This window comes from Mesocricetus auratus, unplaced genomic scaffold, assembly GCF_017639785.1.
Source record: "Mesocricetus auratus isolate SY011 unplaced genomic scaffold, BCM_Maur_2.0 Super-Scaffold_100030, whole genome shotgun sequence".
NCBI classification, from domain to species: Eukaryota; Metazoa; Chordata; class Mammalia; order Rodentia; family Cricetidae; genus Mesocricetus; species Mesocricetus auratus.
In genome coordinates, this window is record NW_024429211.1 from 17,567,132 (window position 1) to 17,709,030 (window position 141,899).

Sequence of the window (141,899 nt, forward strand, 5' to 3'; positions counted from 1 at the left end):
CTCGGTGATCCGAAGACACTGGAGTCCGAGGACCAGGGCGGAAACTGCGTGCACGCGCACAAGCTCCGGGAAGCAGACACACACCCAGGCCGAAGTCTCTTTCTGCAGACCTGGGTCGGGTCAGCGTCTGGAACGCCGCCGCCGCTTGGGATCCGAACCCTCACCACCACACACACACACACACACACACACACGCGCGCGCGCGCGCGCGTGACACCCACAGAAGAACCCACACACACACCTGAAAGCAGGCCCCGCCCTCCCCTTCCTCCCCCACCGGCTCTCGCCCTGAGATCCTCGGGAGGCCAGAACCCTCCGCGGGAGCGCGCCCTCCCTCCCGCTTAGCCACACCCCTCAACTGCTACATTCGCATCTGATTGGCTGGGAGGCGCTCCAGCCCCGCCCAGTGGAGCCGAAGCCAACAGCCACGTCAGCCTATTGCGTGTCTCGCCCCCGATAGGCGGAAGTTGCGCAGTACCCGCAGGCGCAGCGGCGGCCCCGGGCGTGAGTGTGTGAGTGTGTGTGTGTGTGTGTGTGTATATACATACATATATATATTTAGACACATATGCACGGCGTTCCGCGGCAGCGCGGAGGCGGCGCACGGCATTAGAGGGCGCCGGAAGTGTCCTTGCGGAGGGGTGGCTAAAGGAGAGGAGCGGCGGAGGCAAGCCAGTCAGTCGAGCAAGGCACAGCAGCGAGACTCGTGTGCCCGCCGCGTCCCGAGTACTCCGGCCCGGCCCAGCCGGGCGCGTTCTCTCTTCGGACAGACATGGACTTCAGGGAAATCCTCCTGATCGCTTCCAAAGGACAAGGTGTCAACCATGTACCGGTGAGTCTCCGGGCTTGCAGTGGGGAGCCCGGGCGTCAAGTTCGTGTGTGGCGGGTGGAACTTCCAGGCGAGCGCCCCGTCGGCCTCGGAGACACTTGGACTGCGTCCTCTTTTGGAGTTTACGCGGAGACTTGGGTACACGGCGGGGGTGGGGGGCTGGGGATGCGAAAGTGGAGCTTGCTTTGGGGCTTGGTTTTCCGCCGAATCGTGTTTCCAGAAAGGGGGACTTTGCTGAGGCTTTTTAAGAGTTGCGTAAAAGTGGACGAGTGAGCCGCGCCTGGCTTCGGAAATGCTTCAGCTCCTAAATTGAGGGCCAGTGTAGCCAGGAAGCTTGGGACTTTCAGAACTTAGCACGATTATAGCCTTTTGGATCTTTTCGGCGGGTCTAATACTGTTTTGTTTTGTTTTGAGTGACTTCTTGAAAAGGGTCTCTGGTGGTTCGTGGCCCCACCCACTGAACCAAAGATGTTATCACCTGCCTAGGGAGGTATCTTTACGTTGGGAAGAGAATTTCTGGGCATTTTAGAAAAATCCAAGGCCAACTGTGAGGCGATCGTGTGCGCTGCCGGTGTGTGGTAGACCTTTTATTTTTTTATTTGCCTAAGGGTGCATGAGGCCCTCGGATCGATCAATTCCCTGTTAGAGCAAAGCGGATTTTAGCTTTCGCTTCCTAGTGGACTTCCAGATTTTTAGATTCCATTTGCTCGGTTCCATTACGTTTTCAGAGCCAAATGCTGAGGTGATCGGACATCTGGCTCCTGGGCTTGTAGCTGTTTTGCATAGACTAATCATTTCTGGATCATCAGGAGGTCCCCACGGCACAGCTGTAAACCGATATTTCGCGTTGTGATACCTGCGGTTTGATCAGTGAAGTGTCCAACTCAAAATACAATCTTAGAGTCAATCAACTGGAATTGAGATCTCACGTGAACTCTAAATTTCCTAGTTTTTTCCAGAATTTGCAGGGTTTTTTTTTTTTTTGTTTTGCCACTTGTCTAGTGGATATATTAATCTAAAATAAGGAGTAATTGTATTTGTATGTGTGTGCATGTGCATACGAATGTTTTTTATATATAATATGTGCATATATGAGCAGTCATCTACCATCATGGTAGTAATCACTTAGAGTAAACATTCCTCACCTGGAGGTGGTGGCGCACACCTTTAATCCCAGCACTTGGGAATCAGAGGCAGGTGGATTTCTGAGAGTTTGAGGCCAGCCTGTTCTACAGAGTGAGTTCCAAGACAGCCTCCAAAGCTACAGAGAAACCTGGGGGGGATGGGCGGCCAGGAGTTAGGGGTAAGTAAACATTCCTCTAAGCTCGTAAGCCTTGCTGGTTGAAGCTGTGGGTGCAAGCCTTTGAAACATGGAGCATCAATACTGAAACATTTGTAGATTTTCTAGTCAAGTCAGTGTTAGGTCTAATGTCCATCCATCTTTGCATAATTATTTCATCTTAGATCTTGAATTTCGAGAAAGATTTAAAAAAATACTAGCTTTATTAACCAAGAATTGTCTTGTGAAAGAATCAGAACCCGGGCCGGGCGTTGGTGGCGCACGCCTTTAATCCCAGCACACGGGAGGCAGAGGCAGGCGGATCTCTGTGAGTTCGAGGCCAGCCTGGTCTACAAGAGCTAGTTCCAGGACAGCCTCCAAAGCCACAGAGAAACCCTGTCTCGAAAAAACAAACAAACAAACAAACAAAAAAGAATCAGAACCCAGATTTTAAAAGCCAATAGCTGGTTAGGTGTGGTGGCTCACACCTTTAGTTGCAGCATTCGAAGAAGCAAGCAGCTCTCAAAAAGAGTTCAAGGCCAGCCTGGTCTACATGAGTTCTAGGACAGCCAGGGTTGTACAGAGAGACCCTGTCTCAATATAATTAATTAATGAATTAAAAGCCAATAGCTGCTGGGAGAATGGCAGACAAATAATCCTAGAGCAAAACTTTCAAAATACATGGTGTTCTCTGTTGCTCTGTGATTGTCCTAACAGGAAGTGAAGATAGGTAAACTGGGGAAGTAATTTAAAATTTAATAGTTGAATAACAGACACATTTTCTGAGTCATCCTTCCCTTCCCCCAAAAGAGGTAGCAAACTTAGAAGTTTGACTCAGTTTGCAATATTAACTTCTTTATCTTTTAGTGGAACAAGAGTCATAAAAGCAATTGGAATAAAACAAGCTAAATAGTATTAAATTTAATCCATGATTCTTCATAAACTGATTCATCTTATCCAGCTTAATTTTATCAACTCAATAATTTAGACAATTATAAACACAGAGCATTTACAAACCCCATGTACCACGCTTTATATTCAACTTATATTAACAAGAGCTGTGTTTCATAGGTGTGTTATTTTCATATTATTGTTTTCTTAGTGATGGGATTGAGCCCAGGACTTCTCATGTAAGGCAAGCTCTCTGCCGCTGAGTTTTAATTTCTTGGCTCCATCCTTAAACCCCTTACATGCTTCTGAAAAATGAGATGTAACTAATATGTCTGACCTCCAAATTTGTATTTATTTATTAAAATGTTCCTTTACTTAAACAGGCAGCAATGTACCAAGTGTAACCAATTTTTATAGAACAAGTTCCTTATCAGCTGTCCTAGCATTTGAATCACTGAAATCCCTGTACTTGGGAGGCACAGGCAGAACATCAGATGTTCAAGATCCTTAGCTACAGAGTAGTTGTAAGCCAGCCTAAGCTACCTGAGGCCATTTCTCTAAATATCTAAATAAATACTACCATCCAACTCAAGAAGCATTTTGATAAACACACACACCCCTACCCCTGTGTGCCGTGTATTTAAGATGTCCTGGGCTTAACCCTAATTGGAGAATCAAAGTACTTTACAGTAACTGACAGCTTCCCTTTGTGTTCGTGGTCTTTCCCCCTCTTAGCTGTCTTCTGCCTCCTTCTTGGATCCTATCAGAGTGACTCTCAGGTTTTAGGCTCCAGAGTTCTTTGACCATACCTTTACTGAAGAAAGCCAATCTGGCTAGTGATGGCTTAAAAGCCACCAAGTTAACATGTTGGCCTGTCACTGATGTAGGTGTCCATTGTATCTGGCTGCAGAGCTACAGTTGCTTACTCCTTACCTGGAGTACTTGTCAGCTAGAAGTATTCTGAGTGTCAGATTTTTTCCCCCGGAATTTTGTGATATTTGTATAAATATAATGACATATAAGGAGAGGAATGAGGTCTAAATACAAAATTAGTCTGTGTTTCATATACACACACACACACATAATTGATGTAGTTAGGAGGTATTCTTAATTTTTTTATTCTTTGACAATTTCGTACATGTAAATAGTAATTATTGTTACCCTCCATTATCCTCTCACCCCTCTCTTCTCCCACTATGCCTTTTCCTCCCAAGTCCCCTCCTACTTTCATGAGGTGGGGGGGGGGGAAATCCACTCGTTTAAAATAGGGTCACTTGCATGAGTGAGGCATGGACAGTTTAGCAGAGACTGAACCACTAAAGAAAATGACTCCACTCCCTGAGCAATCATTACCCACTAGCTCAGCTGCCTTTATTTCCTACTTCAAGGAGCAACGGGGCCCCATCTTAAGTTACTTTCCTGTTGCTGTGATAAGACACATGACCAGGCAACTTAGAGAGAGCAGTTACTGGGGGCTTACACGGTTAGAGTTCATGACCATCTCATGTCAGAAAGCATGGCAGCAGGCACAGATGGTGCTGGAATGGTAGCTGAGCGCTCACATCTGGTCCACAAGCAGGAAGGAGAGAGTTAACTGGGAATGTCATTTTAAGTAAGCCCAACCTCACTGACACAGCTCCACCAACGGGACCAAATATTCAGACGTGTGAGCCTGTGGTGGCCATTGTCAATCAAACTACCACAGGTCTCATGAGCCCCTCTCCAGAGGGAATGTCGGATCCATCTTGTATAGAGCTTATACAGGTAACCACAACTTGAAGATTCCTTTCATACAGTATTTTTTAAACGATTTTAACTTTATTTTATGCAGTGCCCCACAGTCCAGAAGAGGGCGTTAAACCCCCTGGAACTGGAGTTACAGAGAATCGTAAGCCTCTGTGTGAGTGCCTTTACTGAACTTGGGTCCTTTAGAAGGGCCTTACTTCTTCACCACTCAGTACCTTAGAGTGTGTGAAGACAAACAGGAAATTTTCAACTTGTGGTGTCCTGTTGTTAGAGTTTGGGTTGGGTGTTTCCAGGTCCTTGGCCTCTTATCCAAAGAGTTGAAAATAAGGGTGTGCGCACACACACACATTTGCAAAAGAAGCACAATCGTTTTATTTAGAGCAAAGCAATAATAGTACAGATTAAAGACAATTCTTAGAACAAGAGCAAAAATACTCAGGGTCCCAGGATGCAGCCTGGGGAAAGGGGCCTGGTTTACTATGGATACAGTTAGGGTAGTTCTTTATTTTGATTGATGGTTGGGTTATGTAATTATTTCTCTGCTGTGCATGTCCCTTCCCATAAGCATCTGATTTTAATCCTGTCCATTCCCCAATTATGCATAGGCATAAGGTGGTAAGTAGAGATTCTCCCTAAAAGGTTATAAGATGATGCAGTTTTTCCTTACTGTACATACACTCAAAACTAGTTTAAGCCTGATTGGCCCTTCGAATTGTCATGCCTGGTAAACTGGAAATACTTTTGAATAAAAATTGTAAATTTGAAGCCAGGCATTGGTGGCCCATGTCTTTAATCCCAGCACTATGGGAGGCAGAGGCAGGCTGATCTCTGTGAATTCAAGGCCAGCCTGGTCAACAGAGCAGAGTTCCAGGACAGCCTCCAAAACAATTCAGAGAAACCCTGTCTCAAAACAACAACAAAAAATTGTAACTTTGATTGCTAGCAGGCGCTGGGAAAGTGTGCCATTGTTCAGAGATGTGAGACTGTGTAACCCAACCAAGTGGGAGACTGTGGTTGTAGGAACATTGTTTGCAGTGGTTGTGTTGCTTAGTATGTACAAGGAAAGGAAGCAGGCTGCCAAGTCCTTTATTCCAAGGGTTTGTGAATAATCCAAGAACTAATAGGGTCCCAAACTAAGCTCTCTTCTATGATTTTACCTCACTACACTATCAGTCCTCAAAACATCTCAGATTTTGGAGCATGTTGCATTCTGAATTTTTGTACTAAGGATGCTCAATTTGTACTAACATTTCCTTCATTGTTCTTGTTTTTAAATGAAACAATCATCTTTATGTTTTAGTTAAAACAAAGATAGGATTGAATCATGTGTGGAAGTATTAGGCTTACACTCTGTTCTCAGTGGAATTCTGAATACAAAAATAACAGCAGCTCAGGATGATGCAACCATTGTCACTGGCTTTTTTTTTTTTCTTAGATGGGTCTCAGTACAGCCCTGGTTGGCCTGTAACCTCAGACAGAGATCCTCAAGTGCTGGGATTGTAATGGTTCCTTGTGAAGAATGGTCAGCTTAGAAAAGTTTTTGCTGCAGTAGTGGTTGCTCTACAGAAATTGGATTTTGGCCTTCCACTAAGAGCTGACAATGACACCCTGCTGTCCCAGACAGCTGCTTTCTAGTGTAGAGTAGTGCTTTATGGACAAGGCCTTCAGAAACTACTGCTCATCCCTTCCCCACAGGGATTCTGTTGTCTCTGTCCCCCATAACACCTTAGAGAATCTCTTTCTAAGCGATGGTGACAGCAATTAACATTCATTGTGCTGAGCCTGTGCCAGGTATTATTGTTCTAAGCACTCCATGTGTTAATTAATTTAGTCACCATAATGAGCATATGAAAGAGATTTTACAGATGACAAAACTGAGGCCTAGTGAGGTGGAGAAGTTGCCCAAGGCCACACAGTGAGTTATGGGATTGGTTATAATGAAGGAGGGGATCAAATTCAGCACTGTGCTTCAGAATTCCTGCTCCTAACCCTGGCCCTTTGTTAAGTGAGGGAATGCACTGAGGTGAGTTTGTCATCTTCACAGGCAGAACCCAAGCTCCTTGCCTCAGCTCTTGTTTAGTACAGCTTTAAGCAATAAAACTGTTGGATTTTTATGACATATTCTATATAAAGATGGAAAGATGGGCTGGAGAGGTGGCTCAGAGGTTAAGAGCACTGACTGCTCTTCCAGAGGTCCTGAGTTCAATTCCCAGCAACCACATGGTGGCTCACAACCATCTACAATTCAGTCTGGTGCCCTCTTCTGGCTTGTATGCAGAACACTGTATATGTAATAAATAAATAAATCTTTAAAAACAAAAAAAGATGGGAAGATAATATAAAGCCAAACCAACAGCATTTAGAAACCGATGGACAGCTATGACTAGACCATCTGAACTGCCCACCTGATCTTACCTGATCTCTGAGGTTAAGCAGGATTGGACCTAGTTAGTACATGGATGGAAAACTATTCTAAGAAAGTATCGGCATGATTACTCTCCCAAAGGAGGGAAGGGAGAAGAGTATGGGGAAGATCAGGTGTAGACCTGTCTGGAGTAGACAGACATGCATGGAAATTAGGGAATTTCATTTAAGATTGTGGTGTGAGTCTCAAGAAAAAGGGGTTGGCATCAAATAGAAAGTGAAAGTGTGAAAGCATGTTTGGTCCTGAGTCAGAAGACATGCGTTCAGTTACAAAGCCCATGTCTAAGCACTAGGAAAACAGTTATCCTTTTTTTTTTAAGGCAGTTTCTAACAAAGCACTCATTTGACTTTATATTCGTTTGGAATGATGCACTAAGGATTGAACCAGGTCTTCCAGCATGTCAGCAAGTGCGCTACCATTGAGCTGTACCCCAGCCCTAACTAAGTGTTTCTATAAATCATAGCCGCGTGAATGGATGCTCTTGGGTGCCTTACTCCCATTGCCCTTTTCGACACCCTGCAGAGCTAGCTTAATGCAAAGAGCTGTTTTCCGCATTCATTCCTGACTAATGTTTTAAGAAGTTGTTTAAAACTTTGTGGTATTGATTAAAGTTAACAGTATATTATTTGACTAACTAATGATGTGAAACTCTGAATACCCCACAAATCATTTAAATTGTGTGATGCTGCCTGTGAGCTGTGTGTCTTAGTTAACTTGATTCAAGTGTCCTATTTGTGGTATTATTTCTGGAGGGAAAGAGCTCTCAGTTCAGTTTACAAAGATGTGGACTAATTAAGGGATCTGATTGTGTCCTAGCCTGGGTGACTAGAAAACAATTGGAACTGTCTTGGAATTTCTCTGTCAGGGATGAGTCAGTTGTCAACACTGCCATCATGCAGGATTTTCAGGTTGGATGAGACCTGCCTTCTTGGCTAGCTCCTTTTTTACTTGACTGATGTAGTTGGAACTTGAGCTTGTTTCAAGATATATTGTATTTGGCAGCCCTGTAGTAGTCAAATCCTTTGGCTTTCCTCCAAGTTTGTGTTACACAGTATGGGAGGGCATTGGGGTTGACAAACTGTCATATATAGATATTATGGGGAAGCATTGAAGTTTACAAAATGCTTTTTCTACAAAGATGACTTTACTATCATCACAGAGACAGATTTAGGACATAAAAAGGGGTTTTCCCTCATATAACAGGGATACTTTTAAGATTCTTGTAGAGTGCCTGGCATGTATGAGACCCTGTATCTTTAGCTCTGTAATTAAAAGAAAAAATTGCTGGCCCATAAATTTTGTTGATGGTCCCAGACATGAGGATTAGCTGTTTTAATAGTAGATACTTAAGAAATTGAATTTTTTTCTTTCATGATTCAATCATTCTGCTTTAGTCATTTTTCTCTATACAGTTACTTAAAAAGCCAAAGTTTATGAAAACACCATCTGTGTCTGGGCAATATTAGTGATCTTGGTAATACACAAGCCAATCTAAAGGAACTTGTGTAGCAAATTAATATTTCATGAACTTAAATGCTACATTTGAAGAATACAAAGAACCAGGCCCTTTGCTTAGATTTCTTGTTTTTCTTTCCCTTCCTTCTTCCTTCCCTCCCTCATTTTCTTTCTACATTTTCTGCACTACTGATAATTGAACTCAGAGCTGGTACATATTAAACAAACATTCTACCACTGAGCCACACAGCCCGGCCCACACAGACTATATATTGCTTACACCTTTTATTCTGCTTTTATTTTTAGAAAAGGTATAGCTTGGCAGTGGGACCTCCCAAGAAAGACCCAAAAGTTAAAGGTGTTCAGTCGGCAGCTGTGCAAGCTTTCCTGAGGAGGAAAGAAGAGGAACTCAGACAGAAAGGTATGTATGTATGTGCTTGTGTCTCTTCTTGGTCTCAGTGTCTGCCACCAAACCATCTTGGACTTACGGTGTGTATTTGTAAAAGTGTCGTACAGGCCAGTACACTGAGGGATAATGTAATGTGTCTCTGGGTTAATGTTATGGACGTATGTATACACACACAAATGTGCAGGGGTGTGTGTGTGTGTGTGTTCACGTATTGTCTTATCTACCCACATCCCACCCACCCGCAAGACTTGTGAAGCTGGACATGGTGATATTCACCTGTCATCTCAGGAATTCACCAGGCTGAGGCAAGATGATCCCTTGAGCTCAGGTGCTTCAGAGCAGCCTGGACAACATAGCAAGGCCTTGTCTCTTGAGGGGAGGAAGGAAGAGGTTAAAAAGCCTGGTGTAGCGACCACGTAATTCTATAAAACAAGTGTCCATTCTTTACCTTGGTCCTGACATTGTTTTAGGTATTCATAGATTCATTCTTAGCAACTTCAGTGAGTACTGGTGTTCCATTAACTTGGTGTGTATTTATGAGCCGTTTTTTACATTTAAAGCAAAAGAAAAAAGAAAAACCCCCAACCCCAAGTTTCTTACGTGCTTATTCATAAAGAGAAGCTCATATATGACCCACTTGTGTAAAATTTTGTCATTTTGTTAGATGACGTCCTCATTTGACTCCTAGATATCTGGAAACTGTAACCCATCTTTGTCTGTGTTTTGACTGAACTGGTCACATGAGCTACCCTGAGACTGTTGAAACAATGTGTTCTTGTTTTATTCCTTTCAGCCTTAGAAGAGAAAAGGAGGAAAGAAGAACTAGTGAGAAAACGAATCGAGCTCAAGCACGACAAGAAAGCCAGAGCCATGGCCAAGAGGACAAAGGACAATTTTCATGGGTACGATGGGATTCCCATCGAGGAAAAGTCAAAGAAGAGGCAGACAGTGGAAAGCCACCTGAACCAGGGGACTCACCAAGACTTTGAAGTGGAGGAGGAGGACTTCCTAGACTATGGTCAAGCTGAGTTGGAGCAGGAGTACGAGGAGGAGCAAGAGCCTCCCAAAGCTGAGAGCAAACCAAAGGCCCCCCTTAAAAGTGCCCCTCCCCCTATGAACTTCAGTGACTTACTGAGGCTAGCCGAGAAGAAGCAGTTCGAGCCCGTGGAGATCAAGGTCGTGAAGAAAGCAGAAGAGCGGCCCATGACCGCGGAGGAGCTTAGGGAGCGAGAGTTTCTTGAACGAAAGCGTAGGAAAATGAAACATGAAGCGGATGCCAAACTACCTCCCCCCGTGTCCAAAAGGGCACCACCCCCTCATAAAGACAGCGTGGGCACAAAGCTCAGCAAGGCTTCTGGGGACAGGCAGCTCTTCTCCAAAGGGCTGCCCCTTCCTCACGCTGAGAAGAAACTCAGACCCAGCACAGCCAACGAAAAGCAAGTAGCTTTGTCCTCATCCAAATCCGTGCTGGGAGACAGGACCAAGGCGGGGTCTGGAAGTAGCTCCCAACCCTCGCTTAGGGAAGGTCACAACAGACCTGTCTTCAACGGGACTGGAAAGTCCCACCCCAGCACCTGTTCACCAAGCACCCCAAAGACTTCTGTCAGTGGGACTCAGAAATCCTCTTCTGAGCACAAAGCCAAAAAAACTCCTCCTTCTCACCCCAGCCATTCCAAGCCTGGGCCCACAGTTCTCTCTCACAACAAAGCTAAGAGTCCAGGTGTCAGACCGCCAGCCAGCAACTCTGGCCCAGCTCCTGGGCGACCCAGCCCAGGCCCAGCTCCTGGGCGACCCAGCCCAGGTTCTGGCGCTGTGCCTAGGCGTCAGAACGGCAGCTCCAGCTCCGGGCCTGAGCAGGCTGCCAGTGGGGTCAGAAAGCTGATCAGCAATTCACACCCCTCTGTGCGAACAGTCAATGGCACAAACGGTCCCGGGCGGCCTGCAAACAGCACTCCTGGCCCTGGGCGGCCCATCAATGGCCCCAGTGGTTCTGGAAGGCCTACGAGCAGTTCTGGAGTCCCCGGGCGGCCTGGAAACAGTCCACGCGACATTCGACGGCCAGTGAGCAGCCTCGGCTCCCCTGGACAGTCAGTCAGTGGTCCTGGGAAGTCCACGAGTGGTCCTGTTGCGGCTGGGCGAACTGCCGGGTCGGGTCCTGGAAGACCCACGAGCAGCCTAGGACCTGAACGAACAGTTGGTAACCCGGGCCTTCCCACAAAACCCAAGTGCACTGTCGTCTCAGAAACTATTTCTTCAAAGAATATTATCAGTCGGTCAAGCAATGGACAGATAAATGGAACGAAGCCTTTCCTGTCTGGCTACAGATCTGCCCAAGGTAAAACTGACGTTCATCCTAAAGAGTGTATTTGTCACCAGGCTATTGGGAAAGTACCTAGCTTTATATAACCAGGAACCCTGTGACCTTTTCCACATGCCCTGTAATGTACTTACTGTTGACAGTAGAAAAGAGGTTTATCTAGGATCCACTGTTCACACCCCACCCTGTTCTATCACATGGTGGGGCCTTCGGTGGGTCGGATAGTATTGTACATGAAGGCTACAAGACTTAGAAATGAGAGAATAATTACGAGCTTGAAGCCGTGGTGCTCTGTTCATTCAGCACATGTTAACAGCTGTCGTGTCCCAACAGCTATTCTGGACCGTCCTGAGCTCTGTTCCTGGAAGAGGCATCGGGAAGAGCCTTGTCGCTGGTGCCCTAGGGACCTGCCATCTCCAAGTTCAGAGCCACTGATGGCCCCACTAGCTGCTTGCTGTAGATACTGCATGCTGCATAGGCACTTGTTAAAGTATTTATTGGGATCCATAGAGGATAAAAAGAAACCAATACCCAAATCCCTTGCTTTAGATTTTAGGGACTAGAAGGTTCTTAGACACTGGTGTGTTGATAAGTGCCTGTCTTTTGCAAAGTTGTTCTTTGGGGTTTTGTTTTTGAGGAATCGAGGAAGTTAGTGCTTTAGATTTGTTTGTTTGTTTGCTTATTATTTATTTATTTATTTATTTATTTATTTATTTATTTATTTATTTTTAGGCAAGGTAGCCCATGTTGACCTAGAACTCACTGTATAGCTGAAGGTGACCTTTCATGTCTGATCTGTCTCTTCCTAAGAGCTGGGATTATAAATGTGTACCACCATACTGGTCTGCTGTGGAGCTGGGATCCAAGTTCTGGGCTCCCTGTATCTGGGGAGGTTCTCTGCTGAGTTACATCCCCAGGTCTTTTTCTTTTCCCCCCAGTTTTTATCAGGCAAAAATAAAATAATGAGTTTTTTCTTGCAGTCATACTTTTAACTTTCTTTGAACAGTTGTAATTCTGAAAATGTTTTATACTTGGGACTTTTTCTTTTCTAAGGTATGGTCTTGCTAGGTTGCCCAGAACTTCTTCAAACTGCTGACTCAAGCCCCAAGCCCAGATAGCTTAGCTATAGGCATGTGAAGGGTTTTTAATTTTTAAGAGAAATACAGGAAAAGTAGGGAGCTACTTTCGGTGTCTTCATTTGGTAGAATTAAAAATTAATGATTCTGTGGCAGTTTGTAACTTGACTCAGTTTCAGAAATTTTGCTGATTTTTAAATCCCAGAAGTATGTATAAATACTAAGCTAGAAAAACGTGACAAGGCAATAAGGCATGCATTTCCAAGTAAGCCGTAAAGAGCTCAGTCCCCTCTGATACTTCACTCTGCAGGGATTGTGCAGCCTGTGCTGAGAGCCAGCTGTATGCTCTGCTTTCATGGGTGCCATCTATTTTGGTTTTTTTAGACAGGGTTTCTTGATGTAGCTCTGACTGTCCTGGAACTCTATCTGTAGACCAGACTGGGCCTTGAACTCACAGAGATCTGCCTGCCTCTGCCTCCTGAGTGCTGGGATTAAAGGTGTGGAGGGGTGCCATCTTAATGTCAGTTTCTCTGAATCCCAGGTGACATAGTCCCTACAAGAAATACTTTGCCATATAATGTTCTTATAAGTCATGGCTTTTGTATACAGGTCCTCAAAGGCTCCCCTTCCCTACTGGCTACAAAAGACCTCGAGAGTATGAAGATGATGATGATGATGATGAATATGACTCGGAAATGGATGATTTCATTGAAGATGAAGGAGAACCTCAGGAAGAAATATCCAAGCACATTCGGGAAATCTTTGGCTATGACCGAAAAAAGTAAGCTGAAGAGTTACCTAAATATCAACTTTTTATCATTTATAGGAGAGAAACACAAACAGTAGAGGCATTGAATGCTTAGTTAGAAACCTTTGGGTGGTGAGGGTCCTAAAAAGATTTAGTCTTGCGCCGGGCATTGGTGGCGCATGCCTTTATTCCCAGCACTCGGGAGGCAGAGGCAGGCGGACCTCTGTGAGTTTGAGGCCAGCCTGGTCTACAGAGAGAGTTCCAGGACAGCCTCCAAAACAATACAAAGAGACCCTGTCTCGAAAAACCAAAAGAAAGAAAGAGAGAGAGAGAGAAACCTTAACTAAGATAGGGCACATAGTAGTTTCTAATGAATTCAGGGTGTTTTGTGATGTTTGCTTGTAAACTGCTTTCTTTAAGAGAGAGAAGGGAGTGAAGCAGCTTCATGTTAAAGAAATAGATGGACTTTTTAGGTGTCAGAAAGTCATTCACAGAGCCACAGTAAAAGTCATTCTGATATAACACCTGCTTTTCTTTGTAATGTTTTGCTACCCGAGAATATGGACACTGGTCACCAGTATGGGACCACCACCATTATTGATGTGCCTAGGAGCTTATTAAAATTGCAGGCTCTCAGAACTCAACCTTAGTCCTGCTGACTGCACATCTGTTTTGTAAGTTTCCAGATAAGGGTGCACGAGTTTAAAGTTTGTGAACCATTAATGTAAAGAAATAAAGCTTCACCATATAATGTCTTTGCAACAAAACCAGCTTCTACCCATTGTCTGGCCTTCTCACTCCCAAACAAGGTGGGAGCAATCCTAAAACTGAGTGGTTTACTTGTAAGCATGTTTGCTTTTTGTTTACTGAGAGGCTGTAGCTCTTTAAGAAAATTGAATTTCTGTTCATTTTTTACTTTGCTTTCTTGCCAGGTATAAAGATGAAAGTGATTATGCCTTACGTTACATGGAGAGCAGCTGGAAAGAGCAGCAGAAGGAGGAGGCCAAGAGGTGAGCAGGAGATTTTTATGTAAAAATGTCTTCAAAAGCCTGCAGCTGTAGGACTTGGGATGGGGCCTGGACCGCAGAGTTCTCTGGATGATAGTGCTGCTGGCTGGCTATGAGAGCCTTAGACAAATTCCTTTGCTTTTCTAAGGATTTCCCATTTGTAAACTGAGAACCTAGTGCTTTACTCCCTGAAGCATTGTAGGAATTAAGACAGTATGTAGCCACAGTGCTTGTAGTGTCTGGTGTAATGTACAATAAAATTAGAGGTCTCTCTGAGTCTACCATGGGCTGTGTTTGTGTCTTTGCCCGTCAGACTGCTCTCAGCCTTGGAACTTGTAGTTGTATTTGATTTGTTTAGCTGCCCAGTCATGAGCTCCTGAGAGTTTTTGGATAGGGGCAATAAATGGTTACTTTGCTTGTAGTGTTAATAATTCCCTACTATTGGGAAATAATTCACCTCAATTCCAACACAAAACAGCTTTCTTTTGACCCTCCCTCCTATAACTACATAAAATGTCAAAATAAGTGTTAAGAAAGAAGAATATGAATTATTACCAGTGAATGAATGTCCTGAGTTGTACATTCTGTGTGTGTGTAGGTCAGTTCTCTTCTGCCTTTATGTGGGTGCCAAGGATCAAACTCAGATCATGAGGCGTCTTTATTTGTAAATGTTTTTGAAGAGAATGGAAAGATGGCTCAGTAGTTAAGAAGAGAACTGCTTTTAGAGGACCTCACTTCAGTTCCCGACACCCACATCAGATAGCCCAAAACTGCCTGTGACTCCAGCTTCATGCTGTCTGTCCTCTTCTGGCCTAGACAGGCACCTGCACTCACATGCACATACCTACATCGTTTAAAGATTATTAAAAAAAAAAAAAAAAGGTGAGGGGGTCTAGTCCTGACTGTCCTGGAACTCAGTATGTATAGACCGGTCTGGTCTGGAACTCAGAGATCTGCTTCCCAAGTGCTGGGGCTACAGGTATACACCACTTTGCCCAGCAATCTTCTTTTTCTTTTTTAATTTGAGAGAAATTATATTACTTTAAAAGTATATATTAAAGCTTTTTTTTGTCATTCCCATTGTAAAATCTTTTATTTTGTGTCTGTGACCCTATTTTAAATTGTGCGTTGCATGTGCTTGCATAGATCCCTGTTTACATGAGCAAACTCATCAGCACAATCCACAAGATGCCAGTCTTACTTTTTAAAGTGGTTATTTCATGCATATTAGTAAATATCCTTATTTTCTCCATAGTTTAAGACTAGGTATGCAAGAGGACTTAGAGGAAATGAGGCGTGAAGAGGAAGAAATGAAACGTCGGAAGGCCAAGAAACTCAAGCGACATTAGCTGCTGCTGAGTCTGGATTCTGGGACACTGCTGCAAGGCTTTCCTGCCTTCAGACTGAACAAGCCCCTTATCGGTTTGGATTTACATGTGGCTTTCCTGCCTTCAGACTGAACAAGCCCCTTATCTGTTTGGATTTACGTGTGGATTTCCTGCCTTCAGACTGAACAAGCCCCTTATCAGTTTGGATTTACATGTAGGCACTCGCGGAAGGAATGAAGGAATGCATACTGTCGTTTCCAGCTATTATTTGAGTGTACAGTGTTTTCAAATAGTCCAGGTGGAATCTATAATGCAGACGATACGATGCTTGCCGTGCGCTCTGATGAAGTTAACCATTCACAGGGCTGGCTTTGATCCTGATGAGCTATGCACGCTAATGTGGGGCCACTCACCAGTCAGCTGGTCTTTTATTGTTCCTTTGCCACTTTAAAAGGAGAAAAAGATTGTTGTGTGACTTGTCAGTCAGACTTGTCCTTAGGAAGGGCCTGACCCTTGTGTGAATGCTGCCAGCAATAAAGCGACCTGTCCCAGACTGTTTGAATTGAAAACCCAGGAAAGAGTAGGCTTTATAGTTATTTATATGGTTGTCATCCTTGTGACTTTGACATACAAAATAGAATTATATTGTACTCAGCATTATTTGTGGATTGGATGCTAAGCATTCTTAATTTATATGATTAGGTAATAAAATTTTTCTAAGTTAAAATACAAATTTTGCCAGAACAAGAAATAATTCTTTTCTAGTTTTCCTTTCAGGCTTTCTGTCACATTTGACCTTAGTATGAAGTGGATGAGGGCCCTTACTATTTGTTGTTTTTGTTTTTGTCTTTTTTTATTTCTTTTTATATGAAAAAGATAGTTATTCAGACATTAGATTTGAAAGAATGGTAGTTTGAAAATCAACAAGTGATATGTGTTGTGGCCCCCTGTGCTTTATTCCCTCCTTTATAAAAGATAATTTGGGACCCTAAGGTGCCCCTATACCTCTTGATGTTAACAACATTGCATTTTTAGCTTAAATTTCTTAGAAAATGTTAATGACCAAAAAACCAAAAACTAAATATTTAGTGTATCAAGAATACCACCTTCCCTTCTGTCTGTATTGCACTTTTATTTCTAACTATGCACTGTGACGAGATATTTTTTCCTGTTGTTGGTGTTTTACTGAGCTGTGAAACTTTCTTAAGTTCTATCCTTCCTAACGTCAGACCTTATAGAGTTTGTCACTTAAGCCTAGAGTCCATCCAGGCTGATCTAGGGTCTGGCTGGAAGGAAGCCATGTCTCAAGGACAGTCAGCAACAGAAAATGAAATAGGATGCGAGAGACCCGAGGGTTAGGAGCAGTCAGAATTCAGTTTGTGGACAATTCCACCATTAATCTGGCTGTCTTCAGCTGTTAAGCCATGAGAGATGGGGCGCTGGAACTCTTACTTTTCTACAGGTCCAGACTCCATGTATTTTGTCTATGATGTCCTCATTCTTTAAGCTTGAGTATTATGAGTGACAATTTTTAGTCTGCTTTTGTGGGACCATTTGACCCAGTTCTTAAAACTTGCTCATTTTGAATTGAGTTTCAAACTTTGAAAGTACAAGGATTGAATTTTAGAGGGTATAATATCCTAACTCTGCTTGCAGATTTCTATACACTGGCAGCAGAAAGCCATCGACTTCCCTTACTCCACTGTTAAAGGGAGTAAGATATTCCACTTGATAAAGTAGGTTTGGAACATTATTTTATTGCTGTCACTCGGGTGTTTTCCCCTCCATGATTTTTCTTGGATAACCTTTTATCGTTATTCATACTCTGGAATCTATAATTGCAGTCCAGGTTTCTGGTGACTGAAAGTACTGTACTCAATGACAGGGTGCAGCTGTTTGCACAAAAAGGAGCCATCGTGCTAGATTACAATTTCAGAAGCTGGTGAAAATCAGGTTATAATGTCTGTCGTGTCTGAATGCGTTTCTGTAACAGATATGCATCAATATTCGTGTTGGAAAAAAAACTGCAGGAAAGAAAGATTGTAAGTCCAAATCGTGTCTTCCACTTTGCTCTTCTGTATCTCCTGACCACTTAGAAAAGCTCACAGGTCTGTGAAAAGACAGGAGCAGGCTATTTTCCCAAGGTTTACAAATTAAGTGCTTGATTTTTAATGTATGCTCTCTACTGTTTTGATTTTGATTCAATGTTTGAAGATGTGCCTTTTATTGGGTGACGTTAATTCTCGAATGTAGTAATGTTTCACAATTGTAATGTTACATGATCATGGGTGTGGCATTCTCTAACAAATTATGTGACAAGAAAGTAGTTTTCATAAAACTTGTGGCTCTGGTTGCACAGTCCCACTTGCTAAAGCAAAGGGCACTTTCTTTTAAGGCTACTTCAGAAACTGGTCTTTGTACTTTCCTTATGCAATGGATGCAGTCATGTCCACATGTCATGGGCAGCCCTGTGCGTGCCATGAGAAAGTTCAAAGACTGTTAACAGAAAGTCTAAGGGAACTTGAATTTCATTTTTGTAATGGTAACCCCCCCCAGATTTTCTCCAAGAAATAAATTATTTTGTATTTTATAACTTAAAAGCAGCTAGTAGTACATTTCTGAGATATAGCAGGAGACCAAAACATTTTTGGAAAGAGAATAAATATATGAAGAGAGACTGGTTGTTTTATTTTCAGTGTGCTGAGTAGACTATTTATTTTGTGAGTGGATGTGATGAAATACATATTCAGGTGTTTAGTGTATGATTAAGAGTGGAATATAAATTTCTTTGGAGTTATTAAACCCACGATGTCTTTTACATAATGGACAAATCAAATGTAAAAGAAGAAAATTTTGACATAGCTTAGCTTGTTTTCTGGTGCTGTTGACCTGCAGAAGAATATACTTTTGCAAATACAGGTGAATGTTTTGCAATTTATGTATACAAGAAATTGTAGGCATTAAAATATTTTATTGATATTTTTACTGGTTTTCATTTATTGATCAAAACTTGAAGCTACTCCTTATCACCTGGAACCCTGTGCTAGCTAGAAACCTCTGTAGACTTGTTAGGGTCAGAAGTCAAACTTGTCCTTTATATACTTAAGACAGTCGAGGCTACTGCTAGAGTGCCATTGTGTTCTCAGACATCAAGTTTAAAAAAACTCAAGTGGGTGCTGGAGAGGTAGCTCAGTGGTTCAGAGCGCTTGTTGCTCTTGCAAAGGACTCGGGTCCATTTTCCAGCACCTACATGGTAGCCAACCATGATGCCAGTTCCAGGGCATCTGACACCTGTCCTTATCTCCACTGGTACCATGCATGCAGGCAAAACACTCAACATAAAATAATAACTGAAAGTGGTTAGAGCAATGAAATCTAACTTTGTGGCTCAGGGTTTTGAAGGTTTATTGGGATGAAAGACAAACAGCGGAGCTGGTATGTACTTCCTCTTGTCAGAATATCAGGTTCAAATCCCCTATAACAAATAAGCTTGAGGAGCTGGAGAAATGGCTCAGTGGCTAGAGTACTCAGGGTACCACCAAGAACATGGGGCTAACATGTAACGCACACAACAAAACGGGCACCCTACACCCCCTTGTAAGCCCAGCTCCAAGAGTGGCAGAGACAGGATTATTGGGGCATACTGGCTTCCAACCCAACCTAGAAAACAAAAGCCCCCAGTTCCGGAAGAGACTTGGCCCGGAGGGCATAGACACAGTGTTAAAGGACACCCAGTGCCTTGTGGCCTTCCTTGGTATGTGCACTCACAGGGTCAGTGTTGGGTGATAGTGGAAAAATGAGCCCTTAGGAATGTTCATGAGGCTAGGGGACGCATGCATGCATACAGAGAATGTAGATAACTTGACCCACTACAACATGCTGAGTCTAGGTCATATAAGAAGTACTGATAGAGTCCTAAGCCACTAAGAACTGATTTGTGGATCTTGGATTCGTTTTCCTTCCCATGGGAAGGGTAATCTTAGGGGCTAGGGTGATGGAATGATATGTAAAGCGCTTGCCAACAAGTGAGTCTTTTGAGTTCGGAGCTGGCAGCCCCACGTAAAAGGGAGGCATGGGGACATACAGCTGTAACTCCAGCACTTGGCAGTGCAAAGATGGATGGATTCCATGGCAAGCTCCAGGTTCAGTGGGAGAGTGTCTCAAAAAAGAAGGTGAAGGATGTTAGGAGACAGCAGACACTGACCTTTGGTCTCCATACACGTGAGCACAAACACAGCATAACTCTTGGTGCAGAGCCTCTTAACAAATGGTAAGAGTACCAAATAAAGTTGTTTTCTGTGTAAAACACAGGTCTGCTTTGCTGGGCACTTCGGTTCTCTCGAACAGTGGAACCATCTGTCCCCAAAATACTTTCCCCTCCTTACCTCCCCACCACCTCACCCATCTCATTTTAGAGGGTGTAAGGTCCCAGAGCTCAGATTCCGGATTTATTAACTGCTTATCTTATGCTTAGGCTCCCATCCCTGGACTCAAATTCACTTCATCATACTGAGAGCTGAAGTTAGGTGTGTTTCTACATATGTTGTCTTTAAAAGGATCTTCAAAGGTCTGGAGGGATGGCTCAGGTTAAGAGCACAAACAACCCAAGAGCTCCCATAGAGGACCTAAGTCCATTCCCTGCACCCACGTTAGGCAGCTCACAACCACCTATAACAAACTCCAGGGGGATCAGAGGCCTCTGGCCTCTGAGGGCCCTTGCATTGCAATGCGTAGACCTACACATATACCTGTAATTAAAAATGATAAAAATAAACCTCTTAAAAAGATCATTGTACAACTCTGCTTTTCAGGTGAGGGAGACACTTAGCCAGCATGATCACTGCCTTAACATTTAAGGCATAGGTGTCCTGGAGAAAGCGTGCCTCTGCGTCTCTACTGTGTCTAGGTCTGAGCTGGCAAGACCCCTGAGCCGCTTAGCTTCTCTTAGGTCGCTTCAAAATGAGGCAATACCCAGCTTCAGCAGGTTTGGATGAGGATCAAAATACTACTTTATGGATCTGAGGTGGTGGCACATGCCTTTAATCCCAGCACCTGGGAGGCAGAGGCAGGTGGATTATTTCAGTGAGTTCGAGGCCAGCCCGGTTTACAAAGCAAGTTCTAGGACACACAGAGAAGCCCTGTCTTGAAAAAAAACAAAAACAAAAAAACACTTTTAACATCTCTCCTCCATTTAAATTTGGATTCCGGCTTTGGAGTATATTATTTGAGAATTGGGTCTAAAAATCATTACTTATGATTCCCCAACAGGGGACAATTTAAGAGTTGTCTCTACCTTAGAGGCTTCGACAAATAGGACCTGTTCGTCACCCACTCACTCCCACCAACCAATTCACCCTTTGTCTCTGTTAGGAGAATAGTGTCTTTGTCTGTTCATCTTAAGAAGTGTGGTAACTACACAGAATATGACAAAATAATGTGCGATTACTTTATGTGAAATCTACAACAGGAACTGTGCAGTTGGGTGGTCTTCACAGCTGCATGACTTCACCAGGGTCATCTTTGCTTACTTCCAAAGGGGTCTGGGAAGGAAAAAAAAACACATGTCAGTAGGCTCTAGCATTGCTAGGGTGTAGGGCTGAGGCAGTTGCCCAGGGAAGGAGGAGCCTGTCTGATCCTGTTACCCAAAACCTCTGATGCTCGCCACCAGGAAGTGCTCAGCACTGTGGGACTAACAGTGCAGAGATTCCTGCTACCGGAACCCCACTTTGGGTTGGTTCACAGAAGTGGACTGATGTAAGAAATACTATTGGAAGCTAAACATTTTTAAATGTCTTGTCAGCATTACAGAGATAAGCTGTGACCCAGTCTTTACAAAAATAACATATGTGTAAGAAAACACATGAGATGCTGTGGTGTAGTTCACATGGTAGATGCCTAGCTTGCAGGAGGTCCCTGGGTCTGGTCTGCACTGCCACATATAATCTCACCAGTCAGGAAGTGGAGGCAGGAGAACCAAAGCAACCGTAGTTGCGTAGCTAGCTCAAGACCATGCTAGGCTGAGTGAGACATCTGGTCTTTAAAAGTACGTGAAAGAAACCTGAAACGCTCCCAGTTCTGAGTAGCTAACAGTAGAAGCAGGTAGGCTATGGGAACTTTTCCTCAAATACTAAGGAGAACACAAGTTACTAGGGTTAGATGTTCATGTTTCCTGGGTTAGTTTGGGGACTCTTTGGCAGTAAGGAAGTCAAAAATTACACTTACCCCTCCTGGGGGATATTTATATCCCTTCCACATCGTTCCTGCAATGAGAACCATCCATAAGACAACAATCATTGTGGGCCTTCTTGGCTGCGGTGGTGGGGAGTGGTTATTGGAAGTCCTGGTTCTATTCGCAGAGTCCTGGGAATCTGTCTGGCTTCATTCCAGACCAGATGGTGGGTGGCCCAGCATGGCAGTCCCTGACTGGTGAACTTTGTGGTCTAGTCTAAACTAAAATGGCCATTTTGGGAGGCAAAACTCAGACAATTATGACATCAGTTCCTGTGACACTAGGCCTCATGGTGAGAGCACCAATGAGTTGGCCAGGACATAGGTGTGTTTGGATGAGAGAAACCTCAAAAGGGGGGACTCTCACACCTGTTTAGAACCTTAATAAGCCATTACATGATAAGATGTATTGGCCTAAACTAATCAAGGGCAGAAAAAAACTTGTGAATAACACATCCAAGCCACCTGCGTTTATCGGGGGATTAACGGAACTCGATGGACAACAACTTTAGGCTATTAAATTACCTAAAGAGGAAATCTTGCACTTTGTAAAATGGCAATCATGCCCTCACTCATACTGGCTAAGCCTCCTAGAACCTCCCTGGGAAAGGACCAGAAGGAAGACACTGGCTACTCATGACGCTCTCTCACAGCTGGGGAAACGAGCACAATATAATTTCAGTGGCTGACATTCTGTGGCAATGCTAAACAAGTGTCACTTCTCCCACACCCACACAATGTGACAGCTTTGGACCAGCGAGACTGAAAGAGAACCAAAAGCCTGCTCTCATTTCCTTACTATACCTGGGGCTGCGGCTGTCAATCCCTGCTTCTGCAGTAGTTTCTCCCAAATCTCTCTGCTCTTGAGTCAGCAAATTAAGAGTACCAAGAGAACCCAGGTGGTGGTGGTGCATGACTTTAATCCCAGTAGGAGGCAGAGGCAGGTGGATCTCTGTGAGTTTGAGGGCAGCCTCATATTCAAAGTGAGTTCTAGGATAGTCAGGGTTACACAGAAAAACTCTGTCTCAGGAAAAAAAAAAAAAGAAAAGACTACCAAGAGTAAACTTTCTCTAATAATGGCAATGGCAACTGCTCTGAAAAACAGGTCTGGATGGCATGGGTGGACTGCCGGAAGCCCAGGAGAGGGTTTGCTGAAAGGGTATCACCCTCTGTTTTCAATGGGGGGAGTGTGAGATGTTCAGAGGTCTGGCTTGCGCTCCAGAATACGTGTGCGCGCTCACACGTGCACGCACACACACACACACACAATAAGATGGTTGTGTGGTGTTGTGTGTACCCAAGGCCCCTGTCACCAATCAAAGCTTGCTGATGGGTTTACATTTCACTTAGTTAAACTTGTAGTTTACTAATATTCAAGCTTTGCATTAAACACCTTATATGGATTCCCAAATGTGATATTCACAAAAAGAGTAAATGGTTGGAAATATTTCCCATTTTACCACTGATGAAAGTGACCTTCAGAGGATTTAAACCTCTCAAGTTCCCACAGTAAGTTGCAAACTTATGTATTGATCTCAAGTTTATGTCAATTCTAGTCTCACCAATCTCCAGATGGGGCATTACAAGTGCTCATCTTGAAATTCATGTGAGGTAGTTATTGATGACCATGCTGACAAGCCGATTAAATGCATATGCATCTTTTTATTAAGGCCATACCAAGAGTGGGCTTATGCCTCAAAATGTCCTTTAATACCCAGCTCCAGTGCCCAGCGCTTCTAAAGACAAAAGCCACATTACATTAGTTGGGGGTGGTCACATCAGTGAAGGATTTGGGGTTGGCCCAGTAACATCTGTTCTCTTGCAAAACTCAGCATGTTTTCAAGATACCTCATGACCTTATCTTTAACTTATACTTCCTTTTAGTTATTTCAGTTTTATGCTTTAGTTTGTACAACCATTAATCATTCTGGTTAATATGTTTGGACTGCTGTCAGGCTCACACAAAAGTGTTGCCAGATACATCAGATATGGCTGTTCTGGGGTAGAAGGCTGAGAAATGTCTAAACAGGCACAAAATAAAGTTATGATAAGATGGCGTTGCCTTAGTCATTTCAATCTGAGCCTTGTATGATACCACATGACCTCCTAACACTTAGGAGGCAGACGCAGGTGGATCTCTGCGTTTCAGTTTGAGGCTAGCCTGATCTGCAAGTGGGCTCCAGGGCAGCTAGGGCCACATAGTGAGTCCTTGTCTCAAAAAAGGAAGAGAAAAAGAAAAGGTTCTATTTAGGAAGGGATGAGGGAGGAAAATAGAGGGTAAAGAGGAAGGGTACTGCGATCAAAGTCTGCTATACACATGGATATATAGACCCTTTTAATATAACTTACATATGTGTGTATAATAAAATATTTTATAAAATAACATGCTAATATAAAACAGTGTTTGTGAAAGAATGGAATAATCCGTGGATTTGGTTCAGAAGGAACCCCGTGAGGGCCTGGTTGTTGACAGGCAACTGATTCTCAGCCTGCTTTCCCAGCAGCACCCCAGCCCTCTCCCCTAACACACATCTCGCACTGTTCCGCCTCCACGGATTGCCTGGTTCCCAGAAGGATAAAATGTCCCCGGAGACTGCAGAGCGTTGGAGCGTTCTGTGGACGGGGACCCAGCCCGACAGACCTGACCACCCACTCACAGTAGCAGCAGCTCCTCCTCCAAAGCCTGGCTCCTTCGTCGTGCCTTGTTCTCCCATACAGGCAACCTCTCTTTCCACTTTAGAGTTGGAGGCTGAGTCAGAAAGAAAATTAGAGGTAGACATGGCCCCACTCACTGACCCCATGGTAAGTCAGTGTTCCTAGGTAGTGACTAGAGGGACTGCTCAAAGAATGCCCCCCAAATCAATGTCCCCAACACAAACTCCTCATCTCCTTGACTCAAAACTCAGAAGTGAGGCACTGTGACCAGCAGAGCTGTAAAATGCTGTTAAAAAAAAAAACTGTAAAAAATGCCACAAAGCCTGGATACACGTGACATTACCCAAGCAGGCAGAGAGGATATTAAACCCTCCAAAGGAGGATGCCCAATGAGATGAGAAGATACTGTCATATCCTGGCTTCCAGCTGGTAAAAACCCTCAAACTACCTTTTCCTGGTTAGTCACAAATCCCAGATGGGAGCGTGAGGCTGAGCCAGGAGGTAGCAGGGATTCAAGGCTAGTGCTTACCATCGCCTCTGGAAATGCACCCATGTAGGATGCAAAGCCTACAAAAAGCATCCAGCCCAGCACGATCATCACCAAAAGAAAAATAATTTCTGAGCTACAATCACACGGTGAGAGACTGTTCGCCAAGATCTTGACAAAGGAGCGAACTCATGAAACCTTCAGTTGACAGACGTGTCGCATATTAGTTCCATTCCTTGGTTCCAAAGGATCCAAGAGACTCTCTAAAGAAGAAGCTGGAGTCTGGGAAGGCATTGTGACATCACTGGTCATGTGGCTTGGATTCAACATGCCATAAATACTTCCCCCAGACAGTACCTCAGCCGCGTAAATTGGTGTACATTACTGTCTAGCACTGCCACAAGGTAGGTCTAATCGTTTCAACCCCTCTTCGTTAGTGAGAAAAATCAAAGCTCAGAAAGCCCAAATGACTTACACGGGTTTGAAAAGGCTTGCCACTATGACAACTGCCAATGAAACAATCCAAAGTCTAGGGAAATGATCCATCTATTTTGTTTTATTTTACTTTATTTTGAGACAGGGCCTCATGTATTCCGGGCTGGCCTCAAACTTGCTATATAGCCAGCACTGTCCCTGAACTCATATTCCGTTTCTCCCACCTGTTTCTATTTTTATCCCCACAGGTCCTCTCTTCCTGTCTTTAAGACGAGTCCCTTTAAGAGGAGGGATACTCCCTTAAATCGCTGGGTACTTGCATTCTTCAACACCCATGGTCAGTTCTCCACTGGTCCTCTTTTCTAGGTTACCAAAAGCCAGAGAAATCACCAGGTGGTGGCGCACGCCTTTAATCCCAGCACTCGGGAGGCAGAGGCAGGCGGATCTCTGTGAGTTTGAGGCCAGCCTGGTCTACAAGAGCTAGTTCCTGGACAGCCTCCAAAGCCACAGAGAAACCCTGTCTCGAAAAACAAAAACAAAAAAATCAGAGGAATCCCTGGCCTTTTCTCAAAAAAAAAAAAAAAAAGCCTCCAGTTGACACAATGGTTCTCTTCCCAGCTGTCCTGTGATCAATTTCTTTTTATGTTCAAACTTCCTAGATGAGTGGTCTACACCCAAATCCCTTCTTTACAGTTTACACCTGTTTCCATGTGTTTCATTCTGATCTAGCCCCTAGTTTGGAATTCAGACGCTCATTCAGACATCATCAAAGATCTCATTTTTGGGCAAGGACAGCAACATGTTTTGTCATGTCTGACTTCCACATGCACGCTGTGCCCTAGTTCTACGTACATGCCACTCCACGTCTGCAGGAAGACACAGGTCTTCTCCCTGTGTAGTTTTGCTAAAGGGGATCGCACTTCACCAATGACCGAGAAACTTGCTTTTCCCCAAAACAATACACTCAAGTCATTAAAATGAGCCTTATGTGGTGCCGTGTAATCCCAGCACTGGGGAGGTTAAGGCAGAATAATTGCTGTGAGTTTAAGACCAGCATGGCTACTTAGTAAATTCTCTTCCATTCAGAGCTCCAAAACAAGTAAACAACAAAACTTACAGGTTTTTGTTTGTTTGTTTTTTAGGCAAGTTCTGTGTAGCCTTGGCTGCCCTGGAACTTTTGCCTCTGCCTTCCGAGTTCTGGGGTTAGAGGAGTGCATTACCATGTCTAGTTTTTTCCTCCTCCTCCTCCTCCCCCTCCTTCATTTGTTTGTTTCTCAAGACAGGGTTTCTGTGGTGTAGCCCTTGCTATCCTGGAACTTGCTTTATAGATCAGGCTGTCCTTGAACTCACAGAGATCCACCTGCCTCTGCCTCCCCAGTGCTGGGATTAAAGGTGTGTGCCACCACCTTTATTATTATGTCTTTCATATTTCTCCAGATAATTTTTTTTTGGTGTTTTGAGACAGGGTTTCTCTGCATTGTTTTGGAGGCTGTCCTGGAACTCACTCTGTAGACCAGGCTGGCCTCGAACTCACAGAGATCCACCTGCCTCTGCCTCCCGAGTGCTGGGATTAAAGGCGTGTGCCACCAATGCCCGGTCTCCAGATAATTTCTAAGTTTTCTTTATTTTGTTTTATATGTGTGGGTGTTTTGCCTGTGTGTTTGTCTGTGCACCCCTTACATGAAGTGCCCGTGGAGGCCAGAAGAGGGCATCTGATCCATGGAACTGGAGTTACAGATGGTGGGGAGATACCATGTGAGTGCTGGAAATCCACCTTCTTGTTTCTGAGACAGTCTCTCACTGAGTTCCTGGAACTTGCTGATTGGTCTAGACTGGCTGGTTAGCAAAGCGCCAAGGGCCCAAGGGCACCCATCAAGCCAGGTTGTTTTCAGTGGGTTCTAAGGAATGAACTCAGGTCATTAATGCTTGTGCAGCCAGCACTGAACTGAGAGGACTCTCCCCAGCCTCCAATCTTGAGTACTTATGTTTCTGTAAGACAGACACCCCCCTATCCCCCCAAAACAGGGTCTCATGTGTATCTGTGGCTGACTTGGAACTCACAGAGATCGGCCTGCCTCTGCCTCCCAAGTGTAGGCATGTGCCACCGTATCTGGCTTGTAAGATAGACTTCAAAGCGGAATTATGGGGTCAAAAGTATATCAGATTACTGGTGGTCAAGCAATGGCTCAGCAGTAAAGAACACTGGCTGCTGTTCCAGAAGAAAGGGTTTGATTCCTAACATTCAAGTGGTTCTCACTTGCTTGTAACTCCAATTCCAGGAGAGTTGATGCCCTCTGCCTTGAACTCATATGATGCATATAAACTTGCACAAGCACATATACACACACAAAAATTATCTTTCTATTTTATTTGTATCAATATGAGAATTTTGCCTACATGTATGTCTGTTCACAACTTTCGTTAATTTCTGGTACCCACAGAGGCCAGAAGCATTGGATCCCCCTAGAACTGGAGTTAACAGACTGTTGTGAGCCATCATGTGGGTGCTAGGAATTGAAGCCAGGTCCTTTGGAAGAACAGGCAGTGCTCTTAATCACTTAGCCATCTGCCCCAAAATAAATACATTAAAAAAAATCTCTGGGACTGGAGAGATAGCTCAGAGGTTAAGAGCACTGGCTGCTCTTCCAAAGGTCCTGAGTTCAATTCCCAGCAACCACATGGTGGCTCACAACCACCTTGAATGATATCTGGTGCCCTCTTCTGGCCTACAGATACATGCAGACAGAACACTGTATACATAACAAATAAATAAACCTTTAAAAAAAAAAGAAACCTCAATTAGATCATATCACTCTTTTCTTCTTAACCGTCTTCCAGTGGCTTCTCTTTCTTATTCATGGCCTGAGAAAGAAAACAGCAATTCCTGACATATATGATATATATGTAGCTTGATACAACACACACACACACACACACACACACACACACACACCCCAAGCTGTTTATTATATAGCCAAGCTCAGTATTGACAGAATTTGACCTGTGGCTCTGAGACACAACTGGGTCATTTTGATAGTTTTGTCTAAACAGAGATGAAAACAATGAAATACAAACACCCTCCTCTCTGCTAAACCACACTACCTCTGCTGCTTTGCCAGTCAAAGCCTTCTCGTCATCCAAGTGGACCCATCTTACACAAGATCTTCATTGGTAAATTACTCACTGAATGTCTCTGCACCCCACGCACGCAGTCCAGAGTGAGCCTCTTTTCCTTACAGCTTCTGCTAAGTGTCCAAATCCTTTCACAGAATTCGAACACTTAACACACCATCTCCCTGAGCTGTACCAATGTCCCTCACAAACCTGCTCCCTCACTGTAAGGAGCAGTAAACCTAGTTCTTTTTAAAATGCAGCTATGTTTCAGCCTCTGGTAGGAAAGTCTCCTCAAGCCAGAGTCCTGAGAAGTATCTTTAGAAAGCCCATAGTGAGTATCCTGACTTTGAGGCCTGCCTGGAAGGGTGGCTGCAACAGGCTGCCTGGCTGGGAACTAGAAGCAGAGGTCAGCGGCAGAGCTAGGGGCCTGATTTCCATCCACAGCATCCAAAACAAACAACTTTCCCAGCCTATCTCTCGAGTTCCTGGTTGACTGAGTCTTCACCTCTCATGTTAGATGGGCTCATTGTAGCTGTTCCACAATGTGTAAATGTTTCAAAACATCATGCTATACACAAGAAGTACAAACAATTTTGTGTCAACAAGTTCCTCACAGTTCCCCTATTTGTTTATTTTTTTATAAAGGTTTTGTATTTTATTTTATGAGTGTTTCAGCCGCTTTCATATGGACCATGAGAGCACCTGGTGTTTGAGGATGGAAGACGGCATCAGATCCCCTGGAACTGAAATCGCATGCCATCGTGAGCTGCCACGTGCGTGTCTGCAAGAGCAGCAAAAACCAAGCCTTTGTGTGTGTGTGTGTGTGTGTGTGTGTGTGTGTGTGTGTGTGTGTGTGTGTGTGTGTGTGCGCGCGCGCCCGCGCCTATGTGAGGGCAGGTGCCCTGGGAGGCCAGAGATGGAGTCAGAGTTACAATTGATGTAACTACTGAGCCATCTCTCCAGCCTCATTTCTAGAAAGGTGGATTTTACTAGCTGTGAGGCTGGAGAGGAACTTTGTCCCCAGGATCTTGACTCCTGCTGCACAAAGGACTTTCAGAAGTCAGAATGAAAAAAAAAAAAAAAAACAGTGTATTAAGCAGAAATACAAGGCACAATTAAAATCTTAAGCGGCTTGAGGACAGACGGCGTATAACATTGATTTTTAAATGTGGTGGTGTGTTTATTTCATCATAGAATTCTTCTATGGTAAGTGATATTATAAAGTGATTTGTGAGATGTAATGTGTAGGCAAAAATGAAAACCATTTTGCTACACATTAGTCAACACAAGGTTGACAAATTTTGATCCTAAGCATAGCTTACTAATCATTTTAATAATCTTGTTTGTGACACTTTCAGAAAAGAAAATCTAACTTCTGTGCAGTTGGGTTTTGGTCAGTCATGTTAAAATTATTTTTTTAATTTATTTTTACTTTATGTGCCTGTAAGCCCACCACGCCCACGCAGTGCCCGTGAAGGCTAGAAGAGGGCGTGAGACCATCTGCAACTGGAGTCACAGACTGTTGTCACGTGGGTGCTGAGAATGGAATTCATGACCTCTGAAGGAGCAGCAAGGGGCTCTTATAACTGCTTGAACCTTCTCTCTAGGCCCGTGTCGACCCGTGTCGAAATTCTTGACTCTTCGTAGAAGTTAACCAGTCTGCCTCACTAGCTCAGTTATCTGACAAGACTCCTAGATTTCTCCCTGTCTACTCCCAGACTTTGATTTTGAACATCCAAATCCAACTACAGTTTTTGGCTTTGATCGTCCGTCCGTGTTCCGGTCGCTCGCATTCTGGGCTGAAATCAAGTCTTCCCGGAAATTCGCATGCTTGCTTTCACCTGTTTGCTCCTAGGATCTCCCTGGCTAGCTAGTTTCCCTGAGCTAGCACAGGTGCCTTTTTCCCCGCTTCGCAGGGTGCTGCGGTCCCCGGAGCTCCGGGTTGCTTTCGGTCACCGGCTCTCGCTCACGAACTCGGCCGAGTCGGCTGACTTGGAAGGAGCAGGGCGGGAAGGGGCGTGGCGGTCGCCTGGGTTCCGGGTTCCTGTCCACGTCCGGCTCTGGGCCCCGCCTCGGCGTGCAACCTACGGGGCGTCCTCCCGCTGGAGGGGCGGGGGACCGTCCTCTGAGGACGTTTGGGCCTGGGCGGCCTCCGTCCGCAGCGGGTTCGCGAGTGGGCGCGGCGACTGCGGAGGAGGACGGCAGCTCTGCCGACCATGGAGTTCGACTGTGAGGGCGTGCGGCGGCTGCTGGGCAAGGTGCGGGACGGGACGGGCGGGCCCCCTGCGTTCTCGCCACCCCACTCTGCCCCGGCCCACACCCGTCCTCTACTGCCCACTCTCCCCCAGTATCCTTTTGTTTCCCCCCCCAAAGTTGTTTGATTGCCTTGACCTATCGAGTCATTGCGCAGCCCAGGCTGGCCGGGCAGTTGCGGCAGTCCGTCCTGCCTCGGCTTTCCGGTGCTGGGGTCCCGGGCTGGCGGCCCCTCGCCTCCCCTCCTGGAGTGAGTCATCCCCCTGCCAGCGACTTTCCCTTCTTTGAGAAGTCCCGGTTGTCCGTCGTGGAAGCGACGCCCCCGCAGAGCCGCCTCCTGCGCGCCCTGGTGGCTGACTGTACACTGCTTTTTTTCCGTCTGCCTCTCCCTCGGGCCGGGACCCCAGTTGCTGCTCGCGATGAAAGACCTCCGCAGACCCGGGTGCGGGTGCGGGCCCAGACGGGCTGACTGTAGGAAGGTGGGGAGCTCTTCCTCGCTCAGGTCTCACCTGCTTCCCTGGGGCCGGATGCTCAGCATGCCTGGTTCCCGCCCACGAGCAGGCAGGCAGGTGCCCTCTGGGTCAAAAGTCATTTTGTCAGTAGTCGAGCTGGTTTTCTTGTAATCTCTCTGTTTGGGGACAGTTTTTACACCTGTAAGAGGTTATTTTGTTGTTGTTTTGTTTTGTCTTCTCGAGTCAGGGTTTCTTTGTGACTTTGGAGGCTGTCCTGGAATTCCAGTAGCTTTTGTAGACCATGCTGGTCTGGAACTCACAGAGATCCGCCTGCCTCAGCCTCCCGAGTGCTGCGACTAAAGGCATGTGCCACCACCGCCCTGCGCACCTGTGAGAGTTTTAAGAGCTCCAAGATTGAAATCATGGACGCAGTCCATTTAGATAGTTTAGTTTACAGTCACAGGTGTAGGCTGATTGCGTTTGTTTGTCTTGCATTGTAGTCAAAGCTATGTCCTCCAACTCAAGGCAACGCTGCTGGCTCAGCCCTGAGCGCTGGGATTTCTGGCTTGAGACGCCATGTCTGGCCTAAAGGAAGAAGAGTACCATTTGCTGGGCGTTGGTGGCACACGCCTTTAATCCCAGCACTTGGGAGGCAGAGGCAGGTGGATCTCTGTGAGTTTGAGGCCAGCTTGGTCTACAGAGTGAGTTTCAGGACAGCCAGGGCTGTCTCAACAAAACAAAACAAAAACCAAACTAAGCCAACCCCCCCCCAAAAACAAAACACCCAAATGAACAATAACAACAACAAAAAACAAGCGAAGAAACAAAAAGCTCAGCTGAAGTTTCACTAAGGGATTTTGCTGACTCTTTTGGGAAATACTTTGATGTTTTCAGATCCACAAACACAGGATACCTTCCCATTTAAAACAGGCTTCCATTTTATTTCTTTCCAGTGTTACGTTTTCTTTTATCTTTTTTTACATTTTTTCCCTAGATTTTATTTACTTATGTTTGCAGCATCTGCCTGTATGCCCACAGGTCATGTGGTTGCTGGGAATTGAACTCAGGTCCTCTGGAAGAACAGCCAATGCTCTAATCTCTGAGCCATCTCTCCAGCCCCTCCAGTGTTTTTGTTTTCAACATCACTTTTATACCTTTCTGAAGTTATTTCCAAGTATCTTTATTCTATTTCCAATATATCGATAGTTTTCCTCCTTTCATTTAATCCTCGCTGCAAGTCTAGGGAGTGGGTATTATTGCTCTTGGCAGGGAAGAAAGTAAGTTGAAAGAAGTTACATGATGTTGTCTGCAGGGCTACAAAGACAGGCAGGAACAGGCAGTTCTCCTGCTTGGAGCAAACTTGCTGGTATTTATTTTCCCCTAGAAGCCTAGGATACAGGACTAGAGATGCGAGGGAAAGTCAAGGTGTTCCTGATGAAGGAGGCAGTCAGAAGAGAGTCAAGGACCCACAGGGTGGTCAGACACCAGCCATGAGCATGACAACCTTGAATTTGGTTCCAAATGGTCACAGGAAAAAACCAGCTCCCGAAAGTTCTCCTCTGCCCGCCACATGTCCACCCATGAATATAGAACTACATTAAAAATGAAAATGTAATTCTTTTTTCAAGTGCCTGTTCAATAGTGATGAGTGGTTCATCCTGTGCTACCTCTCAGGCTTTCAGGGGGGTACTTAGAGGCATTTAGATCGAACTAATCACGGCATAGGTCTTGGGGTTGAGCTTGGGATTTACTGCTTAGACTTAGCAAATTGCATCGATTCTCAGGTTTGTTTTTTTATAAAACAGAGCAGTTGCAAACTCTACTCCTTAGCACCATGGTTTCAAAGAGTAAATCAGAAAGACTTAGTGATGCACACCTGTAATCCTATCATCTGGGTGGCTGAGACAGGGGGATGAGCAGCCTGTGTCAGGTTAGTAATGTGTCTGGTACTGTAGCGGTCGAGTCCTGCTCAGGGCCTGGCATCCGACAGGCGGCAGGCATCCGTCTGTTCTCATCCCGTGCTAACTCTTCTCATTTCAGTACAAGTTCAGGGACCTGACTGTGGAGGAGCTGAAGAATGTGAACACGCATTTCCCGCACTTCAGATACTCCATGGACACCTACGGTACGAGCAGCGTCCTCTGGTCCTTGCTGCATTATTTGCGTTACTGATTATTTGGTCTACAGAGCTTCCAGATTGTTTCTTCTCTCTGTTATCTCAGAACTTGCCATGTCGCCAGGCATAAACTTAGGCTTCTGATCCCCATCCTCTATCTCCTGAGTGTTGGGATTACAGGCAGGCACCTCCACTCCCTGTTTTCTTTGGTGGTGGAGGTAGGAGCCAGGGTTTCATGCATACTAGCCAAATATTCTACCAACTGAGCTACACCCCAGCCCTTTTGTGGTTTTGAGACAGGATCGACATGTACCCCTGGCTGACCTGGTACTCATACAATATAAGCTGGCTTTGAGTTCATGGCAGTCATGCCTCCTCAAGTGTAGGTCACCATGCCTGGCAAGTTCTATGCCTCTTAGGGGAAGGTGGGCTTCAAACTTGGGTTTCAGTGTCAAAGTTTCACATCCTTCTATTTCTTTGTCTTAAAATTCTGTATTTATTTAGGCATTTCTGTGTGTGCAGTCACTCCCTTTGATTACTGTTCTCTGTATTCCTCACTGACATTTTGGAACTTTTTCTTTCTTCTAGTTTTCAAAGATACTTCCCAAAAAGACCTGCTGAATTTCACTGGGACTATTCCTGTGATGTACCAGGGTAAGGACAGGAGCTGAGAGACGGTGGGACTTCTCTGTGGGAGCTTCTTTATTCCTTGATGCACACCACTGTTTTTATATGCCCCAGGTCTGTCGGGAAGGCCTAGTTAATGTTGCTCTGTTTACCAAATACTTGTCGAATAGTGTCCACCAGGCTGGCAAGGTCTGAGGACAGGAAGAGAGCATGACAGCAAAGCTGCTTTTTCAAAATAGCTCCCTGTGGCAGAGCCCACAGTTCCACCATTCAACGTTTGATCTTGCTCTGTGGGAAATGGTGCATTTGTGACCCTCCACCTAGAGTGCTGAGACAGGAGAGTGGAAGACCCCAGCTCCAACAAAACGAAATGTCGTTCATTCAGGGTGTAGATCTGCCCGGAAGGAGTACCACCTGCAGTGACTAATACACAATAGCTAATACTAGAAATTCTCAGGGAGTGTTTCTCCTGGTTTAGTTCACTTGATTACTGACTGATAGGCATAGGAATAAATGAACTGGCTAGAAGGAGTTGGTACACTGAGAAGAGAATAGGAAGGGAAATCTCTAAGGAAAGAGTTGAGCATTGACAGTGGGATTTTGGAAGACTTTTTTAAATATCAGACATTTCCCTATGTGAATTCCTTGACCATGGCAAGCCTGCATATTTCCTGTCTCCCAGCCAGTGATGAGCTTCCATAAGTGTGTGGAGGCTTTTTTCTGCCTGTGACTGGAGATGAAAGCCATGGCCAGGCTCTGCAGAGGCTGCAGAGTTGGGGACAGGACAGGCAGAGCTCAGCTGTCTCTGCTTTCCATGCTTCTCTCCTGCCAGGGTCTCAGCCTGTTTTCTGGCTGTCGGAACTTCACTCACTGTGAGCTGTTTTCTCTGCTCTCCTTGGTTAGATCTTAAAAAGAAAGGGAAGGGAATGAGGAAAGACAAGACAGGGAAGGAAGGGGAAGGAAACTGGTTCAGGTAGCTTAGGTGATTTGTTTGGAGTCAAGAGGATAATTTTTGTTGTTGTTTTGGTTTTTTGAGACAGGGTTTCTCTGTATTGCTTTGGAACCTGTCTTGGAACTTGCTCTATAGACCAGGCTGGTCTCGAACTCACAGAGATCCACCTGCCTCTGCTTCCTGAGTGCTGGGATTAAAGGTGTGTGTCAACACTGCCGGACAAGAGGATAATTCTTAATACTCTGCTGATTTCAGCTTTATCATTTTAATGATCAGTTTCCAGGTTTTGTGGTAGCCACTCACAAAACTGGTTTTCAGACCCTAAACATCTCACATAGTGGAGGCCCTCTACCACTATGCCACATTCCACACCACAGCCCCAGGACTGGGTTGTCTTAATATTGTCAGTACTGTGCAGTTCACGGGTAGTCTGCCTTTCCTACAGCCATTGGCCCTTATTCCAAATCTTCATCAAAGTAGTGATACTGTTTGCAATACCCCCCCACTCCAGTACTGAAATCAAACCCAGCACTTTACACATTTCATGACTAGTATTCCAGCTGCAGGTGTGTCACCATTGGCTAGTAACTACCTTCTGGAGGAATATGATGGTGTATCTTTGTACTTGTTGGTCCCCTTTATGGTCTGTGATCACATGGTTTTATAATCAGCGTTTTCTATGGGACAACAGATAGGGGTATGCCCACATTGTAAATACTCAGGTAAAAGCCACAAAGGATGCTTCTGAGAAAGGTCAATATCAAATCCGTAGATTGCCAGGTTTTAACATGTCTACAACCTGCTAATTGCCATCCTGGATGCATATTAGCATGGCAAAAAAAGCTTTAAAGAAATTTGGGTTGCATCAGAATGCTGAGGGATATGGCCAAAGTGCTTTACATGTTCATAAAATACATAGTCATGGCTGAGTATTGTGCTTTGTGTGGAAGCAAGATGATAAAAGTAGCTTTCAGTTGAAAGAGGGTTTCCATAGTGAGAAAAAAGACCACAGTGAAGAAGAGAACTGTTTACATCTGACCTATTTCCAAGTGGGTTTAAAAGTACAACTCATAGCGTTTGCTATGCCATGTACTGCCATAGGCATTTGATGTACATGGATTTCATCCCAACAGTGCTATGAAATAACAGATACTACTCTCATTTTATAGAGGAAAGGATTGGGACAGAAAGAAGTTAAGTAGCTTGGGTAAAGTTACACAGCTAATATATGTAGAAGTAGGCATTCTGGTTCTGAGTGGAATGTTCTCAGTACAGTGTAAGACATGGTTAGACTGTGAAACAGGAATAAGTCTTAAGGATAGTGTGTTTTTAGATGTGTACTCAAGGTTTAGTTTTCATTTACAGTGAATTTTGCTTCGGGCTTCGTGGCAACCAAGGCAGACACTGATTCTTGGAATGAATGACCTATATGGTTAAAATCGGAAGAGCATGCAGTCAGGTTCCTTCGTATCTCTCTCTTCCTCCAAAGTGGTTTATTTTGTTGTGAAGAGCCTCAGACAAGCTGAGAAACTCTGAGAGCACCTGCGAGAATGCTTGCAGGCAGCCAGGAGCAGGACTGACAAGGTGTCAAGGTGACAAGGTCAGGATATGAGACAACATCCGCTGGCATTACTTGGCCTTAAGAGTACAAAGACCAAATTTACCAATAAAAATTGCTACCCTAGAAGTTTCCTTTTCAAGCTCCCTGTGTGTGAGCACAGTCTCCATTCCCACAGAGAGATGGCTGTCCTTCCTTTATTGTTCTAGGTAAAGGACAGTTGCCTCTGTTGAGGTCTGTCTCTTTTATTTTCATGTGGTCTCGATCAGTCCCGATCTAACATGATTGCATTGCTGGCATTCGAACCCAGAACTTCACATGTCAGGCAAATGACTTATCTTTGACCTATTATCATAAGCCTGCTTCTTTTTCTGAAAAGAATATGGAGCACTTTTAGAAACTAGTTTCTAAAAGATTGATGGACCATTTTTTGTGTGTGTATGTGTATGTGTGGGGGTGGGTGGGTGGGGTGTTGTTCAGAATGCCCTACCCCACTCTCACTTTTGGAATGTGAGTGTATTGGGTTGTTGAAAATGCAGAGCATGTTGTCCGTACCCCACTGTCACTAAATTTTAGGAATCTACATGTTTCAGTTCTGTGGAGTTACTGTGACATACACTAAAATTTCAGGGTCACTAAGACAAGGTGACTTACCTTCCCCTCTAAGTTCTGTGTATCTAGCTCAGCTTATGGTTCATAGCACTTGAAATTACTGAGCTGCTTAAGGGCAAGTATCGGAACTATAGTTGGCTCATTTATTCTTTTTCATCTGGCCATTCTTATTTATATGACAGACTTACTTAGCAGCTAGTGTAATAGGCATAATACCTGATGCTGGGGATATAGAAATGAATGAGAGAGAATCCACAGTAGAAATTTACACTGGAGTAGAAAAGCAGACTGAATAGGTAAATAATTTCAGTTTAGAATAAATACAAAAGTAGAGGAGCTACAGTGTCTCTGCTTGGGATGAGCAGAACTACATAGGAAAGATTTTGTGTCCCAAGCTGACAGTATAGCACATCCTGTAAATGCTACTGAATTGAAAAGTTGACCATTGTCATTTTCACTGTGTTATGCTGGTGCTGTGGTAAGAACCTCATCCCCGTGTAGAGGAAATATGATTTCCATCCATCCTTTACATACAAATTTGGCCACCCTTTTCCTTTTATTTCAGTACTTAGGACTGAGTCCAGGCCTCACACATCCCAGGCAAAATGCTCTACTGCTGAACTACATATCAGCCCCCTTCTTCTTTTGAGGCAGGGTCTTGATGTCTAGACTGTCTTCAGACCTGCAAGTCTCCCGCTTTAGCATCATTAGGTGAAAGTATAAGCTCTTATTGCTATGCCTAGCTACTATTGCTAAAATCCCACTAGCTGCATTATACATGCATACGTATGTGTCATGATTGTTTATTTGTCTCAACTAGGTATTACATACAACATACCCATTCGCTTCTGGATCTTGGATTCTCACCCTTTTGCTCCACCCATTTGCTTCTTGAAGCCAACTGCAAACATGGAAATCTCAGTTGGAAAACATGTGGATGCCAAAGGCCGAATATACTTGCCCTATCTCCAAAACTGGAGCCATGTAAGATCAACCTGGATTTTAACTTTTCTTTTTCTGAATATTTATCTTGATCTTGGTAGTGCAAGTAGGCATACTGTATCTTTCCTCCTTTCTTATTTATTGGTGTTTTTGGGTCTGAGTCTATCATGTAGGCTGACCTCCAGCTCAGAGATCTGCTGCTTCTGACTCCCAAGTGCTGGGATTAAAGGCCTGTGCCACCACACTGGGCTAATCTTTCAATTACATTCTTCATGTGATCTTTAGAAAAAGTTTGAAATTGAGCTCTCTTGAGTCTTTGACATTCCCAAAACACTGATGACATCCCCTGTACAGCTGCATTCTTCAGGTCTGGCAGCCAAACAATGTTGTACCTTGCTTTATAATCATTTACCACTTGAGGGGGTACATAAAAAGCTGTTAGCAAAATACTGGAACTCTATTTCCTAGTTCTTGTACTATGTAGAGATATATGTAATTTTGCATGCTTTTTAACTGTGTAAATTCATCATACACTATGTAATCAGTAATGTGCTTTGTTTAACTGAGAGTGTGTGTGTGTGTGTGTGTTAAGAGAGAGAGCAATCTAGGACCTGAAGCATGATAGACAAGTATTCTACTGCTGAGTTTAACTGAGTGTGTGCGTGCATGTATGTGTGTGTGTCTGTCTTAGAGAGAGAGGAATCTAGGGCCTGAAGCATGATAGGCAAGCATCCTACTGCTGAGGTTCACTGTGTGCGTGCGTGTGTGTGTGTGTGTGTGTGTGTGTGTGTGTGTGTGTAAGTCAGTTTTTTATCATGTGATTTCCAGAGATCAAACTCAGATTGTCAAGCTTAGCAGCAAGCACCTTTTCTGACCCCTTTTTGTTCATTTGTTTGTTTGTTTGTTTTGAGGCAGGGTCTCAACACTGATTGGCTAGGCAGGCCTGCCATCAAGCTCTGAGGATTCTCCTTCTCCAAGATTACACCCACACATTGTCACATTAGCTTTTACATGGTTGCTGGGGATCTGAACTCAAGTCCCCATTCTCATATTGCAGGCACTTTATCAACTTTACCATCTCCTCAGTCCTGTTTCTTCTTGTGGAATTATCTATGTTACCATTTTTTTTAAACTATCTTCAAAATATATTTCAATATCTGTTTCAGACATTCTTTAAGATTAATTTTATAGGGGCTGGAGAAATGACTCAGCAGTTAAGAGCATGATTGCCCTTCCACGGGATCTGGGTTGAATTCCCAGCACCCACATGGCAGCTCACAACTGTCTGTAACTCCGGTTCCAGGGGATCCCACATCCTTACACAAGTGATGCACAGAAAATAAAAATAAATCATTTAAAAAGGATTTATGCATATGAATGTTTACTCACATATATGTATGTGAATCACATGTCTGCCTGATAGCCATGGAAGCCAGAACTGGGCATCAGATCCCCTGGAATTGGAGTGATAGGCAGTTGGGTGAATCCCAGTCCTCTGCAAGAACAGCCAGTGCTCTAACTGCTGAGCCATCACTCCAGCCCCTCCTTCTTTCTTTTGAAAGGAAATACATGGTGAAAGTTTTAAGGATCAAGGACTCCTGTCCATAGTTTATTTTTACATGTTTTAGGAAGTAGACATAGGGGTAGAAATGATGTTTACCAGCTAGATGGCAGATATATACTGTTTTTGCAGTTTCTTTATTAGTCTAAAATGACTTCAAAATAAAAAGTTTCAACCTTGTGTATTCTGCTACAAAGTATTGTTTATCCTATTTTCCTACATTTGGAAGATGTTGGTTTAGCATTTTCCTCCTTGTATTGTACAGGTATATAGAATATTATCCATGAGATGATAGACTTTGTTTGTACTTTTCAACTAAGAATATTAAAACAAGCCAGGCAGTGGTGGTACATGCCTCTAATCCCAGTACTCAGGAGGCAGAGACAGGTGGATCTCTGAGTTTGAGGCCAGCCTGGTCTATGGAACTAGTTCCAAGACAGCCAGGACAGTATACAGAGAAACCCTGTCTTGAAGAGCCAAAAAATAAAATAAAATAAAATAAAAATAAATCACACATGGTGCCATTTACATGTAATAACAGTGTAAGCAAACATACAGTATTAAAACTGCATAAAGTAAGCTGTACCAAGCAGGGTATTATTATACCATTGAGGTTTCCTTCTGCTTCTAGCATGTGAGGTTTCTTTTTTTTTTAAAGGTTTATTTGTTATGTATACAGTGTTCTGTCTACATGTAGGCCAGAAGAAGGGACTAGATCTGGTGACAGATGGTTGTGAGCCACCATGTGGTTGCTGGGAATTGAACTCAGGGCCTCTGGAAAAGCAGCCAGTGCTCTTAACCCCTGAGCCATCTCTCTAGCCCCGTATGTGAGGTTTCTCATGGTTCTTTGATTATTTAAAATTCTGTATAATTCTAGAAAATGACATGGGGTAGCTGCCATGCATTTTTCACTATATATAGATCTAGCATACATAGCATATGCTGTTTTTGATATTGGTATGACCTCTGAGGCTGTGGTGTAGCTCTGTGTAAAAAGTGCTGTGAGTTCGGTTCCCAGCAGGATGGAGAAAGAAAACAGGCAGGGCTTGTAGTGACGACGAAGCGCAGGCCCTTAATAGGAAGTCTGGGGAGTCAGTATGTGTAGCTTTCAACTGTGCATTGTTCAAAGATCACCTTGACTGACTGACAATATAAAACTGGCGTTCCTTAGAAAAAATGGTAACTTTTCCCTTTGCCTGTATTCTTCAGCCTAAATCTGTCATTGTTGGATTAATTAAAGAAATGATCGCCAAGTTTCAGGAGGAACTTCCTCTTTATTCGGTGCCATCATCCAATGAAGCACAGCAGGTCGACTTGCTAGCCTATATTGCAAAAATCACTGAAGGTTTGTATTGTCAGTCAGATCACCTTAAGAGTGAAGAAGTTAGAATTTCTCCAAAAAAAAAAAAGCTAGAATTTCTCACTAATATTCTGTACTCTTTGCTATCTAAATTCAGTAAATAAATGTGTATATGTGTGTGTCTATATGTATATATGTATATATATTGCTGTATATTAGTCATAAGGTATTACCACATAGTTCCAATTAAAGTTTGTTAAAGATAAAAATGTTACTCTTACATAGTCAGATAAAATAGTTCTTGCTTTGTTCAGAGCCCCTTATAAATTAATTGTCCAAACCTTTATCATTACATGTTTCTATAGCTTTTTGGCTTATCCAGTATATGGGACCAGACTCTGAGTTTCTTATTGGGAGTAAGACCAAATGTTTGAATCTAGAATTTTTCATTAGGATTTTTGTGAATGTTGAGGTCAGAGTTGAGTGTCTTCCTCAGTCTCCAACTAGCATGTAACAATTAGACATAGTAGTAGGCTTCAAGTATGACATTTTCATACATGTACCCAAGGTGTTCTATCCTATTCCCCCTGCACCCTTCCCTTGTGCTCTCCCACTCTTCTTTTAATGGTTCCTTTTTATTATGTGCATTAGCATGTTTGCATGTGTGTCTGTATGAGGGTGTTGGGTCCTCTGGGACTAGAGTTATGGACAGTTGTGGGCTGCCACCTGCGTGCTGGGAATTGAGCCCAGGTCTTCTGGAAGAGCAGCCTGTGCTCTTAACCGATGAGCCATCTCTCCAGCCCCAAATAAAAAGTTTTAAATGTTTAAATGTCTTTTAAAAGGAGAACCTCTATGTAAAACAACATTCATTGTAAGACTCCTGGATTTTGGGGGGAGGGAGAGTGCAATGTGTTTGTTAGTTTGAGACGGGATCTCAGTCAGGCAATCATGACTGGCCTCAAACTCTGTGAGCTGAAGATCACCTTGAACTCCTGACCTTCCTGCCTTCTCAAAGTTGCTGGGATTGCAGACATGCACAGAAATGCCCAGCCTCCTCCTCTTCCGCCTCCTGCTCCCTAGACTAGGTGTCACCATGTAGCCCAGGCACTGCCTCTGTTTCCTGGTTGCTGGGATTATAGGAGTGAGCCCCCAAGTTTAGTTTCAGGCTCCTGCCCTTGCCTTCATTAGTTCAGGAAGTGGTTTATTTTTTTAATCTATAGAATCAGAGCTTGTGAAGTTTATCTTTAAGAAGATGCTAGAAGGGATTTTTTGGAGGGAGGGGATAGGAGAACAAGGTCATACTATGTGGTTCAGGCTAGTCTTGAACTTGCAATCCTTCTAAACTTCTTGAGTGGTGGCATTATAAATGTATGCAGCCTGACCAAGTTTGTAAATGGTAAAAAGATTTTTTAATGTTACTTTTTAATTCTCAGGATGAACTTTTTTTTCCATAGGTGTCTCAGACATAAATTCAAGGGGCTGGTCAAATAATGAGAATAAAATACCCAATAAAGTTACCGTAGTTGGAAGTGGAGATTTGGGTATTGCCTGCACATTGGCAATTTCAGCAAAGGTATGTAAACCTAGTGACTGGAAACATATCTATACTTTTATTAGTAGACTTTAATTTTTTTTCTTTTTCCACTTTTCATGTGTGTGTATGTTGCATATGTGTATATACATTTTTTGGCATGTGCAAGTACACATTGTGGAACTTATGCATGTGGTACATGAACACAAGTGGGTTTTTTGTTTTGTTGTTTGTTTGTTTGTTTTCAAGACAGGGTTTCTCTGTGTAGCTTTGGAGCTTATCCTGGCACTCGCTCTGTAGACCAGGCTGGCCTCGAGCTCACAGAGATCCACCTGCCTCTGCCTCCTGAGTGCTGGGATTAAAGGCGTGCACCACCAAGTGTTTTTATGCATGAGGAAACCTGAGGTTGATGTCGGGAATCATCCTCAATTGTTCTTCTACTTTATGCCTGAAAGCAGGCTTTTTCAGTCAAACACAGAGCTGAACAATATGGCTAGTCTCACCAGCCAGTTTTCTCTGGGGACTCCCTCTCTGCCTTCTGAGGCTGCAGTTAATTGTGGACTGCCATTTCCTTCCCACATTTATTTGCATGGGTTTCTGAGGATCAGAACTTAGAGTCTAGATCATTGCCAGAGTTTTGCTGTGCAACCCAACCAGCTCTTAAATAGTCCTCCTTCCTCAGCCTCTTGAGTGCCAGGATTACAGGCATTTACTGCCACACTTGACTTTCAGAGTGTGGCTTTAAGAGCGGTAACACTTGCATCTCCTAAGAATTGATTAGAAATGCATAGTCTTCTTCTAAATCTTCATTTTACTGCAGCCTGGTAATCAGCTCCCCACAGGTGACTCAGCAGTCCAGCATAGCCTGAGCCCCCTTCCAAAACTCTGTTTTGCATTGCTTCTTATCTTGTTTGAAGTGAGTACCCAGGTTGATTCTCATCTTGATTATCTATACATATTGTGTTATTTTTCACATGTACTTGTATACTTGCAGGATGGCTTCCATAAATGAGATTAGTGTATTAAATAATTTACCGATTTTTGAGTTTCTAAAATGTTTTTAGAAATTGTTAAATTGAGGGCTAGAGAGATGACTCAGAGGTTAAGAGCACTGACTGCTCTTCCAGAGGTTCTGAGTTCAATTTCCAGCATCCATAATGAGATCTGGTGTCCTCTTCTGGTGTGCAGACATAACATGAGGCAAGATGTTGTATTCATAATAAATAAATAAATCTTAAAAAAAAAAAGAAATTGTTAAATTGAGCTGAGCATAGGTGGCTCACGCCTTTAATCCAACACCTGGCAGGCAGAATCAGGTGGATCTCTGTGAGTTCAGGGCTACACAGAAAAACTAAGTCTCAGGAAAACCTAAATAAGAGAAGAACTGTAGCAATGGCAGATACTGTGGCATTAAAAATCAAAGTTCAAGGGAGCAGTAGCATGCCTACCTAGTGCAGCACACTCCCTTTGCCGCTTGTTCCAGCAAAAGAAGATAGAGCCAGGCGGTGGTGGCGCACGCCTTTAATCCCAGCACTCGGGAGGCAGAGGCAGGCGGATCTCTGAGTTCGAGACCAAGCCTGGTCTACCAAGCGAGTTCCAGGACAGGCTCCAAAACAATACAGAGAAACCCTGTCTCGAAAAACCAAAAAAAAAAAAAAAAAAAAAAAAAAAAAAGGAAGATAGAGTTTGCCTCCTGAGTAGGCCACGTTAGGGCCTGGGATTCAGTGGTCCAGCCTGAAGGGGTGCGTCACTCACGCAATGTTGTCTTGTTACACATCTCCTTCACTGTTGCTGTGTCATTTTTCATTCTCAAGCAGTCAGCAGGCCTCCTGAGTCTTCTCAGTGAGCTCCTGTTGGGTACCGGCTGTGTTGGTAGAATACTCTTCTTGTTCTAATCTTTCAACACAGGGCATTGCAGACAAGCTGCTCCTTTTAGACCTCTCAGATGGGACTAACCAGGGGACGATGGACCTTGACATCTTCAACCTGCCTAATGTAGAGATCAGCAAAGGTTTGACTATTCTGTTGAGTTACTTGCTGTAGCAAATGAGTCTTGGATTGTTTATTTATGGGACTGGGAATTAAGTCCTGGATTGTTTTTCAATTAGATATAAAAATATATTTTAATCATCTTCTTCCTTGTGGGAAGTGGGCACATACAGCGTTGTGTACCTTTGAGAGTTGCTTCTCTTGTATGTGGGTCCTGGGGTCAAACTCGGGTCGTTAAGTCTAGCGGCAGAAGCCTTTATTCACTGAACCGTTTCTCCAGTCCAGGTGCTAGAATCTTAAGGCTGAAAAGTACCATGAAGATCACCTGTTCCTAGTCCCTTGTTTTACATATGGGAAACGAAGACCTGGAAATGAGTCAGTGGGTTTATCCACAGTCTTACACTGATTATAACCGATTATGTTGGCAGAGTCAAGCGAGCAAATACCATTCAGACTCATTCCAATTGGTCAAAAGTATTTATGATTCTTCTCTGATTTACATCTCCAAGTAAGCGTTTCTATGGGTGCTTCCTTTCTCAGGATATATTAGTTCAGAGCACTGACTTTACACTTAGGCAGGTGCAGTTTTCATCTTATCCTCAGCCACATTATAGTCTGACATTCACATGTTACATAGTCTGTCTGCATTGTAGATTCAGTTTTGAGGCGGGAGAGATGGCTCAGAGGTTAAGAGCACTGGCTGCTCTTCCAGAGGTCCTGAGTTTGATTCCCAGCACTTTTGGTGGCGCACAACCGTCTATCACAGGATCTGATGACCTCTTCTAGCATGCAGGCATGCATGTGGACAGAGCACTTATACATTAAAAAAAAAGTAAGTTCAGTTTCTCAACTGTAACTGGGCATGCACTGTCCGCTGTGGTGCATGGGAGAGGGCTAAGCCACGATTTAACAAAAGACACTCAGTTCACTTTGACTGTGCTCAAACCATATTTATCATGAGTTCTAATGAGAATAAAAAGGTTGTTGTGCAATAAATAAGATGTGAAATTTTATTTTAGGCAGTTGGTGGCATACAACAGTGGTAGAGGACTCACCTATAGTGTATCCTCATATCCCTGGGTTCAATCCCAACACCCACAAAAAGAAAAAGAAAAATCCTTTTTGCTGTCTCATTCCTTTTGTGTGTGTGAGCCTCAGCCTTGCTGTTTCCCTACCTCTCAAATTTAGTGGAGACTGTAGGCACCTGCCACCAATGCTACTCTTCTGCCTTTTAAAAAAGGCATCATTTTATAGTATATGTAACATCATATTATTACAGATATATTTATCTAGGTAAATACCATATTTGGGGATGCAGGTTTAAAAATATCTACGAGGAATGCATAATTTTAAAAACAAACCCACCAAGCCTAGAGAGCTGGCTCAGTGGATAAGAAGATCACATGCTTCTCTTGCAGAGGACCCCAGTTTGGTTCCCAACACCCAGATGAGGCAGCTCACAACTGCCTGTAACTCTAGCTCTAGGGGTTCCAGCAACCTCCATAAGCACCCACACACGGCATGCACACAGATACATGAAAAATAAATTAAAAATTCAAAATAATAAAAACAGGTCATTTCTGTTTTTATGTTTATACATAAGCCCATCTTATACATGGCACAGTGGTGTGGGCATCTTTTGTCTTTCCTTAGGTCTCCTATATTTCTTGACTGTTTTCCAAATACTGTATAAAGCAGTCCCACAAACTAGGATGTACAGTTGCCTTGTCTGTCTGTTCTAAAAATAGTACATCACCGTTCAACAAGCATTTCGGGCCCTGGAGGAGACAATTAGTTCGTTTTCCTCATCTGAGAGAGCACTGTAGTTGCTTTAATGGCTGTGTAAGGCCCCTTGGGGAGCTGGATATTCTCTTGTGTTCATTGTTCCCAGCCCTGAAGTAAGGGACCTTTTAACTCTCCAGATCCTGTAGGAGAAACTCTTTAGTATCAGACCCTAGAGGAAGAGGCTGTCAGGACCTAAGGAAATCCTTTTTTTTTTTTTTTCCTGTGTGTCTCATTAGCCATTAACTAGTGAAATAATTGAAAATGAGGGAACAGAATCTTTGAAAGAAATGTACAGTACATGGCATGGTACTTGCCACCAAGTAGGGACTCAGAATTACCTGTGAAATGAGGACGTTTTTATCATTCAAGGCAGAGGAGGCAAAGGAGAAGGATTCTATCAAATTAGGTTGAAGCCAAGGTGTAGTGTTGTACATTGAACTGGTCACTGGTTTGGTTTGGTTTTTTGAGACAGGGTTTCTCTGTGTCACTGGCTGCCCTGGAACTTGCTTTGTAAATCAGGCTGGTCTTGAACTCACTGAGTCCACCCGCTTTTGCCTCCCAAGTGCTGGGATTAAAGACGTGCATCACCACTGCCTGGCAGTCACTGACTTTTCTAACGTTTCCAGCTACCAGTTTTCATTTTTCCAAGGAGGGTTGATAGAATAGCATAGCATCTGAAACCAGACTTGTTGGCCGGAATTCCAGCGCCTCTGCTGACTTGCCCGTCGCTTCACTTCTGTGCTCAGCCCTCCTCCCCGGGTTGTAGCACAGTCACTTTCAAGGAGTCAGAAGCCAGTGGCTGGGCTGTCAGCGCATTTTACCTATAGCATGTTACTCATTTCCCCTTAAGAATTGTGAATTACATAGAACCTTCAGTCTTTGTGTACTGTGCTCACTCTTTCTAACTTCCTGCCTGTCTTGTTATGTGTCCCAGGCTGGCCTCCAATGTGAAGCCATTCTGCTACCTCCCAAGTGGTAGATCACACGCAGCCGTGTACCACCATGCGTGGCCCTGGGATCTCTGGTGTTACTCCTCAGCATTCTGACTGATAGCTACAGGGGCATGTCTGCCTAACGGCTCTGTTCGCAGAATGTTCACAGTTTTCTCATGTACTAGCATTAGTCTATACTATGTTGAACTCAGACTGTTTCTTTTTGTTCATCAGATTTGTCTGCCTCTGCTCATTCCAAGGTGGTGATCTTCACAGCCAACTCTTTGGGTGGTTCTGAGTCCTACCTGCATGCCGTGCAAAGCAATGTGGACATGTTCAGAGCTCTTGTCCCAGCTCTGGGACATTATAGCCAACGTGCTGTCTTCCTTGTTGCATCTCAGCCAGGTAAAAGGCTTTACTTTAAATTCAAATGATGGTCCAAATCATCAGTATAATCGCCATTGCTGATTAGAGCAAAGCCCAAAGCACCGTGGTATATAAAGGGATATTCAGTCAGGCTAATGTTACAGTGGACAGTACATATGTGTATATTCTGTCAACAGTTAACCCCTTATAGCTGTTATTACTAAGGTTACAACTCAGCTTTTCCTGCAGTGTTGCCAAGAGAACCCGCTCAGCAGGTCAGAGACACAGGAGAGGAGGTGTGGCATTGGCAGGACCGCCACACACAGGAGACTTTCTGAGGGCCAGAGCTTAACCCTCATTTTAGTATTTTTCTCTGCCCCCGCTTCTGTTCTGTATTTCTCCCTTATCCCTTTCATGTCAGCCAAAACAAAGATTTCTATGCAAAATCCAAAAACAAATTAAAACCTTTCCATAAGAAGTCATATTAAAATCACAAGTTATGTTTTCCTTAGGAGTCCACAAGTAGTTAAACATTTTCCTTTGTACTAATTTTCCCACTGTAGTATCTTCATTCCAAAGCAATGATTCTTTTATTACTGATTAACCAAGTTTTTAAAAGCCAGGCGTTGGTGGTTCACGCCTTTAGTCCCAGCACTTGGGAGGCAGAGGCAGGTGGATCTCTGTGAGTTCGAGGCCAGCCTGATCTACAGAGCAAGTTCCAGGACAGCCTCCAAAACAATACAGAGAAACCCTGTCTCGGAAAAACAAAAACAAAACAAAACAAAAAAAACCCAGACTTCTTAGCAAGCCAAGCATATTTTAGCCACTTCATTTTGTATTGGCAGGTAGCTATTTGTGGTTTCAATGTAGCACATTTCTATCCCATATAAAACTTTTTTTTTTTTTTTTGTTTTTCGAGACAGGGTTTCTCTGTATTGTTTTCGAGGCTGTCGGTCCAGTCCGGCCTCGAACTCACGGAGATCCGCCTGCCTCTGCCTCCCGAGTGCTGGGATTAAAGGCGTGCGCCACCACCGCCCGGCTTCCCATATAAAACTTTAAACGAGTGGTCTAGCTAACCATCTATTTTTCTTTATTCTTTATACACAATAGGGTCATTTAATTTCCTTTCACAATTTTGCTTTTTTCCAAGGTGCATACCAACACCTGTGATTAATTCTGTAAACTATATCACCAAGGAACTCAGGCGTAACCTTGGGTTTAGGTCATAATTGCTTTCTTTGATCATCAGCCTGTTTTTCTACAGGCAGGATTCATGGGTGTATAATGCATGAAAGTTCCGTGTTCTTATTTTCTATCCTCTGCAAATTTCACATCTAACAAAGGGAAAGGGGACTGCTAGCCTTTTTTTTGTATCTCTTACAGGATCCTTAGGCAGAATAGCCTAAATCATTTTCTTAGTCATCGTTACTAACTGTCCCAATCACTATCTTTAGGCTGATTCAGAAAGTTTAATTAAATCATAGATTCAACAATCATCATTGTGCCGGGCGTTGGTGTCGCACGCCTTTAATCCCAGCACTCGGGAGGCAGAGGCAGGCGGATCTCTATGAGTTCGAGGCCAGCCTGATCTACAGACCTAGTTCCAGGACAGCCTCCAAAACAATACAACAATACAGAGAAACCCTGTCTCGAAAAACCAAAAAAAAAAAAAAAAAAAAACCATCATTGCTCTTATAAAAATCATCTTCATTAAGATATGTAGTTAAATTGCCCAGTGAGGAGTGGGATTTTCTCATGAAACAACCACACTATGCTAGACACTGTGGGATCCTTTCACAGGGTAATTACCATGCCAGAAACAGCAGGAACATGGCGGCTGCAGCAAGCAGGAGGAAGCATAGCAGAAGCCAGGGGCATTCTGGAGACAGTGTGGCGTGCGTGCGTGCGTGCGTGCGTGCGTGCGTGTCCGGCCCCCATTCAGGGCTTTGGTTCTCCAGGGTTTGTTCATTGTAGCTTTGCTATCCCGTGAATGAACTCCAAAAGTTCCATTGCTGACTGCAGCTCCTCTGACACGGCCACTGACAAAATGTGGTATTATTTTCCAGTTGTTAGTCTTACCTCCTTCAGTGAAAAAATGGTTGAAACCTAAGGGAAACATGCAGTGGAATTTATGTGTAAGATAACTTAAATCTCCAGCGTTACAGAGATGTGAGGAAACATCAGTGTTCATATAAAGCATTGTCTTTCCATTGGTTTTATTTTTGTGTGACCGTGTACATATGTACCCACTGTGTGTGAATGTCAGAGGACCACTCTGCTTCCGCCATGTGGGTTCTGGGCGTTGGACTGAGATTGCCAGACTTAACGGCAGCTACCTTTACTTACTGCGCCATCTCACCCCCTCACCGTCATCTTTAACAGTTCATATTTTGTAAATGTTTCCAAAGACTTAGGTGGTTTGGGCTCAGTCAGTTTAGTGTGTGTTTGAAATGTTCCAGAGTTCTGTGTTTCATTTATAATTGTCAGAGACATTGCTCTCTTTAACTCCTGGGAACCTTTTGTCGTGTAAGAACAAGGGCAATTGTGAGGTATTTTCAAGGTGCTATAGTCATAACAATATATAATTTAAGCCCAACACACACTCACACACACACACACAGAAATGAAATTATTGTTTTCCTGCTTTCTATACTCAGTTTTCACTTTTCTTGCTTAACTGTTCTGGGAACTTATTTTCTACTCCTATGTTTTATGAGAAAATTATATAAAAATGCTTTAACCTGGCTAGTGTTTTCAATACAATTTATGAACATACTACCAGCTATGTAATCTCAATACTTGGGAGCAGAGGGAGGAAGATTGGGAGTTCAAGGCCACCTAGATTATGTAGCAAGACCCTGCCTTCAGTATGTTTAAGATTTCCAGAGGCTCTAACATGCTTCACTAGTGAAACACTACTTCCCTTGTGAGCTAGGATAGAAGCATTTTTAATCTTTAAATTTTCTTTCTCTGTGTAATATTTAGTGGAAATCATGAGCTATGTGACGTGGAAACTGAGCACATTCCCTGCAAATAGAGTGATTGGGATCGGATGCAATCTGGATTCACAGAGATTACAATACATTATTATGAATGTTTTGAAAGCACAGACTTCAGGCAAAAAAGTATGGGTTGTTGGTGAACAGGGAGAAAACAAAGGTAAGTACATTGTTATTAATTTTGCTGCTGATGCTCTCTGAAAGTCATGACATTCAGATCTATTTGGGACCTAAGAATTAGGGAGCTCAGTAAGTGCCTTCTGCTAACCAGCCTTCATGAGGAGCATTTGCTGGCTGGGTGGGTGGGTGGCTGGCTGGCTGGGTGGGTGGGTGGCTGGCTGGCTGGGTGGGTGGGTGGCTGGCTGGGTGGGTGGGTGGCTGGCTGGCTGGGTGGGTGGGTGTTTCTGGGAATAGAATCTAGGGCCTCAAGTGTGTTAGGCAGGTACACTACCACTGAGCTAAACCTGACCCATGTGATACTCATTTATTTGTTTTCCTTGAGCTTAAGAAAAGACCCCTTAGTCAAATACAAATTGAATATGGTGTCTAGAACTAATTTAAGTTTTAATTTTCTATTTCAACACATCTGAAGCATTTAGAAGTCCCCATTACTCTCTCCACATCCGACTCTGTTTTTCCTAACCTTGGTCTTTCTTCCTAAATGCATGCCTCCTCTTAGTTTCTTTTTTTTTTTTAATGAATTTTCACCCTGTATCCTTTTTAACAAACTACTTCTCTCCCTATCATAAAAGCACCCCTTCAGCTCCCTGTATGGCAACAAAAACAAAACCCTTTTCTTCTCCTGAATGGAGGCTTTCTGTATTTGAGATGCCTTCCTTTCCACCTTGTTCTGTGTGAAGCCAGGCTGGCCAGGAGCTAGCACTGCAGCTGCCCTCAGTCAGTCACTTCCACCCACGTAGCAGGAGCATGAGGGTCTACGCTGTACTTTCTGCGGGCGGCACCACATGCCCTGTAATGTGAAAGGTGGGGAACACACTCTCTGTTTTATAGAGAAGAAAATATCAGATGTTTCAGCTGATGAGTACAGGATACTCTTTGATCAAGCATTATTCTGGTGCTTAGACATTTACACATTTGACATTGGTTGAAATCATTAGGAAAAAAGGAATACTGTATCAATAATACCTTGAATGATGGTAAAGCCAGTCAATTGAACTAGGCGTTGGAAGAATGGGTAGGACTTGAGTAGATAGTAAATAAAGAATGGTGAAAACATTCCAGTGTGTGTGTGTGTGTGTGTGTGTGTGTGTGTGTTCCCCTAATAAGATGATGTAGTTTTTCATGTATAATAAATATTGAGTTGAGTAAGAACATTTCAAGGCCAGGCATTGATGAGCATACCTTTAACCCCAGTATGTGGGAGACAGAGTCGGAGTTTGAAACCAGCCTGCTCTACAAAGTGAGCTCCACAGCCAGGGATGTTATACAGAGAAATCCTGTCTCAAACTTCCCCCATCCCCAAAAAAAGAACATTTCAAAATACATTGTGTTACACAGGCAGTACTATGTAGTTACTGCCTGACCTATTCCTCCTTTGTAGTGTGATCAATAAACTATTCCTAACAACAGCATAATACATGCATATGTGTAAGTAACTTACAAAATCACAAAAATATACGTGTGTATATATATGTATATATATATATGTATGTATAGGATGCTGTCATTTAGTATGTGGCTGTTTATCTAGTATGTCTAGTTGAAGGAAGGAAAATAATTTAATATAAATTGAGTTCTTTAATAATTTAAAATCTCTTTAAAAAGTAGTTTTATAATTAACTTTATTTTATGCATATTGGTATGAGGATATCAGATCCCCTGGAACTGGAGTTACAGACAGTTGTGAGCTGCCAGGTGCTGGGAATTGAACTCGGGTCCTCTGAAGAGCAGCCAGAGCTCTTAACCACTGAGCCATCTCTCCAACCCCCAGTATGTCTCTTTTTAAAATTTATTTTATGTGCGTTGGTATTTTGCCTGTGTATCTGTGTGAGCATGTTAGTTGGATCCTGGAGTTACAGACAGGTGTGAGCTGCCATGTTGGTAATGGGAACTGAACCTGTGTCTTCTGGAAGAGCAGTCAGTGTTCCTAACCACTGAGCCCCAAATGTAGGGATTTATTTCAGAAAGTTTTGATGATCACCTGTGTTGCCTAAGATACTATGGTGACCACTGACTACCCATCTCCTGGAAGCCTGGAGCTTCATGTAGTAATGACCACAAGGCAGGATAGGTTTATTACCAAGTGAAAACATAGGGAATAGACATGGTACTTCTAACGTCCGTTCTCAGCTGAGAATCAGACACGGAAGAATATAGGAGAGTGCAAATTGGGATTATTTAAATATAGTGTTGTAATATTTGACATATATGTGTATAAATTATATAGAGAGATCCATGTGCAAATTTTGAAACCTAATAGAGCAAGCACTCATGAATGTACACTCAGTCAGGAGCATCGTGAGCACCTAGGAAGCGGCTCACACTTCCCAGGCTGTCGTCCTGCTTACTGTCTAGGAAAGCATCTGATGTCTTGTTTTGCCTTTTACAGTGCTAGGATCCATGCCAGGGATCCTTGTACTTACTAGACAAACTCTAACCGTAGACCTACACTCCTGGCTCTCACTTTTGTAGAGTCTTCAACTCTTCATGGCTAGGCTTCCTTACACGGCCCTAAAGGCAGAAATGGATCAGAGGCCCCCTCTGCTGGCTGTAGATTAGATACCAACTGGTAATAATTTTTGCATAAATGACAACTGTAATATGATAGAATTGATTTTTAACTGTTATCCTTTTTATGAAGTACTTTAGACTGCACTGAGCTCCTGTCTCCTCCAACCTTATATTCTTCTCTAGTGCTGGGACTAAAGACATGGGATCCCAAGTGCTGAGATCACCTTTGTGTGAGCTCTGTTTCTTTTAGACTGGATCAATTTCACGTAGCTCAGGGTGGCCTTGAACTAACAGAGAGGCATCTGTCTCTCTCCCAAGTGCTGGGATTAAAGGTATGTGACACCACTGCTTGACCTCTATGGCTGGCTAGTGTGACTAGCTTTGCACTCTGACCTTCAGGCATGAACAAAATATCACCACACTATAGGCAGTATCTTTATTAAGTTTTGAAACAAGGCCTCATATACCCTTAAACTTGCTATTGGCTGAGGATGATCTTTGATCTTCTGATCCTCCTTTCATTACCTTCTTAGTGCAGGTGTGTGTCGCCACACTCAGTTATAATTATCTAGTGCTGAGAGTTGAACCCAGGGCTTCAGACATTCTAAACATGCACTCTACTGACTAAGCTACAGCAGTGTCCCCTATGGGCATTTTTTTTTTCATTAAAATTTTTGGAGCCTGTTTTTGAGGAATTGGGAATGAAAGATAAAGATGATTAAGTGCATTATTTTAAATGTATTGACCAAGGGTGGATCTACATTAGAATGTAAAGGATTGGGTAGTAAAATAGAAAATGAAGTAATTAAATGAATCCTGATTTGCCTTACTTTGTTATAAGTGGATTTGAACACTAAGCATTTTAACTTAGGAGTCAGGGCTCCTGCTGTGGAAAGATTACAAGATGTAAGATGCACAGGACTAGAGAGGGGCTTGGTGGCTAAGAGCGCTTGTTCTTGCAGAAGGCTGGGTTCCATTCTGAACGCCACGTGGTGGCTCACGACCGCCTGGAACTCCAGTTTCAGGGGCTCTGATGCCCTTTTCTGACCTCTGAGCACAGCTTCTGTGCACATACATAGCTGCAGACAACATGCACATAAAATAAAATAAATCTTAAAAGGGGAGCAGGAGAGATGCATTGGCTGCTCTTCCAGAGGTCCTGAGTTCAATTCACAGCAACCACATGGTGGCTCACAATCGTCTATAGTAGGATCTGGTTTTATGTTCTGTCTGATGCCCTCTTCTGTCATGCAGACATACATGCAAATAGAACACTCATATACATAAATAAATAAAATTTTAAAAGATTTAAGTACAAAGATGGATATGAGATTCCTATTTATCCATCTGTCCCATCTTAACAATGCATATTGGCAGCAATACTCATTATTTTCTTACTATTTTATCTCCTTTGTGAATCTTTTCTCATGCCTACCTTACTATTTTCTTTTTTTTTTTTTTTTTTTTTTTTTTTTTTTGGTTTTTCGAGACAGGGTTTCTCTGTATTGTTTTGGAGGCTGTCGGTCCAGCCCGGCCTCGAACTCACAGAGATCTGCCTGCCTCTGCCTCCCGAGTGCTGGGATTAAAGGCGTGCGCCACCAACGTCCGGCATCCTTACTATTTTCTTAGTCTTTTGTTGTTTTGTTTTTCAAGACAGGCTTTCTCTGTGTGACAACCTGCGTTTCTCTGTGTAGCCCTAACTGTCCTAGAACTCTTTCTGTAGACCAGGCTGGCCTCGCACTCACAGAGATCCACCTGCCTCTCCCTCCCAAGTGCTGGGATTAAATGGGAGTACCACAATCCACCTGCCTACCTTACTATTTTTATTTATCCTTTCAAGATATATATAATACTGTATTTCAGTTAGCAAATGTTTCCCATGTCCCAGGTAATATTTTAATAATACAGCAGAAAACTTAAGTAAATAATTCTTATATAACCCTTCTAAATAGAACATTTTTAAAATTTCTTGGGCCTGGCCTGGTAGTTTATACGTTTAATCCCAACACTCAGGAAGCAGAGGCAAAAGGATCACTGAGAGTTCAAGGCCAGCCTGGTCTACAAAAGGAGTTCCAGGCAGGCCAGTGCTCTACGGTGAGACTGTGTCTCAAAAACAACAAAAAGAAAAAAGCAGTAAAAATACATTAAAAATTTCTTAGACTCCTATGCTCATATTTTTTGTATAACAGTTCTTGAGTTTGTGTTCTTTTTTACTTGCCAAATGGATTGTGTGTGTGTGTGTGGTTGTTTGTTTTGGAGGCAGACAACAGGGTGTGGAGTACAGTGGTGGAGCTCCTGCCCAGAATGAGCAAGGCCCCGGGTTCGAACCCAGCATTACAAAGAAAGGTTGAAGCCTCTCCATGTTTTCACTTTAACTATATTTACACAGCCTTTTTTTTTTTTTTGGTTTTGTTGTTGTTGTTACCAAATATGATCTTGAATGGAGTGTGGGGTTGATTGTTCATTAGCTTCTGTGTCCTCAGCATCACAATAGAAAATGTATTAGAGAGGACACAACAGAGGAGCAAGTGGTCCCTGCACCAGGGCAGCTTATAATCAGCTTGAAGAAGGGAGTGTCCGCATTCTGCTGTATCCGTAGTTACTGACACATCACTAAATCGTCTGGTTTTGTTGTTCCTGCTTCTGACTCCTGATGGCTATAATTAAAAGCATAAGCCATCACTCTCAGTCATATATCACATCTAAGTCTTAAGAAAATCATTGGCAAAATATAACTAATTCCTTGTTTAATTTTAGTGTGCTCATGGAGTGGCCGAGACGGAGTAATGAGTCATAGCTCCCAGGCAGAGCTGTCCAGCAGGTAACAGCGCAAATTTTTGAATATCCAACTAAGTCATGTGCTTCGTAGCCGACCAGGCAGCCGTTTACACAGCAGTTCTCACGAGGCCCCTGTAAGTGGGATTAGCTCACAGGAAGTCTGGAAGTGCGAGGACTTTGTGCAGGACTTCTGTGCAGCCCTGGACTTTGGGAGTACTGTGCAAGCTTGTTTAGACATCTAAATGGAGAGCAGTGTACGCACTTGAGCCAGTAGTTTGCCTCCTTTGTATCTGTCTGCTTACCTAATGCTATTAGTGTGGGAGAGGACTCATCTGCACAAGCACCTAGAGATGGACGGACACTGAGTACACATGAGTACATTTGAAAATCAGTCTAAGACCAGAGTTTTTCCTGGTCTTATCAGGGGGTAGGGCAGCACAGGGACACTATCTGGAGGCCTTCTGGGGTTTGCCCCACACACTGGGTAAACACACAGATTATTTCCAAACCATTTGTTATTTCTCCATCCCACGTAATACTCCCCTTAAGTCTGGCGTGGTAGTAAAGTATAGATCTGTAAATCTTCAGTTTGTGAGTTTTAGCACATGTAACAGTAGTAAGAAAGGGAATGTAAAACAAAACTGCTTTATTGTATTATAGCTTCTTTTTTGTTGTTTTTGGTTTTGTTTGATGGTGCTGGAGATTAAACTCAGAGCCATGGATATGCTAAGCATGAGTTTTACCACTGAATTTTGCTCCCCATAGTTTTTAAATGGAATAAATTTAGTTTTAACTTACATACTTTATGCCTATTATAATAAACTTCGGGTACCACAGCTGCTTATAGAGAGTAAAAATTGGAGATAATTCTATCTTCTAGATACAACTAGTTTAATGTCACACACCCCAACTTTGTAATATTTCTGCACATACAGTGTTCATTTACAATAGATTATACTGTCTGTACCATCCTGCAGCCTGATTAATTATAAAGTTAAATACCTTTCTCTATTGTACATGTAAGTCTGCCTTTTTTTTAGCATTTATTTTTGTTTTTATGTATAAAGATTTGCTTGTATGTGTATATGCACACTACATGTGTGTCTGACATATATGCAGGTTAGACAAGGATATCAGAGCCCCTGGAACTGAAGTTACAGGCAGTGGTGAGCCACCCACTGGGTGCTGGTGGCCAAACCTGGGTCCCCTGTGCTCTTCACTGCTGAGCCATGTCTCCATCTCTCCTAGTGGCCTTTGTTTTGTTTTGTTTTAGTTTTTCCAAGACAGGGTTTCTCTCTGTAGCCCTGGCTGTCCTGGAACTCACAGGGATCCTTCTGCCTCTGCTTCCCTAGTGCTGGGATTAAAGGCATGTGCCACCACTGCCCAGCCTCCTAGTAGACTTCATGAGAGTGTGTTCTCTATTAGCTTCAGGACGGGTAACTTTATTTTCATTCCTGCATTTTAGACTCTGAGCATATAAAGCAGGAGGACTGCTGTGTCAGCACCTGCAGCTTTGGCGAAAGACACGGGAGTTTAGTCTTTTAGCATATCCATGGCTCCAGGTTTAATCCCCAGTGCCATCCAAACAAAACGACACGGAGGAGCCTGCTAATGAAGCATCATAGTTACCTCTCTCACTGCTCTTCCCAGCTGGTACATGTGCTAAAACTCACAAAGCTGGCGATTTAAAAATCTACACTTTACTACTACGCCAGACCTGAGAGCATTGTTGATGATGATGAAATAACAAATGGTCTGAAAATAGATGGTACCAGCCTCCCTTCTTTTCTGTGACTTATTTTTGTTCGTGTGTGTGTGTGTGTGTGTGTGTGTGTGTGTGTGTGTTTGTACACGCATGCGCGCATGCATGGGTGCTAGAAGAGGGTGTCTGCTCCCCTGGGGCTGGAGTTACTGGCAGTTTTGTGAGCTTCCTGACTTGGGTGCTGGGACCTGAACTGGTCTTGTGGAAAAGCAGCCTGTGCTTTCCAACCTCTGAGCCATCGCTCCAGCCCCAGCCTTATTTTTGTAAGAGCTATGTGGTGTGGCATGTGGCAGTGGCTAATTTAACTAGTTCCCTTTTGATAAGTTTTTCTCAAATACAGAAAACATGCTCTTACGTATACCTTTGCACACTTTGACCTATAGGACAAAGGATGAGAAAAGGGGTTTCTAGATCAGTGCTTTCGGTTTTCCTTGACATTGCTTTATATTCTTAGCGGCGATTATAACTGCTACTTTCTTCATACAATCCCCCAAACTAGTTATCATTCCTTTTTATCATTGTCAGTGTTGTTAGACTGAACTGATATTTATCTTTTTTTTTTTTTTTTTTTTTTTTTTTTTTTGGTTTTTCGAGACAGGGTTTCTCTGTATTGTTTTGGAGGCTGTCGGTCCAGCCCGGCCTCGAACTCACAGAGATCCGCCTGCCTCTGCCTCCCCAGTGCTGGGATTAAAGGCGTGCGCCACCACCGCCCGGCTCTGAACTGATATTTATATGGCTTTTTGTTCAGTTTTTTTTTTTTGTCTGTGTGTGTATGAGGCAGAGTTAGTCCTGGCTAGTCTGGAACTCACAGAGTTCTGTCTTCCTGTCTTCCTGTACCTCCCCAAGTGCCGGGGTTAAAGGCATGTGCCGCCACACCCAGCTGATACTTACTGTTTAGAACTACTTAGTTGATGATGGTGAGCATCTTTTTTATGGTATGGAGTATTTGTGTTTCCTCTGTGAACTATGGATCTTACATCTTAGGAAAAGCAAGCCTTCTTAACTTTTCTGACATCTTTCTCTCTCTTGTATTCTAGAGCCATGGAACTGTTGAGAGTAAAAGGCCAGAGATCTTGGTCTGTTGGACTGTCTGTGGCTGACCTGGTGGACACTATTGTAAATAATAAGAAGAAAGTGCATTCTGTATCAACTCTAGCAAAGGTAACTTATTTCCATTCGTGTATTTTGGACTTTGATGTTTTTGACATCAATTGTATAAAGGCAGCAGAACTGCAGTGTCAGCACCAGCAGCTTTTGTGTAAGACATTGAAAGTTGAGTTGCTTTGCTGTGGGAAATCTGCATGATCAGCTTGCCCCTTCACTCCCATACAGCTTGGGGACCTTTGAAAGGTGTTCATGTAACCTGTGCTTTTCCTGGTAGTCATTATCACCTATGCCAGCAAGTCACCCAGCAGTCTTCCCCCTTTTACCAGAGCATAAATTTCCCCCCAAAACACAGCTAACGTAGGTATAAATGCTGGGGCAGATTTTCTTGAACTCTAGGAAGGAAGTACAATGTGGGAAGAAAATTTAAAATAACATATTGTGAAGCCGGGCGTTGGTAGGGCACGCCTTTAATCCCAGCACTCGGGAGGCAGAGGCAGGTGGATCTCTGTGAGTTCGAGGCCAGCCTGGTCTACAAGAGCTAGTTCCAGGACAGCCTCCAAAGCCACAGAGAAACCCTGTCTCAAAAAACAAAACAAAAAAATAATAATAACATATTGTGTGTGGCTGGGCTCAGAGTCTTTCCCCAAAGACTCCACTGTCCCTCTTTGGATTAGTCTCTAGCTGCTGGCCATGTTGCAGACAACTGGTTTACCTCCCTGCAAAGAGAGTGTCTCTGACCAGGCTCCTCCTGGCTGAAACATTTTTGGGGCCATAGCTTGAGTTTAGAACATCAGTAAACAGGAGTGGAGAGATGGCTCAGTGATTAAGACAATTGACTACTCTTCCAGAGGTCTTGAGTTCAATTTCCAGCAACCACATGATGGCTCACAACCATCAGTAGTGAGATCTGGTGCCCTCTTCTGGCCAGCAACACACATACAGACAGAACACTATATATAATAAGATTTTATTTTAAAAGAAAATAATAATAATAATAAAGAGAAAATAAGTAAACAAATTAAGTTTAACTTTTGTCACTTTATAATAGAACTAGAAAAGCAAGGGAGAATTCTTTTCACCCTCTTACTTTTTAAATTTGTTTTTATTACTTTAGTTATGTATATGGCAAGGGTTGTGCATGTGAGTGCAGGTGCCCATGGAGGCTATAACTCCTGAAGCTGGAGTTGCAGGCTCTTGTGAGCTGCCTGGCATGAGGACTGGGAACTACTCAGATCCTCTAGGAGAGCGGTATACACTCTTAACTGCTGGATCATCTCTCCAGCACCATGACTTTAATATTCTGTGGTAATTCGACTTTATTATAACCCCATCCTTTTCATTTCAGGGATATTATGGCTTAGATAATGAAGTGTTTTTAAGTTTGCCATGCATCCTAGGAACCAGTGGAGTATCTGAAGTCATCAAAACCACAGGAGAAGACCCAATGACTGAGACACTCCAAAACAGTGGGTCCTCAATCCACAGTCTCCAACAACAGCTGAAACTGTGATTTCCAAGTGCAGTCACCTGAAGGGGGAAGCTTACTTAATCCCACAAGCACACATAGTTTTGGGAACTTCTGTAACTTACTATCTGTTCTTACAAACAGCCCTTATAGTAGATGGCTTCTTAGCTAGCTTTTTAATTTGAAACCTTGAGAATGGGAAAGGATATAATTTCTTTGGGAGTTTTTGACATACCTATACTGTTGTTTAAACTTGTAGCAGGGATAAATATTTGTTTGTATTGTATATCATTTATAAATTGCATGTCCTAACATAAGGCACATTTAGCACTTTAGAGATTTTCTGAAAGAAACTCATTCCTTAAAGATTCCTATTGGAAATTTATTTAAGCATGGTAAGCTGAAGGTAGGATGGGCACAAAGTCTGTGGTAGGCATACATTCAAAGAATCTTAGCTTTATGGATTAACTTGCTTCTTTTGCAAGATCCTGTTGATAATAATGGCAAAGCATTTTATTTTCCTTCTTCAAATTCACTAGCTACCAAACATTGGAAAGGATTTTAGTATGCATTTTAAATTGGTTAAATGGAATTTTAAATTTAAATTTTAAATGAAAAATAATATGTGACTTAATTTCCAATGTAATTTCCTTTCTGAAGATTTCTATAATAACCTCTTCCTGGGCTAGAAGATCTCAAATGTATCTTAAGACTGTTAATAGAAAAGGTGTTTTTCTGTGGCCGTAGATAATAACAGCCAAGCAGTATATTTTGAGACAAAAGTAAGAGACTTTCCTAAAAAACATTGGTCATAAGGGAAAGAAGCCTTGGTTTGCTGCTTCTGAACAAGCCTTAGTCATTCCAGAAGAAACAGTTCTGACTATACCTTGGTATTGATCAATCAGTATTTCCATGTGGAAGAGACAGCACGGTGACATGGCTCCTGTATAGTGAGCTGCTTACATTGACTGGCTGAGGTAGGGACAGTCTCCATTACAGAGGAGGATTGACTTTGGTTTCTAAGATTGCATAGGTCCCAAGGAACATTACTTACCTGTACAACCTTTGCTTTGTATAGGTAGCAACAGGGGCTGTGGGAGGCCTAAAGGTGTAAAGCCAGGTTATCACAATACACTTAACTAAAGTAGTTGAGGCTTGGGATATTTTGAAAAGATTAATTCCATTCTTGTGTGGGTGGGGTTCTTTTGTTTGTTTTTGTTTTTTTGTGGTTTTTTTTTTTTTTGTTTGTTTGTTTTTGTTTTTGAGACAGGGTCTTTATGTGGTCCTGGCTGTCTTAAACCTCAATATTATAGAATAATAAACCAGGCTGGGCAGTGGTGGCACACACCTTTAATCCCAGCACTCAAGAGGCAGAGGCAGCCAGATATCTGTGAGTTTGAGACCAGCCTGGTCTACAAGAGCTAGTTCCAGGACAGCCTTCAAAGCCACAGAGAAACCATGTATTGGAAGAAAAAAAAAAAGAATTATTGACCTCAAACTGGATCAATCGGCCTGCCTCTGCCTCCCAAGTGCTGGGATTAAAGGCATGTGCCACCACTATATGGCTGTCTTCATTTGCTTTTGAGACCAAAGTCTCATGAGTGTGAGTTACCATGCCTAGCAACAATTTCTGTTCTGTTCTGTTTGTGGGGATCTAATCCAGAATCTGATGCTTGCTGGGCAAGTCTTCCAGTGTCGTAGTTCATCCACAACCTAGTTTCTAAAATCTAATAACTCTCTTGAACAATAAACCAACTGCATAATGTTATAACAATAAACTGCCAAGAACTATGTTAATTATAGAAAGAAATGTCAGTATAACAGATATTTTTGAACACTCACCATTACTCCTGGTATTTTGTTAGAGTTTGACCTCAAAAGGCCATAGTACAGAAGCCATTTTCTGTAGCACACACTTCCTTCAGTTAAGCAGCAATCGTAAGTTCCATGTAAGTCAAGTGGTGCCATCACCACCAACTCGTTTTGATTTGGTGACTATTAACAATCACAGAGCTTTTGTCTGGGAACTTTCATTTTCTCTGAATTTTTTTAATGGTTTAAATGATGTTGACTTGAGTAACCTATATATTGTATCAGTCTCAAAACCAGTGGGAAATATACAGTGTTCATGTATTTCTCATCTGAGGCACAAGAACAGGATCTGCAGTAGTGTCATTTCCTGGGTAATATCTACAATCTGACAAGTTTCAATCCTGTATCATGTTATAAATCCTAACTGATTTTTTTTTCTTATTATGTTCTGAAATTCAGGTTTTGGGAAAAACTAGTGAAGGACTTATTTCCTCATTTAAAAAACACTGTTAAGTAAAATGTTTTTTCTTCTTTGCCATCTGACAAGGAGGGGGAAACTTTCACTTTCCAAAATCATGCAGGACCTCATGGTTTTTATTGGGGCTTGGATTACAATGTTTTTTGATACTGTAAGGTATATTTTTCATTTTCCAATTTACATTGTTTTCTGTAAATATAAAAAATAATTAACGAAATAAACTTTGACTTTAAAAGGACCATGTGATGTCTGATTAAGTGACAGAAAATACATTCAGATTAAAGAGTTATTTTTCATGTCATTCTCAGAGCACCCACATCCATTATGCATTTAAGTGGCTTAAGTGCAAAGTGAAGAAAATGACCTTCATCAATTGTTTACAAATTTAAAAGATATATGTTTTGGATAGAAAACTTTTGAAACAGGATAGTGTTATATAAGCTATACAGAACTCAATCTTTTAATTATCTTGCCTTAGCATCCCAAGACTTCAATTATAGATTATAGATCACCACACCTAGTTAAGAAAACATCAAAAGCAGTGCATTACTTAGCACTCCTCAAATTCATAGAAACAGTTGCTCTAGTTTCTAAGTAAGCTACAACTTTAAGAACAATTTAAAACTGCTCTTTTGGAGTATTTTTAAAGGCATGGTGGGGGAGGGGGCGGGAAGCATTCAGTGCACTCCTCCATCACTCTCATCCTGTTCCTTGAAGCACAGCCTCCTCCTGATCCTGGGACTCACGCCTTCACGGCTCTTGAAGCTAGTGCTGTAGATGTTACAGGTGTGGGTAGGAATGCCCTGTGAGATCTGAACTCTGGCCCTCATACTGTGAACAAGCACTTTTAACCACTAAGCCATCTCTCAGCTTCCAGGCAGGCTTCTGAACAACCTGAAACAAGGGGCACAGCAGGCTAGACTGAGGTTTGACTAGACCTGACAGTAACTCAAGGCTGATGTGACCTATTTGGATGAGCTATGCTGACATGACTCTTTCACTTAGATAGACCTCTTGTTCAGTTTGGCTTAGAAGGGAATTGATAGTGTTGCACTATATACTAAGACCTTCCAGATATCTTTCACGACTGTCTATCCTAGGCTTTATATGACTGTGTTTATAAAATAAGAATTAATGGTTGATATGTCACTAACAGTTTTTAAAAGATTATATGGGAATGAGTGTTTTGCCTGCATTGTATATATGTATGTGTACCACCTGGTGGCCACTAAAGACAAGCTAGGTTTGTTCCTGGTTATGATTAAATCTCTGCTTCTCAAGGATTGGGCTATGCCCCCCCACCTGTAACCTTAAGTACGAATGGCTCTGCACTGCCACAGGATACGACCACCTGTTGTTGTGACTGCCTTGTATGAGGGTGTGGGATCCCCTGGATCTGGAGTTACAGTTATGAGCGGTCATGTGGGTGCTGGGGATTGAACGTGCGTCCTCTGAAAGGACAACCAATACTCTCAACCGCTCAGCCATCTCCCCTGCCCCCCCCCCTTTGTTATGACCAGTTTGTTCTGTTCTGCTTCTCTAACTATGCCTAGTTACTGGCCAAATCCCCAGTATGGGAAACCCCTAGCTCTGAGCTATAAAAACCCTTACCCTGCTCCTGTCCAAAGCTGGCAGCCGGTGTACAAATGAAAAACCTTGCTTAAATCGCTTCACTCGAGTTAATTTGGCCTTGATGATTTGGGACGGTGGGCTTTCCCTCGCATCTTTGGGATTAACACTGGAGAGATGGTTCAAAGGGGGGAAATTCGTTTCTAATTTGAAATCAAATCTGCTATCAGAGACTTGCGTGGGAGGCTGCAGCCTTGAGTGCACACGAATTATTCGGGAAAGGGAGTGATTAAAAGTAAATTACTGTCTTCTTGAGAAAGAGAGCCCCTTGCTGGGCCCTGGCGAACACAGCATAAAGGGCTTTTTCGAGCGTTTAAAAAGTAACACCAAAAACGCAAGACAGTCAGGGTTAACTCCTGCGGCCGGAAAGGCCCACAAGCTATCAAGCGAGTGGCGCGGGCCCAGGGCCGTCCGCGGGACGTCGCGAGGCGAGACGAGGCGAGGCGAGGCTCGCAAGCGGCCCGCAGAGACGCTGGCCAAGAGGCTCCGTGCGGCTCGCGACGGCGGGCATCCATCCGATCCCACGCCACGCCCCAGTCTCCGGTCCCAGAGCGGCGTCCCCGGAAGTGGCGCGCAGGAAGCGGAAGCACGGCGCGCCGGCTTCCTGCTCGGCGGGGGCGGGGCGGCGGCGGCGATTGTCTGGCGGCCTGGGGCGGCCCCGTGGCGCTGACCCTCTGCCTGCGGGGACGGAGGCGCGCGCCATGGCGGTGTCCGAGAGTCAGCTGAAGAAGATGATGTCCAAGGTGAGCCCGCTCCCTCATGGGCAGCCCCGCGGGCTGGGGCTGAGGCTGCTTCCTCTCTCAGCCGAGCGGCCCCCTTCCCGCCTTCGCCTCCATCAACAAAAGCGGGGTCGTGCCTGGCGCGGCCGCTGCTGGCCGCCCGGCGCTGCTGGCCGTCCCGAGAGGCCCTGCAGCCGCCTTGTCCTGCGGGCCAGAGCCTGGCCCTGCTCAGAGCCGGTCCCCGCACGCCTCTCTCCGGCCCGGCCCGGCCCGCCGGAGCTCGGAAGCTGTTGGTGCAATTGGATCCCTGAAGGAGAGCGGCCAGACAATCTAGAATGCCCGTCCCTCCCCGCTCCGGAGAACTCCGCAGTTCCGTTCCATTTCGTGCATTAACTGTGATTAACTCAGTTTGTTTACCTGTTTACTTTGAGTTGAACTTGGAATTCGCACCGCTTGACTGGTTGTGGATCTTTTTTTTTCTCCCTTTCACTTTTTAAAGGGGCTTTTAGATACTTTGCATATTATTTTCCTTAGTTTGATGATGACACGGGACGCTTGACTCCGGAATGCTTTTTTTGTAATTTGCCAGGTTTAATTGGAATAAAATCCGTGTAGTGGTTGAGCCCCAACTCCTCCAGTTCATCGAGTTGGCTTTGATACTTTTATCAAAGCAAGGAGGATAGAGATCGTAGGTTTAAGAGGTTTTCAATTTACAAGGAAACACTAATAAACTGGGCGTGGTTGCACAGGCCTTTAATTCCAGCACTCAGTAGGCACAGATCCACGAGTTCCAGACCAATCTGGGATATACAGATCCTGTTTCAAAGCAAACAAAAAATGATGTTTAAAAAATCGTGAAAGAGACTTTTTATCTACTAAATTCATGCTCACAGTCCTTGAAGATCAAACCTCTGTGTTTTCGTTGTCTAACCATATCTTCTAGGCGACTTGATTTTTTTTTCTCCCCCCTTGTTATCCCTAATAACAGAGTGGGGCTTAGGGTGAACCTTGGTGGCCCATGTAAAGATCCGTGTGGTAACGTTTATCTTCATTTCTTTTTCAAAGCTCCAATTAAGTGTTTAGAGCAGTGATTCTCAACTTCCCTAATGCTTCAACCCTTTAGTACAGTTCCTACTGTTGGGGTGACCCCCCAACCATAAAATTATTTTGTTGCTTCAGTAATTTTACTACTGCTGTGTCTTGTTACATAAACGTCTGTGTTTTCCAATGGTCTTTCTTAGGCGACCCTTGGAAGGGTTCATTTGACCCCCAGAGGGGTGGTGACCCACAGATAGAGAACCACTGTTTTAGAGGAACCTGATACAGCCCATTAACTTCATCTGATTGGGGAATTTCAACCCTCATCAAGATATTCTGGCCCATGGGGGAAGGGCCAGTTTTAATATTACTACAGATCAGTTCTCTCCTTTGAATCTATCTTAGCTGCCATCCAAACACATTTTCGTTAGCATTGGTTGTGATTTTATCAATTAAGTATATTTCTACTGTTAGTTCATCTTGCTTTATGCAAATAACTTTGTCATACTAGCAGCCTTCTGCTTTTATGTACAATATTTTGTTTACAATAGATGATGAGTCACTACTAACTGGGTAGAAAAATGTGGTCACATTAAAAGTTGCATTGAGCTGAAAATGGTGGTGCACACCATTTATTGATTGGGACACAAAGGCGGGCAAATCTGAGTTTTGAGTTGGTCAGACCCTGTCTCCAAAAAAAGAAAAAAAGGTGCTCTTGTACCATAAATTGTGAGATGCAACAGTGTGAACAATTAGACTAAAATTGTCCTTCTGAACTTAATTACATAGACAACAATAATCATCAAAATCATGGTAATAATACTGAAAAGTTGATAGCAGCTTTTGAGGAAAGTAGATTGGGAAGAAATAGACAATCATGGTAAGGCCATAGTTTTCCACCAGGTAGTAAGGGGGAAAGTGCTATTTGAACAGAAACCGACAGTAAAAGGAAATGAGCTTTGGAGCAACCTGGGGGTGAGAACATTCTAGGAAGAAGGAAAGATAAGTGCAAAGGCTTGAAGCAGAAGTCTGCCAGCAAAAGAGTGTCTAGCCGAGAGCGGGCCAGGAAGCGATGGTATTTGACATGGAGAGCAGTGGTATGGGAGATTCGGAGAGTCTTGCCAGCCAGTGGAAGCACTTCAGCATTTGGCTGGATTATGATCGTGAACAATTGTTGTTTTTTTTTAATTATGTATATGGAGCCAGATGTAGTACCCCACACAACTTTAATAGCAGGTCTCTGTGAGTTCAAGGCCAGACAAAGCTACACAGTGAGACCCTGTCATCCCCCCTTCCCCAAAAAGCAAGTGTGTGGGTATGTGCACATGAATACAGGTGCACACAGAGGCCGAATGTATTAGATCCTTCTGGAGCTAGTTACAGGCATTGGTGAACCACCTGGGTGGGTACTGGAACCTGAACTCTGTCGCTCTTCAAGAGCAATATGTGCCTTTAACCACTAAGCCATGTCTCTAGCTTCCTGCTCCCCCAGGACCAGGCTGACCTCTAGCAGAAGCCCACCTGCCTCTGCCACTGAGAGTAAAGGCAGGAGTCACGACCCCCAGCCCAGTTGGTGTGAGTTGTAACAGGACCACTCTAGGTGCTATCTTGGATTAGGGTGTAACAGTGGAAGTGAGACATCACCTGCCGCCGCCTTAGACCTTGCTTGTAGCTATGAAGGCAGAAGGCAGGCTCTGGAGATAGATGTATACATACATTTGTTAAAGGAATTATTTTTAAGTGTATGTCTGTCTGTATTATGTATATGTACACGTGGGAGCCCACAGAAGCCAGAAGAGGGCATTGGATCCCCTGGAACTGGAGTTACAGGCAGTTCTGAGTCTCCCGATGTGAGTCTTGGGAATTAAACTTGGTTCCTTTGCAAGAGAAGCAAGTGCCCTTAGCCACTAAGCCATCTCTTCAACCCAAGATTTTGGATATATTTTGAAGGTAATTCAGAGGAGGATTTGTTGTGGATTGAGACAGAGATGCTTGAGGATAATTTCCAAGGTTTGGTACAGCTGCAGGAGTTAGGATGTGGGAAGAAGAAAATTGGGAGTATTTTAAGGAGTTTTATTCCTGATCAGGTTAATATTTCATTCTAATTCTGGGCAACTGTCAGAATGGTAATTGGGTGTATTGTATACAGCCCGTCTCCTCTTCTACCCATGGGTGATGCTTTCCAAGACAAAACAGATAGATACATTGAACCTGAATACATTGTGATTTTTCCTCTGCATGCATCCATATAGAACATTTAACTTACAAGTTAACAGTAGGAGGTTAATAATAAATGTAACACGGTAGAACAATTTAAAAATGCATTCTAATGGAATTTCTGGAGTTATTACTCTTAAACTTCAGGCTCATTGAGTAAAATAGTTCTTTGAACACAAGCACTGGGACAGTTGATCTTAGGCCTGTCAGTCTCGAACAGGTGGGGTAGCCTATATAGTGTGATGACTATATAAAGAGATGACTCACTTCCTGGACAGGCTAGTGGGACTGAAATGTTCATCAAGATACCATGCTACTTAGAAATGCAATTTAGCTAGGTAGTGGTGGTGCATACCTTTGATCCCAGTCCCAGCATTTGGCAGAGGCAGGCAGATCTCTGTGAGTTCAAGGCCAGCCTGGTCCACAGAGCGAGTTCCAGGACAGCCATGCCTGTGGCCACACAGAGAAATTCTGTTTCTAGAGGAAAGGAAAAAAAAAAAAAAGAGGAAAGAAATGAAGTTTAACTTATATGAATTATGTATTTCTAGAATTTTCTATTAAATATTTTAGAATTGAGGTTGACCATGGCTCACTGAAACTGCAGAAAGAAAGGACTACTGTACATGTCTGGTGGTTATTGAAGAGGTTCAGAATGCAAGTCTTTAGAAAAGATGTGCATGTGTATATTGGTGCAAATACACCAAGGTGAGCATTTGAAGGTCAGAAGACAACTCACCGACGTCAGTTCTCTCTCTGCCATGTGGATTCTAGGGATCAAAAGTGGGTGGTAAACTTGGCCAGTAAGCTCCTTTACTTACTGACCCATCTTGCCAGCCCTTTAATGGAAATCTTTAATGTGGGAGTTTTAACATTTAAAAACACAAAGGGGGCTAGAGAGATGGCTCAGAGGTTAAGAGCACTGCCTGCTCTTCCAGAGGTCCAGAGTTCAATTCCCAGCAACCACATGGTGGCTCACAGCCATCTGTAATGATATCTGGTGTCCTCTCTGGCCTGTAGGCATACATGTAGGCAGAACACTGTATACATAATAAATAAATAAATCTTAAAAAAACACACACACAAGCAAGAACACCAAAGAAGTGAAATTAGATGAAAAAGATAAGGAGTCCTGTGGCTCAATAACAATTGATTAGAGGAGAAACAAGTCAGGCTTTGATTCTTTAAAAAACAAATGAAGGTACATCTTGTTTTTGTTTTTACTTCTTCATTACACATATGTGTATGTGCCCTCACGCACATGCGCACACGTATGCACTTACACTTGCAGCAGTGAGCATATGGAAATGACAATATAATTCGTCAGAGTCCATTCCTTTCTACCATGTAAGTCTTGGGGGATTAGATTCAGACTTTCGGGCCTTAACCTGCTGAGCCATCTTACCAGCCTGAGAACACATTTTAAAACGGAGAAATCAACTTGGTCAAGTACCGCTTATAAATAAAATGAAGACAGAGTTGGACACGACACACCTTATAGCAGGCATGGTGACTTTAATAAACAATTTTGATGAAGGCTGATGTTGCTGAGGCAAAAATTATAGAAGCTACCCTTGAGACCTCTTTTCCCATCACAGAAAATCCTACAGTGTTTGCCTGCAAACATATCCAGATTTGATCATTTGTCACTGTCTCCACGGTGGAATTTCTAAAACTGTAGTAGGTTTAAAGAGAATCATTCTAGACATTAACTGATGATTGCTGACACCACAGGAATTCTCAGACACGTTTCTTCCCAGTGAAGAAGCATGACGGTCTCTGCAATGAACTTGCTAACAAGAGAGAAAACATCAAAATCTTGACTGTCAAAACTTTTAGATTCAAAAACTAATTCAAAGGATCGTGTATGTTAAAATATACCAAGAGAATGAAGTGAGCAGCCAGTTTTACAAATTACGGGACTTTTGATAGGTCAGATGGACAGATTTGCACCAAAAACTTGCAGTGGGTTAAAATAGAGATGAGGCTGTCACTGTCAGCTGAATACTAGGTTAAATGTGTGTTCTCCATATGATGAATATAATTTAGCAATAAAGAGCCATGCCATATTGATTCTTTGTCTCCTGTTCATTCTTGGAGCCTCTGTTGGAATAGCCGATTGCTTTTATGTTTTTCCCCTGCACTGAGAGAATTGAACCCAGACCATAGGCATGCCAGGTGAGCTCTCTACCTCTGGGTCACATCCCCAGCAGCTAACTGCTTTTCTGCTTTTTAAGACAAGCCAATTGAGAACTTTCCATGGATAGAGCTTGTCAACCTGTGAGTGTCAGTGTGTTATGATCAGTTAGTTAGCTCCTGACAGATGTGCCTAAACCTGTGTGCTAATTCTGGAGTAGAGGTGAGACCAGTAGGGTGAGAAACAATACAGTGAGTGATTTATTGTAACAGTGGATACTGACAGTGAATGCTACAGTGTTGTGAAGAAAGTGTGGGAAGGATTCTGTTAAAAGAAAAATGCAGCATAGTCTTTGAGGTAGCCTATAATCCCCCAGCTTCTCAGGACTTGAGGCAGATCATTATTTTGAAGCCATATTGGGCAACAAAAGGAAGCCCCAATTAAAAAAAATGATGAGAACTTTTTTTAATGCCTGCATGTATGTCCATGTACCTTGTGCATGCCTGGTACCTGCAGAAGAGGGCATTGGCTCCCCTGGGACTCGAGTTAGAGAATGTTGTGAGCTGCCATGTGAATGCTGGGAAACCATCCTGGGTCCTCTGGAGTAATAGCCAGTGCTTTTAACTGCTGAGCCCTTTTGATGTGGCCCTTTTAACTTGAATAAAAGCACAAATAGTGGTGCACAGCCCCAGTGAGCATTTACATAGGTGACAGAAGAGAAATGAGAGCCTGGGGCTGGAGAGGTGGCTCAGAGGTTAAGAGCACTGACTGTTCTTCCAGGGGTCCTGAGTTCAACTCCCAGCAACCACATGGTGGCTCACAACCATCTACAATTCAATCTGGTGCCCTCTTTTGACAGAACAGTGTATATGTAATAAATAAATAAATCTTTAAAAAAAAAAAAAGAAATGAGAGCTTGAGGTCCCCTTGGCTTTAGTGTTAATGATGAGTAGAAGATTCAAGACGGCTACAACAGACAAAATACCATTTTAGGAAAACCCAGCCTGGTGGTGGTGGCACGCGACTTTAATCCTAGGACTTGGGAGGCAGAGGCAGAAGGATCTCTGTGAGTTCCAGCACAGCCAGAGCTACACAGAACTCTGCCTCAAAAAAACAAAAAAAGAAAAGAGAATCAAGCAGTAAAGTGATACACATTGGTTTTAAGTAAACTTTGTAATTTTTTCTTTTCAGTACAAATACAGAGATTTAACTGTCCGTCAGACTGTCAATGTCATCGCTATGTACAAAGATCTCAAACCTGTATTGGATTCGTATGGTAAGTTTTGTGCATCAAGAATATCCATCACTGTGATTGAGTTTGTTCCTGGTATTTATAGCTACAATTTTCTGGTTTCCCTTTCAGTTTGTTTATTTCCACTTGAATGATTGAACTTACTTCTAACTAAAGTGTCAGGAAACAGGAGAGTATAAGTCTGAAAAAGGGATCTGTTGACTGCTTCAAAGTCTGAGAAAGCACTGCCTTAACACAGTAACACACAAGTTTAGGCTTGGGGGATCAAGCCCAGAGTTTCCTGGGAGCATGCATACCTCCAGCCCATAGGAGGGAATTTTAAAGATAATTTAGTTTATCATTTTCCAAATTTTTTTTCTTTTCCAAAATATTGAGAGTGGTGTGTGTGTGTGGGTAGGTGTGTGTGTGTGTGTGTGTGTGTGTGTGTGTGTGTGCGCTGCAGCATGCATATGTAGGTCAGAAGACAACCTGTAGGAGTCTGTTCTCTCATCATGTCAGTTTATGGGGTTGTACATAGGTCATCAGGCTCTGCAATAGGTGCCCACCTTGCTCCATGGAGCCATCCTACCAGGCCATTACCAAAGTTGTGAAGATGGTTACTAAGAGTAGCTGAGGGGATAGGTTAAAGGTAAAATTCTGTGGTTAAGTTTTAACAGTTACAGATTAAACAAAATTAAATGCGTGTCCTGGAAGCATGACCATGCGATCTCAGCCACTCAAGAAGCTAGAATACAGCCGGGCGGTGGTGGTGCACACCTTCAATCCCAGCACTTGGGAGGCAGAGGCAGGCGGTTCTCTGTGAGTTTGAGGCCAGCCTGGTCTACAAGAGCTAGTTCTAGGACAGCCTCCAAAGCTACAGAGAATCCCTGTCTCGAAAAAACAAAAAACAAAAAACAGAAGCTGGAATACAAGGACTACTTGAGCATAGGAATCTAGGCCAGCCTGGGCAGTAAATGCAGTTATTCAGTCAGTCTGCCTGTCTCTGTCTCTGTCTGTCTCCCCTCCCCATCATGTCTATTAAGACAGATTTTTTAAACTAAGTTTCATTGCAACAAGATTTCTTAGGACTGTCAGCGTGCTAACTCACAGCCTCAGTGAAGCTGAGAGGTGGTGTGTCACGTAGGTATGCCAAGGACCTTAGCTGCTGATACTTGTCCCCTTGTTCCCTGTCCCCCACCCCCCCTCCATCACCTGATGATCTCCTAAGGAGCACATCACCAGACTATTTGACTAGCTGCCCCTTATAGTTTATAAATCTGCAAAGTATTTTTTTATCTATATAATGGTCTTAAGGTGCCAATTTGTCTTTATACTGAGACAAAATAAATTTGTTACTTAAGGAACATCTGGAAATGTAGTTTTTACTGCATGCTAAAACTTATTGTTAATCAAAACTGATAGATTCTAGCATCATCACCCAGACTTTGTATGGCTATGGCTGAACCCAATCTAAACTATTATCAAAATGCCTTTAGAGTGGACAACACCTTAAGTTTAATTGTAATCTTTCAACGAATGAATATTTTTGTTCTGTTTGATTTTTAAGATAAGGTCTAACTCTAGCCTAAGCTGTTCTGGAACTTACTACATGGCTCAGGCTGTCATTGAACTCATGGTGATCCTCCTGCCTTAGTGTCCCAAGTGTTGGGATTATAGGCATGAGTCACTCTGCCCAAGAACATATTCTAACTTTATTATTCTTTTAAAGATTTACTTATTATATATACAGTGTTCTGCCTGCATGCATGCTTGCAGGCCAGAAGAAGGCACCGGATCTCATTATAGATGGCTGTGAGCCACCATGTGGTAGCTGGGATTTGAACTCAGGTCCTCTGGAAAAGCAGCCAGAGCTCTTCACCACTGAGGCATGTCTCCAGCCCCCATACTCTAATTTTAAAATGCACAAGCTTAGACGGTTGTCAGCAGGAGAGCTGGCGTTGCCAGTGTAGCTTGTGTGCTTGTCTTGTTTGTTACGGCATGTGTCAGCCAATTTAAAAAGACGAAAGAGAGGCTGTGGCTTGGTCTCAGAGTTTAGTCAGTGATCTCTGATCTCTTGACTCCATGTCTGTGGGACCAACTCGTGGCAGAAGAATATGGTGGAGGAAGGCTGCTCACTTCATAAAGCAAGGGAGCAAAGGAAGAGAGCGAGGCCTGGGATGCGAGATACTCCGTCTTGGTCCACCACTTTCTCGTAATGCCGTCACTGTGAACACTTGGTAAATTGATCCACTGCTGAGGCTGTGGTTTCCATGTTCCAGTCACCTCTCCAGAGCCCATCAGTAGGCAACCATTCAATACAAGATCCTTTGAAAAGTGTCTCATAATAAATCCTTGTGGGGGTCCCTACAAGCGTCATGGCCGGCATCAAAAGGGTCTGTGGAGAGGCAAAAATGAAATTTGGTTCACCACAACTTAGCCAGGCTAGTTCAAACTTCTGGAGTCTGATGATGGCAAGCGTTTTAATTTTTACATATTTAAATACAGTAAAGCTTTCTTCATGACAGTTGCCACAACAAAGCTTAAGGCATGACTGCAGACTGCATCTAAACTCCCTTGTTGACTAAAACAACGCTGAGGACAAGGGCCTAGGGAGGAAGGGTTTGTAAGAAACATAATAGCAAACTCTTTTGTAAAGTACATGGGACCTTTTTCCTGAGGTTGGGTTCCAGTGACTGAGAAACAATGCTTGATTGAGAACTGGCTCCAGAGACTAACAAAAGATCCCCAGGTTATCAAACAGCATCTACTCCGACCTTGCGTGTAAACAAGTGCCACTTCCTGCCGTTAAAGAAAAGACCCTGTATGTTTAACAAGGACCTTGTGTCCTACAGATCTACAGCACAGCCTTTGCCCTGTGTGATAGTGTTCCTTCCAGACAATCATTAAAATTAAAGCTGTCCCTGTAACACAAATTATGCAAAAGATAGAAAAGCCATCAGGTTCATTTCAGTTCCCAGCACCCAAAAGGCAGCTTACAATTGTCTGACTCTAGTTCCAAGGCATCTGCTATTCTTTTCTGGTCTTTGTGGTCTCCAAGCATGCACATAGTACGGAGATACATGCTCATACACATAAAGTAATTTTTTTAAGAAGAAAAAAAAAAGAGCTGAACAGTGGTGGCATACACCTTCAATCCCAGCACTAGAGAGGCAGGTGGATCTCTGAATTTGACGCCAGCCTAGGCTACAGAGTGAGTTCCAGGTCAGCCAAGACCACATGGAAAAAAAAAAAGGAAATACATGGTACATGGTTTGGAGAGATGGCTCAGCAGTTAGGAGCACGTACTGCTCTTCCAGAGGACTCAGGTCTAATTCTCAGCACTTGCATGGCAGTTCCCAACGGCCTGTAACTCCAGTTCCAGGGCATCTGATGTCCTTTTCTCTCTTCAGTGAATGCGTGCATATATGGCCCGCTTAAGTGTAAGCAAAACACACACAAAATAAAAATCAATATGTGTTGGAAGAGGGTGTCTGTATTTAACTGTGCAGACACCTATTTTCAGTACTGTAGTTTAATTCCACCTTGAGACTGAGAGTGACAGGATTTTTGTGTAAATGAGGATGGTCTTGAACTTCTGATTCTCCTGTCTTCACCAAGCACTAGAATTAGAGGCATGCGGTACCGTGCCCGGTTTATGCAGTGCTGGTGATGGAACCCAAGACTTCAAGTGTCTAGGCAAGCACTTCATCAACTTGGCCACATCCCAGGCCTCTGTGAGTGAGGTTTCTAAAACAAAATGGGAGGTTAGCTTTTAGTATGGCATCATGTGGCAGTGACCTCTTCCTCGTTTTTTAGTGGCACTAGGCATCAAGCCCAGGCTCTTGATTCTAGATAAGTGCTCCATGAACTATATTCAGCCTTGATGGTGATTTTTATTATTTACTGGTATATACTTGAAATTGTTAAAAACAACTTTATTGAGAACATAATTTTTCAAGATAGGGTTTCTCTGAACAGCCCTGGCTGTCCTGGAACTAGCTCCGTAGAACAGGCTGGACTCAACCACCAGCCTCTGCCTCCTAAGTGCTGAGATTAAAAGGTGTGTGCCACCACCGCCCGGCCTAGAGGGATTCTTAAATGAGCTTAGAATCGTGTTAGTTGGAGACCAAAAGCTCATATTTGGAAATGTAGCACTCAGATGCATTTTTACAAGTAACCCAAAGCTTTTTAAACTACATGAGTCAATGAAGGAGTCTTATTACTGAACACTGACTAGTTAATGCCATTCTATAGTTAACTGGTGTTTCTGAAAGAGTAACTTGCACAATGATCTCTACAAAAATGCTCATGATTAACTTTTGCTTTTTCCTTTCAGTTTTTAATGATGGCAGTTCCAGGGAGCTGGTGAACCTCACTGGAACAATCCCTGTGCGTTACAGAGGTGAATAACACATTTATGTTCTCATGGTGATGAGTCTGCTGACAAGAACATGCTGCCAAGGAGTTAAATGTACTTTCTAACGGTCTTCTTGACAAGGCAGGGGTTTTTAACTTCAGTTCTCATTCAACTTTATTTGGCACTGCTACCTCTCAGTGGTGCCAAGATGCAGCGACAGACAAGTGCCTCACAGTACAGATGGAATTTGATGGGTCATGGACTCATAGCACTGTGGAGGGATCTTAGGTGTCTGTTAGTCCAGCCCCCTCACCATACACTCCTTTCTGACCGTGGGAAGCTGTACTGTGTAGCGGTGAGGTGGTACTTCAAAGTCGGGACAGAAGTAGGTTTGACCTCCTGCTGTGCAGTCTGGATTTTGTGACCATAGGTGTCCATGGCATATGGGGAATAGTAGCTAGCTCAGGTCCTGACAGTTCATGGAATTGATACATGTAAGGCTTGGTACATAGTCTGGTATGTCCTAAGCAAACAGTAAAAGGCACCTGTCATTTACGGTTATTCTATTGGTAATGATGGGTTTGGAGGACAAGTGTCTGTTAACCAGTCAACTCACTGCTGAGTACTAAGTGATGAGTGAGCATTCAGTTTCTTAAGAGCCTATTCTGCTTTGGGATAGTCCTGTTTGTCCTAGGACATATATGTCCCCAGAGAGGGGGACTGGGGCCAGGGACCAGTACAACCTTCAAAGGCCCTCCCCTAGTGACCTACCTCTGTAGCCGAGGCCCCAGAATGTTGCCATCATCTGAGAAACAAGAGTCTAGAGCGTGAGCTTGTGGGGACATTACACAGCAGTTCTGTGACTGCTGTGCTGTGAGATTGAAGCGGAGAAGAAGGGCACATGGGAAGGTCACAGAGACAGTGACACTTGCCAGTTGTTTGTGGCTGACATAGTCCTAAGGGAGAAAGAGTTACCCGAGAGCATCTGTGAGTAAGTCTGCTCTTTTCCCTCAACTGTTGTTCATGAGTCATAGCATGCAGGGCCAAGTTACTGTAGGGATTCTTGTTTTAATCAAAAAGCAGGGAATCCTGGATGTTGGTGGTAAACCTAAGGCTTTATGTATTAGAGTCACACATTGTAGATGTGTTTGGGGGCTGAGGAAAAAATTGAAGCTCCACTAGTATCTGATTACTTTCAGTGAAACGTGCTTACATATTTCTGTGTGCTGAACTTTGTAAAGATGAAGCACGTGTGTTACTCCAGTGTCGAAATGGTTGCTTAGAACATTGGGCTTTGAGAGCACTAGAGACTGGTTTATATTTAAGGTGGTGATTATTGCATCTTTTGAAATCCTTCCCTTTGACTACAAGTAGTCAAATTTCTCAACAGAGATTCTCCTTCATGAACAAGAAGAGAGGGTAGCAAAACTGATTCTGAGTAATCACCACTGAAACTGCCATAAACATAGGCTGGTAGAAGACACAACACAGTAACTGTTGACTGTTGGACAGTAGACATTGGCTTTCGGAAGGGAATGGGAGCATCACTTTCCTTCTCCTTTCTCAGCAAACATTAGATTGAATCAAAAGAACATGGTCCGGCAGTAAGTAGTCAGCACTTTTACCTTTCAGTTGTGGCTTACAAACCAAAGCTGCAAGAAGAGATAGATAGATAGATAGATAGATAGATAGATAGATAGATAGATAGATAGATAGATAGATAGATAGATGATAGATAGATGATAGATAGATGATAGATAAATGATAGATAGATGATAGATAAATGATAGATGATAGATAGATAGATGATAGATAGATAGACAGATAGATGATAGATGATAGATAGATAGATAGATAGATAGATAGATAGATGATAGATAGATGATAGATAAATGATAGATAGATGATAGATAAATGATAGATGATAGATAGATATATGATAGATAGATAGACAGATAGATGATAGATGATAGATAGATGGATGGATGGATGGATGGATGGATGGATGGATGATAGATAGCACTGCTGGTGCTAGTAGTAGTGGCTGTTTGTTGCTCTCAACTTCATATATAATACTCCTGGAAAATAGTAAAAGTAAAGTAATTAAGGTTTTTTCTTCTTGCTCAGGTAATACATACAATATTCCAATATGCCTGTGGCTGCTGGACACATACCCATATAACCCCCCTATCTGTTTTGTGAAACCTACTAGTTCAATGACGATTAAAACAGGAAAGCATGTGGATGCAAATGGGAAAATCTACCTACCTTATCTACATGACTGGAAACATGTAAGTATTATGTGCTTCTTTGAAGTGATTACATATATGTTCTGCTCACTAGCATCTGTCTTCAGTTAACACTCAAGGAAGATGCCAAGGATAGTAGTTCAGGCAGTGGACTAGTCACTGAACTGAGACAGTTAGAAAAATGTAGTCCTTTGTTTTCTCTTGGTGTTGGGTTTTTGTTTTGGTTGTGGTTGTTGTTTTGTTTTGGTAGACTGACCTCAAACTTGTATCAATCCATTCTGTCTCAGTTTCCTAAGTACTAAGATGACAGATAGGAGCTGAAAAGGTTCTGTAACGATTTATAATGCTTATTCACCATTCTATTTATTTGAATTAAACTTTGAAAAACAGACAAGGTTCAGAGGTAGAACATTATTTTTAAAAATCGGTACACTGGTGGGTTATGTTTATGGAACTCAAATCTTAGTCTTCAAAGCATTGCTGTCAAGGATAAGAGCTGGGAACTTGTGATTCTTCTACTGGTAGAGTAACTGGCAGAGCAGCGTTTGTGTCACAGATAACCTAGAAGCCTACATGGTGTTGGTTTTCTCTAGAGGAACAGAACCAATACAATTAATTTGTTACAAAGGAAGTTGTGTTTTGTTCTTTAAGATTTATTTATTTTTATTGGTGTCTAAATGTTTTGCCTGGATGTATGTATGCACCGCGCGCGCGCGTGCGCACGTGTTCCTGGTCCCTGTGGAAACTAGAAGATGGCATGAGGTCCTCTGGAACTTGTGTTGCAGGCAGTTGTGAGCCACCATGTCGGTGCTGGGAACTGAACCTGGGTTCTCTGCAAGAGGAGCCAGTACTCTTAACTGCTGAGCCACCCCAAAGGAGACTTATGAAATTGGTTTGTGTGATGGTGTTGGGTAAACCAACAGTGGCGGTCTGCACACTAGAGAGACTGAGAGCCCAGTTGCTCCTCAGTCTCTGAGGATGGATACCTCAGCAGTCCCAGTCTGTGCTGAAGGCCTGGAGGATACTGGAGATCAAGCAGTTGTCAGCCTGCGTTAGGAAGACAGCGACACTGAGGTCCCATGTCAGAGGCGATAGCAGCAGAGGTGGTGGCAGTGGGACAGATACGTAGATGTACTCACGACCTTTTTGTGTCTGGGCTGATATGGGAAGGCTCTGCCTACTCCAAGGAGGGTTTTCCCGCTTAATTGACACCAGATCAGTCAAGTTAACAACCAAAAGTAACCATCACATTTATCCTGGGAGGGAGAACTCAGAAAAATGAGCTTGTAAGAGCCTGGCCTGGAGCTGGCCCCATCTGTTTTATTGATCCTCACTACTTGCTGTTTCTGGAAGGCTTATGCCTGCTCTATACTTTTTTATTTTTATTTTATGTGCATTGATGTTTTGCCTGCATGCATGTCTGTTTGACGGTGTCAAAGATCTTGGAGTCACAGACAGTTGTTAGCTGCCATGCGGGTGCTGGGAATTGAACTCGGGCCCTATGAAGAGCAGTCAGTGGCTCTTAACCACTGAGCCATCTCTCCAGTCTCCTGTTGTATACTTTTTCACAAATGATCACTACACCAAAAAAGAGCTGTGTGTAAAGAAGATACAGGCAGGTTTCTGTGCTCTCATGTAACCCATTGTCTGATTTGAACATTGGTGAGTTCAGGAAAATGGCTGGGGCCAGCCACGTGACTTTGTGATAAGAGCACAGACCTGTTGATGTGAGTTTGATCCCTAAACTCAAGTGAAGATGGAAGCAAAGAATTGGCTGCAGAGTTATCTTCTGACCTCTGCCAAGAGATAGCCAATACATAACCAAGAGAGTGAAGATTGTCCGACTGAGTTAAAACTAACAACAGGGAAAATGCTAAACTCTCTTATTTTGCTGAGAAATAATTATAGCTGACATGATTTCTTGGGTTTTTAGCCACGGTCAGAGTTGCTGGAGCTCATTCAGATCATGATTGTGGTATTTGGAGAGGAGCCTCCAGTATTCTCCCGTCCCACTATCTCTGCATCCTACCCACCATACACAGCAACAGGGCCACCAAATAGTAAGTACAGTTAAGATCTGCTTTTGAAATTTATAGGAACAAACAAGAAAGCCTTGTAAAACTCTTAAAATAATCTTACTTTGCTTTTTAGCTTGTCATGTTAGTGGAGCTTTTGGAAATATCCTGAGACCCCATGTCTGCATATACAGGTTCCTACCAAAGACTGGCATTTGGGCTTCCATCTGTGGGTAGAAATCAAAGTGTGGATGTTCTGGATCCCAGAGTGGAAGAGAAGATGCCAAATAGAGCTAGAAGTTTTAAATTATGCATGCCATGGAAAAGCCGTTTTTAACCACCTGGAAAGCAGGTGTAATTTGAAAGATAACCCAAGGTCTCTCTGTGACTCCAGGACCAGTGTTGTAGAGAATAATTGCAGTCAACCAGCTCATTCCCTTGAGCTATTCTGGGTATACACAATTGGACATCTAGCTCTGGGGTGCTTCTCTATGGTACAGCCAATTTGTGACTACCTTGTCGGAAGGGGAAGGGTGGGGACATGGGGACAGTACTGGTTCACCCCTGGGACAGCTCTATCCCTGTGTTCTGTTACTTCAGAATCATCCTGGGTAATTGGGAGTTGGTTGTACTTACTTGTTTTGATGTTTTTGTTTTGTGCTGATTTTACGTGTTTTAAGTTGTGACTCTGACAAACTTCTCTTTGAAGACTATTTATGTGAGCTTGCTTTCTTTCTACCACCTAAAGTCATTCTCTTGTTTTGAATCCATTTTTCCTGAAGGGTATCTTGATCCATGGGTTGAATGGGAATGTAAAAAAAGTGACTACTCTCCTCTTCCTTCCCTTCCTCCCTCCTCTTCCTCCCTCCTCTCCCTCCCCTCCCTCCCCTCCTTCCTCTCCCTCCCTCCCTCCCTCCCTCCCTCCCTCCCTCCCTCCCTCCCTCCCTCCCTCCCTCCCTCCCTCCCTCCCTCCCTCCCTCCCAGAGTAAGCTTGACTTTGGGACTAGTGCTTCCTGTATTAGGGATGTTTTGTTTTAGTAAGTCCTGTTGACTGAGTGTTTTTGCTTTGAAGTACCAAATGTTTCCTAGTTGGTTCCCCTCATTTTTTGCACAGATAACTTAGTTACCACTTACGACAGAGGGGACATTTCTGCATGTCTTTCAATTTCACACTGGCTTTGGAAGTACAGTATTCTAGAAAGAACCTACACTAGTCAGTGTTGCAATCCAGTTTTGCACTCACTATTTCATGAAGCACTGAAGAAGTAGTTTAAGTAAATCATTAAGAGACCACTGTGCTGTCCACATATTCCAATTTTAATGATTTAGACATTCAGGTAATGTCATCATTGTTGTCAGGTATGACTATGAACAATGATCTGTATTGCTCCCATGCACACACTAAGTAATAGCCAAGAGGCTTTGATACATATTTGAATAAATATTTAACAGTTAAGAAATCATTGCTCAGAACATTTTTTTTATCTCTTTTTCAGGGTAATTTTTGAATGATGTTACAAGGCATTGTTCACAACAGGTACAATAGTGTGTGCCTGTAGTTCCAAAGACTTTGGAGGTTTAACTAAGAGAATTGTGAGCCTAGGAGTTCAAGGTCTATCTGGGAAGCATAGTGAGACTTTAAAAAGTCAGCATTATGGGTCTAGAGAGACATCCCAGCAGTTAGGAACACCTGTTGCTCTTACAGCCATCTATAATTCCACTTCTGGGACATGCAGTGTCCTCCTCTGACCCCGCAGGCACCAGGCATGCTTATGGAGCACATAAATAATTGCAGGCAAGACACTCGGACACATAAAATTAAAGCCAGCATTATATCCAAACCTCATTAAAAAAAAAGATTCAATTCTGTGTGAGTGTGTCTGTGTGAATATGTGCACATGGGTGTGGGTGCCTAAAAAGCCAGAGGCATCAGATCCCCTGGAACTGGAGATGCAATCACTTGTAAGCTGTCCAGTGTGCGTGCTAAGAATACAGCTCAGGTCCTCTGCAAGATTGGTATTTGCTTTTAATTACTAAGCCATTTCTCTAGCCCCTCAAGCTCTCTCTCTGTGAGTGTGTGTATGTTTTGCCTCTTGACCATGGAGCCATCTCTTCAGGCCCTGAAATAACCAGTTTTTAAGAAAAGGAATATTGCTTTAATTATGAAGAAATTACTACTCTGAGATACTCGTTTGTACATTGGAGAAACTAGCATGGAAGTGAGTAATATTGATCGTGTGTATTGCCAGTACTTAACAGTGGACTCGCCTTTTCTAAGAGATACTCATAAATGCCAACTGTGCTTCCTGCTTGGAAAGTGTCTATGTATGAAATGGAATTGTGGCATTCGGGAGCTTTTTTGTTTTTTAATGGTATACTGAATTTCATCCTTCATTATTGGGGAAAGTAGCAGCATCTGCTGATACATCCTAACAAGGCTATCACTCTGATATTTTGGGCTGGTAAAGGCTTGCAAGCCTGTTGTTGATAGCTGCCCAGCGTACTTCTCGAACTTGCTTATATTCTATCCTCTAGGTCATTCTTTGAAAGCTCTCTGTCTTTTTCTTCAAGCTTCCATCTGTCAACCCTCTACTAGATCACTTTTGCTCACTTGACCTCTTAGATTAGCTCCTTTCCTGGATGATCCCTTAGGTAGTAGCACTGCGCTTTCCTGTCAGCACTAAGAACAGAACGTAGCCACTTGTGACTCTTAATCACTCCAACCAGATTCTAAGCAACATGTGGCCAAATATTCCTTCTTGTCTTGTGCCGACCCTTCTTATCATCCTCGTCTTTCTTTTCCCCTTTCTCCATCTCTCCATCAAATTCCTGGTTCCTGTCACATAGAAGGCAATAGACATTTGCTTATTGATTTAGGTGCTGATTCATCGTTGTATCTAATTAGGAAAATTTGAGTAAAAATGACTCTGAAGGCAAATCTTTTTCCATCGAGGCCAAAATTAGTCTTTGGCACCACTGACCTTATGTGGTTCCATAAATAAATGAAGCATTCTTGAAGACTAATGGCTTTTAACTTTTTTCCCCTAGTACTTCCAAGCTTTTTTTAGCTGGTCTAGATGAGTGTGATGTAACTTTTTTATAGGATTTCTTACAATGATTTGGAGTCTTAAGTTCTCAACAAGCCAACAAACCCAGCTGTGCAAATCAGTCAACATGGTCTTCAGTGTCCCAAGATTTCTTAGATGCAGAGGCAAGGTTACTTCCTAAGAAGCAGGCCTTAGAGCAAATGGAGCCAGCATTACCTTCTAAAACAGATGAACATGAGGCTATAGAGCTGACCAGATTGACCTGTCTGCCAGTCATTTCTTGTTGGGATTTGATGAGTGTTATCACTTATGTTTTACGATTTGGGAATTAAGTGACTTCAAAATATTTATTCTTTAAAGAACTGTTAGTTCCTTAAAGAAATACAGATGTTGGTTTTGTTTTGAACCTGAGATTGGATTCTTAGTATGGAATTTTGCTGTGGTTTGACAGTGATGCATGTTACTCTACAACCTTTGTATTCAGGACTGTACATATGACTTTAAAATGTTAAAAATTATTTTTAGCCTCCTACATGCCAGGCATGCCGAGTGGAATCTCCGCATATCCATCTGGATACCCTCCCAATCCCAGGTAATGAAAATTCTGTTATATTTGGAATCAAAATAATGCTAACTGGGGGATTAAATAAGGTTAGTTGAAATTCGGTGAGAGGTTGTTTACTGGTGTTTATTTTTTGAGATAGGTCTGCTCTGTAGATTCATAATCCTTGTTCAGCCTTGGAATTATTGGCCTGGTCTGCTATTCGTGACTTATTGGTGGCATTTTGTGGAAGATGTTATGCACATAATTCCAAAAGAGCTCTAGGTTGTTTAGAGAAATGCAGATTTGTTTTATTTACCCCCCCCAAAAAAGAGAGGGGGACAGAAGGAGGGTTGGTAATGGCAGTGATCTTGACTGGTTTAGGGCCTTGAAGTGCTTGTTTTTTTCCTTGTTGAGAAGTTTGTAGGCTTGTGTATGAGCATGTTCTGATTTTCCAGAGGGACCCGAGTCTGGTTCTCCCAGCACCTAGCCTGGGATCCAGCATTCCCTAACCCTCCACCAGCACCCACACATGTGCACACATGAAGTGAAAATAGCTGGCACCAGCACCCTGAGGCAGAAAGCAGCAAAGTAGCTCTTTATGAATCCCAGGCCAACAGAAGATACATAGTGCGACCCTGTCTCATTAAGTAAGATAAATAAAAATAAGTCTTTAAAAAGAAACTTTGGATTTTCCAAAATTCAAATTTATGACTACTTATTAGAATATACAAATAACACAAACTATCCAGAAAGAAAAGTTTTTTAAAATTTTGTAAAGACTTGCTTTCAGACTGAATGTTTGAAAGTTTTGAAGGTTTCCAATAAGCACCAGGCAATATTTAAATATTATCATTCCCTAATAGACTAGAAGTCAGAATAAAAAATTTTACTGTTTTGTTACTGTTGGGATCTTGTCCTTAGGAATATTCTGCCTCTGTGAAGCTAACCTTATATAATCTGAGTCAAGCAAGAACATTTCACCATTTACTGTTTGTGTTTTTTTTATGATATAAGAGCTCACATTTTTAAAAAAATATCTTTATTTATTTATTATGTATACAGTATTCTGCCTGCATGCATGCTTAGAAAGTCAGAAGAGCCACCAGATCTCATTACAGATGGTTGTGAGCCACCATATGGGTGCTGGGAATTGAACTCAGAACCTCTGGAAGAGCACTCTTAAGCACTGAACCGTCTCTCCAGCCCTGAGCTCACATTTTTTTGTAAAGATGTATTTTATTTTATGTATATGAGTGTTTTTCTCATGCATATGTCTATGTATATCTTGCATGCCTGGTACCCTGTGGGTGCTGGAAATTGAACTTGGGTCTTCTACAAGAACAACTGAGCCATTTCTCCAGCTGGTCTGAAATTTACTATAGACTCCCAAATGCTGGGATTATAGGTGTGAGCTACCTTGTCAGGCTGTTTTGTAGGCTGACTTTTTTTTTTTTTTTTTTGAGATAGAATCTCATTAGGTAGCCCAAACTGGCCTCATCTCTTTGTTTTTGAGACAGTTCTCCTGACTGTCCGTAGATCAGTTAGCCTCAAATTCACAGAGATAGCCTGCCTTTACCTCCTGCGTGGTGGGATTAAAGGCATGCACCACCAATACCGCACTTGACTTTTTTCTTTAAATGTGTGTGCGTGAGTGATTTGTTTGCATGAATCTCTGCAAACCATATGCATGCCTGGTACCCACAAAGGTCAGAAGAGGGTGTAGGGTCCCCTGTAGCTAGAGTTATGGGTGGCTATGAGCCAGCATGTGGGTGCTGGGAATTGAACCTGGGTCCTCTGCAAGAGCAGCAAGCACTCTTAATCATTGAGCCAACTTTCCAGCCCCTGGCCTCATACTCAAAGCACCCTCTCGATTCATCCTCCTTCCCAGATTATAGGCCCACACTGCCATGCTCGACCTTAAGTTTTCTTCAGACCCAGTGCCATTAGTGGAATTTGCACACTGTTCCTTGAGTGTGTCCATCTTGTAAACTGTAAGTCCATAAGTTGGTAATACAATGTGTCAAGCTTAACTTTCTCAGTGGGGTTCTCATAGCACTGCGTGTTGGGTCGTCATCATATTTGCTATTCTTTCCTATAGTGCTTATCCTGGCTGTCCTTACCCACCTGCTGGCCCATATCCTGCCACAACAAGCTCTCAGTACCCTTCCCAGCCTCCTGTGACCACTGTTGGTAAGTATTATGAGCATATTTATATTGGTCTACATAAGTGTATGAAAAGTATGTTTCATCTTTACATGTAAAATTTTAGAATATTCTTCCATAGCAGAAAGTCTATAGTGGGTAATGTTCTGTAATTTGAAACTTGATGTGATTTAACATCTGTCAATGAACTTTCTGCCGTTTAGAAGTCTAAACATATGGCTGATAGCTCAGTAACACTTTCCCGTTTGCCACATTCTTAATGGTGAATCTCAGGTGTGTTAAGTCCAGGGTCTGAGGGTCACCCTCACAGAAGCAGCTAATGGCTACAATAGTTGTAAAGAACAAGCCCCAGAAGTAAAGTGTAGGGCTTTGTGGCCTGGCTGTGTAGAAGCAGGTAGGAGCACCTGTAGCAGAAAGTACCGAGTTGTTCATGAAAGGGTCGGTAAGGCAGTGTTGCACACCCGAGGCGTTTGCTTGTCAGAACTGTCTGAACCAAGAGGACTTCTGCAGCCTGTCCCGCTCAGTGTGCCTCCCTGTTGTCGCTGCGTTTGCCTTCTCCTACTACTCAGCTACCTTTCTCTACTGCGCATGTGTGGTCTAGCTTGCCCTGGCTTGTCACTCCTGCACTTCCTGTCTTACCTCCTGGACTGCCCTTTGGCACATAAAGCATGCCCTAAGACAATCTTTGCAAGCAGCAGCTGCTCTTCCCTGTTTGCCCGTTTCCTCCTGGCAGCAAACTTCCTTGAGACTACAGGCTGTCCCTGCTGTCTTCAGCCCTCCTGCCTTCCCTCTCCTCCTTGAGACTACAGGCTGTCCCTGCTGTCTTCAGCCCTCCTGCCTTCCCTCTGCCGTTCTTTAAAGACTGCTTCCGTCAGAGTCACGGTGACCTCTATAGGTTTAAATCCAGTGGCTGGTGACTGCTGTCTCTTCCTTGGTCTGTCTTTGCATCTGGCACAGCCTGATCTTTCCAGGGAAGCACTCTTGTCCTGTTCCTCCTGTTGCACAGGTCCTCATGCTCAGTCCCTTCAGGGTCCTCCTCTTACTGCTGGAATCCCCGATTACTTCTTGCCACTTTGATTCCTTACTCTGTGGCTTTAAATGCCCTGTCTGTACCCACGGTTGCTGAATTGTGCCTGGTCTGTACCCCTCTCCTGACCTCTGCAGTCTTAGATTCAGCTACCTTCTTGCTGTCTCCACTTGGTGTTTAACAGGCATCTTAAACTCAGTATGACTCAAGTGGAACTCAAGTCTTTGTACACAGTTTACCCATCTCCAATAATACCTATTCCATAGTCTAACTCAGGTCATCCTTGATTCCACTAAAATCTTATCTGTAAAATCTGCAGACTCTAACCATACCCATTGCTAGTACAAGTCACCATTATCGCATCTAAATTACTCTATGAGAACCGTGAGTCCTTGATTTGTTATTAACATAAGCAGCCCAAAGGGTCTTACTCAGTCTTGAGTCGGTTATGTCACTCTGCTGAAAGCCTCATTTCACTGAGATCCATATAAACGTTTTAGGCTTAGAAAGCCTTGTGGGATCCTGCCTCTCATGATTTCTGTTACCTTATCTCCTGTTGTTCTTATGTCATAGAATTTGTTCATTGCTTATTTCCTTTGTATTACTGTCAAACTCACTCTTACCAGTCTGGGCTACCACCTCCTCAAACAGCTAAGTGCTTGAATGAATACAGGGAGATGTGAGGCTGGTGTCTGTTATGGTTTCTGGTGTCATCAAGTCTGATACCAGGAACTCGTGTCTGTGCCTTTGCTACCTAGACAGCGTCTGCTTCTGTTGTCATCATCTAAGGGCATGGCTTTGATATGTTAAAATATGCTTGCCTTTTCTGTCATGTACTTCCCTTTATACAATAAACTTTGTTTTTGTTCATTTTGACACAGTGTGTTACTGTATACCTGGCTGGCCTGGAAATCAGTTTGTAGACCAGGCTGGACTTGAATTCACAGAGATCTATCTGCCTTTCTCTGCTTCTCAAATGCTGAGATGAAAGGCATGTGCCCATATGCCTGGCCCTAAACAGTATAGTTTAAATTATTTGAATAAGAAATAAAAATTCGGCTGGGCGGTAGTGGCGCATGTCTTTAATCCCAGCACTGCTCTTCCAGGGGTCCTGAGTTCAATTCCCAGCAACCACATGGTGGCTCACAACCATCTAATATTCAATCTTGGTGCCCTCTTCTGGCATGTAGGCAGAACAGTGTATATGTAATAAATAAAGAAATAAATCTTAAAAAGAAATAAAAATTCTGGTAGATCTCAACTCCAATCTGTAAATTTAAAAAACAAAACCAAAAAGAACAAACTACTAAATTTGGGATTGGAAAGATGGCTCTGTGGTTAAGAATACTGGGTGCGCTGGGCGTTGGTGGCGCACGCCTTTAATCCCAGCACTCGGGAGGCAGAGGCAGGCAGATCTCTGTGAGTTCAAGACCAGCCTGGTCTACCGAGCCAGTTCCAGGACAGCCTCCAAAACAATACAGAGAAACCCTGTCTTAAAAAAAAAAAAAATACTGGGTGCTTTTCCAGAGTCTGATTCCCAGCCCCCAAATAGTGGTTTACATCTGTTTGCAACTCCAGTTCTAGGGGATCTAATGCCCATTTCTGGCCTCCTCAAGTACCAGCCACACAAGAAGTACACAAAAATGTATGCAGGCAAACACTCATACACTTAAAATAAAAAAAATAAAAAATAAAAACTTTTTAAAAAACCCACTATTTGTGTTCGAGCAGCAACAGAGAAATGGAAATAGAACAATTAGTTACCTTGTTTCTCGGATAATAATCCCTTTGATCTCAGTTATAAATATTTTTGTTTGTGTATGTATACTCTCATCACTGGTTTGGTGTGGTTAAAGGACAGCATTGGGGAATTTGTTCTCCCTCCAACACTGGGTTCAGGGATTGAACTTAACTTCTGCCCATAAAAGACTTTTGCAGTTAATTCATCTCAGAACATTAGACTTAAGGAATTTTATAGCATAGAAATTTTCCATTTATCTTTAAAACGGGCTGTTTTAAAAATGATAGATTAAAGTTAAATTTGACTTGAGATTTGAAAAGAGTAATCACCTCAGCAAATACCATGTTTTTTAGAAAAGTACCACCATGACACAGCCATTTCAGTTGTGAACTCAAGGCAGCTGTGTGTGGTCACCTATACAAGACTAGATCTCACAGTAACGCATTGTGTGATGGGCTGCTGGGGCCTTAGCCTCCTGCTAAACTATTGGCTGTTTTTGAAAATCAAGGATTTTAAATGACTGGAGTCCACTGTGGTGTGTTGGTGGGGGCTTTCTTTACTTTGCTTTACTGTGATCATATAAGCCTTGGTTTCTTGAGAAGAAGAGGGGTCCTGTTGCTTGCACAAAGCTGGCATATGTTGCAGTTGTATCGGTCAAAGTAAGAGCCGTCATAAACACTGTACCGACTTCCAGGTTGGCATTCGGTACTGTAAATGAAAATTCTGTGCATGTAGTTGTTTGGAAGGCTTTTTCCCACTTCAGAAACCAGCTTGTTGTGTTGCTATTATAAAAAGTAATCCTCATGGTTTGACTCACTTTCTGAGCAGATAGTTTGTGATAACCCAGGCTCCATAGTTACTGACCCGACCATACAGGAAGTATTCTCCCGCATCTGTGGTTTTGTTTCTGGCACTTTCTACTCGCTGTCAGTTCCAGTCCCAAGAAGAGTGTCTTTTTTTTCTGACATCTTTTTGTTTGGTTGGTTTGTTTGGTTGGTTTTTTTTAAAGATTTATTTATATATACAGTATTCTGTCTGCATGTATGTTCACAGGCCAGAAGAGGGCACCAGATCTCATTACAGACGGTTGTGAGCCACTGTATGGTTGCTGGGAATTGAACTCAGGACCTCTGGAAGAGCAATCAGTGCTCTTAACCTCTGAGCCATCTCTCCAGCTCCCCAAAAGTGTCTTTTTTTAATGTATGTATGTGCGTGCGTACGTACGTACCTTTGTGGTGTTTCTTTCCAGATGTGTATACACATGTGAAGGGAGGCTGAATGTCAACCTCAGGTGTCTTTTATTTTCACTCCAGTTTTTGAAACAAGGCTAAGAACCAGTTTTGTTTTGTTGACCATGGATTAAGGGTGGAAAATCAGAAAAGTTGGGGCAAAGAGATATTCAGTGCATAAAAGCACATACTGCTCTTCTAGAGGACGCAGATCTGATTCTCAACACACACTTGGTGTTTACAGCTGTCTGCAACACCAGTTGCAGGACATCTGACACCATCTTATGGCTTCTTCGGGCACTGCAAGCATGTGGTGCACACATATATTTGCAGGCAAAACACCTACAACACATAGTAAGATAATAAAAATTAGAAAAGCTTCCTGGAACTCACTCTGTAGACCAGGCTGACCTTGAACTCATAGAGATCCTCCTGTCTCTGCCTCCTGAGTGCTGGGAGTAAAGGTATGCAGTACACCACCACCTGCCACCTACTTTTACAAAGGCTCCACTTTGATTCCCAGTGCACACATGGAAGTTCACAGCTGTCTGCACCTTCAGTTTCAGGTGATCTGCCTCTGAGCTCCTGTTGCCCTTGGTGCACATAAACTAACATAAAAGCAAACACGCATCACAAGAGATACTTCCTACAAAAGTTTAGTGCCTACCCAAGGGATGAGAAGACAAGTGAAAATGCTTTATTTTATTATGTACCCATTTTGACAAAGATACATTAGAAATAGGAGTTTTAAAGTCCTTTAAAAGACTCTGGTTCTTAGCCGGGCAGTGGTGGTATACACCTTTAATCCCAGCACTCAGGACAGAGGCAGCCTGGTCTACAGAGAGAGTTCCAGGACAGCCAGGGTGGTTACACAGAGAAACCCTGTCTTGAAAAAAACAGTTCTTAATAACCTATATGAAATTTTATTATGCTTGTCAGATGCAAAATGCCCTTGTCCCAGTGGTCAGGTTCTCATATGATAACAGTAACAGTATGCTCAATTCCATTTATCAGTGTTTTAGAAGTTACCTGAACTAACAAAACTTAAGGGTCTTTTTCTTTAATATAAATTTTTTAAAAGATTTATTTATTATGTATACAGTGTCCTGTCTGCATGTATCCCTGCAGACCAGAAGAGGATACCAGATCTCAATACAGATAGTTGTGAGCCATCATGTGGTTGCTGGGAATTGAACTCAGGACCTCCGGAAGAGCAGCCAGTGCTCTTAACCTCTGAGCCATCTCTCCAGCCCAAGGGTCTTTTCATACACAAACACATCAGCAAATTTGGTTCAAGTTACCTTATCTGATCTAATGGATTATATCACACTGATGTTAAATTTCAAACTCCCTATGTTAAAAACCACTTAAAAAAATATTAAAAAGACTTAAACTGCCAGGCGGTGGTGGCGCACGCCTTTACTCCCAGTACTCGGGAGGCAGAGGCAGGCGGATATCTGTGAGTTCGAGGCTGGGCTGGACCGACAGCCTCGAAAACAATACAGAGAAACCCTGTCTCGTAAAAAACAAAACAAAAAAAAAAAGACTTAAACTGAAATTTCCAATAGCAAACAAGGGGAACACTTAAAGGTCAGTAATATGCAGTGACTTTCTGAATCTGTCTTCAACAGCTCAGGAAGTAACAAGTGGCAAATAGGACCACATCAAATTAAAAGGTCCTGCCCAGCAGAGAGGACACTCCATAGAACAGAAGAGAGTCTGTTAACTCTAGTATACCTGGCATCTAAAAAGACTTTCAAAAATTAGACATCAAGATGTAGCTGTGATGGTTAATCTTTTTAAAAATGTATTTCTGTGCATGTATGTGTATCAGTATGTACCATGTGCAGTTTCTTGAGGGGTCCAGAAGAGGGCATCCCCTAGGGATGTATCTAGAACTACAGGGGGCTGTGATCTGAACTCAGGACCTTTCCAAGAGTAGCAAGTGCTCTTAATTGCTGAGCCATTCATTAACACCTGCATCTGTGATGTCAATCTTAACTGTCAATTTGGTAAGCTAAAAATCCTCTGGGAGACATGTATTTGATGAACTTTCTAGATTAAGTTAATCGAGGTGGGAAGACATAAATGTGGGTGACAGCACTCCAAGGGTGGGGGCCCACGCTGAATAAAGAGGGAGAGAGCTGAGCTGCTTGGCTGCAGATGCAGTGTGACCAGCTGTCCCATACTCTGCCCTCAAACAATGAGCTAAATAAACCTGCAGTTCATTCTGTGAGGTATTTTGTTACTAGAAAGGTAACTAATATGAGATGCTCAGTTGATATGATAAGTGCTTGCTTGGAATGGACAAATCCCTAGGTCGGTCCCTGTTATAAACTAGGCGTGGTGTAACCACTGTACACAAAGTAGGAGGGGCTGAAGTTCAGACAGTTCAAAAACAATACAAGTGGTCAGTGAATTCGTGAAAACTGTTCAACATATTTATCCAGTAGGGAAATGCAAATCAAAGCAACCCTAAGAGTCTATCTCACTAAAGTCATTGTTCATCATCACAAAAATAAGCAGCAAATGCTATTGAGAATGTTAGGTTTTAAAAAAGAAAGAAAAAAGACTCTACAGCAGCAGCAAGTCCAAGACTCTTCTCAGCCAAGCCAGTAACATTCAGAGTGGGGACAGGCTGAGGCAGCAAAGTGCCAGCCTGTGAAGGTCATGGTCCCATTAGGCTGCAGATGCTGGGATAAGATCTAGTCCTAATCTGTTGTCAGATAGACTTTAAAAAGCAAATCCAAGCTTACATGAAATCCAGTGTGCTTCCATACAGGATAAGAATTCTAATTAATGCTTGGTGGTGGTAGCACATGCCTTGAATCCTTGCACTTGGATCTCTGTGAGTTTGAGGCCAGCCTCGTCTACAGAGCGAGTGCTAGGACAGGCTCCAAAACTACAGAGAAACCCTGTCTCAAAACAAACAAAAGAAAAAAATTCTAATTCAGATTTAAAAGATGGCAGTTGGGAGGCAAGCAGATCTCACTTCAAGGCTAGTGCGGTCTACATGATGAGTTTCAGGAAGTCTAGAATAGAAAATCCCAGGGATTTTGGAGCAGTACAAATGGTGGAGCAGGAGAGACAGCTCAGTGGTTGACAGGACTCACTGCACTTCCAGGAGATCTGGGTTCCGTTCTCAGGATCAATATGGCAGCTCAGTGGTTGACAGGACTCACTGCACTTCCAGGAGATCTGGGTTCAGTTCTCAGGATCAATATGGCAGCTCATAGCCACCTGTACTTTGACAAGGCATCCACACCCTCATATATACAAATGAAAAAAATCTGAACTTTAGTCCGAAATTAGTGAGCTGCTTGCCACTGAAACAAGAAAAAGGAACTGCTTGATGTTTCTCAATTTTTAGTTGGTTTTCAAGCTTTTTTTTAAGTGGCTTAAGCTAAATCCTATATTCTCCGTATTTACTACAACAAGCCAAGTCCCCACACACTGACAGTTCCCTAAGCAAGAAGAGACAGATTTCAGTTTTCAGGACTGTAGAGTTCTATAATTTCAGACTAGCAAAAGAAAAGGTCAGGGCAGTGGTGGTGCACACCTTTAATCCCAGGAGGCAGAGGCAGGAAAATCTCTTGAGTTTTAGGTCAGCCTGGTCTACAGAGTAAGTTCCAGGACATCCAGGACTATAGAGAGAAACCCTGTCTCGAAATACACACTCACCTCAAAAAAAGAGAGAGTAAGTACTTAACCAGCTGTCTTCCTTTTTTTAAAGAAGTACTTTATAAACTAGTACACTGTACAGAATTGGAGATTTTGATTTGGTCTTTATCCTGTCCTGATGACTAAATAGTTGAGTTCTGTTTTTAAATTGTTATTTTGTTTATTTATGGTGTGTGTGTGTGTGTATGTATGTGTGTGTGTGTGTATATACCACCTGTGTGCTGGTGCCTATGGTGTGCAAAAGAGAGGGTGTAACTAGATCCCATGTAACTAGAGTTCCAGGCTTTTGTGAGCTGCCTTAATACGGTCCTCTTAACCACAACTGCTTCTCCAAACTCCTGAACAGTTCATTCTTTAAGCCAGAATGAGTCTGTGAATGGAGCTCAAGATATATAGCTCTGTGGGTTGGAGAAGTGACTCAGCAGTTAAGAGCACTGGCTGCTCTTCCAAGAGGTCCTGAGTTCAGATCCCAGCAACCACATGGTGGCTCACAACCATCTGTGATAAGATCTGGTGCCCACTTCTGGCATGCAGACATACAGGCAGACAGAGGAAGGGAGAGAGGGAGGGAGGGAGGGAGGGAGGGAGGGAGAGAGAGAGAGAGAGAGAGAGAGAGAGAGAGAGAGAGAGAGAGAGAGAGAGAGAGAGAGAGAGAGAGAGAGAGAGAGAGACAGACAGACAGAGAGAGACAGAGAGAGACAGAGAGAGAAATGCAGCTCTTTGATGTGTTTAGCAGATGAAGAAATGTCTCCATGTATATTGAATGGTGTGTGTGTGTGTGTGTATGTGTGTGTGTGTGGTTGGTTGGTTCCCACCTTCCTCTGGTTGAAGCAGGGTCTCTTGGTTCTGCTGCTGGCCTGTGAGCTTCCATCCAGTTCTCCTGTTGCTGCCGCCTATCTCAAGATAGGAGTGCTGGACTAAAGTGAGCGCCACTGCATCCAGCTTCTTAGTTGGGTCCCTGAAGTTGAACTAGGGTTGTCCAGCTTAAGTGGCAAGTGATCAGTGGTCTCAAATTTAGCAATTCCAAGGCCACCTTCAGTTCTAGCCTTCTGTAGAAGGATTTACCCAGCTCTCTGCCTATAGCAAAAGGATACAGATTGTTGGCTATGTACTTGTGGGGCCGTCCAAAGGTTCTAACTGCTGAGCAACTACCTGAGGCTTGGTGTCCAGAGTCTTTCCCTTATCTCCTGCAGGTCCCAGCAGAGATGGCACCATCAGTGAGGACACCATTCGAGCATCCCTCATCTCAGCAGTCAGTGACAAACTGAGATGGCGGATGAAGGAAGAAATGGACGGTGCCCAGGCAGAGCTCAATGCCTTGAAACGGACAGAGGAAGACCTTAAAAAGGGCCACCAGAAACTGGAAGAGATGGTCACCCGCTTAGATCAAGAAGTAGTAAGTCATGCATGGAAGACTACTTATAAACCAGGCAGAGGGTCCTGTGCCTCCACTGGATATGTAAAGTAAAAGTTAGTGGACAGTTGATGTCTACAGACACATGAGCATAGCTGTCTAAGCAGGAGGGGCTTAATGCACCTATAATCTCAGATCTCAGGGCTGAGGCAGGAGGTCATCAGTAGAGGACAATGGGGAAAGGAAAGGAAAGGCACCTCAGGTCTCATCTACTGGAAAGTGGGTGCTGTCTGGAAAATTACAGTTCCCCCAGGGGAAATTGTTGCCAGTCACCAGGAAATATCATTATAGAGTTCTGTGAATGGTAAAGATCTGCAGACCTCAAACTACTTAAGAGAGAATTGTGTTTCTAAAATGTTTGAATCACTATTAAAATATCTTTGAAGCCAGGCGGTGGTGGCACACTTGCCTTTGATCCCAGCACTCGGGAAACAGAGGCAGGAGGATCTCTGTGGGCTTGAGGACAGCCAGGGCTACACACAGAGAAACCCTGTCTTGAAAAACCAAAAGAAGTAGGGCCTGGAGAGGTGGCTCAGTGATTAAGAGCACACACCCCTCTCCTAGCACCCATATCAGGCTGCTCACAACTGCCTGTTAACTTCAGCTCAGGGAATCTGACATCCATCCCTGGCCTCCTTAGTGTCTGCATGCTTTGACGTGCAGCACACACACAATAGTAATAAAGTATCTCTGCAGCTCCCCTGGTTTCATCATCCAGAGACATTGGGGTTCTGAGAGCTTCGTGTCAGTGCAGCCTGTGCCCTTCACTCTTCAGGGTTTTTCCTGTGTGTGTGTAAAGTGAGCATAAGCAGTAGCCAACCATTCCAGTTCAGGAACGTGACACCAGTGTAACGCAGTCTGCAAACACCACGGATGTGTCTTGACACTGGAGAACGTGTCGTAATTCTGAGCACTGAATCCTTTACATGGACAGAAGGATGTTCTCCTGTGGGAAAGACTTGATTGATGGTTGTTTGTGGAAAGGGACTTCCTTTTGGAAAGCACCATGTGTCACTTTCAGTTATGCTCATTTCAGGGAATTTCCACCATTCCCTCACACTTTTTTTCTTTTTGGTTTTTCAAGACAGGGTTTCTTTGTATTGTTTTGGAGGCTGTTCTGGAACTCGCTCTGTAGACCAGGCTGGCCTCGAACTCACCGAGATCCACCTGTCTCTGCCTCCCGAGTGCTGGGATTAAAGGCGTCTACCACCAACGCCCGGCCCCTCACACTTCTTACCTGTAAGTTATTGGAAGCATAGTCAGCCAGGCGCTTCAAATACTGTCTGAGGCTGAGTTGTAGATGTGCCACAGCAGATGATCGTGTGCAAATCAGTATAAAGTTACGCATGGACTGTTCTGTTTCCAGGCTGAAGTTGATAAAAACATAGAACTTTTGAAAAAGAAGGATGAAGAACTAAGTTCTGCTCTGGAGAAAATGGAAAACCAATCTGAAAATAATGACATTGATGAAGTTATCATTCCCACAGCCCCACTGTATAAACAGATTCTAAATCTGTATGCAGAGGAAAATGCTATTGAAGACACTATCTTTTACCTGGGAGAAGCCTTGAGGCGGGGAGTAATAGACCTGGATGTGTTCCTGAAGGTAGGCCCCTTCCTCCTCCTCGCCGGCTTTGCTGCAGGGTCATTGCAGGGTAACTTGAGGTCAGCACTACTTCAGACTTCTTTCTTCTGCCTTTGTAGATCAGAGCACGCCTCAGAGAGCTGTTATTTTTTCCCAAATTGCACCACCTAAATTTGAGATGATTGCCTACCCCCATTTTGTTTTATTTTGGTTTTAATCTAGTAATGGTCTTAGAGTTGGATAATTTTAGATCAGTTTTTCCAGATCAGATAGTCCTTGAAAGAAGTGGACTATCCTTTTTAATGTAGGTTATCTCTTGCTTGCTAATACTGAACAGACTGGAAGATCTAGTAAGCTTTGTTAGTTGTGTCATGGAGAATATGGGCTTAGTGACAGTAACCAGCCACTCTGTATTTGTGACCTGGCTCCTGGTGATACCTCAGTGTTCATGCAAGCTGGGCAGGGCACTTGGGTAAGTGTCTAAACCATGCCTCTCAGGTCTAATACGAGCAACGTGGATGGCTGGTGTAAACGAGAAATTACAGAGAAGGTTCTTCACCCCGGTCTTCTGGCATGGCATAAGAAAAGATGTGAATAGAGAGACATGAGAAGTAAACTGTTTTCTAGATGCTGACGAGGGGCAAAGTTAGCCCCATTTATCCTTATCTCTTATTCAAGGGGCAATCTGGTAATTTGTATTAAGCTTGCAGTATGTTTTCCTGCCATCTTGGTGTCTCAAGATATAGCTAGGGGCTGGGGATACATTTCAGGGTGTGGTGCTTACCTATTGTGTACTGAGGATTCAATCCCCAGTACTGCAAAGCCAAACAAAGCCCCCTGCGCCACATCCTGCAGTGCAGTAGAGGTTTTAAAAGCCGTGTAATGAGGTGAGGGTTCCAGAAGCTGCTATGTGTATATTTAGGGTTGATAGATGCATGCTCTGTGACCTCATGCCTGGATCAAAGCCATTCTAACTGTTAACCTCCTCCTCCCTCCTAGCATGTCCGCCTCCTGTCCCGTAAACAGTTCCAGCTGAGGGCACTTATGCAAAAAGCGAGAAAGACTGCTGGTCTTAGTGACCTCTACTGACTTCCGGACTCAGCTGGAGACGGACCTCTTCATAAAGCCTTCTTTTCTTCTTTTCCTTTCTCTCATCAGTAGAACCCAGAATAAGTTATTGCAGTTTATCATTCAAGTGTTAAATATTTTGAATCAATAATATATTTTCTGTTTCCTTTGGGTAAAGACTGGCTTTTATTAATGCACTTTCTACCCTCTGTAAGCTTTCTGTGCTGTGTTGGGACTGACTGGGCTAAATAAAATTTGTTGCATAATTTCTCTTTCTTGGACTTGAAAGATGCACAAAACCTAGTCAGAAGCCCAGATTATCATTGGCAAACAAGGCACAGTGCCCATCATAAGTTTCAGTTCATTGTACTGTAGGCTAAATACCATTTTCCTTAGTGTAACTCCCCACTGTGGCCAGACTGTTTTGTCTAGTTAACAATGGCAGTTTTTCTTGATTAAAAAGTCATAGTTGTTGGTTTTTGAAAGAAATACATATCCTCCAATATATAGATTTCTCTGTGTTATGCACCACACTACAAGAATTAGTTCCAAGACAGGCTCCAAAGCTATACAGAGAAACCCTGTCTCGAAAAAACAACTATCAGGAATAAGGGGACTGGAGAGATGACTCATCAGTTAAGAGCAGTGGCCACTCTGGCTGCTCTTCCAAAGCACTCAGGTTCAATTCCCAGCACCCACATGGCAGTTCACAACTATCTGTAACTCCAGTTCCGGGGATGTGGCATCCACACAGACATACATACAGGCAAAACCCCAATGTACGTTTAAAAACAAACAAGATCAGGAATGAAAGGGGCAACCATCACTGTTGACCTTAAGAAAACAGTTCCACTGGAGGATACAACAAATTATAAGTGAACATATTAGATCATTTCTACAAAATACATGAGTTCCCAGGAAGACACTGTTGAATAGGCCTACAACAAATACCGATGCAGTTGGTAATATGGAAACCCCTACAGCAAATCAGGAGCCTGGCTGGATTCACTAGAGCAGTTCACCAAAACATCTAAAACAAGTAACAGTCCTGAGCAAGCGACATGACTCGGTGGAGTAAAGGAGCTTGTTTCCAAGCCTGGTGGCATGAGTTCAAGTCCCAGGTCTTGTGTTGTCAAAGGACAGAAGCAACTTCTGCAAGTTGTTCTCCGACCTCTGTGCAAACATAATACACACAAATTTTTTTCAAAAAGGCCCTCACAACTCTGAGAAAATGGAACAGCTTGGCTACTACTTCTATAAGGCCACTGTTACTTTGATACTAAAGACAACAAAGTTGTGGGGACTTTGTAGGTCAGGGGACTGGAGAGATGTCTCAGCATTTAAGAGAGCTGGATGCTCTTCCAGAGAACTCAGGTCCTGGATTCTCAGGACCCACATAAGGAAAAGAAATTCCAAACCTGCCGGTGGTAGAGTGCTTGCCTAGATACAGAAGGTTCTGAATTCAGTCTTCAGAACCTGTAAAACAGCAAGAGTGTGGATGCGGACATCCTTGACTAAATGCCAGCAAACCCAGCCCAAAAATGTCCAAAGGGATAATGCAACAGGAGGATTTCTCCTGGAACCAGTCCTACATCCAAAAACCACTTGTCACAGCACACTAAGATGAAGTGCAGAAGTCCCGTAATTGTCTATTGAAACAATACTGATAAAAACCAAATTTGACAACCTCTGCAGTGGCCTGTGCATTTGATCCCAGCACTCAGAAGGCAGAGGTGGGCCTGTGAGTTCGAGGCCAGCCTAGCGCACAGAGTGAGTTTGAAGACAGCCAGGGCTACACAGAGAGACCCTGTCTCAGAGAGAGAAACAGCAGACACAAAGTTAAAAGTATCTAATAATTATAGGGAAAATAAACAGACTAGAAGAGAACTTTAAAAAAAAAACATGAAAAGCTTAAAGCTGTTATCATCCTTAACAATGACAAAGCACTACTCTAATTAGGAACAAGACAAGGGTATCTGATCTCACCTCTCATACTGGAATTTCTGGACAAGGCTATCAGGCAAGAAAGAGAAAGGGCGTTTAGATTAGAAAGGGGGGAAATTACAGCCAGCATGATTCTGTTCAAGGAAATCCCTGTCTATTGAAATAGAACTGATGGGTTTACCACAGTGGCAACGTCAACATAAAATTGCAACTTGGATCCAATGAGATTTCTCAGTGAGTAAAGGGCCTTGCTGGGAAAGTCTGGGGACAGTTCAATCCCCAGAACCAACATAGACACAGAGAACTGGCTCCACACTCACACTGCACTTACGATAAGATTTTAATCTGTTACATTAACTGTATGCCTGTATGTGCCGCAGTCCATGAGGAGGTCAGAGGGAAACCTGTGAGGATCCAGTCTCCTTAAGACCAGGTCAGGCCGGGCATTGGTGGCGCACGCCTTTAATCCCAGCACTCGGGAGGCAGAGGCAGGCGGATCTCTGTGAGTTCGAGGCTGGGCTGGACCGATAGCCTCCAAAACAATACAGAGAAACCCTGTCTCGAAAAACCAAAAAAAAAAAAAAACCAGGTCAGTCTGGGGGAACAAACTCAGGTCATTAGGCTTGGTGCAAGTTTCTTAACCCATTGAGCCATCTATCTGGCCCTCTGTTACACTTAAAACTGCACAATCTGAGCCGGGCGTTAGTGGAGCACAACTTTAATCCCAGCACTTGGGAGGCAGAGGCAGGAGGATCTCTGAATTCGAGACCAGCCTGGTCTACAGAGCAAGTTCCAGGACAAAACAATGCAGAGAATTCTACCCTGTCTTGGAAAAAAAGAGAAAGAAAAGACAAACAAACAAAAACTGCACAATCTGAAAATTAAATTGAGAAAAGGACAGTGGAATTCAATGTCAGCCTGATCTACAGAGTGAGTTCCAGGACAGCCAGGTCTACACAGAGAAACCCTGTCTGAGAGGGAAAAAAAAAGACTTCATGATGGCACGTAATACCAGTCAGTTAAGTTATAAGAGGGGTATTTTGAGAGTGGATCTCTTATCCGTTCCTCCGTGTAGCAACCAGAACTCCGGCACCTTGGATTTACCATAGGTGTGTGCTCTGAGGCGTTCTGAACAGTTGTGGAGAGTCACACAGTCCCCATGGTGACGCTTCACTCTCCACAAACCTTACTTAGCACAGCCTTGAGAACGCACGCCAGACACACCAGTTTAAAAGACAGCTTCATGATGTCATGTGACTGACTGGTCACATGCTACACTGATAAAGATCTGAGATGTTGCTGGTGGTCTAGAATTTAATTCACAAATTCTTTTTATTTTCTGAAAAATACCAAAGTCACCAGGTAGTGACTTCTCTAGTTAGGGTTGACCTTGCTTGGTAACAATATCTATTTGCTGCCTGGTGTGAACCGAACTCAAGGCCTGTGGAAGAGCAGGAAGCACTCTTAACCTTAGGACTCTCGGGTCCCAGGCCATGTTCATTCTCAGGTGTTCTTGCCCTGGCTTCATGAGTAGTTGGGCTTACAAGCACGCACCACTGCCCATCTCCTAGCATTGTAAGATTAAAATGCAGATTGTCTAGCAAAGGAAGACTATTCACTTGGACATTCATGTGGTATAAACAGACCCTTGATCTTGGTGTCAAGCAAGAGCTTAGCTTTGGAGTTAGACAATCTAGGTTCAGATCCTTACTCCGCCATCTCTATTTAACCTCACTTTAAAGATTTGTCATCTGTAAAACAGGGTTTGAAGCTATCTGAAGTGCCGAGGTTAGTGCTGGCACAGGGCAGGGAAGGACTTGAGAAGGACCAGCGCTGCTTGTGAGGAGCAGGCTCTGGAGACGCAGGATGCCTGTGATCAAAGTACAGCCTAAGGAGATCTGAACAACATCCGGCTCTGTTATAAGAGCTGAAGAGGCCTTCAGAGAGTCGGATAAAGATGGTCTTCTTATATTTATTCACATAAGAATGCTTGCAGCGTAAATCTACGGTAACCTTTGCAGGAGACAAGGCTGCCTGTTTTGTAGAAGGGTTGCCATGCTATGGATGCATTGTCTTGCCCTGATTCAGATTGTCTTCACCATCCACAAAGAGGATCAAGGGGCTTGAGGGATCTCTCCATGGGTAGTGCTTGATGTGTAAGTATAAAGAGCCATGTTCAGCCAGGCGTTGGTGGTGCATGCCTTTAGTCCCAGCACTGGGAGGCAGAGGCAGGCGGATCTCTATGAGTTCAAGACCAGCCTGGTCTACCAAGCCAGTTCCAGGACAGCCTCCAAAACAATACAGAGAAACTCTGCCTCGAAAAACCAAAAAAAAAAAAAAAGAGCCACGTTCAGATTCCAGGCACTCAGCCATGGTGGCATGCATCTGTAATCCCAGCACTGGGTGTGATGTGAGGGTTGAAGTCCTGGAGGCTCACTGACCAGCCAAGCTAGCCGAAACGGCAAGCTCCAGATCCAATGAAAAGCCTACCTACAAAAAAAGCTGGAGTGTGATAGGGAGATACTTGATGCCCACCTCTGGTCTCCATGGGAACACACAAAGGTGAATGCATACATGACACACTCAGGTCCAGAGTTCAATATCTGTACCTTAAAGGATGTCAGAGCTGAGGGCGGTGGAGGAAAAAAACCTAACAGAACCTTCCACCTAGTCTAGGACCTTCACTCTGTTAGCCGTTGACCCTTTATACCCTTAAGTCTCTAACCCTTAGGCTATCCTCCCTGTTATCCCTGACAGTCTTAACTCTTAAAGATGCTTCCTCCTCAGTTCTCTTGAATGTTCACTAAAGACCTTTGGCCTTCACATAGTCGGGTCCTGATAACTCAACAATCCTGCCAACTAACCTGGACTGTCTGTCCTTCCCCGGGGACCCAAGACAGACAGTCTGCCCTTTTTTGGCAGGTACTCCTACAGACTTGGCCTGCCTCACCCCTTTTTTCCTCCCACCTGCGTTAATATTTAGATGCCCGCCTCCTTGGCAGTGCTTCCCTCCTTGGCAGCCAATCTGATAACACCTCATGCCTCAATTCCCTCAGCTCCAGACGTTACCAACTCTCACCTTCCAAATCTCCACTCTCCTCTCCGCAAGTTACCTGTCTAAGATTCTCTCTCATGCCAGCCCATAAACGCCTTACTTTAGGCCGCCCTGACCATCTCTGCTCCTTACCTCTGCTCACATAGCCTATTTCCTCCACTGGAGGTTCTCGTTTGTTTGTTGTTTGTTGGGGGTGGTTTTTCAAGACAGGGTTTCTCTGTCTTGTTTTGGAGGCTATCCTGGAACTCACTCTGTAGACCAGGCTGACCTCGAACTCACAGAGATCCGCCTGCCTCTGCCTCCCAAGGGCTAGGATCAAAGACGTGTGCCCCTAAATCGGCAGTTTTTTGTTTTGTTTTGTTTCTGTAGGTTCTTAAGTACCCACTTCTGATCTATTCCCTATGCCACAACAGCTTCTGGACCTCCTCCTTCCTCCCATCCAGAAATGGTTCCTTAAACTTAAACGTCCTCCCTTTATACTCTGTATACCCTGATCTGTACAAACCTTTCCATCCTTACATCTCCAAAACACATAAGCACTTCCTAAGACCAACCTTGTTCCTGTCGCTTACCCCTCGAAAAAAATTTTTTTTGGTTTTTACGAGACAGGGTTTCTCTGTATTGTTTTGGAGGCTGTCGGTCCAGCCTGGCCTCCAACCCACAGAGATCCACCTGCCTCTGCCTCCTGAGTGCTGGGATTAAAAGCATGCGCCACCACCTCCCGGCTTACCCCTTGAAAATTCTAAACATCATCCTCAGCTGAATTCCCTGTTTACACACTCTTGTTGCAGCCTCTCTGCTCTTCTCCAACTCTAACAAATTAACTCTGGGATCCTCTCTTACAATCTGTTCCCACCAATATCTCCCTCAACTCCTAAATCCCTTCCGCTGTCTCGGATTCTGCCCCTCCATCCTTCTCTTATCAAATATTCATCACTCACATTCCTTACCTATCCTCCCCTCAACCCCCCTCACTTACCCCTGTGCCTCAATGTTCCCCAGATCCTCTCAATTCTAAATCCTGTCCGAGACTCTCAAAGACCCCCTACTCCATCCCTCTCATACACAAAGAGGCTCTATTGGCTACTTCTGCCTCACTTTTTATATATGGATGGCAGCTGCTTCCTGTCAGCCGCATCCGACTGACCCCTCCATCATCAGGAAAGGCTATAATCTCACTGACGTGACAGCCTATCAAGCTGCCCCTGTACCCCACTCTCATGACTCACCTCACTTCCCTCCAGGCCACCTCGCTACATAACCCTCCGCCAACACAGGACAGTCCCTACCCCACCTTGCATATTCACCATCACTCTCGGGTTTCTGTTCCCTCAAGATGACCTGTTCCCCACAATCTCTCTCTCCTCACACTCCTACTCTTCTTCTCTTCAAATGATTGCCAGATATTCACCGCCAATTAACTCCCCTAAATGAACTGTCCAGACATCAAACAGTCTGAACAAATCCTATACTCCCAATTAAAGGCATAATTAAACCCAAGCCATATCCTCTCTGCCTCTGCCTCTGCCTCTGCCTCTGCCTCTGCCTCTGCCTCTGCCTCTGCCTCTGCCTCTGCCTCTGCCTCTGCCTCTGCCTCTGCCTCTGCCTCTGCCTCTGCCTCTGCCTCTGCCTCTGCCTCTGCCTCTGTCTCTCTCTTTCTCATGGCTACCTTTGCTTGGGTTAAGGTCATCCTTAACTTCACTGATAACCTCCCCCCTCGACCGCTTTCTTTGCAGCTCTCTTCAAAGCCCTCCATGAGTCATAATACCTCTCACTGATGATACCCTGATTGCCAATGCCCTACCGCAACTACGACTGCTGGTCTCCTTAACCATCCAAGCCTCCTTTGGTAACCAAAGCCAACCAAAACTGCTACTGACCATCTCTCTCATGGTTTGCCAAGAGCCTCTCCCATCGTCCATGTCTCTAAAATGTTTCAGTTTCAGAACCCACCTGAACAACCCATGAAAGACTATTCTGATGTAACAGAAGCCTCTCAAGTTATATTCCCCCTACACAAGCAGACCCTGCTTTCAGATAACAGTTGTTCCCCAACTAACCTTATATAATCAATCAAAGTTTTCCTGGCTCCTCTCAAGAACTCTTAAACACACTCCAGATAAGCACTCCTGCCCACCAACATTCATGAGTGCAGGCGCCGGAGGAGGCCATGGAGTTACAGATAGAGTGGTGAGCTCCCAGTATGAGTGTTGGAACACAACACAAGTCCTCTGTGGTACCAGTGTGTGCTCTTAACTGCAGAGTCAGCACTCCAGCCCCAAGGGAAAAACTTCAGTTGACCTATGTCTTAACTTGTGAATGACCACGTAATAGACCTTGGTGTCACTCAAGGACATGGAAGTCTAAAGCGGGACAGATGGAAGTCACAAAGAAAGAGCTCTGCTCTTTAGAGTGACAAATAGCATACGTGTCTTTTCAGGTACTGATCCCCCCTTCACTTCAGTTTGAATTAAACCTGCAAGGGTTTCGCCAGTCGAATTTCTCACCAGACCGAGCTGAGAAAGTCTTACCCAGGCCCACCCATTTGGTGGTTAGCACCCACCTGCATATGGGAGGGGCCCAGTCACATTTTTACAAATAAATGGCTTAAAACATAAGGCTCTTTCCAATTCTAAACATTTACAGTTTCGTGATACGTCATCATCTGCAAAAATCTATATTTGATTTCTTTTTTTTTTTTTAGTTTTTACGAGACAGGGCTTCTCTGTATTGTTTCGGAGGCTGTCGGTCCAGCCTGGCCTCGAATGCACAGAGATCCGCCTGCCTCTGCCTCCCGAGTGCTGGGATTAAAGGCGTGCGCCACCACCACCCGGCCTATATTTGATTATTGTACGTGGAGGTGCCCCTGTGCCCCGACCAGCGGGGCACAACGGGATTCAAGCCCCAGGGAACCTGGAATGAATGAGACAAGAAACAGGAGAGAGATGGGCAGCAGGAGAGCAGAGATGATCGAGCTGAATTTAATGAAAGTCTGTACAGGCTTAATTAGGGGAAATGAGGTAGGGGGGTGCAGGACAATAAGGGAGGGGTCCTTGCCTAGTAATCAGGCCTAGGAGTGTTCTTGGTCACATACCCAGGGGTGTTGATAGTTGCAGACCAGGCTTAGCATCAGGAATGAAGATAAGAGGTGTTAGTGGGTAGGTGCTGAGTAACCTAATTGCAGGAAGGAGGGTTGAGTAACCTAACTGTAGATTGCTGTCAGCTGTTCCTGTGAGCTCCGGTTCTATTCTTTAGGAAGCTGGGGAGGGGACAGACTATTCTTTAAAAAGACTGACAATATTGACAAGAGGTTCTAAGAAACAATGACCACTTCCCAACACTTTTCTCCCTACTGAGCCTTCCCTTCCCTTTTTGAAAACTGTGTGATTTATGTACGGTGTATGTGAGTGGGTGCAGGAGCCATCATGGACATCAGCTCTGCAGAGTTAGTTCTGCTTTTACGTGAGCTCTGAGCATCAAACGCAGGACATCGGACATGTACAGCCAAGTATTTCCACACACTGAACCACCTCACTAACACCATACTATGTATTTCTAGCAAGACTCTTTGTGTGTAAAAAAGGAGAAATGCCTTTATTTGCAAAAGAAGCAGTAAGCCTTACCTAGAGCTGATTTAAACTGCTAATGTAAATGTAGTACAATAGAGGTTTGGGGTTGCGGCACAGAAGTCTATAGACTTCATTTTCATACTTTTCTTTTTTTCTTTTTTTGTTTTTTTTTTCAAGACAGGGTTTTTCTGTGTAACAGCCCTGGTTGTCCTAGAACTCGCTTTGTAGACCCTGAAGGCCTCACACTGGCTCCCAAGGGCTGGGATTAAATGCGTGTTAAAACTACCACCTGGCTATACACTTCACATTTTAAACTAGATCACACCAGATTATTTTTGCAAATCTAAGATGTATTTCAAGAAACAGATGTTGCTTTGAGGGACGGAGTGACAGAACTCTCAGTTTGGGGCGTAGGCTAGCAGTTTAGCTGAGTGGCTTGGGCCTATTAATCCCATTTTCTGGGAGATTGAGGCAGAAGGATTACAAATTCAAAGTCTGCCTGAACAAAAAGACCAGCCTGAAGAGTTTACCAAGACCCTTTCTCAAAAGTATGTGGACTGAAGGTATAGACCAGTGGCAGAGCGTTTCCCTAGCATCCTCTAACAAACACACACTCTCAATGCTATAACCTAAAAGTAAAATAAGATTCATGAAGCCATAATGATATTGACAGATGATAAATGAGAGGACAGAGCCAAATTGCCCTTGCAAAAGAAAATAATACTTGTGGAAGGGAGTATTCCATCCTCAAGGAGGGAAAGCAAAGCTACATCCCCCGAGAAGGGCAATACACAAAACAGCGGAACAGAGCCTGCGTTAGAGATGCCTGAACCAGGAGGCCGAGCCTCCCTGGGTGGTACCCAATGGAAGTGGTTCCTTACTCTTTCTTCCCCAAAGCCCAGCCTGACTGCAGGAAAATGCCATTCCAACAGAGGGGGTGCTACCAGGCCTGCACAGTCACAACGGCCAATCGTGAAAGCAAGACTGAACCCATCAGGGCCTACAGATAGCCAAGAAGACATGGGATCCCGGGGGTTATCACAGGTCGTAAGGTGAGCATTGGATTATGTGCTTGTGAGTGGAGGTGGCCTACAGAGCCCTCTGGAGTTGAAGTTACAGGTGGTCGTGAGCCATCCAACAAGAGCAGCAAGCCCTCTTAAAAACAAAGTTTTATTTAGATGTATTTTATGAGTTCTTATTTTGCCTGCATGTCTGTGTGTGTACCATGCATGGGACTGGTGCCCACGGAGATCAGAGGAGGGTATCAGATCGCTTGGAACTGTGAGTTACAGATGGTTGTGAGCCACTACATGTGTGCCGGGAACAGAACCCAGGTCCTCTGCAAAAGCGACATTGTTAGTGCCCAGCTCTTAACTGCTGAGCCGTCTCTCCAGTCCCTGACTTCAGCAATTCTCCCACTCAAGCACTTACTTACTATAACAGTCACTGTGGCGTGCTCAAAGTATAAGCTGTGATACAAAGTGGGTCTCAAAGTAACGGGAGTCCATTATTTCAGTATAACTCAGCAATTTTTGGAGACATTGCTATATCCCTACAGGGCTTGTACCATGAATTCCTGCCACCCCCCAAAAAACAAACCTGCTAAAGAATTCCTATTGAATCCCTTGCTCGGGGAGCTTTTAAGACCTCACCACTGCCTTGAATGAATGAAGAGTGTAGGGTAGGGAGAAGGAGAGATTAGAGAGAGTGCAGGCCAGGACGTGTAAGAGTCGATGCACATTTTTCCTAAGCCTGCTGTGATTATAAAATGATCCAGTGCAAACTCCAGGAGCCTGAACCGGTGTCTTGTCTCAGGTAAAAGAGTAGTCCTCCCCTGAAGGGCCCTGCAGAGCAGCAAGAGTCTTGATTTGGTTTTGAGAAAGGGCCTCTCTACGTAACCCTGGCTGTCCTGGAATTAAGGTGTCCACCAGCAAGAAAGGCACCAGTAAGATTTGACTTCGGTCTTTGACGTATATATTATCTGTCTACATAAATATCTATGCGACTTGGGATGGGCTGGGAAAGGGAGCCACATTTTCTTTCAGGGCTGCTGTACTGGATAAAATACACAAGCATGTGGTCATCCGAGTGCTGATTTTCACCGGTGCTCTCCGTTCACCGTGAGGACACTGCTGGTGACAACAGCACCGGCACTATCAGCCGAGTCACAGCAACTCGGTGAGTGGCAGGCCCAGCCGCTGACCACAGCAGCTAGTAGAATGACTTATTTTGGGGGTGCCCGTGTACCCTGAGTGCGGGTGCCCACGGAGACCAGCTGGTAAGTGGTTGTGAGCTGTCTGTCATGTTATGGGATCCAAACTCTCACCTGAACCACTGAGCATCTCTCCAGTCCCCACAGCGGCTGCTTTTGCTGCCATGTGAGTGCCTGTGACAAAATGGGGAGATGCCTGGGGTGGCATTGGCTGCTGTTACGGAGGACCCAGGTTCGATGCCCAGCACCCACATGGCAACTCATGACCATCTGTAGTAACTCCAGTCCCAGGGGATCTGGCACCCCCTTCTGGCCTCCACAAGCACTACATGTGGTGCACACACATACACACAGATGAAACATCCATAAACATAAAATTAATAGCTCTTTGTGAATGCTTATGACATCTAGCCTGTCCTTTAGTAATCATGCCAGTGTGAAAGTCTACAAAAAGGCAGTGTAAAGGCAGGCTGCATTCCATGAATAAACGCAAAGAATGGGGGAGAGGTTGCTGACGACATAGCCTAGCAGTTAAGACAGTGCCTTAGTTTAATATTGCGGTGGTGAAACACCATAGCCAAAAGCAACTTGGAGAGAAAAGGTTTTATTTTGTTTACACTTCCACAGCACTGTTCATAAGTGAAGGAGTCAGGACAGGAACTCAGACAGAGCAGGAACCTGGAGGCAAGAGCTGATGCAGAGGCCTTGGAAGGATGCTGCTTATTGGCTTAGCCCATTTTTAAAAAGATTTATTTATTTATCACATATACAGTGTTCCCGCCTACATGCCATGTATATGTGATAAATACACAGATGGTTGTGAGCCACCATGTGGCTGCTGGGAATTGAACTCAGGACCCCTGGAAGAGCAGTAGGTGCTCCTAACCTCTGAGCCACCTCTCCAGCCCTTAGCCCATTTTCTCATTGTACCCAAGATCATTTTCCCAGGGGTGGCACCACCCACAATTGGCTGATTAATCCCCCATCAATCACTAATTAAGAAAAGCCCTGGGAGCTGGAGAGATGGCTCAGCAGTTAAGAGCACTGACTCTTCTTCCACAGGTTCAATTCCCAGGCCCAATGACAGCTCACGCCTGCCTGTCACTCCAGGATCCAACAACCTCACATAGGCAGGAAAAATACCAATGCACATAAAATTAATTTTAAAAAAGAAAATGTCCCACAGGCTTGCCTACAGCCCAGTCTTACAGAGGCAGTTTCTCAGTTGAGGGTCCCTCCTCTCAGGTGACTCCAGCTTGTGTCAAGTTGAAACTAAATAGCACAGTCGACTAATACCAACACACAAACACACAATTGTTAATCTAGCTTTTACCTTGCATGGTGCAATGCCTCCAGGCGGCCAGCAGAGGGCATCCAAGTTCCCAGAACTGGAGTTAACAGCCAGTTGCAAACAACGTGGCTGCTGGAAACCATGGCTGAGTCAACTCTGAAGCCCCAGGCCTCCTCCTCCTCAACCATTCTTACTACACATATGCACAAATAAGCAAATTCAACCCGATGAGTTGCTTGCATGCATAATTTTTTTTTCCAATACAGGGTTTCTCTGTATTATTTTTGGAGGCTATCCTGGAACGTGCTCTTGTAGACCAGGCTGGCCTCGAACTCAGAGAGATCCGCCTGCCTCTGTCTGCTGAGTGCTGGGAATAAAGGCGTGTGCCACCAACGCCCGGCACATGTGTAATTTTTTAGGGTTGACCATTTGGTATTGGATAGTCAATCAGGGCTCATCCTAAAGTGGTTTTAATTTGGTGGACAAAAGGCCTTTTTAAGAGAAACCCTGTCTCGAAAAAAACCAAAAAAAAAAAAAAAAAAAAAAGGCCTTTTTAAGTGACTGGAGAAGTGGTTTGGCAGTTAAGAGCACGCGCTGCTCTTACAGAGAACCTGGTTCTGGTCCCAGCACTCACTTCAGGTAGCTCATGATTTCCTTTAACTCTAGCTCCAGGAGATCCATGCTTCACTTACCTGCATGTATGTGGTGCATGTACTGACAACCAAGCACGCACAGACAAATGCACACACACGCACGTGCACGCGCACACACACACACACACACACGCACGTGCACGTGCACGCGCGCGCGCACACACACACACACACACACACACACAAAGAAAAAAATCATTAAAAAGGCAAGGTCCACAGAAGATTCTTTACACTTGTTTTAATAACTATACATGCCGTTGGCCATGCCACAGGAGTAGTAAAATTGCAAACTGAAGTTCCAGGTGTCAGCCCACCAATCAATCTCATTTAGGCAAGGTCACGGGACTGCAGTCCCTGGGGTGTCTTTTGTTTCTGCTGTGACTTTACACGCTTGCTGCAGCTCTCTTTCTCCGGTATCAAGCATGGTGTGGGTGGACATGGGGAGAACTTCACTGCCTGGAATATAGTGTGTCTGTCTCTTGGAAACATCCCGTTCTAAGCATTTTTACCTGTGGGTTGTCAAGAAGATGCCACCTCCCTAATCTGTACTGTCTAATTTGATAATGATAGCTTATACAGAGTTTTAGTGAATAAAAATAAATACAAGGATATATTTCACAGCCCAGGTCTGTGAATTGCACCTAAGGAGCTGAATGGATTGTAGCTCAAGTTAAGGATTAACAACTGAGTTCCAGTAGCCCTGCTAGTGTAGATTCTTTTAACCTTAATGTTGGGAGATGTGTTCACAGGTCTCTGAGTGCAAAGTTAGACAACCTAAAGTTTTAGAGAGACACATGGTTAAATGTAGAAGGGAAGCGGGGACCCGAACTCAAGGCAGGGAGCAGGAGGAAGGAGCTGAAGCAGAGACAATGGAAGAATGCTGTTTATTCGCTTGTTCCTCTTGGCTCACTCAGCCTGCTTTTTATACAACCCAGGGTCAACTGACTAAGCGGCACTCACAGCAGGTTGGGATCTTCTGTAAAACTCATTAATTTTTACAAACTTGTCTAAAGACCAGTATGACGGGCATATTTTCTCAGTGGGGGTTCTGTCTTTCCAGACTACTCGAGCTAATGTCAACTGGACATAAAAGAAACAAACACGCGGGCTGGAGAAAGAAAGCAAAACCCGAGTGCTGGTGTGCCGAACCAAGAGTGTGAGAGCCAGAGAGCCGGCCCTCCTCCTCGCAGCCTTCTACACTGAGTGAGCTAGCCAGGGCGGTACTGGAGAGCTCACTGAGGTGGCGAGGGGGATGGACAGCTGGTGAGCTGGGCAACCCAGCTGCCACCCACGCCCAGAACCAGGACTAAAGGAACCCCTCCACCCCAACATCCACCCCATCTATGAACTGCAGAAGCATGTGAAGGGGCGGGTCCTCAAGACCCAAAGCTATAGGATCTCCCTGACACACGGCAATAATAGGATACCCAAAAGGAGTCCCAGTGAGGCCCAGAAACTCAGGTTTCTCTTTGAAGGTCAGAGAATTGCTGATAATCATACTCCAAAAGAACTGGAGCCGGGCGGTGGTGGCGCACGACTTTAATCCCAGCACTCGGGAGGCAGAGGCAGGCAGATCTCTGTGAGTTCGAGGCCAGCCTGGTCTACAAAGTGAGTTCCAGGACAGCCTCCAAAGCCACAGAGAAACCCTGTCTCGAAAAAAAACAAAAAAACAAATATGAGGGTCTGGACCAAAAGAAGAATATCACATTTGTAGTCAAGATGACGGATACAATGAGAGTAACACTAACTCCAAAGATGGCTTCACTGGAGAGAAAGAAGCATCCTAAAAGTAAGACAGGCTGTCTGAAGATCCCAGGAAAGCTGTAATGAATTTCATCAGCAGTAACTCATGCAGAAGTGTATGCAACAGACACTGCTCCTTTTGATTCTGTTTGTACTTTTTGGCCTGGGACATGGGTTTTCAAGGGACATCGACTGTACCAACTTCATTAAAATAAACAATATTTGTAAAAACAAAAAAGGCTGTGAAAAAAACATAAAAAGCCAGAGAGAAAATAGAGAATAAGGAAGACAATAAAGAAGGAAATCAAGTTTGTGATTGCCTTTTTCCATAACTCCCCTCAGAAAAGTTTAGTCTCGCTGACTCTGGATTTCTGTCAAAGTCCTGTGCTGCTGGAGGCTGCCCCCCCAACCCCGCCGAGACAGCAGTAAATATGTTCTGCATCCAAGGAAGAAAATGATGCAATGTTCACTAGATGAGTACATGAACATGTTAGGCAGCAGGACAGCAAGGCCATGAGGGTGTAACAGGCTGAGCAGCCAAACGACAACTGACCAGCGGGAGCATCACTAGGACGCAGGCGGCCTCAGGGCCCATGAATCTATCTTGTTTTCTGATGGGTCCTGCCCTACTGGCGTGCCATCTTGCGCTTGGTTTCTGAGTTTTTCTTTGTATATTTCCAGCATCTGCTTCAAATTCTTCATGGAATCAAGGAAATGGCACGCGTGTGTAAATCAGGAACAGCCCACGCATTCCCACTCGGATGTCAAGGGGAAGGGACTGACAGCTCTCTAGCATTAGTTTTCAATCATTCGTTGAAGCACCCCAAAGACTGCGGCACAGCAATGGAGAAGCGGTTTGTTGAACAAACCCCCTTCCTTCCTCTGTGTCCTGGGCGCTGGCATCATCCTGCCCATCCCTACCCCACTTGTTGCATATACATATCTTCTTTTTTTTTTAAAGCTTTATTGTTTTCTGTCTATGAATGTTTCACCTGCCTGTGTGTGTGCCTGGTGATGAGGGAGTCAGAGAGTTGTCAGCCGCCATTTGGGTGCTGGGGACCAAACAAAACCACAACCCTTTGGAAAGGCAGCAAGTACTCTTAACCCCTGAGCCATCCTCTCTAGCCCCGTGATATACATGATCTTGTATTCAGTTAAAAAGCATTACTTTTTATTAAATATTTCTACATAGCCATGGGAGCTAGTGAAGCAATGTGAACAGGCAACAGAAGAAACCACACTTCAGAGACAGGAGGAGGGTTCCCTGGGTTGGGAGAACACGGTTCCATGTGGCAATGAGTTGTCAATACGTGCTCTGGTGAAGTTGGGAGAACACGGTTCCATGTTGCAATGAGTTGTCAATACGTGCTCTGGTGAAGTTGGGAGCTACTCACTCACTGGTTCCTTAGAAACATGATGTCACCCTGTACAGACTTCATTGCTAAACTTACAAGGGACTTAGAAAAAGGCAGAGACTTCAGCTGGTCATGGTGGTGCACGCCCTTAACTTCGAGGTTAGCAGATCTCTGAGGCGAGCTGAGTCTGCAGCTCCAGGCAGCCAGGGCTCTGTAGCGAAGAGAGGGGAAGGAGGAAACGTCTGTGTCTGTCTCATCTCAACAGGATGCTGTTATGTCATAGGTCTCTGATAGTTTGTTCAACTATTTATTATTTGGAAAGGTTTGAGATGTGCAATACGCAATCACATATCTGCTCAGCAGTCGAATTCTGAAACTTTACAATTTGAGGTCCTTTTGGACGTTCCAGAGTGTTTCCGCACTCTTCCTGAGAAGGGCCTCCTCCTCGGGATTCAGGTTCACTTTCACAATGTCTGTGATGCCGTTTTGTCCCAAGATACAAGGAATGCTGAGAAAGATTTCTTCCTTTATCTCATATAAGCCCTGAAATGCAAGGTCACAACATTGTTTGGTTCCCTTGGCACAATGCAAGAAAGCTTCATGCTTTCTTGGGGCACAGTTCATGACGGCACCAAGCAGAGCTACTCAGAAGTCAGAGTGATCTTTGGCAGAAGCCAGAGCCATCTTTGTCCTGGACCGCATGGATGGTCCGTGACAAGAAGAATGTGCCAGAAACCTTTAAAAGGACCAGTGAAAGGTAAATTTTCCTCCCCATCTCAACAGACTACAGGGAAGGGAGGGTGTGGCGCTGTCTCTATGTGAGCTTTTTACCCAGCGAAGGGCTGAGAACAAACGGTCTCTGGGTATACTGAAGGGACAGTTAAGACTGACCAGGAAGCCTCTTCTTTGTACCTTTTAACAGAGGGCACCACTGAGTTTGGACACCAGTTGCTACAGATGGCTTCTCAAGTCTCCAGAGGTGGAAGCCAGGGCTGCTCGGACACACCGCGCATAGCATGTGGGAACGTGTCCTTGAGATGTAACCCTGCCCTTCTGTATCCCTAAACGTCTACCTTTCCAAGAGATCCACCCCAGGGCTTCCAGGGTAGAGAGGGACATGGGAGGGGTGTAACCACAGACACTACTCAGCTGTGGCATTCTGGTCAGTGGCCCACCATTCTCTTCACTCCCAAAGCCAAGGCTATGGAAACAGCTGTGAGACACTGTTGCAGTCTGGGCAACCTACACATCTGCCTGCATTAGCCAGAATCTGTTGCCCCGGACCAGCATCTACCGTCCCATACTACCTACCCCACTGCCACTCCTGGGCAATGAAACACCCAGTGAACTCTTCCCATTGTCCGCCTCACCCTCACCCCTCTGGGGCTGCCTTTGTGGATGGCAAGGGAAGAGCATTGGCTGTAAACATAAGCACGAGCGTTGAGGGTCGGGTCTCTAGATTCTCACAGTGCACCCCAACCCCCCATACATGTCCACAGCCTCACACTCCCTGCCACTTTCCTGGGAGCACAGGGTGGGCCCCTTACTCCTGGGCTCTCCCGGTGCTCCTTCCTGTGGGGAACTCTGTCACCTGCCTCATTCTGAAGGGACTTGACACTCTACCACACCAGTGACCAGGAGTGACAGATGAACATTTCCTCCAGACATACCTTAACCAGTGTGGAAACGGGATGCACCCTCCTAAGATTCTTCAGGATTGATCTTGCCAGATCTGTCACGGACAGCCCAATAGCCCAAGATGTATAGCCCTTCAGCCGGAGGACCTCATAGCCACTGCGGTTGCACACCGAAAGAAATCAAAACCAGGAGAGGTCAACTTAGAGACAACACTGTTGCTCGCATGTCCCTTCTGAAGCATCTGTGTGTCTATGACATTCTTCTCTGAGTTCTTCTGTAAGTGTGTATGGCTTATAATCTTTTAAAAATAGACCTCAGCCAGGCATGGTGGGGCACAGGTGGGTCTCTGTGAGCTCCAGGCCAGAGATACACAATAAGACCCTGTCTCAAAAAAGTAAGTCTCATAAAATGCCATTACTACTTTAAATAAGAATCAATTCAATGTCAGGTATGGTGGCACACACCTTTAATCCAAGCACCTAGGAGGCAGAGGCAGGCAGATCTCTAACAGGTCTAGGTCAGCCTAGTCTACAGAGAGAGACCAAACAAAACAAAACAAGAACCAGTTCATCTTTATCATGAAGTCAGAATACTAGGACATATGCACCACAAGATGGAATTAACTTTTATTTTAATTTTTCAAGACAGGGTTTCTCTGTGTAGACCTGGCTGTCCTAGAAGTTAATCTGTAGACCAGGCTGACTTTGAACTCACAGAGATCTACCTGCCTCTGCCTCTGCCTCCTGAGTGCTGGGATTAAAGGCATGCATCACCAACACCTGGCTCAAAATTTATTCTTTTTTAAGGATTTGTTTATTAGGTATAGTGTTCTGTCTGCATGTATGCCTGCAGGCCAGAAGAGGGCACCAGATCTCATTACAGATGGTTGTGAGCCACCATGTAGTTGCTGGGAATTGAACTCAGGACCTCTGGAAGAGCAGTCAGTGCTCTTAACCTCTGAGCCACCTCTCCTGCCCTCAAGATGTATTCTTAATAGCGACTATTGGGGCACTAAAAATCACAGAACTACTGTCACCTCTCCACCACTTGGTTGTGGATCTTTTTCCAGTGCTCTTGGTCTGAGTCGCTTCCTAACGCTGGGTTCAGTGACTTCAGAAGTACGCCAGCAACGTTCACACCACTCCATAAGGGCACTAAGAAAAACAAAACAGAATAACACAACTCTCCACATGGGCTCCTATACCAAACCTGAATGGATTGCTTGAGTTTGATGGCTGGGGTGTTTTGTTGGGGGCAGAGTTGGGACTGTTCTGTTTTGGTTTGGTTGGGTTTTTTGAGAAAGGCCCCAGCTACCTTCAAATTTATATCTTGCTGCCTCTGCCCTTAGTGCTGGATGGCAAGCATATGCTGCCACACTTGGCTAGTGTTGACTGACAGGTCTTGTTTTGTTTTTAAGAAAGGGTATCGTCGGGCGTTGGTGGCGCACGCCTTTAATCCCAGCACTTGGGAGGCAGAGGCAGGCGGATCTCTGTGAGTTTGAGGCCAGCCTGGTCTACAAGAGCTAGTTCCAGGACAGCCTCCAAAGGCACGGAGAAACCCTGTCTCGAAAATCCAAAAAAAAAAAAAAAAAAGGGTATCATATAACTCTGGCTGGCCTCCAACTCAATGTGTAGGCAAAGGTACCCTCAAACTTCTGATCTTCCTGCCTCCACTCCCCACCCCCCCAAAGTATTAGATTTTAGGTATACATCATCACCACTCCTTGCTTTGATTAGTTGAGAGTGTTAAACGTTCGGTGTACCTGAGGAGATCTGTGAACTCCTGATGCTCCTGTCCAAGCCTCCTGAGTGCTGCCGTTACAAATGTTCACCACCACACCCAGATGCATTTTTTTTGTTTGGATTTTAACGTTAGGATGCTAAGGCACATCATACATAAAAACAAGGTTTTTCTTTTTTATCATTTTTGTTTGCACTTTTGTGATTTTTACTGAGGTGGACATGTGTGTCTGTACGTGGGTTTGTGCGCATAAATGCCAGCAGAGCCCAGAAGCAGCTGTTGGATTTCCTGAAGCTGACATTACAGACAGACAGACAGCAAAGAGCGAACACTCTTTAATTGCTCATCCATCTTGCCAGCCCCCAGAATAAGTTTGAAATGGACAGAAAGAGAAATCACAAGAAATAACATTAGAAAACACATACTTGAATTACCTATAGCTGTATATCACAGTAAACATTTTATTTATTTATTTGTTTTGGTTTTATGAGACAGGGTTTCTCTGTTTTGGAGGCTGTCGGTCCAGCCTGGCCTCGAACTCACAGAGATCCACCTGCCTCTGCCTCCCGAGTGCTGGAATTAAAGGCATGCGCCACCAAAGCCCGCCCACAGCAAACATTTTAAAGCAGTATACAAAATGCAGATTTGACCAGAAAAAAAAGATTACTAAGAAACATGCTATTAGAAGAGAGTGAGTTGCCCATTACACCACACTTCCCCACAGCAACAGAGCTGAGGGCAATATGCAGCCACGTAAACTCATATGAACTGTCTCCGAGGAACAGGATGAAATCCAAACACCTTCGTATAAACAAGAGAGCAGAGACGGGATCCCCAGGCAAGCTGTCTATGTGGACTAACCAGAACTGGCAGAGGTCCAGGTTCAGTGAGAGACCCTGACTCAAAACACGAGGTGGAAAGTGATGGGGAAAACCACCAGACATCAACTTAGAGCCCCTCCCCTCCAGACAGACACAAATGGGATTATATCAACAAATAACAGAGAGGGGTGTAGTATAGGGCAGAAGAAAATAATCCGTAAATTACATTTGATGAGAGGTCAAGGTTCAGAGAACATAAGGAACTCAAACGTGTCAGTAACGAGTACGAGCAGATGTGCCAAGTGTCCCGAAGATTTGAACATGCACTTTTATAAATAGTGGAGTGTGCCCGGCATCACTTGACATGGAAGTGTAAGTCAAAACCAGGAGAGTCGGTCTTGCTGGCTCCTGTTATATGCCTGGCACGTGCGAGACTGTGGCAAGAGGATCACCTCAGACTCCAAAATCAAAGTCATGCTTAACATGGTAAGGGAAAGCCAGTGTTGGTGGCGCACGCCTTTAATCCCAGCACTCGGGAGGCAGAGGCAGGCGGATCTCTGTGAGTTCGAGGCCAGCCTGGTCTACAGAGCTAGTTCCAGGACAGCCTCCAAAGCTACAGAGAAACCCTGTCTCAAAACAAAACAAAACAAACAAACAAAAAACAAACAGTAACAACAACAACAAAAACATGGTAAGGGAAGCAGTCTCTGTGTTACCAGTCTTCAGTGGAGAGGCTACCCAGTTACACTGCCTGCTCAAAAAAAAAAAAACAAAAAACAAAAAAAAAACAAAAAGCAAAAACAGCTAATGGCAGAGCAATGAATTCACAGTGAGACTCCTTTCTCCCTAATCAGAGTAGCAACTGTCAAAGAGATAGGCGGTACCAAAGGCCAGTAAACGCTATGGAGAAAGGGGGATACTTGCGCCCTGTTGATGGGAACTCGAGTTGGCACAGCCATGGGAAACAACATGGAGGTGCCTCAAAAACTAAAACCGTAATGACCACATGATCCAGCATCCCGTTACTGGGCATGCCATACAGCCAAAAAAAAAAAAAATCATTTGTGATGACCTGAGTGAAACAGGAAGTTATGTTCAGAAATATAAGCCAGACACAGAAAGTCACCGTGGAGTGATGCCATTTAATTACGAAATCTACGAAAGTGGACATGAGAAACTGCAGGATAGGGGTTACGAGATACTGGGGAAGGGAGGAGACAGGGACGAGGGGTGGCCCATGTCTTCCAAGCAGAAGCCAGAGACAAGTGCTAGAGCTCTGCTGCAGCCTAAGGAGACCGTAGTTAGCAACCAGTGCTCTTGTGCTGGGCACGGAGTCCAGCTGATGGAGTGCTTGGGAAACAGAGGCAGGAGGGGCAAACTCCGCGGTCAGGCTGAGACTGAGCGAGGCTCAGGCCAGCCTGATATTCAGGGGACCTGTCTTTTAGAAAAGGCCGGATGGCCTCTGGCTGGAGAGAAGGCTCAGCGGGGAAGAACGGGTGCTGACTGCTATTCCCAGCATCCACATCGGGCAGTTCACAGCCTCCTGGAACCCCAGGTCCAGGGGGTGCAACACCTCTGGCCTCTGCAGGCACCTCCACTCAGGTGCACATGCCCACACACAGACATGCATGCATACACATAATTTAAAAAAATAAAAATAATTTAAAAATATTGTCTATCGAGCCAGGCAGGTTTTCAATGTTCTTACCACAAAGGAATGACAGATGTGACTACAAAGTCGATGACGTTGGTTTGATCACTATGTCACATACATGTGCACCAAGTCATCTCAGTGTACTCGCCATACATGTATAATCACACATCAACACATGCTTTACATTGTTTCAGACAGGGTATTATTTTGTAGCCCAGGCTGGCCTCCTGCTCCTACCTCTGAAGTTCTGGGATTCCAGGTAGACACTACCATGACTAGCTCAAATAAAATAGTCTGAAAAACATACAAATAGAAGAGGAAAAAAACATACACCAAAGAAAACAACAACAAAATGAAAATTATATAGCCATACTGACAGAAAGCAGGCTCTGAAGAGAAGCATTACTAAACACTGGAAGGGTACTTACACTGTGACTAGGTCACACTCACCACTAGAGTCACCGTGTTCTCCAAGAACCCAGCCGTGGCAACTTGTAGGGTGGACACCCAACTTCTCTCCAATCAAGTAACGGAAACGGGCAGAATCTAGGTTACAGCCACTTCCAATTACACGAGTTGCAGGCAGGCCACTTATCTTCCAGACCACATAAGTCAAAATATCCACTAGGAAGAACAATTTCAAACAATGTTTGACAAAAGAGCCACAGTAATTTCTCTTTACGGTTGATTTTATAAAAAAGATAAATTGTCTGGAGTCGAGTGCAGATTCATCAGAGTTCAAAGCACAGGGAATCTGAAAAGCAGGCATACTCGGGGCTTCTTATGCTAAACCATTCACTAGTAGACTCTTAAAGCATCCCCTGAGACACTCCATGGGCTTCTCAGCAAATCTAATCATGGGTTAGTTCCCACCTGTGTAGCCTCCTGGACTTCCCCACCTGAGCTGTCGCCATGTTGCCCAGGATGGTGTGTGGACACAGTCGGAGCAGTCTGCGGGTGTGTGAGCAACACCGGAAGACCACATCATTTTGCTTTTTTGTCGAAGCTCTATGCGCCGTCCCAAGCTGCTGGGCTGGGTACCGAAGACTCACACGGGGAAGGGGGGCAGCAAGGACTGGGAAACCGTTTTAGGTCTTAAGCATTCAGAGAAAATTCTGTCCAGCCATTAACTGACCACTAAGGGCAATGAAAACTCCTGTGCCATGTAAAATGAAATCTTCAGACCACAGATTCATGAAATCCGTAAAACAACCTCAAGAACCAACAACAGACTTGGAGGTGGGAAGGATTTTATTTGCAATTTTGTGTGTGTGTGTGTGTGTAGAACTGGTGAGATGGCTCAGCAGTTAAGAGCACTAGCTGCTCTTCCAGAGGACCCGAGTTCAATTCTCAGAAACCACATGGCAGCTCACAACCATCTATAATGAATGGAATCTGATTTTTAAAAAAAATACATACATAAATAGGACTGGTGAGGTTCCGGAACGTAGAGATAGATTGGTCCAAGAACTTAGTGATCAGGAATCTAGCCAAAACTGCAAGCTCCAGGTTCAGTGAAAGATGCTGGAGAGAGGTGGAGGAAGACACCAACCTCTGGTCTCCACACTGGCGTGCAGATGCACACACATGCTCGTCACATAGCACACACACAGAAGCACAAACAGAAGACTCCAGCAAAACAAAGACGCAAATCCCCGACACGTCCTAGGCATAGATGCACCCAAAATCATTGTGCCGTAAAAGGGAATGGGTAGAAAAGTTTGTACTCTCTGTTTATAAGGCTCCAGAAAAAAACAAGTCAAGCGGGAGGAGGAGTGAACCACAAAGGACCCCAGGGCCCGGCAGCCGTGACAGAGATGCCCCAGTCTTACTGTGATGGCAGCCTGGTGGCATCTACCAAAACTTATGGCATGGCAGACTTTGAGTGAATGAAGCTTATTACTCACAAATGCAACCTTAGGATGAGAGTTTGGAATGCAATGGTATGGGCCAGTCACCAGAAAGGGGACAGGGTTCTCACCTGGGTTTGAGACGATCAGCATTTTACAGTCAGGACTATGTTGCACTAAGCCAGGAACGATGGATTTCATGATAGCAACGTTACGCTGGACCAGGTCAAGGCGTGTTTCCCCCACCTTCTGCCTAGCACCGGCTGTGATGATAACTAATTTGGAGTTGGCAGACACACTGTAATCTAAGAAGGAAACAGAGGACAGTATTTGGATCAGGACTGACAACCACCATGCCTCACTCTGTAAGCGTCTGCTCCATACTGTGAAGACTAACCTCCACGTCCTGGATTTGGAAACATACAGGCTCCTCACGCTGTAGCGTCTTGCATAAGCCACTTGCCAGCTTTCATAAAGCCACCTCCAATCTGTTATTCCCTTTAACCCACTTTCCTAGTTGTCAGTAAGACCTGAGGCAAAGAAGTCAACCGCTCTGTGGCTTCTGTCTTTTGCTTTCTTGTGTTGTTGGGAATTGAACCCACTGAACTACATGCCCAGCACCCTGGCTTTTTAGAAACACCCAAATGAATTAGAAGTCTAGAGCTTGCCAAGCAGTGTTGGTGGCCCATGTCTTTAATCCCAGGACTTGGGAGGCAGATGTAGGTGAATCTCTGTAAATTCGAGGCCAGTCTGATCTACAGAGTGAGTTCCAGACAGCCAGAGCTACCCAAAGAAACCCTGTCATTAAAAAAAAAAAAGTTTAGAACTCTGAGAATTTCCATGTCTGTTTAAGGATTCTAAAGGCAAGAACAGATTCACCTCTAATTATTACAAGGAACCATACTGATATTACAAATAAGTCACATCTTAATCCACACAAATAAATAAACCACTTATATTTATTAAATGTAATTATCCGTCAGGAAACTATTTCACTTACTATAAACAACCCCAGGGACACAAGCTTTGCTTATCATTATTAAACATTATTAGATACTTTTTCAGTTAGCAATTCCTCTAAGCATATAAGCCATATTATTCATATGCTTACATGTGTGTATGGAGTGTGTGGGGGTGTTTGTATGTGGGGTGTGTGTGTGTGTGTGTGTGTGTGCGCGCGTGCACGCCCACCATACCATAGAATCCATGTGCAGGTCAAAGAGCAACTTGGGCAACTGTCCCTCTCATTTTACCACACGGGTCCCTGGAATTGAACTCAGGTCACCAGTCTTGGTAGTAAGGACCTTTACCACACTTTTAAAATAAAACCACCACAATGAATACAGCATCTCAGACTGGAGAGATAGCTCAGCAGTTAAAAGCACTTCTAGAGGACCCAACTTCAGTTCCCTGTACTACATCTGGTGGCTCCCAACTTCCTCTAACTTCAGATCCAGGTGAGCCAGTGCCTTTGGTCTCTGCAGATACATGCACTCATGTGCACATAACTACATGCTGATAAATATACATATACACATTTTTTTTTGTTTTTTCGAGATAGGGCTTCTCTGTGTAGCTTTGGAGCCTATCCTGGCACTCTCTCTGTAGACCAGGCTGGCCTCGAACTCACAGATATCCGCCTGCCTCTGCCTCCCAAGTGCTAGGATTAAAGGCATGTGTTACCAATGCCTGGCCATAAACATCCTTTTAAAAATACTAAAAATAGGTAGGGTGTGGTGGTTCACTTCTGTAGTCCCAGCACTTGGAAGGCATAGGTAGGAAGCTCTCTGTGAATTTGAAGCCAGCTTGGTCTACATAGTGAGTTCCAGGACTTCGTAGAGAGACCAATAATAATAATATTGTAGAAAACAAATAATAGTAATAATAGATAGATGATAGACGGATGATAGATAGACAGACAGACAGACAGACAGATAGGCAAATTAATTAATAAGGACAGCTACATGTTTGGGTTAAGATGAAATGCTTATGGTGTTTTGAAATTAAATAACTGCCTTCAGTGCCAGTTTTTTTAAGATTTATTCATTTACTATTTCATGTGTTGGAGTGTTTTGCCTGCATGTGTGCAGTGCCTTGGAGTCTGGAGCGGGCATCAGATCTCTTGGTCCTGGGGTTACAGATAGTTGTGAGTTACCATGTGGGTGCTGGGAACCAAACCCAGGTCCTCTAAAAGAGCAGCGAGTCTTCTTAACCCCTGAGCATATCTCCGGCCCCCAAGGAATTTTGTAAAGTTCTGTCTTCCAAATTTCCCCCACTGTAATTTAATGTTCTTTAAAAAAAATAAGGCTTACTACCTACCTGTGGTGGCACATGCCTTTAATCCCAGCATTCAAGAGGCAGAGGTAAATGGATCTCTGTGAGTTCAATGTCAGCCTGGTCTACAGAGCTAGCTCCAGGACAGCTAGGGCTATTACACAGAGAAATCTGGTCTCGAAAAAACAAAACAAAAAATATTCTATCTCAAAATAAATAAGTAAATAAAATCTAGCAATAAAGAGCCTTTAAATTGTATGTCCTAATGACAGTGATATGTATGTATGCATATTGTTATTTTTTGATACAGGGTTTCTTTATGTAGTACTGCTTGTCCTGGAACTTGCTCTTTAGGCCAGGCTGGCCTCAAACTCAGAGATCTGCTTGCCTTTGCCTCTCCAATGCTGGGATTATAGACATGTGCCACCACTGCCCAGCTTAGTGATATTTTTAATTATATACTTATTGAAGTCAGTTTGATAAAATTGATTACCTTTTTGATTACCTTTTAATTTTAATTGATTACTTTTTGAGATGGGGTTTCATGTAGCCCAGGCTGGCCTCAAACTCACTATGTAGCTAAGGCTGTTCTAAACTCCTGGTCCTCCTCCTACTCTACTTCCCAAATGTTGGGATTACAAGGTAGCCAAACCTTTACACATGACAAATTGAATATCTCTTACAAAGCTCTGAAAATAAAACTGGAAAACCCAAATCAACCTTTTCCAGAGACAATCTTTGAAGTGTTGAAGAAAAGACTGCCATGCAGAAGATCCAGCGTCTCTCCCTTCAGTTTGTCGGTATCAGTGTCAACAAGGGCCAGTTCATCGGCCAAATCCTGAAACACACAGAAGTTACAAATGCTGTGGTTTTAAACTCTTAGGGGACTAAGAAGGGTCTCAGGGCAGAGGGTGGAGCTTGGTTGGATAAATGCCTGGCCGTGTGTGTGTGTGTGTGTGTGTGTGTGTGTGTGTGTGTGTGTGTGTGTGTGTGTGAGTGTGTGTGTGTGTGTGTGTGTGTGTGTGTCTGAATCAGATCTCCAGCATGAAAGAATAATGATAAGTTTTCACGTGGCCACTTTATAACCAAAGTAATCTTATGGGACTTTGTTTCTTTTGTTTGTTTGTTTGTTTTTTTTGAGGGGGGAGCTTTTTTTTTTTTTTTTTGAGACAGAGTTTCTCTGTGTGGCCCTGGCTGTTCTGGGACTTGCTCTGTAGACCAGGCTGGCCTTGAACTCAGAGATCTGCCTACCTCTGTCTCCCTAGTGCTGGGATTAAAGGTGTGAACCACTGCCAGGCAAATCTTGTGTTTTTTAATTAGGAAAGAAGACACAAAAATATAGTTGCTGAATATTCACAGAATGAGCAGAAGTTCAGGTGAACAGTAGAATGTACATGTAAGAATTTTACAGCCGGGCGTTGGTGGCACACGCCTTTAATCCCAGTACTAGGGAGGCAGAGGCAGGCGGATCTCTGTGAGTTCGAGGCCAGCCTGGTCTACAGAGCGAGTTCCAGGACAGCCTCCAAAGCCACAGAGAAACCCTGTCTCGAAAAACCAAAAAAAAAAAAAAAAAGAATTTTACAGACTTGTGTCTTTTAAAATTTTTTTAGAGATTATATTTTATTATTTTCATTTATTTGCATGTGGGTATTTGTGTGGTGTGTGTGTGTGTGTGTGTGTGTAACATGTGTGTAGTACAGAAGAGGGTGCCAGGTTCTCATATAGGACAGATCAGCCTCAAATTGTCAATGCAGCTGAGGATGGCCTTAAACTCCTGGTCTTCCCCATTCTACCTCCTAAAATACTGGGATTACAGGAGTGTTTTGTCATGCCTGGCCTGAACACCTGCCTTTACCACCACACAGAAAGACAGTGCCTAAAAATGAAAGGGGACTCTATTCCTAGACTGTGCCTTATTTACCTGTCCTCTAGGCTGTAGGAGTACCTCAAGCTGGTTCCAGTCATGCAGACAAGCTTGCTTATATGATCCAGGTGCACCTCAAACTCATGATTCCCCTGCCTCAGCCTTCCACGAACTGGGATTAAATTTGACTACAACATACCTGGCTTTTAAAGATTTACTTATTGGGGCTGGAGAGATGACACAGAGGTTAAGAGCACTGGCTGCTCTTCCAGTGGTTCTGAGTTCAAATACCAGCACCCATATGGTGGCTCACAACCATCTATAATGAGATCAGGTGCCCTCTTCTGGAGTGCATGCAGGAACAATGTATATGTAATAAATAAAAAAAATTTAAAGATTTATTTTATTGTATACACAATGTTCTACCTGCATGTATGCTTGCACACCAGAAGAGGGCACCAGATCTCATTACAGATTGTGAGTTGCTGGTCAGCCTATAAGTGCAACCTGTTTTCCAGTCCAAGTGCTTCCTGTTTTCTAGTCCTGGCTTACTGCCCTGGCCTTGACACTCTGACATCAACATCTAGCAGGAGGAAAACATGCTCTCTTCCACCTGGGGTTTTTCCACTGTGCTGGAAACCTGTATATATGGCTGCTCCCTCCTACAAGAGAGAGACCTCTTAGCACTTGCAATAAAGACACACACACACACACACACACACACACACACACTCCTGAAAAAAAGGCAGCACATACATTCTCTTAGTCCAAACAGCTGGATGTCTTGTCTTTCTTTTCATGATACCTTGGACTTGCTCGCACCACACTTAGTAATCTCTAGATTACTTCTAATACAACAGAAATGCTATGCAAATAGTTGATATACTGCTTTGTTTTTACTTTTATAAATATTTTATGGGTATGGGTACTTTGTCTGCATTTAAGTCAGCACACTCTTGCCTGGTGCCCACTGAGGCCAGAGGAGGGCATCAAATCTCCTGGGTGCTGAGAGTGGGACCTGGGTTCCCTGAAAGAACAGTCAGTGCTCTTAACAGCAGAGCCATCCATCTCTTCAGTTCCTAATACACTGCAGTGTTTAGAGAAGGACAATTAAAAACAAAAAATCTTTGTGCCAGGCGGTGACAGCACTGACTGTTCTTCCAAAGGTCTTGAGTTCAATTCCCAGCAACCACATGGTGGCTCACAACCACCTTGAATGAGCTCTGCTGGCATGCAGGCAGAAGACTGTATACATAATAAATAAATAAAATATTTAAAAAAAAAGAAGAACACGGGTGGGGGGCTCCTCTGCCAAGGCTGATGAAGGGGAGAAGCTGGAGGCCAGGAGTGACCTCTGAAAAGGGCAGGTAATGGCAAGTCAACAGCAGTGGCCAGAACAGGTGGCAGAGGTGGAGGGCGTGGCCTAGGGCCTCGCCTCTTGCCTTTCAGCTTCCTGTTACCTGTTGATGAACCCAACAAGGTGCAAACTACAAACGCTGGCTTTGGAGTGACAGCAAAGTTTCAGGAGTTTCTGTGTGCATGTGTGCATGTGTGCACGTGCCGTTTTTGTTTTGTTTTGCTTTGAGACGGGGGGTTTCATGCTTCCCCAGGACGACCTCAAGCTTACTATGTAGCTGAGGGTGACTAGCTTCTGATCCTCGTACCTCTGCTTTGGCATGCTGGGATTACAGGGGTGTGCCACCAATCCAGGTGTTATTGATCAAACCCAGGGCTAGGCAAGCACTCTCCAGCCCTGATAGTTTGAGTGTTGTTATATAGTACAAACTGACCTCGAACTTGTAATCCTCCTGCCTCAGGCATTTATCACCGTACGTGGAAAAAATTGTTTTTTCCCTCTTTCTGTTTTCTTGGTGGGGGTAGGGATAGGGGGTGGGGGGAGCGGTTTGAGACAGAGTTTCTGTGTAGAGGGCTATCTTAGAACTCACTCTGGCCAAAGCTACAGAGAAACCCTGTCTTGGAAAAAAAAAAAAGAACTCACTCTATAGACCAGGCTGGCCTTAACTCACAAAGATCTGCCTGCCTCTGCCTAAGTGCTGGAAGCAAAGGACTATGCCACCACCACCCAGCTTGATCTTTTTAAATAAAAAAAAAATTGTATTATCAGTACTTAAAAAGTTTTTAAATACAATTTCATACAGGTATATTCAGGTAATGGGAGATGGAAACGCCCTGAATGCAGGTGCTTCTGTTATGACTAAGCATCCAGAATCACTTCTTCAGAGAGCATCATGGCTAGGTGAGGAAAATAGCAGTCGGTCTGGGGAAAGCTGCTATGACCACTTTGTCCTGGACGTGGACAAAGGACCAGCCTGTGCTTCTCCCATTCCCACACACGTCCTGTCTGTGTGTTGTGTGTTAAAGAGCACCTCCCTGCACACAGATGTCATGATTCCTATCCTTACTGGAGCATGGGTGGAGCTTTTCAGACCAGGTCTCGTTGTGAAGTTCTGGCTGGCCTCAGACCCACAAACCTTTTTTTTGTTGGTTTTTGTTTGTTTGAATGTGTTTTGCCTGCATGTGTGTCTGTGTAACAAATGCTTGCAGTGCCCAGAGGCCAGAAGATGGCAGCTGATCTTCTGGAACTAGAGTTGCAGGCAGTTCTGAGCTACTGATGTAGTTCTGGGAAATAAACCCAGGTCTTCTGCAAGAGCAAGAGGTGCTCTCAATCATTGGGTCACGTCTCCAGCCCCTGGAATGTCAATCACTGAGCCATGTCTCCAACCCTCAGAATGTCAATCATTGGGCCATGTCTCCAGGCCCTGGGATGGGCCTTTTATTGGTTGGTTGTGACATTACTCAGTCGATTGGCTACAGACTCATGTGGTTAAGTTTCTGTTGTGTAACTGTTTCTTCCCCTTCTAGTTTCCTACTGAAATTTTAATTACACATGACTTGAAGTCCTGATCTGTTTCTCTTTTGTATGGTCTCTATTCCCCCAGTTGTATATTTCTTAAGTTATCACTTTTACCTTTGTGTCTGCGAATGATAATGTGTGTATACAGTTGTTCATGCAGCATGGTGAACATGCCACAGCACACATGTGCATGTCAGAGGCAGTACCACTGAGGGTATGGACCCTCACTTCCCCCTGGTTTGAAATAGAGTCTCTGTTTTTATCTCTGTTGTATACACCAAACTAGCATGTGAACCTCCAGAAGGTCTCCTGCCTCCACTTCCTATTTCTCTGTAGAAGTGCTGGGACTCCAGCCACTACCATGCCCAGCTTTCCGTGGGTACTGGGGCTTCAGACACAGGTCCTCATACTTGTGTGGCAAGTGCTGTAAACACTGAGTCACCTCCCCCAAGCCCTGGCAGTCTGCTTTCTAATTGTCTACTCACAGTAAAAAGAGATAACTACTTCCACAGCCAGGTGGGGGGTTGGGGGGGGCGGGGTTAGTACCACCTGGCCGATTAAATTGCAGAAGAGAACCTGGTCGTTTCCTGTCTCCTCAGATACTTTCCACTTCCTCCTCGTCATCCATTACGTCCACCTCTGAGGCACCCAGCACTTGCAATTCCTCAGCCTTCGGGTTCTGGAACTGAGCTGACGTTGCGCCTTACCCCCCCTCTGCAAGTCTCCAACAACGATCAAAGGGACAGTGGAACACTTAGGACCACGGCGTCTGTGCCCAGATGGCCAGAGCCCAGGCCAGCTGCTCAGGTGATGTGAGCCACCACACCTGTTTCTCCCTCTCCTCTTATCCCCTTCTCTTCCCTTCCTCCTTCTCTCCTCCCTTCCCTCTTCTCATTCTCCCCAAGAGTTTCACATAGTCCAGCCTGACCTCAGACATGATCTGCAGCTATGGACGATCTTGACCTCCTGACCCTCTTGGCCTCCATCTACCAAGTGCTAGGGTTACGGACCTGTGCCAACAGCCATACCTAGCAAATGCTTAAAAATCTGCCAACATCACAGATTTTCCATATTCCCAGTAAGGGATCAGCCATGCAACCCTGGCCTAAGAGGTTATTTTTAATTTCCTGTGCACAAGGCATTATTGCTTACCTTCAGTAAGATACTAATAGCACACGCCATGCCGACATTCCCAACTCCCACCACAGTGATCTTACACCGGGAGGTTTTATCTTCTTGAGTTAGGTTCTGAATTAGCTGCTCCTTGACGGTGGACATGCTGAACCTAAAGAGTAGAAAAAAATGTCAGTGGACACAAACTCTTCAGCCAAGACATTGAACAACTTATTTGTTGGTGAGGAGAGGAGTTGAAACAGTTTCACATTGTATCTAGGGCTGGCCAGGGAATCACTATGTAGTCTAGGTTGGCCTTGAACTCATGGCGGTCCTCCTGCCTGAGCCACTCGAGTGCTGGGGTTCCAGTCCTGTGCCGCCATACCTGGCCTAGGAGCTATTTCTTGAGTTTGTAGATCGTAGGAGGCAGAGGAGGAGGGAATCTAGTGAGTTCCTTAGCTAGTGTGTGTAAATAAGGAGAAGCTCTGTAAAGCAGAGGACTGTGGAGACAGGTTCCTCCCTTCCTGCTGGCTCCTCCTACCCAGCAGGCTCCTCCTTTCCCCAGAGTTACAGGAAAGCTTTGTGGAAAGGCTTTCCTTCCTAGGTGATGAAGGCACTGCCTATCGCCTCTGAGGATGCAAAGGTATACCCACCCTACAGCTAAAACCTCAGCACAGGTGTGACTACAGGACCACCGTTAGGCTCAGGAGCCAGCGCTGTAACGAACAAGGAACGTGCCAGACCCTACGTCACAAGTAGGCTCCTCCCTCTGCCGGCCAGGTAATTTAGTGTGCACAAGCCCCCTGTGCCTGGGAGAGGGGTTCCGCGAGGTTTCCACGGTCAGCAAGTACTGAAACAACTCAGAAGATGGCAGCTAGCTTGGGAAGTGCCTCCTTGAAGGCCGTGGCATCAACTGTGCTACCTTTCTGCAGCGAGGAGATGCAGAACTTTGAGTCTCAGTGCGTACCCCAGGGCTTTGCCCTTTGTTTGTAGACATTTAAATAACTACTGATTTGGGGAGATAGCTCAGTAGGTGCAAACATGAGGACTTAAGTTGGATCCCCAGAACACAAGTGATCTCAGTATTGGGGAAGCAAAGGCAGAGAGGCTTCCTGCAGTTCCCTAGACAGCCAGGTGAGCTCAAATTAGTGAGTGTCCTTTTTTTTTCCAAAAATATGGGTGGATACCGAGCGCGCGGGCGGTGATGGCGCATGCCTTTTGTCCCAGCACTCAGGAGGCAGAGGCAGAGGCAGGGGCAGGCAGATCTCTGAGTTCGAGGCCAGCCTGGTCTACAGAGCAAGTTCCAGGACAGGCTCCAAAGCTACACAGAGAAACTCTGTCTCGAAAAAAAAAAAAAAAAAAAAGCAAAACATCAGGGTGGATGACACCTGAGAGGGAGCAAAACCTGATGTCATACTCTGGCCTCCCTGTGCACTAGCATGAACACACACACACACACACACACACACACACACACACACACACACACACAGTATTAGCCAGTTTTCTCTAAGGCTGTGATTCTCAACCTGTGGGTCTCCACCCCATTGGGGTCATATCAGATATTTACATTACAGGGCTGGAGAGATGGCTCAAAGGATAAGAGCACTGACTGCTCTTCCAGAGGTCCTGAGTTCAATTCCCAGCAACCACATGGTGGTTCACAGCCATCCATAATGAGATCTGGTGCCCTCTTCTGGCGTGCAGACATACATGGAGGCAGAATGTTGTATTCATAATAAATAAATAAATCTTTAAAAAAAGAGTTTCTGTTGAAAAAAAGATATTTATATTACAATTCATAACAGCAGCAAAATTACACTTATGAGATACCAATGCAATAATTTTTGTTTTGGTTTTTTGAGACATGGTTTCTCTGTGTAGCCTTGGCTGGCTTGGAACTCACTCTGTTGACCAGGCTGGCCTCAGACTCACAGAGATCCTCCTGCCTCTGCCTCCCAATTGCTGGGATTAAAGGCATGCACCACCATGGCCCAGCCTTCAGTGAAATGATTGGGGGTCACCACAACATAAGGAATTGTATTAAAGTGTCATGGCATTAGGCAAGTTGAGAACCACTGCTCTTAAGGAATAGAACTGTCCGAATACATACATACATATCCATACACACATGTACCAATACATATATATACATACATATATATTAAAAGAGAATGTGTTACGTTGGCTTCCAGGCTGTGATCTGGGTAGCCCAACAATGACTGTTTCATTTTGGAGAGGCTGAGAATCCAGGAGTTTCTCAGTTCACAAGGCTGAATGTCACAGCAGTTCCAAGCTGCCACCAAAGGCCTGGAGGATCCCTGACCAGCTGCTCATTTTCAGTCTACGCTGGCATCCGGAAGACGGGGACTCTAATGATGGTGACAGTGTGCTGCAGCAGCAGAATAGATAGAGCAAGCAGATGGAAAGCAGTTTCCTTCTTCCCCATCCATTGATATGGGCTGCTACCAGAGCTAGGATGAGTCTCCCTGCTTCAAAACATCTAACCAAGAAAGGTCCTCAGAGCTGGGCATTGGAGGCGCACACCTTCGATCCCAGCACTCAGGAGGCAGAGGCAGAGGCAGGTGGATCTCTGTGAGTTCGAGACCAGCCTGGTCTACAAGAGCTGGTTCCAGGACATCCTCCAAAGCCACAGAGAAACCCTGTCTCAAACAACAACAACAACAAAAAGTTCCTCGGGAGTGCTCAACAGCTTGGGTTTTAGTTGAATTCCATGCACAGTCAAGTTGACAACCACAAGTGGCCATCACAAATCCACTCCCTTGTCAACCTGACATTCAGTCACATCTTATGTCATGATTAATTTCCAAATGGCAAAACCAGGTCATAACTCCACCTAAAAATTATGCCCCCCCAACCACAGACACATTATACATTTTTAGAATAGGTGGCAAAGTCCCTAGGAATGCTTAATGTTTTAGTGTCTTGTGATTTAATTTGGTAGTACAGATTTTAAGTGCTTCACCAGTGATATTATCTCAGTCAGTGTTAGAGAAAAGGCAAATATATCCACACAAACAGGTTCTTAACAAAATGCAACAGAGGCATTTATGCTAATTATAGTCCTCATTTCGGCAATTGGTTACATGGCCTTAGCTGGTACTTTTTTTTTTTTTTTTTTTTTTTACAATGAATGACACTTTATTCAGTCATTTACTTTACAACCGAAACCGAAACTCTGGGAATTCAAAATCCTTGCCCATGAGCTTCTTATAAACACCAGAAAAAGTTTTAGCTGGTACTTTTAACTTCCTCTAAGGTTCATGCTGTGTTTCTTTCATCCTCAGCAGGGTTCTTTTCCAGGAGAAGGGACCCACACCTTCACTGTGGAACTGTCTGGGCCCCTTGTCAACCTGCCTGGATTAGGCTATTGGAGCTTCCCAATGGTTCTAATCACAGGATGTGGTAGCACCAAGAGATGTCTAAAGGATCCTCTGCACTCCAGACATAATCCTTCTTACCTCCACTGTGGAGAAGCAACCCAATTTCTCCATGGTATTCTGGATAAATCACCCCTCCTAACACTACTATTCCTTTCTTAGTCTGCTTGTTGGCTTAAGGTATCAGAAGCCCAAAATGGGTGGTGGGGCTGGGGAGTTTGATTTCAGTTCAATGGAATGTTTGCTTGTGTCTCCTGGCAGGAGCAGTCCCCCCTCTGAATGCAAAGCTCCTAGGCCTTCAGAACGTGCAGTCTTAGGAACAGGAAGCAAAAAATTTCCTACTGAGTCATTAGAGGTAATGGTGAGCAGAACTATTCCTTTTTTCCATCCCTTAATTCCTGGATTTGCGATTCCTGGCTGAGAAACTGTGCCATGTAATAGATGTCTATTCAAATATATACTTCCTTCTGGAGAACCTTCCCTAGTCCTCCAGGCTGCTGCTACCTAATCGGTGCTGTGTCTTCAAAGGGCCATTCCACTCATATCTGAACCAAATGCTTTAGGATGGTTGGAGAACATGCGAAGGCCAGTGGACTTCATGAGTGTGGGCCCACAGTCACTCTTCTCTGGCCGTGAAATGAGTTCCTTGGTCAGAAGCAATACTGTGTGGAATGTAACAGTGGACAAGGAAGGGACTCTGGAAGTCTACAGATGTGGTTTTGGCAGAAGCATTACACGTAGGAAAGGCAAATCTATAACCAGTATAATCTTCTCTAGTAAGAACAAGGTGCCCTTTCCATGAAGAAAGTAGTCCAACGTAGTCAACCTGGCACCTGCTGGATGGTCAGCCTGGAGAATGGCATCATGCTAGGGGTCTCTGTGGTTGGCAGATCTGGCACTAAGCAGTAGCTGTGGCCACATTACCCTTGGTGAGTAGAAGTCTATGTTGTCAAGCCCACGCAAAACCTCTATCTCTGCCATCATGTGCACGTTGTTCATGGGCCCACCAACAATGACAGGGATGGGGAAAGAGGCTGACTGTCCATAGAACAAGTCATTATATCCATTGATTACTGGATTCCTCCCCTGCTGTCATCACTCTTTGATGAGCATTTACATGGGACAAAAGTATCTTCACATCCTTTGCTCTTAAAAAAAAAAGATTTATTTATCTATTATGTATACAGTGTTCTGTTTGCATGTATCCCCTGCGGTCTGGAAGAGGGTAGCAGATCTCATTACAGATGGTTGTGAGCCACCATGTGGTTGCTGGGAATTGCACTCCAGACCTCTGGAAGGGCAGCCAATGCTCTTAACCACTGAGCCATCTCTCCAGCCCCCTTTGCCCTTTTGTAGAGGGCTATTCACATACTTCTTCCCCAGATATCTTTGTCACACTTTTCTAATCTTCTCTTTCCAAGTCCCTGGCCCTGCAGCCGATCTACTGGCTACAGCTCATTAATCAGTGAGCATTTCTGATTTCAAGCAAAATGAATGAGCATGCATACTGCCCAAAGTTCTGCCATTTTAAAGACTTCCCTTCCTTCCCTAGTTTCTCAGGGTTGTGTTGTCCCAGAAAGGGATTGCAATGCTATAGCTCACCACTTCTGGGCAATGCCTCCACAGTGTGCAGGAGCATCAATAACCTGGGCCCTATTCTTGTCTTCATTGGTCATCCGATCATAGGGAACGCCCCATGAGGTGGATGTTGGGAGCCTTGTAACAGGAATAGAAACCATAGGCATTTGGGCGTCTTCTTCACATAAACTGCCTGTGCCCTCAGGACCTGCTCAGGCTTGATCATATTCCATATACCACTTCCGTTTGTTAATAGATTGCTGCTATGTGCCTTCTACTTTAATGACTTGCTGGATCAGATCCCTTTGGGGGCTAGAGAGTTGGCTCAGCAGTTAGGAACACTTGTTGCCAAAAGAGGATGTTGCTTCCCCTGGAACTGGAGTTACAGATGAATGTGAGCTACCATACCACCATGTAGGCTGGAAATCAAACTTAGGTCCTCTGGAAGAGCAGTCTCCACTCTCAGAGCTAAAACTCAATATGTAGACCTGTTCTGTTAAGCACAACAAAGCTGCATACCACTATTGAGTACAAGGGCAATTAAGAGTCTTTCTTTCTTTCTTTCTTTCTTTCTTTCTTCCTTCCTTCCTTCCTTCCTTCCTTCCTTCCTTCCTTCCTTCCTTCCTTCCTTCCTCCTCCTATTCTTCTTCCACTTCTTCTTCTTCGGGAACTCCCTCTGTAGACGAGGCTGCCCTCGAGCTCACAGAGATCCACCTGCCTCTGTCTCCTGAGTGCCTGGATGAAAGGCGTGCGCCACCACCACCCGGACTCTTAGCCTGGTGGCGGTAGCATATGTTTTTCATCACAGCACTCAGGAGGCAGAGGCAGGCAGATCTCTGTGAGCTCCAGGACAGTCAGGGCTACACATAGAAACCCTGTCTCAAACAAACAAACAAACAAACAAGAGTTCTTCTTTTATTCAAGCCAGCAACTGAGAACAGGTTCCTGCCACAAAGGAACTATCAACCCAGAAGTTGGGCAGGGTAGGGTTTATAAAGCTAAAACTACAATTGCATCATACCTGGTGCATGCTAAGGATTTTTCCTTTATTCTTTTTATTTATTTATTTTAAATTGGATTAATTTATTTTGAGACAAGTCTTTCCATGTAGCCCTGGAACTCAGGATGCAGACCAGGCTCAGAGATCTACCTGCCTCTGCCTCTCAGGTTTCAAAGCAAGAAAGGAGGAACCCTTTGATCTGGTAACCATCTTACAAGCAGTGTTTCTCAGAAGGGAGAAACTGGTGCTGGCAAGCAGGATGTGGTTGTGGAGAGGATGGAGTGTGGAGTCATGGTGACCTCACGGAAACTCTTTTGGTCCCCTTAGGACAAACTAACCTCAAGTCACATAAATCTCTGATTGGTCTCTGTGCTGGTATTAAAGGCAGGTGAGTACGTTACGGTGAAGCCCACACATGTTGTTAGGTGTTAGTAACTCATCTTTCCTTCTGAGAAAACCCCAGTGCCTAATGCTTTTCTAAAACACGTGAAACTGCAACTTCAAAAAACCTTTAAAAATAAGATGAAGCAATCTAAGTGTGGTATACACTTGTCATCTCAACACTTGGGAGGTGGAGGCAGTAGAATAAGGAATTCAAGGTCATCCTCAGCTACATACAAAGTTCCAGGCCAACCTGGGCTATAAGAGATCCTGTATTAAACAAAAAATAATAAATAAGCGTGAACTTTATAGTATATAAATTATATCCTAACAGAGGTGTGAAGGGGGAAGTCCTTCTGTTATATGTTTGTCTTATTGGTTGATAAATAAAGCACTGTTGGCCAACAGGGAATCAAGATAGGTGGGACTAGGAGAGGTGGAGGATTCTGGGAAATGGAGGCATAGTTAGTCACCGTGTAGGACACCAGAGGAGTAAGAGGTCTGGACCCTTTCTCTAGTAGGAGAAGACTACGTGCAAATATTTAGATTAGCAGTTATGGGTTAATACTTAAGTCAGAGTTAGGTAATAAGAAACCATAGCAAACAGCCAGCAGCTTCATAATTAGTATAGCGTCCTGCGTGTTCATTTGTGACTGACGCGGTTCTGGGACCAGTCTGGTGGGAAGAATGCTCGTTATAGAGGTGTTTCTTTTTAAGTCTATAACAGAGCAAATCCAATTATAGTAGGGTAAATTGTCAAGACTGCCTTGACTGATCTTGTTATTTTACATCAGAAAGAGAAACAAAATCCTAATTTCCTTCCCCATAACTACCTCTCAAAAAGCGAACCCTAATGGGAAAGCCTTGGAGGCAGAAATGACAACAGTTATTGCACAAACCTCTCTCTAGTACAGCTTTTAGGGTTGGTGTCTTAGCTTTCTATTGTTGTGTTGAACACCACAACCAAAAACAATCTGGGGAGGGACAGCTTTGTTTTGCTTACACTTCCATATTATAGCCCATTATTCAGTAAATTACCACAGGAACTTGGGGAAACCACTCACTGGCTTGTTTCCTATGACTTACTCAGCCTGGTTTCTTATACAACCCAGAATTGCCTGCCACAGTGACATGGACCCTCCCACATCAATTACTAATTAAGAAAATTAATTAGTGGGTGCTGGTGGTACACACCTTTAATCCCAGTACTGGGGAGGTGGACAGACAGACCTCTGAGTTGAGTCCAGACTTGTCTACGGGGCAAGTTCCAGGACAACCAGAACTACACAGAGAAATCCTGTCTGGAAAAACCAAAAGAAAAGAGAAAGGAAGGAAAGAAGGAAGGAAGAAAGGAAATATAATAAAATGCACCACCATAAACTTGCCTACAGGCAAATATTTTCGAGGTAGTGAAGGGACCAGAAAGTCACCCAGCTCCCTATTTTAGCAGCCATGACAGCCTGCAGAAAAGATCCAGCAAGATGTAGGCCTCTGACTCAGAATGTTACTGAGTTTCCAGCCTTCTGACCTTGCCGGACCTGCCCCAGTCACTAGGAGGTCAGATACCCTCCATGTGGCAAGGAACCAATCAGAAGTTCGCTGGCGGGCTCTGAATGTGCTTTATGGTAACAGTGGCACACAGAGCAGAGCAACTGCCCTGGGCAGGTCTAAAGGCCATAGCAACCAGTTGACCAATCAACACAGGACAGGTTGCCCGCGTCTGGAAGTGCACCAATCCTGAGACTGTTGCAGAAACCCCAAACACCTTGCTCTACCCAATAAATTTCCTCCCTGCCTTGCAACTCCTGGTCCTTCTCCTCCCACCTGCTGTGTCAGACGGAGGACAAAGGAAATGAGTTACTACAGTTAACTCGTTAAATAATAAAAAGACTGTTGCTTTTGCATCAGACGGGTCTCTTGGTGATTTTGGAGTTCAGAATTTGGGCACAATAGTAGTTTTTGAGTTTGTCTTCCCAAAGGACTACGGCTTGTGTCAAGTTGACCTAAAAGTAGCCATGAGGCTTAGGTAAGGGTTGGTTATGAAATATCTTGAGGACAGCTGAAGAAATGAATATCTGGCTTCAGGTGTTAGGATTCAGGCATTATTCTGGCCTGCCCTTGGCACCTGGTGGGATGCACTCAGGCTAGTGTCCTATGGCTGCTACATCACTACATAGTCTGTACACAGGCACAAAAGTCCCCTTTAAGAGACAAGCTTCGGCTGGGCGTTGGTGGCGCACGCCTTTAATCCCAGCACTCGGGAAGCAGAGGCAGGCGGATCTCTGTAAGTTCGAGACCAGCCTGGACTATCAAGGGGAGTTCCAGGACAGCCTCCAAAGCCACAGAGAAACCCTGTCTCGAAAAAACCAAAAAAAAAAAAAAAAAAAAAAAGAGACAAGCTTCGCTGGGCGTTGGTGGCACTCGCTTTTAATCTCAGCCCTCAGGAGTCAGAGGCAGGCAGATCGCTGAGTTCGAGGCCAGCCTGGTCTACAGAGAGAGTTCTAAGACAGCCTCCAAACCAATACAGAGAAACCCTGTCTTGAAAAGCCAAAAAAAAAAAAAAGGAGAGAGACAAGCTTCTAATCAGGTGGTGATGCATGCCTTTAATCCCAGCACTTGGGAGGCAGAGGCAGGCAGAGCTCTGAATTCGAGGCCAGCCTGGTCTACAAATGGAGTTCCAGAACAGCCAGGGCTATTATTACACAGAGAAATCATGTTTCAAAAAACAAACAAAAAGGGACAAGCTCCGCCCATTTCCAATCTCACTTTCCAGCTGTGCCTCTGAAGAGGCAGGCAGGTCTTTTCCTGTTTCTCCTCCTCTCTCTCTCCCTTCAGTCCACCCCCACTCCCTTCCCTTCCCCCAGTAAAACCTCCCGCTATGTCACTTTTCCCACTAAAAGATACTCCATCCAGCCGGGCGGTGGTGGCGCACGCCTTTAATCCCAGTACTCGGGAGGCAGAGGCAGGCGGATCTCTGTGAGTTCGAGGCCAGCCTGGTCTACAGAGTGAGTTCCAGGACAGCATCCAAAGCCACAGAGAAACCTTGTCTCGAAAAAAAAAAAGCAAAAACAAACAAACAAACAAAAAAAAGATACTCCATCCAATACTGGTATAATTAGTAAACCATGCCTTCATCACCTCCGGCAATTTCCCACAAATGAGGGCAAGACAGAATAGGATGACCTAGTCACCATCTTTACTAAGGGTGATCACGTAGACACCCGCCATTTTTAGTAAAGGTGAACTTAAGCCTAAACATTTGTTTGACATAATTGATTATTCAAGTCCTGTTTCTTAAAAATATGTGTGTGTGTGTGTCTGTGTGTGTCTGTGTGTGTGTGTACACATATGTGATTTGGGTTTAACTTTATATGAATAAAAGGAAGCTAACTTTAACTCTGTGTGTATCTGGTTTAAAATAGATTCTGTATGGTGATAAAAATTTGAGGTTATAAAGATCTACTCAGAGCCGGGTGTTGGTGGCACACACCAACAATCCCAGCACTTGGGAGGCAGAGGCAGGCTGATCTCTGTGAGTTCCAGGCCAGCCTGGTCTACAGAGTGAGTTCCAGGACAGCCTCCAAAACAATACAGAGAAACCCTGTCTCGAAAAACCAAAAAAATGAACTCTTGGGGGAGGGTCTATGCTCTGCCCTGGATGAAATGACAGACTATGGACACCCCCAATGGAGGGCCTCACCCTCCCTGGGGAAATGAGGGGATAATGGGGGGGTTGGGGGAAGGGCATGGGAGGAGGGGAGGGAAAGGGAGAGGGACCTGGAACTGACTTGTGAAGCAACCTTGTTTCTAATCTAAATTTAAACTTAAAAATAAATAATAAAAAAAGAAAAGAAAACCAAAAAAAAAAAGTAACAAAAGTACTTAGAGATTTACACCTAAGTACTTATGTCTTTGCCAAGTATTCAACACCAAACTTCTGGAGAATTTAAATAGTGGCAACATATATTTGATAAATAAGACTAATATAATAGAAGGACTGGTCCCCAGAGAGGATCCTTTTCCTGGAGTTGGGTATTTGGGCAGTGGCCCCCATGGCTTGTCAAGGGAAGTGCTGGCTTCTGGGCCCCTTCAGTCCCATTCATGGACCTTACTTCCAACTCCCAAGCCCCCTTTCTCCTGTTCAAGCAACTAAAGACGAAGTTTGTCTACTCAGATACACCAAATAGACAGACAGTCCTCAAATGCTCAGAGATCTCCAGAATATGGTATTTAAAATGTTTTATGAAAAAGCTTTTTATAATAGAGATGTGCCAGCTCCTGGCAGCGCCCCTATTTCCTACAAAGATGGATGGACACAGAAGAAACTCCACCCAGAACTTGCTTCGTAAGTAGCAATGCTAGCCTCTGAGAAAACCTGCCTTTCACTTCAACTGCTGCAAAGACCGTCTTCAGACCTTAGGCAAAACAGGACACTGGGAAATTGAGGGCCTCGAGTTGCCTAGACAAAGGTAGGCTGCTCTTCCTACAAGCTCCTACTGCACAGGATCTTCTGAGGCCTGGCAGGATTATCCCATCGCTTCCAGCAGAAAACGGACATTGCCCTGAAACATCTGCCTCCCAAACAGGGAGGACGCCAGGGTAGCTGTCTGGGCAGCCAGCAAGTAAGTCTCTGTCACTTTTAACCGTTAACTCAGGTAAAATTGATCCTTCTCAAGAACTCTGATGCTGTTTGATGACTAGTAGGTTTGGCAGCTTAACGGCTGCAACTAAGGCTTCAGGTGCCTTCTCAGTTCTCTGTAAAAATTCATGTCACAGGCCTCACTCTCCTAGAGCTAATCTAATACTAAGTCTAGACCTCACTGCCAGACTCAGAAAAGAGATAAACTCACAAAACAGATTTCAGTGTAACTTCTTACCATTCCTTTTTTTAAGGAAACTTACTTTATAGAAGGTGTTTTATAATACAAACTTAAGATGTAAGGATCTAAGAATGTTCCAGGGTCTAAGAAAGTGACTTAAGGTGTATAAATGCGAGTATAGAGGTCTAAGGATAAAAAGACTTAAGTATTGATAAAATGAAAGTGATTTGAGATGTTTAAAAGAAACATGGTCCAGATTTCTCTCTCATTAAGCTACTGTGATACTAAGACTCCAAAAGTTCATAGTCTTAATATTGACGAAATCCTGATAAGCCATTAACCTGGCAGAACAAATACTACCACGATGTGAGTATACCACTGTCTCTACAATGTGAATTTCAGCACAGATTGTAAAGAGGGGAAATAGTAATGTGTCTAAAACTTAACTTTTCACCAGCTCAAAGGAACTTGGATCAGCACCTTACTAGGTTCAAAAGGCTTCGGACAGTTCCATAGAACCCAGATGATGGTAGGCAAACAACTACCCCAGGATGTGGCTAGTACCCTAGCTTTCTCAGGTCCAAGATTTCGATGCCCATAAGTCATTGGGAAGCAGTCTTGAGGACCTGGGGCCCCATCCTGTCCCACATGCTATCCCCTTTAGTTTCCCCACCTCTTTACAATAAGCAAAATGTGGCAATGTTAGGATTCAGGCATTATGTTAGCCTGCCTGGCACCCCACTCCCATCACCTGCCTGGATGCACTCAGGCAGTACCCTGGCCACCCCAGAGTCCTATGGCTGCTAAGCCACTACATAGTTTGTGTGCAGACGCAAGACCCCTATAAGAGACAAGGTCCACCAATTCTGCTCTTTCCAGTGCTCCAGACAGGCAGGCAGGCAGATCTTTGCCTGTCTCCCTCCCTTCCCTTTGCCTTCCCCCAGTAAAACCGCCCAGCTAAGCTCTGTCTGTATGACTAAATAGCTGCTCATTAAATAGTACCCAGAGGGCTGGAAAGATGGCTCAGAGGGTAAGAGCACTGACTGCTCTTCCAGAGGTCCTGAGTTCAATTCCCAGCAACCACATGGTGGCTCACAACCATCTACAATTCAATCTGGTGCCCTCTTCTGGTATGTAGGCAGAACACAGTATATGTAATAGATAAATCTAAAAAAAAAGTACCCAGAGGGCTAGTGAATGTTCAGGATTAGACTACCTGCTGCTCTTACAGAGGACCTGGGTTCAACAACCCCCAGCACCCACAACCATCTGTACAATACTCCTAGAAAAATTAATGTGACAATAAAAGTAGCTGTAGGCCTTGTATAGACACATGACTGTGTAGAATGGAGGTCAACCTAAGATGTCTTCCTGAAGGCTAGTCCCTCACTGTGGTGATTTGAACAATGGCCTCCGTGGGGTTGGAGATATGACCTATCAGTTAAACAGACCCACATGGCAGCTAACTCCAGTTCCCGGAAAC

The 141,899-nt window shown here is 44.1% G+C and overlaps 5 protein-coding genes across 11 annotated transcripts; 3 read left to right on the forward strand and 2 right to left on the reverse strand.

The window, feature by feature from the left end:
• Nucleotides 1-482: 482 nt before the first annotated feature.
• Nucleotides 483-18,489, forward strand: Spty2d1 (SPT2 chromatin protein domain containing 1). Its single transcript, XM_040733267.1, has 6 exons — nt 483-832; nt 8,932-9,046; nt 9,828-11,369; nt 13,037-13,208; nt 14,108-14,185; nt 15,438-18,489. Exons 1-6 carry the CDS (start codon nt 773-775, stop codon nt 15,529-15,531), a joined length of 2,061 nt encoding a protein of 686 aa, XP_040589201.1. The 5' UTR covers nt 483-772; the 3' UTR covers nt 15,532-18,489.
• Nucleotides 18,490-20,942: 2,453 nt separating this feature from the next.
• Nucleotides 20,943-25,144, reverse strand: Spty2d1os (SPTY2D1 opposite strand). 2 transcript variants are annotated; one of them, XR_005871898.1, is made up of 4 exons: nt 24,923-25,144; nt 24,380-24,487; nt 21,733-21,770; nt 20,943-21,050 (listed from the first exon to the last, which is right to left on the reverse strand). XR_005871898.1 is itself a non-coding variant. In XM_040733270.1 (4 exons), exons 1-3 carry the CDS (start codon nt 24,989-24,991, stop codon nt 21,749-21,751), a joined length of 183 nt encoding a protein of 60 aa, XP_040589204.1. In that variant the 5' UTR covers nt 24,992-25,139; the 3' UTR covers nt 20,943-21,050; nt 21,733-21,748. The 2 variants fall into 2 exon arrangements, 1 of the variants encoding a protein (XP_040589204.1); XM_040733270.1 differs by having other exon boundaries at nt 24,396-24,487; nt 24,923-25,139.
• A 44-nt stretch (nt 25,145-25,188) lies between these two features.
• On the forward strand, nt 25,189-62,735 carry Uevld (UEV and lactate/malate dehyrogenase domains). Of its 3 annotated transcripts, none has more exons than XM_040733269.1 (12): nt 25,189-25,284; nt 33,175-33,259; nt 33,839-33,904; nt 37,820-37,983; nt 40,712-40,847; nt 42,257-42,375; nt 44,242-44,344; nt 47,274-47,444; nt 50,391-50,564; nt 55,853-55,916; nt 58,673-58,796; nt 60,088-62,735. In XM_040733269.1, exons 2-12 carry the CDS (start codon nt 33,247-33,249, stop codon nt 60,250-60,252), a joined length of 1,299 nt encoding a protein of 432 aa, XP_040589203.1. In that variant the 5' UTR covers nt 25,189-25,284; nt 33,175-33,246; the 3' UTR covers nt 60,253-62,735. The 3 variants fall into 3 exon arrangements, with proteins under 3 accessions (XP_040589203.1, XP_005087776.1, XP_040589202.1); XM_005087719.4 differs by lacking the exon at nt 25,189-25,284 and adding an exon at nt 30,554-30,687; XM_040733268.1 differs by lacking the exon at nt 25,189-25,284 and adding an exon at nt 31,142-31,161.
• A 1,978-nt stretch (nt 62,736-64,713) lies between these two features.
• On the forward strand, nt 64,714-97,851 carry Tsg101 (tumor susceptibility 101). 3 transcript variants are annotated; one of them, XM_005087718.4, is made up of 10 exons: nt 64,714-64,869; nt 71,426-71,510; nt 75,802-75,867; nt 77,950-78,113; nt 80,005-80,131; nt 83,659-83,725; nt 85,776-85,867; nt 94,712-94,914; nt 96,299-96,538; nt 97,517-97,851. In XM_005087718.4, exons 1-10 carry the CDS (start codon nt 64,828-64,830, stop codon nt 97,604-97,606), a joined length of 1,176 nt encoding a protein of 391 aa, XP_005087775.1. In that variant the 5' UTR covers nt 64,714-64,827; the 3' UTR covers nt 97,607-97,851. The 3 variants fall into 3 exon arrangements, with proteins under 3 accessions (XP_005087775.1, XP_040589230.1, XP_012981909.1); XM_013126455.3 differs by lacking the exon at nt 64,714-64,869 and adding an exon at nt 67,692-67,833; XM_040733296.1 differs by lacking the exons at nt 83,659-83,725; nt 85,776-85,867.
• A 15,350-nt stretch (nt 97,852-113,201) lies between these two features.
• LOC101841250 (L-lactate dehydrogenase C chain) lies at nt 113,202-129,993 on the reverse strand. 2 transcript variants are annotated; one of them, XM_040733348.1, is made up of 8 exons: nt 129,890-129,993; nt 129,276-129,408; nt 124,105-124,222; nt 121,242-121,415; nt 119,711-119,884; nt 116,082-116,199; nt 115,078-115,201; nt 113,202-113,950 (listed from the first exon to the last, which is right to left on the reverse strand). In XM_040733348.1, exons 2-8 carry the CDS (start codon nt 129,399-129,401, stop codon nt 113,786-113,788), a joined length of 999 nt encoding a protein of 332 aa, XP_040589282.1. In that variant the 5' UTR covers nt 129,402-129,408; nt 129,890-129,993; the 3' UTR covers nt 113,202-113,785. The 2 variants fall into 2 exon arrangements, with proteins under 2 accessions (XP_040589282.1, XP_040589283.1); XM_040733349.1 differs by lacking the exon at nt 129,890-129,993 and adding an exon at nt 129,622-129,834.
• Between the last annotated feature and the right edge of the window lie 11,906 nt (nt 129,994-141,899).

Excerpts from the sequence above, each read along its gene's own strand:
- Spty2d1 (XM_040733267.1), top strand. The coding sequence starts at position 773 with ATGGACTTCAGGGAAATCCTCCTGATCGCTTCCAAAGGACAAGGTGTC. Across the intron at positions 11,370-13,036 it reads TGGCTACAGATCTGCCCAAG|GTCCTCAAAGGCTCCCCTTC; the intron begins GTAAAACTGACG and ends TTTTGTATACAG. Across the intron at positions 14,186-15,437 it reads CAGAAGGAGGAGGCCAAGAG|TTTAAGACTAGGTATGCAAG; the intron begins GTGAGCAGGAGA and ends TTTTCTCCATAG.
- Uevld (XM_005087719.4), top strand. The coding sequence starts at position 30,646 with ATGGAGTTCGACTGTGAGGGCGTGCGGCGGCTGCTGGGCAAG. Across the intron at positions 33,905-37,819 it reads TATTCCTGTGATGTACCAGG|GTATTACATACAACATACCC; the intron begins GTAAGGACAGGA and ends TGTCTCAACTAG. Across the intron at positions 40,848-42,256 it reads TATTGCAAAAATCACTGAAG|GTGTCTCAGACATAAATTCA; the intron begins GTTTGTATTGTC and ends TTTTTTCCATAG.
- Spty2d1os (XM_040733270.1), bottom strand. The coding sequence starts at position 24,991 with ATGATCGTGCTGGGCTGGATGCTTTTTGTAGGCTTTGCATCCTACATG. Across the intron at positions 24,488-24,922 it reads GTGCATTTCCAGAGGCGATG|CCTCCAACTCTAAAGTGGAA; the intron begins GTAAGCACTAGC and ends TTTCTGACTCAG. Across the intron at positions 21,771-24,395 it reads GAGGAGGAGCTGCTGCTACT|GAACGATGTGGAAGGGATAT; the intron begins GTGAGTGGGTGG and ends TTCTCATTGCAG.
- Tsg101 (XM_005087718.4), top strand. The coding sequence starts at position 64,828 with ATGGCGGTGTCCGAGAGTCAGCTGAAGAAGATGATGTCCAAG. Across the intron at positions 94,915-96,298 it reads CCCGCTTAGATCAAGAAGTA|GCTGAAGTTGATAAAAACAT; the intron begins GTAAGTCATGCA and ends TTCTGTTTCCAG. Across the intron at positions 96,539-97,516 it reads ACCTGGATGTGTTCCTGAAG|CATGTCCGCCTCCTGTCCCG; the intron begins GTAGGCCCCTTC and ends CCTCCCTCCTAG.
- LOC101841250 (XM_040733348.1), bottom strand. The coding sequence starts at position 129,401 with ATGTCCACCGTCAAGGAGCAGCTAATTCAGAACCTAACTCAAGAAGAT. Across the intron at positions 119,885-121,241 it reads GCTGATCGTCTCAAACCCAG|TGGATATTTTGACTTATGTG; the intron begins GTGAGAACCCTG and ends TGTTCTTCCTAG. Across the intron at positions 113,951-115,077 it reads CCGTTTCCACACTGGTTAAG|GGCTTATATGAGATAAAGGA; the intron begins GTATGTCTGGAG and ends CTTGCATTTCAG.